The following is a 121,184-nucleotide window of genomic DNA, read 5'->3' on the forward strand; positions in this document are numbered from 1 at the left end:
GTGGTAGAACTTGCACAATCGGTGGTTGACTAAATACTTTTTTGCCCCACTGTATTTCTCCTTGTTTGTTGCCTATTTTGTTTGTAATGAAACAGGGACGTTTCTAATTGAGGGAGGGGAGTATGTAACAAACAGTTCAGTGTCCCAAGTTACCAGAGAATGTTAGGTAAGGAGGAGTTTTGTCCCTCCAGAGTTGCCGTAGGGCTGTGACGTAAGTGGTCTATAAAGGTGGTTTGTTGAAGAAGGTGTAAAGGACAGAACATTAAAGAAGTGCTGGAGACCGGACCTGCTTTCATGACTCCTGTTTATTATTTTATTATATAAGTACACAGAATATGCGAACCCAGGACACTCGGCTACAATGATTAATTATATGCGGCTAATAAAGTTGTGAATGTTGAGGACAACAAGGAGCACGGCAGCGTTCACAGTGACAACATCAGAGTTTATCACATCAACTCTTATCTATTATATAAATTCATCAAATAAACATTTATGAAGTTAAAGTTAAAGTAAATTAAGAAATTGAATTCATGAAATGAACGTTTATCTAATGAAAGTTTATGAAATTAATGTTTTTCAAATGAACATTCATCAAATGAACGTTCATCTAATCAACAATAATGGAGTTAAAGTTAAAGTAAATTACAATTTTTTTTTCATGAAATGAACGTTTATCAAATCAACGTTTATCTAATGAACATTTATCAAATGAACAATTATGAAATGAACATTTATGAAATGAAGGTTTATGAAATTAATGTTTTTCAAATGAACAATTATGAAATGAACGTTTATCAAATGAACATTTATCAAATGATCGTTTATCAAATGAACGTTTATCAAATGAACAATTATGAGATGAACGTTTATAAAATCCACGTTTATGAAATAAACGTTTATCAAATGAACATTTATCAAATGAACGTTTATCTAATCAACAATAATGGAGTTAAAGTTAAAGTAAATTACAATTTTTTTCTCATGAAATGAACGTTTATCAAATCAACGTTTATCTAATGAACATTTATCAAATGAACAATTATGAAATTAACATTTATGAAATGAAGGTTTATGAAATTAATGTTTTTCAAATGAACAATTATGAAATGAACGTTTATCAAATGAACATTTATCAAATGATCGTTTATCAAATGAACGTTTATCAAATGAACAATTATGAGATGAACGTTTATAAAATCCACGTTTATGAAATAAACGTTTATCAAATGAACATTTATCAAATGAACGTTTATCTAATGAAGGTTTATCAGATGAAAAATTATGAAATAAACGTTTATAAAATGAACGTTTATGAAATGAACGTTTATCTAATGAATGTTTATCAAATGAACGTTTATCAAATGAACAATCATGAAATGAACATTTATGAAATGAACATTTATCGAATGAACGTTTATGAAATAAATGTTTTTCAAATGAACATTTATCAAATGAACGTTTATCTAATGAACAATTATGAAGTTAAAATTACAATTTTTTTTTCATAAAATGAACGTTTATCAAATGAACGTTTATGAAATGAACATTTATCAAATGATCGTTTATCAAATGAACATTTATGAAATGAATGTTTATCAAATGCACGTTTATGAAATAAACGTTTATCAAATGATCATTTATCAAATGAACGTTTATCTAATGAACGTTTATCAAATGAAAAATTATGAAATGAACGTTTATAAAATGAACGTTTATCTAATGAACGTTTATCAAGTGAACGTTTATCAAATGAACAATTATGAAATGAACGTTTAGCAAATGAACATTTATAAAATACACATTTATGAAATGAACATTTATAAATGAACTCTTATGAAATGAATGTTTATCAAATGAACAATTATGAAATTAACGTTTATCAAATTAATGTTTATAAAATACAAGTTTAACAAATTAACATTTATCAAACGAACGTTTATAAAATGAACATTTATCAAATGAACATTTATAAAATGAATGTTTATTTAAAGAACATTTATCAAATGAACCTTTATAAAATGAATGTTTATTTAAAGAACATTTATCAAATGATCAATTGTGAAATGAACGTTCATGAAATGAACATTTATCAAATGAAAGTTTATAAAAGGAATATTTATCAAATGAACCTTTATGGAATGAATTTTTTTAAAATAAACAATTATGAAATGAACGTTTATAAAATGAACGTTTATGAAATGAACGTTTATCAAATGAACGTTAATGAAATGAATGTTTATCAAATGAACGTTTATCTAAAGAACGTTTATCAAAGAAATGTTTATCAAGTGAACAATTAGGAAATTAACGTTTTTCAAATGAACTTTTATAAAATGAACGTTTATGAAATGAACATTTATCTAATGAACGTTTATCAAATGAACAATTATGAAATGAACGTTTATCAAATTAACATTTATAAAATACACATTTATGAAATGAACATTTATAAATGAACGTTTATGAAATGAATGTTTATCAAATGAACAATTATGAAATGAACGTTTATCAAATGAATGTTTGTAAAATACAAGTTTAACAAATGAACATTTATCAAACGAACGTTTATAAAATTAACATTTATCAAATGAACATTTATAAAATGAATGTTTATTTAAAGAACATTTATCAAATGAACAATTGTGAAATGAACGTTCATGAAATGAACATTTATCAAATGAAAGTTTATAAAAGGAATATTTATCAAATGAACCTTTATGGAATGAACATTTTTTAAATAAACAATTATGAAATGAACGCCGCCTTCCGCCCGATTGTAGCTGAGATAGGCGCCAGCGCCCCCCGCAACCCCGAAAGGGAATAAGCGGTAGAAAATGGATGGATGGATGGAAATGAACGCTTATAAAAGGAACGTTTATGAAATGAACGTTTATCAAATGAACGTTAATGAAATGAATGTTTATCTAATGAACGTTTATCTAATGAACGTTTATCAAAGAAACATTTATCAAGTGAACAATTAGGAAATTAACGTTTTTCAAATTAACTTTTATAAAATGAACGTTTATGAAATTAACATTTATCTAATGAACGTTTATCAAATGAACAATTGTGAAATGAACGCTTATCAAATGAATGTTTATAAAACATACGTTTATCAAAAGCACATTTATCAAATGAACGTTTATAAAATGAACGTTTATCAAATGAACAATTAGGAAATGAACGTTTATCAAATGAACATTTATAAAATACAAGTTTATGAAATGAACATTTATAAAATGAGCGTTTATGAAATTCCTGGAGAAGTCAGGTGTGATTCCCCAGAATCTCGTCCAGGTTGATGTCTTTCATCCAGTCGTCGTTTCCTGAGCCCGACTTCAGCAGTGAGTCGATGAAGTCTGAGTCGGTGTTGATTCCTGGAACCATGTTGTCTCCCTCGGGCAGGAAGTCAAAGGTCACATGGTTGGTGCGCCCACCATGGTAGGCACCAGGGGTCACCTCGGGGAAGCCGCTCGCCGGCACCCTCTGCTCCGGAGACGAGCGGGTGGGGAGGGGTGTGGGCGGGCAGCCCGTGGCTCTGGAACAGGCGTCGCCCACAGACGGCAGCATCCCCATGTGCTTGTGCGCTGCCAGGGCGCCATGATGGTACTGACGGTTCGACTCCACGACGGCGCTTATCCCCGTGGAGTTCCCTGGCGTGTTGGCGCCCGGGAAGGCGGTCTTGTGTGGGAAGTGTCCCACAAAGCGGCCGTCTGATGACATCACCTCATCTGGCAGGTGGCACGACATGGGCGACACCTCCTTCTCCGAGTGGGAGGAGCCTGCAGACATGGCGGGCAGGTCTACAGAGACTGTGTTTGACTCCTTCAGGTGCCGTCACAAAGGTGCTCACCTGGGAAGATGTTCCCGCCCAACACGCTCCTTTTGTAGTCCGGTGGCGGCCTGGTGAGACGCCGGCTGAACGCTTCCCGAGGGTCGTCTTCATCCTGAAGGGTGACATTTATTTAATTATTGACACTTTTTATTCTCAAATACATGAAAGGAAGCCAAATATTTTTTTTATTATTATAATCTTTCTATATGAAATACATTCTTTATTCATGTGTTATTATTATTATTTAATCAATGCTTCATAATAATAATATATTTTTATTTAATAACATATTGTTTAGTCCCTTAAAAAAAATCCATCCATCCATCTCAACCGCTTATCCGGAATCGGGTCGGGGGGACAACAGCTCCAGCAGAGACCCCCAGACTTCCCTCTCCAGAGCAACATTAGCAACTTCCTCCTGGGGGATCCCGAAGCGTTCCAAGGCCAGAGAGGAGATGTAATACCCCCATCTGGTCCTTGGCCTGCTGCGGGGTCTCCTCCCCGTGGGACGTGCAATGGGGACCTCCCTAGGGAGACGCTCATGAGGCATCCACACAAGATGCCCGAACCACCTAAGCTGGCTCCTTTCCAAGCGAAGGAGCAGTGGCTCTACTCCGAGTCCCTCTCGGGTAACTGAACTTCTCACCCTATCTCGAAGGGAGATGCCTGCCACCTTTCTGAGAAAACTAATTTCGGCCGCTTGTACCTGCGATCTTACTCTTTCGAGCATGACCCACATTTCATGACCATGGTAGGAATGTAGATAGCTTGGTAGGCCGAGAGCTTTGCCTTCTGGCTCAGCTCTCGTTTCGTCACAACAGCAGAGAGACTGCAATACTGCCCCAGCTGCTCCGATTCTCCGGCTGATTTCTTTCACCATCTTTCCCTTACTCGTGAACAAGACCCAGAGATACTTAAACTCCTCCCCCTGGGACAGAGTCTCGTTCTCTACCTGGACTGTACAAACCATCGATTTCCTGCTGAGAACCATGGCCTCAGGTTTGGAGATGCTGATCCTCATTCTAGCCGCTGATCACTCGGCTGCGAACCGATCCAGTGAGAGCTGAAGGTCTTGAACCGAAGGTGCCATCAGGACCACATTATCTGCAAAAAGCAGTGACGCAACCTTTATCCCCCCGAGACGTATACCCTCTCCGCCATGGTCACGACTCTGCCAAGAAATCCTGTCCATGAAAGTCACAAACAGGATAGGTGACAGACCGCAGCCCTGGCAGAGACCAACCCCCACTGGAAACGGATCCGACTTACATCCAAGCACCCGGACACAACTCTCGCTTTGGTTGTACAGAGATTGGATAGCCCTCAGCAGGGTGCCCTCAGCACCTCCCACAAGATCTCCCGGGGGACACGGTGATACGCCTTATCCAAATCCACAAAGCACATGTAGACTGGATAGGCATACTCCCAGGCCTTCTCCAGGATTACCGCAACAGTAAAGAGCTGGTCAGTTTTTCCACGACTAGGACGGAATCCACATTGCTCCTCTTGAATCTGAGGTTCGACTATCGGCCGGACCCTCCTTTCAAGTACCTTGGCGTAAACTTTCCCAGGGAGGCAGAGTAGTGTGATACCCCTGTAATTAGCACACACCCTCTGGTCCCCCTTTTTGAATAGGGGAACCACCACCCCAGTCTGCCACTCCCTCGGCACTGTCCCAGACTTCCACGCAATGTTAAAAAGGCGTATCAACCAAGACAGCCCCTCAACACCCAGAGCCTTCAGCATTTCTGGACAGATCTCGTCCACCCCCGGAGCTTTGCCACTGTGGAGTTGTCTAACTACCTCAGTGACTTCACTCCGAGAGATCGACGTCGAACCCCCATCATCCTCAGGCTCTGCTCCTGTTAGGGAGGGTGTGTCTGATGAAGTTGAGTCCAGGAGTTCCTCAAAGTGCTCTTTCCAACGCCCTACAACTTCCTCACTTGTAGTCAGCAGAGTTTCATCCCTGCTGTACACAGCTTGGATGGTTCCCTGCTTCCCCCTCCTGAGGTGCCATATGGTCTTCCAGAACAACTTTGGTCCCGCCCGATAGTCTTTCTCCATGGATTCCCCGAACTGCTCCCACACCCTCTGCTTAGCCTCCTCCACACCCACGGCCGCTGGCCTTTGGGCCTGTCGGTACCTTTCAACTGCTTCCTGAGTCCCCTGGGATGACATACCCCGTAGGACTCCTTCTTCAGTATGACGGCTTCCCTGACCACCGCTGTCCAACAGAGTGTTCAAGGGTTACTGCCCCTTGAGGCACCTAAGATCTTCTGGCCACAGCTTGCAGCTTCAGCTTTAGCAATAGAGGCTTTGAACATTGCCCATTCCGGTTCAATATCCCCAACCTCCACAAGGATGGCAGAGAAGTCCCGCCGGAGGCGAGAATTGAAGTCCTTCCGGACAGAGGACTCCTCCAAACGTTCCCAGCTCACCCACACTACACGCTTGGGTTTGCCAGGTCTGTCCAGAGGTTTCTCCCGCCATCTGACCCAACTCACAACTAGATGGTGATCAGTTGACAATTTAGCTCCTCTCTTCCCCCGAGTGTCCAAAACATACACCTATGAGCAGCCTTATGCTTGAACATGGTGTTTGTTATCGCAAGTCCATGACTAGCACAGAAGTCCAATAACAGTCCACCACTCAGATTCAGATCAGGTAGACCGTCCCTCCCAATCACGCCAGTCCAAGTATCACTGTCACTGCCCTTGTGCGCGTTGAAGTCCCCCAGCAAGACTACGGAATCCCCTGCCGACGCCCCATACAGGACCCCATGCAAGGTATCCAAGAAGGTCGAATACTCTGACCTCTTGTTTGGTGCATACGCACAAACAACAGTCAGGGTTTTCCCTCCTCTTGTCCACTGGGGGGAACTCCAACGTACAGGCACTCCGCCGGGGACTCGTGAGTATCCCCACACCTGCCTGGGCCCTCACACCATGAGCAACTCCAGAAGTGAACAAGGTCCATCCATTGTCCAGAAATGTGGTTTCAGAGCCCTTGCTATGCGTAGAGGTAAGCCCACCAGATTCAACCGGTAGCGCTCCACCTCCTGCACCAGCTCAGGCTCCTTCCCCACCAGCGTAGAGATGTTCCGCGTCCCAAAAGTCAGCCTCTGCTGCCTCGTATTGGTCCGTCTGGAGCCCCCACTGTCACTGCCATCCACTTGGCAGCGCACCCGACCCCACTAGTTCCGACAGCGGATTGTGGGCCCACGTGGTGGAGAGGATGGTGTGTCCACGTATCTTCTTCGGGCTTTGCGCGGCCGGGGATTCCGTGGCTAACCCGGCCACCAGGCGCTCGCTGACGAGGCCTGCCTCCGGGCCTTGCTCCTCTGGGCCGGGTAACGCATCCTCTCTTAGACTCTTTCATGGGGGTATTGTAACCCTGATGGGTGATACACCTTGCCCAAGGGTGACCCAGAACTATGTAAGGCAAGGGCGTTCAACTCCCTGAGGCTTTTATACAAGCCCACATACCCGTAAAAAAATCCCACATTATTAGTTTTCAAACATCTTTGCATACATAATAAGCGATTTGTAAAAAAAATCTCATATTTTCCCATGTCTTTGAATACATTATTAAAACATATTACATTATAATTTACAAAATTGTTATGTTTTTTAATGTCTGAGTAAAAAAGTAATAATTGACAATAAGTAAATTATGATTAAAATATATTATTTCGTATGTTAATAATAATCCCACATTATTATTTTCCAAACATCTTTGAACACCTAATAAGAGTGATATTATGTAAATATATTTTGTAAACATATTTATCCATTATTATTGAGTAATTGCTTCATAATAATACTTTATTTTTATTTAATAATATATTTGTTTTATTATATTGTATATTATATATTTTTTGATGTAATAATATATTATTTAGTCCCTTAATAATAAACACACACTATGTAAATATAATATTTTATTCATTCATATATTGTTATTGAATAGTATTTAATCATTGATTTATAATAATAATACATTTTGATTTAATAATATATTACTCAGTCTGTTAATTATAATCACACATTACTATTTGACAAACATATTCGAATACATAAAATGGGTAATATTAGGTAAATATATTTTGTAAAAAAATAATTCCTTATTCATATATTATTTCATAATTGCTTCATACTAATAATATGATTTTATTTAATAAGTTATTATTTAGTCTGTTAATAATAATCCCACATTATTATTTTCGAAACATGTTTTAATACCTAATAAGAGTGATGTTATGTAAATTTATTTTGTCAACATTTTTTTAATATATGTGACTTTGAATAAATTACAAAAAATATTACATTATAATTTACAAAATTATTTTTTTCAGTGTATGAGTAAAAAACTAATAATTGACAAAAACTATATCATTATTAAAATGTAATATATATATATATATATATATATATATATATATATATATATATATAAAAAGTGCTAAATAAATGCATGTATTTATATTTATATGTTCGTGTCTTTGCATAAATTATTATAAAATATTACAATACATTGATTAATTTGTTACTTTTCTCAGTATCTGAGTAAAAAAAAAACTGTATATTTTTATACTAAGTTTATTTTGATTACCCAGAAAAGTGCTTTAAAATGCAACATTAATTGTGTGAAAATAATATCAAATACTTGTTTTAATAGAAAAATTATTACATTCAAATAAAAAATGTGTTTACATATTTTAAAGCGTCTTTAAGAAATTGGAAAAGAGGTAAAAATGGCATTAATACAGTGAATTATTGTATCTTTTTAATAGGCTAAAAGTAAAAACTTAAACAATTATTCAATATATTATTCAATCTGTCGGTAATAATCGTAAATCATATTTTTCGAGTGATATTTAAATGTGTTTTGTACAAAAATCCATTTTTTTTTTACAGTGTTTGAATAAATTGTAAAGTAAAAAAAAAGACATTATAAATTATTCAATAGTTATTTTTTAAGAGTCTGAGTAAAAATAACAACTAATAATTAACATTGTAATTATATATTTAGAGTGTATGTTTTTGGTCAATTTCTTTTGAGTAACTTTTTATAATTTATTCTTTTAAATCGATTTTTGGAATATTATGAATCGATTTAGAATCAGGATGAATAAAAATTGTGATTCGGATGTGAATCCATTTTTTTTGAGTACCCTTAATAATTTACACATTTTCTTCTTTCTTTACTAAGTTAAAAGCAAATATCTCAAACATTTGCATTAAAAACTGATTATACTTTCAATAACTAACTTAAAATACATTGAAATGTTAAAACTACAACTCCACATATTGTTAAAATAATATAAATACATAATCATACATTGAGTTAAATAATTTAAATACATAATCATACATAGATTTAAAATAATATGAATACATAATCGTACATAGAGCTAAAAAAATATGAATACATAATCATACAATAGAGTTAAAAGAAGATAAACTTACTCCTCGCTGGTGTTGCTGACTAAGTTGTCTTTGCATAACGGAAGATTTAGTCGGGCCTTTCAGCTGGTTGGCCACTAGAGGGCGTGGCGAGTTGGCCACTAGGGGACGTGGCTGGTTGGGCACTAGGGGGCCTGGCTGGCCCACACAACCATTAGCAGGAAGCCTTGGTCCAGGAATTCCTCCCTAAAGGATGAAAACATGAATTATTGCATTATGGTTTGAAACTTATTTAATGTTTAAGTTGATAACAGACGTATTATAAATGATACATTCGTGATTGAGTCCCTACGTCATTGTTTTACTAATCAGTATCAGAGGCACTCAGTACACATGTAGTCCACAAAGTAAAGAAACTTTGCCAAATTTGAAAGCAGTAAGGTAATATAAATTTAATTTTTTACTGATACATCAATATGAACGGTTAGTTTGTTCATGCAAGGTGAAATTACTTAATTGTACATCATATATTGTATAATAAAACTGAAAATGTACGTATCAAATATGAAACAACAGGTATAAGAGGTAATAAATTAGTCAATTGGCATCTCATTGCGTTCCGTACCAAAAAGTTCTATTTTGGTTTCATCTGACCACATGACATTCTCCCAATTCTCTGCTGTATCATCCATGTATCCATTTTGGTATAAACTCAACTCGTCGTGTTTGGAGGAAGAAGAATACTGAGTTGCATCCCAAGAACACCATATCTACTGTGAAGCATGGGGGTGGAAACATCATGCGTTGGGAATTTTTTTCTGCTAAGGGGACAGGACTACTATATATATATGTATATATATATATATATATATATATATATATATATATATACATATATATATATATATATACACACACACACATACATACATGTACATAGGCACCCTGTAGCAGCAAAGCTAGCGACATGTCTACACGGCGGCCATCTCAGTGGGGGCAAGGTTCCCATTAAAAGCGATGCTCTGTGTTTTAAAAATAAAATACACCTTGCTCATTTCCCAACTGGGTTTTATGCAATATACAAAATACATAATTGTGTCAACTTTTTGGACGTTTTTAAATATTGCAAAGAATTTGAAAATGATGAAGGATGTGAATTGAAGTGCCGTGGAGCAGCTGAGCAAGATGAAGTTGACGATGATGATGAGAAAAGTTGCATTATTGTTCGGTTTGTTATAAAAACAACATAAAAATTATATTTTGTGAGCGGTTGTGACAAATGTGATGCATATTGAAATTCATTATTTTTTAAATAAAATGGATCTGTTCAGAATGACTAATAAAAGGCCTACTGAAACCCACTACTACCCACCACGCAGTCTGATAGTTTATACATCAATGATGAAATATTAACATTGCAACACATGCCAATATGGCCTTTTTAGTTTATTAAATTACAATTTTAAATTTCCCGGGAGTTTCGTCTTTGAAACGTCGTGTAATGATGACGTGTACACAAGACGTCACAGGTTTTTAGGAAGTATGAGCGCTGCACACACACACAGCTAAAAGTCGTCTGCTTTAACCGCATAATTACACAGTATTTTGGACATCTGTGTTGCTGAATCCTTTGCAATTTGTTCAATTAATATTAGACAAGTCAAAGTAGAAAAATGGAGTTGGGAAGCTTTAGCTTTTAGCCACACAAACACACGGTGATTCCTTGGTTAAAATTCCCGGAGGTGAAACTTTACTATGGATCAGAGCGCGGTCAAGCGAACATGAATCCCGACCGAATGTCAACCAGCAGGTTTCGGTGAGAAAATTGTGGTAAAAAGTCGCTTCTTATTGGAGATCAGCTGAGCTTGTGCCGTCCATAGCTGCTGTCAACTCCCCTGAGACACTGGCGTCAAGACACCCGTGGAGACACCCTTCCGACTATCAGGTACTATTAAACTCACTAAAACACTAGCAACACAATACAAAGATAAGGGATTTCCCAGAATTAACCTAGTAAATGTGTCTAAAAACATCGGAGTCCGCCCCAATGCAATCGCGTTTTTTTTTTCTCTCTTGTCCGTCGCTATCAATATCCTCAAACACAAATCTTTCATCCTCGCTCAAATTAATGGGGAAATTGTCGTTTTCTTTGTCCGAGTAGCACTTTTTGTTGGAGGCTCCCATTGAAATCAATGTGAATATGTGAGGAGCCCCCACACTTGTGACGTCATCGTCTGCGACTTCCGTAAAGGCAGGGCTTTTTTGTCAGCACCAAAAGTTGCGAACTTTATCGTGATGTTCTCTACTAAATCCTTTCAGCAAAAATATGGCAATATCGCAAAATGATCAAGTGTGACACATAGAATGGACCTGCTATCCCCGTTTAAATAAGAAAATCTCATTTCAGTAGGCCTTTAAAGTCTCCAATATAAATGTTCCTGTCCAGTATTTATGCTTTCAGGCTTGACAGAGTGAAGTACAGCCATGTCAGTGGCCGCTAGAGGGAGACATTGCACAAGACATTTTACAATGATTGTGTCGCATGAGTGAGCTACTCATTTGACAATCGGCTGTAAGGAAAGAGTAACTAAAATATCTGAGACAGCGTTAAAAGTATGAGAATAAAGTACGTGGTACTAGTACTTAGTGAGTATTTTCAGATTGTTGACTAGGACACAATCCTTCGCTTGCAAGTTTCCTCTCCTTGGCACAGAGGAGCAGCAGCTGACAAAGATCCGCTCTCACACTCGCCACTTCCTGCTTCATGCAGACCAGCTCCCCGGGGACGCCTCGGCATCTGGACTTGGCCTCTGCTCGCTTTCCCAGGAAACACAGCCCCCGCTGGAGCCAGCGGACCTGGTCCCGGGCCCCCGAATCTGACGCTGGCCGGGGGGACCCGCTCATCCGCAAACAATCTGAGTCCAAAGACAACAATCTGGGGATGATGTCATCAACTCCTCAACAGTTTACAGCCGTACTTTGCTGACAATAAACACACTTGGCTAACTCTTTTGGAAGCTGTCGCAAAACAATCAAAACCAACAAAACAATCCAAACCATGAAAACCATTAAAACAATCAAAAACATCAAAACTAGCAAACACATCAATACAATCCAAACAAGCAATACCATCAAAACAATTCAAACAATCAGAACAATCAAAACAATCTGAAGAATCAAAACCATCAAAACAATAAAAATAATATTTTAAACAATCAAAACCATCAACACCATCAAAACAATCAAAACAAACAAAAAACAATCACAACCATCGAAACAATCCAAATAATTCCAACAATACAAATAATGCAAACCATCTAAACCAGGGGTCGGCAACCCAAAATGTTGAAAGAGCCAAATTGGACCAAAAATACAAAACCAAATCTGTCTGGAGTCGCAAAACAAATTTAAAAGCCATATTACATACAGATAGTGTGTCATGAGATATAAATTGAATTAAGAGGACTTAAAGGAAACCAAATGAGCTCAAATATAGCTACAAATGAGGCATAATGACGCAATGTGTACATATAGCTAGCCAAAATAGCATGTTAGCATCGATTAGCTTGCAGTCATGCAGTGACCAAATATGCCCGATTAGCATTCCACACAAGTCAATAACATCAACAAAACTCACCTTTTTGCATTCATGCACAACGTTAAAAGTTTGGTTCACAAAATGAGACAGAAAAAGAAGTAGCATAAAACACGTCCTAGAAAGTCGGAGAAAGTTGTACATGTGAACCAGGGGTCGGCAACCAGCGGCTCCTAAGCCGCATGCGGCTCTTTGATCACTCTGATGTGGCTCAGCTGCTAAATTGCCGATCCCAACGATTATTCCCTTCCGGGAGATTTACGGATTTTAGTGCCTCTCTCTCAGAAATCACCAGGGGATAACATTCTCCGATTTTCTCCTGAACTTCAATATTGAGGATGTGCAGTGATTGCAATGCCTTTAACCTCCACAACATGTCGTTGCACCCGCTTTTACACCATGCGATCTGCGTGCAAATCGATCGAATTTTAATTTTAACACACGAAGGCGACTGCAACGCATACTTAGTCAACAGCCATACAGGTTACACTGAGGGTTGTAATATTAACAACTTTAACACTCTTACTAATATGCGCCACACTGTGAACCCACACCAAACAAGAATGACAAACAAATTTTGGGAGAACATCGACACTGTAACACAACATAAACACAAAAGAACAAATACCCAGAATCCCATGCATCCTTAACTCTTCTGGGCTACATTATACCTTCCCGCTAGCACCAAACCCTGCCCCCCGCCCCCAACCCCACCCATCTCAACCAACGGGGGGATTTGATACTAGCGGGGGGTGTATAATGTAGCCCGAAAGAGTAGGGATGCATGGGATTCGGGGTATTTGTTCTTTTGTGTTTATGTTGTGTTCTCCCGAAATGTGTTTGTCATTCTTGTTTGGTGTGGGTTCACAGTGTGGCGCATATTAGTAACAGTGTTAAAGTTGTTCAAACGAGCACTCTCAGTGTGACCTGTATGGCTGTTAAACAAGTATGCCTTGCAATCGTTTGCGTGTATCTGCAGAAGCCTCATACGACATGTGACTGGGCTGGCAAGCTGATTGAACGTGTTATAGAGCAGTGGTCCCCAACCTTTTTGTATCCGCGGACCGGTCAACGCTTAATAATTTGTCTCGCGGCCCGGGGGGGTGTCCTTTTTTTTTTTTCTTCTTTGTCATGAAAAAGGGAGATTTTTGTGGTTGGTGCACTATTTGTAAGTGTATATTGTGTTTTTTATGTTGATTTGATAAAAAATAAAAAATAATACTTTTTTGTAATTTATTTTTTTTATAAAAAATTCTTCTGCGGCCCGGTACCAATCGGGCCACGGCCCGGTGGTTGGGGACCACTGTTGTAGAGGGCTCCAAAGGCAGCGCCTTCATAGGATGCCCTTATTATTGTTGGTCGAGGGAAATCCTGTAAACATTCGTGAAAATAGTTGATCAGACATTCGGTAGTCTCTCGGAATATTCGGGAGGGTTTTAAGTGTGATGCTGTCAAGCGGCATACATATAAAACTTGCGGGGCCCACTATCATTAAATTTTCCTATTAAGGTACGGGCCGAGTCTCTGAGACCCCTGGTTTATACATAGCACAAAGTAAAAAAAAACTGTGTATGCAGTGTTATTTCATTTTACATTTCAAAAGAGTTTTGTGGCTCCCATTGTTTTCTTTATTTTGTGAAACGGGTCAAAATGGCTCTTTGAGTGGTAAAGGTTGCCGACCCCTGATGTAAACAAACCACGGTGAGTTCAAAGACTACCAAAATTAGTAGGACAAAACGGCGCTCGCCATCCATCCCATCCATCCCATCCATCCAATTTCTATCGCTTACTCCCTTTGGGGTAGCGGAGGGCGCTGGTGCTTATCTCAGCTACAACCGGGCGGAAGGCGGGGTACACCCTGGACAAGTCACCACCTCATCGCAGGGCCAACACAGATAGACAGACAACATTCACACTCACCAAATACTTGAATCAGTGAAGCATGTTGAATATAAACAGTGTGCTTTATAACAATTAGGGAGGTTTGTGTCATTTAGTCCTCCTAAAGCAGGCGTCGGCAACCTTTACCACTCAAAGAGCCTTTTTGACCCGTTTCACAAAATAAAGAAAACAATGGGAGCCACAAAACTATTTTGAAATTCAAAATGAATTAACACTGCCGCTTGACAGGATCACACTTAAAACCCTCCCGAATATTCCGAGAGACTACCGAATGTCTGATCAACAATCTCACGAATGTTTACAGGATTTCCCTCGACCAACAATAATAAGGGCATCCTATGAAGGCGCTGCCTTTGGCGCCCTCTACAACACGTTCAATCAGCTTGCCAGCCCAGACACACGCAAACGATTGCAAGGCATACTTGTTTAACAGCCATACAGGTCACACCGAGGGTGCCCGTTTAAACACTGTTACTAATATGCGCCACACTGTGAACCCACACCAAACAAGAATGACAAACACATTTCAGGAGAACATCGGCACTGAAACACAACATAAACACAAAATAACAAATACCCAGAATCCCATGCATCCATTCTCTTCCGGGCCACATTATACACCCCCGCTAGCACCAAATCCCCCCAACCCCTCCGTGCGTTGGTTGAGATGGACGGGGTTGGGGAGGGGGGCGGGGTTTGGTGCTAGTGGGGGTATTAATGTAGCCCAAAAGAGTTAGGGATGCATGGGATTCTGGGTATTTGTTCTTTTGTGTTTATGTTGTGTTACAGTGTCGATGTTCACCCGAAATGTGTTTGTCTTTCTTGTTTGGGGTGGTTTCACAGTGTGGCGCATATTAGTAAGAGTGTTAAAGTTGTTTATATTACAACCATCATTGTAACCTGTATGGCTGTTGACTTAGTATGCACTGCAGTCGCTTTCGCGTGTAAATAGAGGCTGAATATAAAAAGCGATCAGTCGGCACGCAGAGAATGTTATTCCCGGGTGATTTCTGAGAGAGAGGCACTAAAATCCGGAAATCTCCCGGAAAGGAATAATCGTTGGGGTCGAAAAATTAGCAGCTGAGCCACATCATAGTGATCAAAGTGCCGCATGCGGCTCCGGAGACCTCCGGACCACTGATCTAAACCATTTAAACAATCCAAGCAATCAAAACAGTAAGTTTTGGTATTGGTATCAAAGTATTGGTATGGGTATGACAGTATTAGTATGGGTATCAAAGTATTGGTATGTGTACCAAAGTATTGGTATGGGTATCAAAGTACTGGTATGGGTCCCAAAGTATTAGTATTGGTATCAAAGTATTGGTATGGGTACCAAATAATTGGTATGGGTATCAAAGTATTTGTACGGATATCAAAGTATTGGTATGGGTACTAAAGCATTGGTATGGGTATCAAAGTGATGGAATGGGTATCAAAGTATTGGTATGGGTATTACAGCATTGGGATGGGTACCGAAGTGTGGTACAGGTATCAAAGTATTGGTATGGGTACCAAAGCATTTGTATGGGTATCAAATAATTGGTATGCGTACCAAAATGTTGGTATGGGTATCAAGGTATTTATATGTGTACCAAAGTATTTGTATGGCTACCAAAGTATTGGTATGGGTATCAAAAGTATTTGTATGGGTACCAAAGTATTTGTATGGCTACCAAAGTATTGGTATGGGTATCAAAAGTATTGGCAAAGGTATAAAAGTATTGGTATGGTATCAAAGTATTGGTATGGATACCAAAGTATTGGTATGGGTACCAAAGTATTGGTATGCATACCAAAGTATTGGTAGGGGTATCAAGGTATTTTATAGGTACCAAAGTATTGGTGTGGGTATCAACGTTTTGGTATGGGTACCAAAGTATTGGTATGGGTATTAAAGTATTGGTATGCGTACCAAAGTATTGGTATGGGTATCAATGTTTTGGTATGGGTACCAAAGTATTGGTATGCATACCAAAGTATTGGTAGGGGTATCAAGGTATTTTATAGGTACCAAAGTATTGGTATGGGTATCAACGTTTTGGTATGGGTACCAAAGTATTGGTATGGGTATTAAAGTATTGGTATGCGTACCAAAGTATTGGTATGGGTATCAATGTTTTGGTATGGGTACCAAAGTATTGGTATGGGTACCAAAGTATTGGTATGGGTTACAAAGTATTGGTATGGGTATTAAAGTATTGGTATGCATACCAAAGTATTGAAATGGGTATCAAAGTATTGGTATGTGCATCAAAGTGTTGGTATGGGTACCAAAGTATTGGTATGGGTACTAAAGTATTGGTATCAAATTATTGGTATAGCTATCAAAGTATTAGTTCGGATACCAAAGCATTGGTATGGGAAATCAAAGTATTCGTATGGATACCAAAATATTGGTATGGGTACCAAAGTATTGGTAGTTAAGTATTGGTATGGGTACCAAATAATTGGTATGGGTACAAAAGTATGGTATAGGTACCAAAGTATTGGTATGGGTATCAAAGTATTGGTTTGGGTACCAAAGTATGGGTATCAAATAATTGGTATGGGTACCAAAGTATTGATATGGGTTTCAAAGTATTGGTATGGGTATTAAAGTATTGGTATGGGTACCACATTATTGATATCTATACCAAACTATTGGTCGGGGGAACCAAAGTATTTGTATGGGTACCAAAGAATTGGTATCTGTACAACAGTATTGGTATGGGTACCAAAATATTGGTATCCATCCATCCATCCGTCTTTTTCCGGTTATCCGAGTCAAGGTCCCGGGGGGCAGCAGTCTAAGCAGAGGAGCCCAGACTTCCCTCTCCCAAGCCACTTCGTCCAGCTCCTCCCGGGGGATCCTGAAGTATTCCCAGGCCAGCCGGGAGATATAGTCTTCCCAACGTGTCTTGGGTCTTTCCTGTGGCCTCCTACGGGTCGGATGTGCCCTAAACAACACCTCATCTGGCTCTTCTTGATGTGGAGGAGCAGCGGCTCTACTTTGAGGTCCTGCCTGATGACAAATCTTCTCACCCTATCTCTAAGGGAGATAGGGTGAGGAAACTAATTTTGGTCGCTTGTACCTGAGATTGTGTCCTTTCGGTCATAACCCAAAACTCATGACCATAGGTGAGGATGGGAACGTAGATCGACCGGTAAATTGAGAGCTTTGCCCTCCGGCTCATCTCCTTCTTCACCACAACGAAATGATACAGCGTCCGCATTACTGAATACGCTGCATTGATCCACCTGTCGATCTCACGATCCACTCTTCCCCCACTCGTGAACAAGACTCCGAGGTACTTGAACTCCTCTACTTGGGGCAAGATCTCTTCCCCAACCCAGAGATGGCGTTTCACCCTTTTCCGGGCGAGAACCATGGACTCGGACTTGGAAGTGATGATTCCCATCCCAGTCGCTTCACACTGCGAATCGATCCAGTGAGAGCTGAAGATCCTGGCCAGAAGAAGCCATCAGGACCACATCATCTGCAAAAAGCAGAGATCTAATCCTGCAGCCACCAAAACAGATCCCGTCAACGCCCTGACTGAGCCTAGAAATTCTGTCCATAAAAGTTATGAACAGAATCGTTGACAAAGGGAAGCCTTGGCCCAGTCCAACCCTTACTGGAAACGGGTCCGACTTACTGCTGACAATGCGGACCAAGCTCTGACATTGATCATACAGGGAGCGGACCGCCACAATCAAACAGTCCGGTACACCATACTCTCTGAGCACGCCCCACAGGACTTCCCGAGGGACACGGTCAAATGCATTCTCCAAGTCCACAAAGCACATGCAGACTGGTTGGGCAAACTCCCATAAGCGCTCAACGATCCTGCCGAGAGTACAGAGCTGGTCAACCATTTCCACGACCAGGTCAAACACCACAAAGTTCCTCCTGAATCCGAGGTTTTACTTTCCGGTGAAGCCTCCTCTCCTTCTCAGGAAGGCTGAGGAGTGTGATCCCACGATAGTTGAAGCACACCCTCCGGTTCCCCTTCTTAAAGAGAGGAACCACCACCCCAGTCTGCTTATCCAGAGGTACCGCCCCCGATGTCCACTCGATGTTACAGAGTCTTGTCAACCAAGACAGCAGCATCCAGAGCCTTAAGAAACTCCAGGCGGATCTCATCCACCCTCGGTGCCTTGCCATCGAGGAGCTTTTTAACTACCTAAGCAACCTCAGCCCCAGAAATAGGAGAGCCCACCACAGATTCCCCAGGCACTGCTTCCGCATAGGAAGACGTGTCGGGAGGATTGTGGAGGTCTTCAAAGTATTCCCTCCACTGATCCACAACATCCGCAGTCGAGGTCAGCAAAACACCATCCTCACCATACACGGTGTTGACAGTGCACCGCCTCCCCTTCCTGAGAAGGCGGATATGGTTGTCCAGAATAGCTTCAAAACCATCCGGAAGTCATTTTCCATGGCTTACCCGAGCTTCTCCCATGTCCGAGTTTTTGCCTCCGCGACCGCTAAAGCGGCTCATAGCTTAGCCTGTCAGTACCTGTTTGCTGCCTCCGGAGTCCTAGAGCCAAAAGGCCATAAGGACCCAATAGGAATCTTTCTTCAGCCTGACGGTATTTTAGGATTACCGCCACAACAGGGCTAACCACCTTACGGCCACAGATCCAATCGGCCGCCTCAACAATAGAGGCACGGAAGATGGTCCATTTGGACTCAATGTCCAGCACCTCCCTTGTGACATGTTAAAAGTTCTCCCGGAGGTGGGAATTGAAACTCTCTCTGATAGGAGACTCTCAAACGTTCTCAGCCGACCCTCACATTACGTTTAGGCCTTCCAGGTCTGTGCGGCATCCTCCCACACCATCGCAGCCAACTTACCAACATGAGCCCGCAAATCCGATGACACCACTACAAAGTCGATCATGGAACTGGGGCCTAGGGTGTCCTGGTGCCAAGTGCATGTATGGACACCCTTATATTTGAACAAGGTGTTTGTTATGGACAGTCTGTGACGAGCAAAAAAGTCCAATAACAAAACACCACTCGTGTTCAGATCCGGGCGGCCATTCTTCCCAATCACGCCTCTCCAGGTTTTACTGTCAGTGCCAATATGAGCGTTAAAGTCCCCCAGTAGAACACGGGAACCACCCGGGTGATTCCCTTCTTCCAGCACACTCCAGTACTCCCTCGACTTAATCCAAAAACGGTGGATACTCTGAGCTGCTGTTTGGTGGGTAAGCACAAACAGTCAGGACCCGTCACTCCACCCGAAGGCGGAGGGAAGCTACCCTCTTGTCCACTGGGTTAAAGTCCATTGTGCAGGCTTTGAAACTAGGGGAAACAAGAATTTCCTCCCCAGCCCGTTGCCTCTCACTGCCTGCAACACTATAATGGAAGAGAGTACAGTCCCTCTCGAGAGAACTGGTTCCAGAGCCCTTGCTGTACGTCAAAGTGAGTCCGACTACATCGAGCCAGAACTTTTCCACCTTGCGCACCAGCTCAGGCTCCCTCTCCTTCAGCGAGGTGACGTTCCACGTCCAAAGAGCTAGCTTATGTATCCAAGGATTGGACCGCCAAGTGCCCTGCCTTCTGCTGCCGCCCAGATCACAATGCATTCTCTATGGCCCCTCCCATGAGTGGTGAGCCCATTAGAGGGGGGACCCACACTGCCTCTTCCGGCAACCAGGCGTTCACCATCGTGCCGCACCTCCGGATGGATGGATGGATAGATAGATAGATAGATAGATAGATAGATAGATAGATAGATAGATAGATAGATAGATAGATAGATAGATAGATAGATGGATAGATAGATAGATAGTACTTTATTGATTCCTTCAGGGGAGTTCCTTCAGGAAAATTAACATTTTTAAAAGTTTCAAAGTATTTGTACGACTATCAAAGTATTGGTATGGGTATCAAAGTATTGGCATGGGTACCAAAGAATTGGTATGGGTACAAAAGTATTGATATGGGTACCAAAGTATTGGTACCGGTGCCAAAGTATCGGTGTGGGTACCAAAGTATAGATATGAGTACCAAAGTATCGGTCTGGATGCCAAAGTATCGGTATGGGTACCAAAGTAACGGTATGGGTACCAAAATACTGGTATGAGTACCAAAGTATTGATATGGGTACCCAAGTGTTGGTATGGGTACCAATGTATCGGTATGGGTACAAAAGTACTGGTACAGGTACCAAAGTACTAGCATGGGTACTAAAGTACTGGTATGTGTACCCAAGTATTGGTATGGGTACCAAAGAATTGGTACGTCTACCAAAGTACTATTATGTGTACCAAAGTATCCGTATGGGTACCAGAGTAATTTGGTGTTACAGCAGCCGATGAATGGGACATTTAGAAAATTGCGTCCTCACCTGGTGCTGTTGGGCAGACTTGAAGGTCAGCGTGGACGCGTGCAGGTTCTGCTGGTTCTGCATGTTTTGCTGGTTGTGGAAGTGACGTGTGGGTGGAGGAGAAAGCTGCTGCTGGTCGGCCATCATGTGACCTGAGGAGAGCGCAGCTTTGGAGCTAAAGTGCAGGACTGGCTTCATCTCCTGGTGGAAGTTCTTGGTGGACCTGAAAGGGCACCTGGGGGTACCTCTGCTGGCCACCTTGGTCACGGTGGGCGTCCAACATGGCGGTGCAGGCGGGGACTGATGATGATGGTGAAGAAGATGGCGGTGGTGGAGAAGCGAGCCGGGCTGCTGCTGGTTGGCCGCCATCTGCTTGAGCTGCTGGGCGTGGGAGATGTCGGGCCAGCAGGGCATGGACCTCTGGGCCCCTACCTTCTGGGCCACGGCGCTGCAGGACGGCCCCGCCGAGGCCGGCCTGAGCGAGGAGCCACCCAGGACCTGAACGTAGTCCGCGGAGTTCTCCGTCTTGATGGGCTTCTCTAAGCCCGCCGAACCGGGTCGGCCCAGGTCCAGAGCGAAGGTGTCGTCCTGCTTCAGCATCTTCTCCAAGTCCAGCTCGTCCAGGGGCGGCACCGACTTGGTGAGCTCGTCGAAAAGGTCCTGGAGGTCCGGGTCCATCTGACCTTCATCTTTCAGGTCAAAGGTCACCTGGGCGCAGGAGCGCATCTCGACGGGCTCCCGCTTCATCTCCTTTAAGGTCACGTCCAAGGGCTTCCTGGAGGACTGGGCGTGGCCTAAGTCCCGCTCGCACGGCGCCTGCAAGCGCACTCGCTTGAAGTCGGGAGAGGAGAAGGTCTGGCAGGAGTGGTGGGCCTCCATCTTCCTCCTCAACGATCCCTGCAGCTGCAACACACACAAGCAACTCTCATCAGCTTTTATTCTGAAGGTTGGAGATTTATTCTGAAGGCTGTAGACTGATGTACAAGTACTATTCGTGTATATATTACACACTACATATAGTGTTTATGATAAAGAAAATATATCATGTACACCTAAACTATAGACCACAAACTATAGAGAGTATTTTTTATAAAGAAAATGTATCCTATATTACACACTATATATAGCATTTATTATAAAGAAAATATATAGTATATACAGTATATATTACACACTATATATAGTGTCTATTATAAAGAAAATATATCCTGTATATGCTATATATTATATATATATAAGTATATATACATTATTTATTATGAAGAATATGTATACTATATACAGTATTTATATCAAAGTATTTACAGTATATACATTATAAAGTATATATGGATATTTTACAATACATGAGTATTGTATTTATTGTAAAGTAAATACAGTATCAATCAATCAATCAATCAATGTTTACTTATATAGCCCTAAATCACTAGTGTCTCAAAGGGCTGCACAAACCACCACGACATCCTCGGTAGGCCCACATAAGGGCAAGGAAAACTCACACCCAGCGGGACATCGGTGACAATAATGATCCAGTGGGACGTCTGTGACAATAATGATTATGAAAACCTTAGAGAGGAGGAAAGCAATGGATGTCGAGCGGGTCTAACATGATACTGTGAAAGTTCAATCCACAATGGATCCAACACAGTCGCGAGAGTCCAGTCCAAAGCGGGTCCAACTCAGCAGCGAGAGTCCCGTTCACAGCGGAGCCAGCAGGAAACCATCCCAAGCGGAGGCGGATCAGCAGCGCAGAGATGTCGAGGCGGATCAGCAGCGCAGAGATGTTCCCAGCCGATACACAGGCAAGCAGTACATGGCCACCGGATCGGACCGGACCCCCTCCACAGGGGAGAGTGGGACATAGAAGAAAAGGAAAAGAAACAGCAGATCAACTGGTCTAAAAAGGGAGTCTATTTAAAGGCTACAGTATACAAATGAGTTTTAAGGTGAGACTTAAATGCTTCTACTGAGGTGGCATCTCGAACTGTTACCGGGAGGGCATTCCAGAGTACTGGAGCCCGAACGGAAAACGCTCTATAGCCCGCAGACTTTTTTTGGGCTTTGGGAATCACTAACAAGCCGGAGTCCTTTGAACGCAGATTTCTTGCCGGGACATATGGTACAATACAATCGGCAAGATAGGATGGAGCTAGACCGTGTAGTATTTTATACGTAAGTAGTAAAACCTTAAAGTCACATCTTAAGTGCACAGGAAGCCAGTGCAGGTGAGCCAGTACAGGCGTAATGTGATCAAACTTTCTTGTTCTTGTCAAAAGTCTAGCAGCCGCATTTTGTACCAACTGTAATCTTTTAATGCTAGACATGGGGAGACCCGAAAATAATACGTTACAGTAGTCGAGGCGAGACGTAACAAACGCATGGATAATGATCTCAGCGTCTTTAGTGGACAGAATGGAGCGAATTTTAGCGATATTACGGAGATGAAAGAAGGCCGTTTTAGTAACGCTTTTAATGTGTGCCTCAAAGGAGAGAGTTGGGTCGAAGATAATACCCAGATTCTTTACCGTGTCGCCTTGTTTAATTGTTTGGTTGTCAAATGTTAGAGTTGTATTATTAAATAGAGTTCGGTGTCTAGCAGGACCGATAATCAGCATTTCCGTTTTTTTGGCGTTGAGTTGCAAAAAGTTAGCGGACATCCATTGTTTAATTTCATTAAGACACGCCTCCAGCTGACTACAATCCGGCGTGTTGGTCAGCTTTAGGGGCATGTAGAGTTGGGTGTCATCAGCATAACAGTGAAAGCTAACACCGTATTTGCGTATGATGTCACCTAGCGGCAGCATGTAGATGCTGAAGAGTGCAGGGCCAAGGACCGAACCCTGGGGAACTCCACACGTTACCTTAACGTAGTCCGAGGTCACATTGTTATGGGAGACACACTGCATCCTATCAGTAAGATAAGAGTTAAACCAAGACAGGGCTAAGTCTGACATACCAATTCGTGTTTTGATACGTTCTAATAAAATATTATGATCGACGGTATCGAAAGCAGCGCTAAGATCGAGGAGCAGCAACATAGATGACGCATCAGAATCCATCGTTAGCAATAGATCATTAGTCATTTTTGCGAGGGCTGTCTCCGTGGAGTGATTTGCCCTGAAACCGGATTGAAAGGTTTCACATAGATTGTTAGACGCTAAGTGTTCATTTAACTGCTCCGCAACAATTTTTTCGAGGTTTTTTGAAATAAAGGGAAGGTGAGACACCGGTCGGTAGTTTACCATGAGGTCAGGATCGAGGTTAGGTCTTTTAAGAAGAGGATGAATAACCGCTTTTTTGAATGCTAGGGGAACAGTGCCCGAGGAAAGTGATAAGTTTATAATATTTAGCACTGATGGACCTAATAATACAAAGAGCTCCTTGATCAGTTTCCCAGGAAGAGGGTCAAGTAAACATGTTGTTTGTTTTATTCCATTTACACGTTGTAACAATTCCTCTAATGTTATTTCCTCAAAACGAGAGAAACTATTTTGGAGGGCAGTATCCGCCGTATATACAATCGTGTCAGTGTTAATAGAACCCCGTTGTAGCTGGGACGCATTGTCTTTAATCTCCTTTCTAATGACTTCAATTTTCTTACTAAAGAATTGCATAAAGTCATCAGCTGAGTGGGTGGAGCTACTGGAAGGAGTCCCTTGTTGGGTTAGCGATGCTACCGTACTAAACAAAAATTTAGGATCGTTTTTATTACGGTGGATGAGATTTGAGTAATAATTAGCTTTAGCTAAGGTAAGCATGCGTTTATAAGTTATTAAACCATCACTAAATGCTTGATGGTGCACCTCAAGTTTAGTCGTGCGCCATTTGCGTTCCAGCTTTCTGCATAATAATTTCTGAGCTCTAGTTTCTTCTGTAAACCACGGGGTGCGCTTTTTTGGAGCCTTTTTTAACTTTAGCGGTGCTATGTTATCAATGGTTTCGCGCAGGGCGTCGTTAAAGTTGTTAGTGAGGTTATCAATAGAGCCCACATACTTTGGGAATGGTGCCATTACCGAGGGCAGTAGGTCAGCAAGAGTTGTCGTTGTGGCTGTATTAATGTTGCGGCTGCTATAGCAGTTATTATTATTATTAGTTTGACGAACATGCGTCTGAACCTCGAATTTTATAAGGTAATGATCGGACAATACTTTAGTATACGGGAGTATCGTAACTTTGGAAGCGGTGATACCCCTGACAAGCACTAGGTCTATCGTATTACCGTTGCGATGCGTGGGTTCATTTATTATTTGTGTGAGACCACAGCTATCAATTATAGTCTGGAGCGCTACGCACGGTGGGTCCGATGGGGTATTCATATGGATATTAAAGTCCCCCATTATGATTATATTATCGGCGTGTGTCACTAGATCAGCAACGAACTCTGAGAATTCATTGATAAAGTCCGAACAGGGCCCTGGGGGGCGGTAGATAACAGCCAGGTGTAGAGGCAGCGGTGTGACAGACCTCATAGTAAGCACCTCAAACGATTTATATTTATTATTTATGTTAGGACTAAGGTTAAAGTTTTCGTTGTATATTAGTGCGACCCCCCCACCCCTTTTGAGCGGACGGGCAATATGCGCATGTGTAAAGTTAGGAGGACATGCCTCATTTAGCGCAAAAAAGTCGTTTGGTTTAAGCCAGGTTTCACTGAGACCGATGACGTTAAGATTGTTGTCTCTGATGATATCATTAACTAACAACGTTTTGGGAGACAATGATCTTATGTTTAAAAAACCTATATTATAGGTAGTGGGCTGTTTTAGGGAGTTTTTGATCAAATTATCCGTAGTAGCAATATTAATAATGTTGTGTTTATTATGCCCAGTAAATTCAGTATAATTACGACCATTTCTAGGAATTGATACGACGGGAATGTTCCGATTGTTTGATTGTTGCTTTGATAAACTGCACGCATCATGGTTAGCCTCCTCAGTAACGGGGATTTTCCGATTGTTTGTTTGTTGCTTTGATAAACTGCACGCATCATAGTTAGCCACCTCAGTAAAACACATGTCCAACTCTGAAACACTCAAAGCAGAAAAAACTTGTTCTAATTTAACTGACTCCTTACCCAGACCAGTAGTCTCGCATCCTTTATTTAAATCCGTCTTCAGGGTGGAGGGAAGTGGTGTTCTGTGGGGATTAGCCTTCTGCTTAGTTTTTAGCCCCGCTCGACATCCGCGTTTCCGATCACACCGCTGGCGTCTGCTCCGTAGACGGCCCCCGCTGCTACTAGACTCCCCTGCTTCACAGGCCGCTGGATGTAGCCGCCGACGTATCCCAATGCTAGTTAGCATGTTTAGCACGCCCGCGTCTATCAGTCCAAAACGGCCCAATATGTCCATATCCAGAAGTGTCTGGCGGTCGTACGTGATCACGGAGTGACCACGATGCGAGCCAGCCATGAAGTCTGCAGAACTGTCCGGCATTTCCGCCAAATGTTCCATCTTTAGCAAGAGCACCGCAGTGTCGCAGCTCGTCCGGGCGCCGCCATCTTGCCAAAAAGTTCTATTTTGGTTTCATCTAACCACATGACATTCTCCCAATCCTCTGCTGTATCATCCATGTATCCATTTTGGTATAAACTCAACTCGTCGTGTTTGGAGGAAGAAGAATACTGAGTTGCATCCCAAGAACACCAAACCTACTGTGAAGCATGGGGGTGGAAACATCATGCTTTGGGGCTGTTTTTCTGCTAAGTGGACAGGACGATTGATCCCTGTTAAGGAAAGAATGAATGGGGCCATGTATCGTGAGATTTTGAGCCAAAACCTCCTTCCATCAGTGAGCGCTTTGAATGATTGACCAAATACTTGTTTTCCACCATAATTTACAAAATAAATTCTTTAAAATTCCGACAATGTGAATTCCTGGATTTTTTTTTCACATTCTGTCACTCACAGTTGAAGTGTACCTATGATGAAAATTACAGACCTCTGTCATCATTTTAAGTAGAACTTGCACAATCGGTGCCTGACTAAATACTTTTTTGCCCCACTGTATATATATATATATATATATATATATATATATATATATATATATATATATATATATATATATATATATATATATATATATATATATAGCCTTATGTGTGACACAACAGTGCAGAAGAAACTTAATTTAAAGTGATGTTTACAAACTAGGCTGCTGGCTCCCTGTTGACCAGCGAGTGTCGCAGCAGGAATGGCGACGGCTTCCGCATCCTCAATGTGTTCCTGCCGGGCACAGAGCTGGCAGTCAGTGCTGACGCTGAGTGCATCTGAAGGGGTTGGCGGGTGAGCATCTATGCACATGTGACACGCCGCTTCCGGGGGGCGTCTGTCAGAGCCCTGCCCCCTGGCTGGCTCTCTCCGAAACAACAACAGTTAAAGATGTGTTGCACGCACAAGTAGAGGAGGCCTGGAGCCCTGATTTTATGCTGCCTCTTTACACTGAGCATTACGGTAAGGTCTCAGTAGAATAGAATAGAATAGAATAGAAAGTACTTTATGGATCCCTGGGGTAAATTCAGCACCACAATTCGCTCACAATAGACAATAATAATAATAAATAATACATAACATATATTATGTATATAATTTATGAATAATATAAATATATTCTACATATATTCTACATTTAAGTGCAGTCAAGGAACATATACATTATACAGTCTGATGGCTGTCGGTATGAAGGACCTCCTGTGTCGTTCCATGTTGCATTTAGGGAGTCTGAGCATTCCACCGACTCGTAGAACATCTTCAACATCTTTGTACAGACGTTGAAGGATCCTAGCCTCCTGAGGAAGTAGAGGCGGCTCAGTCCCTTCTTGTAGAGGGCCTCAGCGTGTTTTGACCCATTCAGCTTGTTGTCCATGTGTACACCGAGGTATTTATAATCCTCTACCATGTCCACATCTCCCGTCCAAAGGCAAAACCCAGTAACTCAATTTTGGTCAAAACTGAGCTGATAATAATTTTGGAGTTCCTAGGTGATATGCTTTACATTAGTGTATGCGATATTGTAAATTGTTCCGTAAGTAAGCTGTTACGCGCATGGCAGGACCTAGCAACTACCACATAACCGCGTAGATACAACAGAAAAACCTAGTATCTCAAGGGACCAATCGGAGCTTCTTTGTCAGTGGCCTTATTGTCTTTAATGAGACATTTGAACGAATGGGGGCAGACGGTCAACCTGATTATGTGATATTTTGGCACGAGGGGATATTTGGAAGATTGGCCCAAGATGTTGCAAGCACCTTCATTAAATGTATTGTTCTTGATTCTTCCCCTTGCATACTCTTTTGGGCAGATAACTGTGGAGGTCAAAATAAAAAGTGGACGGTGTACACGGCTCTTGCCCAATGTGCAAACGCAGAATGGGACCCACCCGAGATTGTGATAAAATATCTGGAGAAAGGGCACACGTTCATGAGAGCAGATTCAATCCATGGCTCAATCGGCAAGAAAATGAAAGCTCAAGAAAATATCTATACGTTTGATGACTTTGTAGATCTTTGTAAGACAGCATCAAGATAGATTGGGTTTCCTTTGTTTTCTCAAAATCAGCTAGAAGTGAGTTACTAGGTTTTGCCTTTGGACGGGAGACATCCACCCCCCTGATGGAAACAGGGGTCACTGAGGTACTCCTCCTCCTTCCCAGGTCCACAACCAGCTCCTTGGTCTTCGTCACATTGAACTGGAGGTGGTGCTTTCCACACCATGTGACAAGTAAAAGATGGTGTGTATTATTAATGTTATTATTACACTACTAACTTTTAGGTAAGGGCACAATATGCATCCTAATGTATTATTATTAGGGCTGCAACAACTAATCAATTAAATCGATTATAAAAATAGTTGACGATTGATTTAGTCATCGATTCGTTGGATCTATGCTATGCGCATGCGCTGCGGCTATGTCTCATGAGGTGGCAGTAAGCCAGCCAATGATGTGTTATGTGCAGCTCACATGACCACGTCGTATCCTTTGCCTGGAAACATTAGAAAATGGCGGAAGAGAAAAGGAGCGATAGTTCAGCGGAGAAACATCTTGAAGTTAATGCTTCAATGGAGAAAAGTGTACGACCTAAGTCGTCAAAAGTGTGGGAACACTTCACTTTAAAGACTTCAAAGAAGACAGTTTCTTGCAAAATGTGCAGCATGGACCTCGCATGGCACGGAAGGACAACATTGCTTCGGGAGCACCTGCAGCGGAGACATGTTGGAGCCGTGGATGATGGGAAGAACTCACGGTACGTAACTTTAAGTCCAGAGTCCGGATAAATTGATCCGTTGTGTCCGTCTGTGTGTTTTTAATCTTTTGTTAACGAGGAGATTTTTTTTTAAGGCGGCGCTGCAGCAACTGTTGTGTATTAACTTTCAGAGTGTTAGGAAAGTTTTGCAGAGTGCGACGACTTCATTTTCTGTGTTCTTATGAGTTGCAACAGGCATTCATGAGTTAAGCACGGCAGCTCTTTTTTCTGAGTAACGTTAACGTTATCCCTTTCTTGCAAAGCAGGGCATTTTTTTCCCAAGATGTTGGCAGGAGCTCTGTGCTCTTGTGTCATCCTTTTGTGTTTCCCTCATCCATCCATCCATCCATTTTCTACCGCTTATTCCCTTTTGGGGTCGCGGGGGGCGCTGGCGCCTATCTCAGCTACAATCGGGCGGAAGGCGGTGTACACTCTGGACAAGTCGCCACCTCATCGCAGGGCCAACACAGATAGACAGACAACATTCACACTCACATTCACTGACTAGGGCCAATTTAGTGTTGCCAATCAACCTATCCCCAGGTGCATGTCTTTGGAAGTGGGAGGAAGCCGGATTACCCGGAGGGAACCCACGCATTCACGGGGAGAACATGCAAACTCCACAGAGAAAGATCCCGAGCCTGGGATTGAACCCAGGACTGCAGGACCTTCGTATTGTGAGGCTGACGCACTAACCCCTCTACCACCGTGAAGCCCCTTGTTTTCATGTGTTATTATATATATATATATATTTTTTTTTTGCCTTTTGGTCCAGGACCCTGGGTGGCATTTTCGTGACCTCTGTGGAGCTTTTTTGTGGACTTCTGGATCTGCCTCCTGGGAGCCTTTTGGCCATGGAGACCAGCTGCTGGGTTTCTGCCACACCAGAGTCAGTTTGGAGAGACTGGGGGAGATGCGGATGGGGAGACGGGGCTGCGGAGCTGGAACCGAGCGTCAGGACGGACAAGCTTCACAGTGTCTTGGCTGAATTAGCAGGTATCGGACACCTCAGTCTTCTTGGACGTATCCTCGCTCATCCATGCGGACTGGACACTGGCCGAGAGTTTGTTGGCAACTGAGAGTGGAGTCAGCTCTCTTGGTTGCTTTGTTGGGTCTGCTCCTGTCTCTGGCCATGCTCTTTCCATCCCAGCAGATGACGGCACGGAACCCAGCAGAGGCCACCACAGTGTATATGTTTATTTTACTTTTTATTCATAGCTGTAAGTAGAAGTGTCTGGTTGCATCAGCTCTGCTACTTTAATGTCTATCATGACCTTTTTGTTCTTTGATTTTTGATGTTTCCCTCTTACACAGATGTAAGAGGGGATGTGTACTATGGCTATGAGTTGTTTTTTTTCCCTTGGCCTCAGTCTGGACCCCTTCTCCAGGGCCCAGGCTTACACCGATTTTTTTATTTTATTTTAATCTTTAATTTTTTTTGTCTCAATCCCCTTAATTGTTTACCTGTATCTCACCTTTTTTGTAAGGGGCGCCGGGAGTTGGCAGACCCGTCAGCGATCCTGTTCTGTCTCCCTGTAATGTTTGTCTGACCTTGAATGGGATTGTGCTGAAAATTTTGATTTCCCCTCAGGGATTAATAAAGTATGTCTGATTCTGATTCTGATAATGTGTCTCCGAAACATTTGACTCTGTTTTGAGAGAGAAAACGCACGATTACTAATTTGGAAATAAAGGTAATAGACAGAAAAATCTCAGGTTGGTTTCATAATGGATCGATGTAGCCGGGCCCCATAAAGCTATATAAATCTATTTAGATTTGAGTGACGCTTTAGTATAACTAAACGTTATGAAGGTGCTGGAATATTTCATGCTATGATTCAGAGGTAGCCTAAAATGAATCCTTTATTATTCACAACAGAAACGTGTACATTATCTGACCCAGTTCTGATCATCTGATGAGATACATTTGTGTGTTATTATTGGTGTATTCTGCAACTCCAAAGCCCATTTTATTTAATTTAGCTGTTTTTATTAATGTGGTGGCTTTTTTGTCTTTTATTTCAGAAATGATTAACAAAATCAACTGGATATGTATTGAGTTACATGTAAAGGATGCTACTATGTACGTTCATAATATGGTTTCTCTCATTTCAGAAAGAAACAAGGCAGCATTAGAGACTTGGTACAAAGGAAGGTGTGCACACCACAGCAAGCGGCTGCATTGACTGATGCTACCCTGAATATGTTGGCAACTGACATGAGGCCACTATCAATGGTGAAGGATGAAAGTTTTAGACAAATGATTCACATCCTCAACCCTGGTTACACTCTTCCCTCGAGGACCCATTTTACCAAACTGATGGAGAGGAAGTACGAGCAGACATTCCATGTAGTGTAGACTGACATAAAAGCCACCCAGAGCAAAATTGCTCTCACTACTAATGTGTGGACAAGTGTAGCCACGGAAGCCTACCTCGGCAATACATGCCATTACATTGGAGACAAATGGAACATGAAGTCAATCTGCCTTACGACCATGCCACTAGAGGAAAGACATTCACTATCCAACATTGCAGAATGGTTGGAATAGGTAGTAGCCAGGTTTGAAATTCCCCTAAGCAAAATTATTGCCATTGTGCATGACAACGGTGCACTTTACAAAAAAAATATATTTTTGTAACACTTGCCTTGTTTCATTTGGCAAGTCAAAAGGACATGGTGCCAGTATGCTGTTTTTCAAAATAAAGTATTGGAAAGGATAGAAATGTGGTTTGTCTCTTTTATACGATTATTAATCGATTAATTGAAGTAATAATCGACATATTAATCTATTATTAAATTAATCGTTAGTTGCAGCCCTAATTATTATGATCAATACTATCATTAAAATTATATTTAATATTAATATTATTATTGTTGGTAGTACTATAATTATATTTATTATTATTTGGAGACTGACTTATAAGTAAGAACATTGTTATGGGTCACACTCCTGCTTCCTCTCTTCCTGCTATGTCTCCTCCTGCTGGGCGTCCGGACAAGCACACCACGGGCCACTCCCACGTGTGCTCTCTCTCCGCTGCGGGCGTGCCTCCTCGCACCTGCAAACACTCACCAAACTACACACCTGCCTGTGATGAGCGAGCTGCCTTCAAGAGCAGACGCAGCCTGAGATCCGACGCGAGAACGTAGCTTCACGTACCCAGTACAGTCAGCCCACACGTATCTAGCTCCTCTGCATGTGCCTACTATCTCCCTGTGCTCCTTCCCTGTTGTGCTCATTGTCCCCTGTGTTGTGTCGTCTTCCAGCCTCCCGCCATCCTTCCTTGTCGTCGAGTTGTGTGTCTCGTCACCTTGAACCTCCCGTGGATTTTCCCTTGCCTTCCTGGACATCGACCTCACGCCTGCCTAACGACCACGAAACCAAGCTCCTGCCCTTGACCATCTGCCTGCTCCCCGACGTTCGATTCCGCCTTGCTCCTTGCTGGACTTCCGCCTGGATCCCAACACGCATCCTCAACACCCTTTGGCAACCATACTCAGATAAGTCTCACACTTTGTCACACTACATCTCTTTGGTTAAATACAAATCTCACTCACACACTAAACTGTCATTAAATACGCTGCCAGCTAACGACGTCATCGTTCCTCTGCCGTCTTCTTCTCCCGTTGTACCGTCACAGTACGTTCTCGCCATGTCAGAACCAGACGGCAAAGACGCGGCACGTACCCCGCTCCCCTCCCGAGGCTCCCCGGTACCAAGTGTCGCAGCCATGCACACTGCACTCCAGCAGCACCAAGAGCGCTTTTGTGTTCTTGAGAATAAGCTGGATGCTGCTTTTGCTAGCATGTTGGCTCGACTGGACTTGATCTCCCCAAGCTCTGCCGCTCCCCCGGAGCGCGTACTAGCTTCCCCCGCCGCGGCAACCCCCACACAGCCCCCGTCTTCCTGTGAGCCGAAGATCGCTAGCCCTAAGGCTTTCGAAGGGGATTTTGAGTTATGTTGTGGTTTCCTGGTCCAGTGTGATATGGTATTTCGTCATCAGCCCTCCCGGTACACCTCTGACGGGGCCAAGATTGCCTTTATTTTTTCTTTATTGACCGGAAGGGCTCTCCAGTGGGCCACAGCAGCTGTGGACCGCAACCTTGGCCTCAGCATGAATTATGATGCTTTTCGCACGGAGTTTAGGGCAGTTTTTGACCATCCCTCCGATGGAGGAGACGCCGCCTCACGTCTACACTCCCTTCAGCAAGGTTCTCGTTCTGTGGCAGATTACACTCTTGAGTTCCGCACCCTGGCCGCAGACAGCGGGTGGGATAACAAGGCCTTGTTGAGCGCCTACCGTCGAGGCCTCTCCGACGAGATCAAGGACGGATTGTTGCGGGACCAACCTGCCTCCTACCAGGACCTCATTCAGCTGGCCCTACTGATGGACAAGAGACTCAAGGAACGAGCGGCTGAACGAAGACTTTCAGTCCAGGAGAGGACCAGAAGGCCGGTGTGGGGGAACCGTACCGTTTCTTACTCTGCTAGCGCGGCCAGAGGTGGGGATGAAGGCGTCCACTTGGTGGACCAGTCTGGGTTTCTCCCTGCACCAACCAGCGGGATGGAACCCATGCAGTTGGGCAGGACTCGACTGGCCACGGAGGAACGGGAAAGGAGGTTCCATCAGCGCCTCTGCCTCTACTGTGGTTGTGCGGGTCACATGATCGTGACCTGCCCCACACGACCAAAAGACCAGGCTCACAAGTAAGGGGAGTACTTGTGAGCCACACCACCTTTACCCGGAGCCACTGTGACCCTGGTATCCTTTTCCCCGCAACATTGTCTTGGGGAATCAAGAGGACTGAAGGTGGGAGCGTATGTGGACTCTGGAGCAGATGTTAGTTTCATGGACCATAATTTTGCCTGTCAGGCCGGGATTGAGCTTCTGCCTCTGGACAAGCCTTTACCAGCTCAGGCCCTGGACGGGCATCCCCTGGGTCCCATCACCCACCGTACAGCACTGCTCACACTAACCCTGTCCGGCAACCACATGGAGCAGATTAGCTTGTTAATCCTCAATGCCCCTGTTGCTCCTCTTGTCCTCGGCCGTTCATGGCTTCGCCAGCATGACCCCCATATTTCCTGGATCTCTGGTAAGATCCTATCCTGGAGCACGGCATGCCATGCTAACTGTCTCAAGGCAGCATCCCCTGTCTCGGAGAGCCCCAAGCTTAAGTCATCCCCATCTGACCTGTCTGGGGTCCCCGCGGTTTACCATGACCTTGCAACTGTATTCAATAAGGCCCAGGCACTATCTCTGCCCCCGCACAGACCGTACGACTGTGCCATTGATCTCGTACCTGACGCAGTACTTCCTTCTAGCCGCTTGTACAACCTGTCCATACCTGAGAGGAAGGCTATGTCTAACTATACTACGGACTCACTCTCTTCAGGTATCATCACTCCCTCCAAGTCACCGGTAGCCGCCGGATTCTTCTTTGTCGGCAAGAAGGATGGCTCCCTACGCCCTTGTATCGACTACCGAAGACTCAACGCCATCACAGTCAAGAACCGGTATCCCCTTCCACTCATGAGCTCCTCCTTTGAACCTCTTGCTCCTGCAACTGTCTTCACCAAGCTTGACCTCCGCAATGCTTACCATCTTGTCCGGATTAGGAAGGGGGATGAGTGGAAGACAGCCTTCAACACACACCTTGGCCACTTCGAGTACCGGGTCATGCCCTTCGGCCTGACCAACGCCCCAGCTGTCTTTCAAGCTCTAGTTAACGACGTTTTAAGAGACATGCTCGACAAATTTGTGGTTGTTTACCTGGATGATATTCTGGTCTTCTCTCACAACATGCAGGAGCATCAGCAGCATGTCCGACAGGTCCTACAGCGCCTCCTCGAGAACCGCTTGTTCGTCAAGGCAGAGAAATGTGAATTCCATTCATCTTCTGTAAACTTCCTTGGCCACATCATCGAGAAGGGTAACATCCGAGCCGACCCCAAGAAGGTTAAAGCGGTTATGGAGTGGCCTCAACCAAACACCCGTACGGAACTGAGGCGATTCCTAGGCTTTGCAGGATTTTACCGTCGATTCATCCTCAACTTCAGTAAGGTAGCTGCACCTCTCCACGCACTAACATCTACGATCACTGCATTTAGGTGGAACACGGAGGCAGACGTGGCGTTCCAGAACCTCAAGAGGAGCTTCAGTTCCGCCCCCGTTCTCGTACACCCTGACCCGGATGTGCCATTCACGGTTGAAGTGGACGCTTCTGACTCCGGGATTGGGGCAGTCTTGTCCCAGCGTTCCAGTGGGAGTAATGTGTTGCACCCTTGTGCATTCTTTTCTAGACGTCTCTCTCCAGCCGAGAGAAACTACGATGCTGGGAACCGAGAACTGTTGGCAGTCCACGAGGCGCTGGTCGAATGGCGACACTGGCTGGAGGGGGCCAAGCATCCGTTCCTGGTCCTGACCGACCATCGCAACCTCATTCACATCCGATCCGCTAAAAGACTGAATGACAGGCAAGCTCGCTGGGCACAATTTTTCTTTCGATTCGATTACACTCTCACCTACAGACCTGGTTCACGCAATGGCAAGGCGGACGCTCTTTCTCGAATATTCTCAGAGGAACCTACCGTTAAGTCTACTTCCGAGACCATCCTTCCCCCTAACCGCATCATCGGGATGGTAACTTGGGAGATCGAGGGCCTGGTCAAGACGGCCTTACGTTCTGACCCTGGTCCCGGAAACGGACCCCCTAATAGGCTGTTCGTCCCAGAACCTTTAAGGGCCAAGGTACTTGATTGGGCTCATTCTAGTGTGTTTACCTGTCATCCCGGAGTCCATAGGTCACTAAGCTTTATCCGACGCCGTTTTTGGTGGCCTACCATGGAGGCGGATACCCGGGAGTTTGTCGCCGCCTGCAGCGTCTGCGCCCGGAACAAGGCAAGCCACAGCCCTCCTGCCGGCCTCTTACACCCTCTTCCGGGATGCCCAATCGACCTTGGTCCCACATTGCTGTTGATTTCATCACGGGACTTCCCACTTCTAGAGGTAACACCACAATCCTCACTATCGTCGACAGGTTTTCCAAAGCAGCACACTTTATTCCTTTGCCCAAGCTTCCATCCTCTGCTGAAACCACAGACCTGCTGGTCCAGCATGTGGTCAGGATCCACGGGATCCCCTCCGACATTGTCTCTGATCGTGGCCCTCAATTCATTTCTCGGGTCTGGCAGGATTTTTGCAAGGGCATTGGGACCACGGTCAGTCTGACTTCCGGCTACCACCCCCAAAGCAATGGTCAAGCAGAGAGGGCCAACCAGGGGGTGGAGACCATGCTGCGCTGTATGGCTGCGCAACAGCCTAACTCCTGGAGTAAGTTTATTCCATGGGTGGAGTACTCTTTCAACTCCTTGACCTGCGCAGCTACGGGTATGTCTCCATTTGAATGCTGGCTGGGATTTCAACCTCCCTTGTTTCCCTCCCAGGAGATCGAGGTGGCAACTCCTTCCACCCAGGCACACCTGAGACGATGCCGCAGAGTGTGGAGGTCCGCCCGTGCTTCCCTATTGAAGGCGTCTGTTAGGATGTGTCGCAATGCCAACCGGCGGCGCATCCCGGCTCCCGACTACCAGCCCGGACAGCAGGTCCTGCTTCGGGCCAAGGACCTCCACCTCCCGATTTCCTCCCAGAAACTTGCACCACGTTTTGTTGGACCTTATACGGTCAAATCGAAGATCAACCCTGCTGCTGTACAATTGGATCTTCCACATTCCATGAGATCTCATCCTGTCTTTCATGTCTCCCAGGTCAAACCTGTTGTTAACAGTCCCCTGTCCGCCCCCACCCCCGCTCCTCCCCCTCCTAGAGTCCTCGAGGATGGGGACCAAGTCTGGACCGTCAAGGAGATCCTCAAGGTTCGGCGACAGGGGAGGGGTTGGGTCTACCTTGTGGACTGGGAGGGCTATGGCCCTGAAGATAGGTCCTGGGTACCGGCCTCTTACATCGCCGACCCCTCCCTTATCAAGGACTTTTACAGAGCTCACCCCGAGGCCCCCCGAAGCTCGCCGGGAGTCTCGCGTAAGAGGGGGGGTGCTGTTACGGGTCACACTCCTGCTTCCTCTCTTCCTGCTATGTCTCCTCCTGCTGGGCGTCCGGACAAGCACACCACGGGCCACTCCCACGTGTGCTCTCTCTCCGCTGCGGGCGTGCCTCCTCGCACCTGCAAACACTCACCAAACTACACACCTGCCTGTGATGAGCGAGCTGCCTTCAAGAGCAGACGCAGCCTGAGATCCGACGCGAGAACGTAGCTTCACGTACCCAGTACAGTAAGCCCACACGTATCTAGCTCCTCTGCATGTGCCTACTATCTCCCTGTGCTCCTTCCCTGTTGTGCTCATTGTCCCCTGTGTTGTGTCGTCTTCCAGCCTCCCGCCATCCTTCCTTGTCGTCGAGTTGTGTGTCTCGTCACCTTGAACCTCCCGTGGATTTTCCCTTGCCTTCCTGGACATCGACCTCACGCCTGCCTAACGACCACGAAACCAAGCTCCTGCCCTTGACCATCTGCCTGCTCCCCGACGTTCGATTCCGCCTTGCTCCTTGCTGGACTTCCGCCTGGATCCCAACACGCATCCTCAACACCCTTTGGCAACCATACTCAGATAAGTCTCACACTTTGTCACACTACATCTCTTTGGTTAAATACACATCTCACTCACACACTAAACTGTCATTAAATACGCTGCCAGCTAACGACGTCATCGTTCCTCTGCCGTCTTCTTCTCCCGTTGTACCGTCACAGTACGTTCTCGCCATGTCAGAACCAGACGGCAAAGACGCGGCACGTACCCCGCTCCCCTCCCGAGGCTCCCCGGTACCAAGTGTCGCAGCCATGCACACTGCACTCCAGCAGCACCAAGAGCGCTTTTGTGTTCTTGAGAATAAGCTGGATGCTGCTTTTGCTAGCATGTTGGCTCGACTGGACTTGATCTCCCCAAGCTCTGCCGCTCCCCCGGAGCGCGTACTAGCTTCCCCCGCCGCGGCAACCCCCACACAGCCCCCGTCTTCCTGTGAGCCGAAGATCGCTAGCCCTAAGGCTTTCGAAGGGGATTTTGAGTTATGTTGTGGTTTCCTGGTCCAGTGTGATATGGTATTTCGTCATCAGCCCTCCCGGTACACCTCTGACGGGGCCAAGATTGCCTTTATTTTTTCTTTATTGACCGGAAGGGCTCTCCAGTGGGCCACAGCAGCTGTGGACCGCAACCTTGGCCTCAGCATGAATTATGATGCTTTTCGCACGGAGTTTAGGGCAGTTTTTGACCATCCCTCCGATGGAGGAGACGCCGCCTCACGTCTACACTCCCTTCAGCAAGGTTCTCGTTCTGTGGCAGATTACACTCTTGAGTTCCGCACCCTGGCCGCAGACAGCGGGTGGGATAACAAGGCCTTGTTGAGCGCCTACCGTCGAGGCCTCTCCGACGAGATCAAGGACGGATTGTTGCGGGACCAACCTGCCTCCTACCAGGACCTCATTCAGCTGGCCCTACTGATGGACAAGAGACTCAAGGAACGAGCGGCTGAACGAAGACTTTCAGTCCAGGAGAGGACCAGAAGGCCGGTGTGGGGGAACCGTACCGTTTCTTACTCTGCTAGCGCGGCCAGAGGTGGGGATGAAGGCGTCCACTTGGTGGACCAGTCTGGGTTTCTCCCTGCACCAACCAGCGGGATGGAACCCATGCAGTTGGGCAGGACTCGACTGGCCACGGAGGAACGGGAAAGGAGGTTCCATCAGCGCCTCTGCCTCTACTGTGGTTGTGCGGGTCACATGATCGTGACCTGCCCCACACGACCAAAAGACCAGGCTCACAAGTAAGGGGAGTACTTGTGAGCCACACCACCTTTACCCGGAGCCACTGTGACCCTGGTATCCTTTTCCCCGCAACATTGTCTTGGGGAATCAAGAGGACTGAAGGTGGGAGCGTATGTGGACTCTGGAGCAGATGTTAGTTTCATGGACCATAATTTTGCCTGTCAGGCCGGGATTGAGCTTCTGCCTCTGGACAAGCCTTTACCAGCTCAGGCCCTGGACGGGCATCCCCTGGGTCCCATCACCCACCGTACAGCACTGCTCACACTAACCCTGTCCGGCAACCACATGGAGCAGATTAGCTTGTTAATCCTCAATGCCCCTGTTGCTCCTCTTGTCCTCGGCCGTTCATGGCTTCGCCAGCATGACCCCCATATTTCCTGGATCTCTGGTAAGATCCTATCCTGGAGCACGGCATGCCATGCTAACTGTCTCAAGGCAGCATCCCCTGTCTCGGAGAGCCCCAAGCTTAAGTCATCCCCATCTGACCTGTCTGGGGTCCCCGCGGTTTACCATGACCTTGCAACTGTATTCAATAAGGCCCAGGCACTATCTCTGCCCCCGCACAGACCGTACGACTGTGCCATTGATCTCGTACCTGACGCAGTACTTCCTTCTAGCCGCTTGTACAACCTGTCCATACCTGAGAGGAAGGCTATGTCTAACTATACTACGGACTCACTCTCTTCAGGTATCATCACTCCCTCCAAGTCACCGGTAGCCGCCGGATTCTTCTTTGTCGGCAAGAAGGATGGCTCCCTACGCCCTTGTATCGACTACCGAAGACTCAACGCCATCACAGTCAAGAACCGGTATCCCCTTCCACTCATGAGCTCCTCCTTTGAACCTCTTGCTCCTGCAACTGTCTTCACCAAGCTTGACCTCCGCAATGCTTACCATCTTGTCCGGATTAGGAAGGGGGATGAGTGGAAGACAGCCTTCAACACACACCTTGGCCACTTCGAGTACCGGGTCATGCCCTTCGGCCTGACCAACGCCCCAGCTGTCTTTCAAGCTCTAGTTAACGACGTTTTAAGAGACATGCTCGACAAATTTGTGGTTGTTTACCTGGATGATATTCTGGTCTTCTCTCACAACATGCAGGAGCATCAGCAGCATGTCCGACAGGTCCTACAGCGCCTCCTCGAGAACCGCTTGTTCGTCAAGGCAGAGAAATGTGAATTCCATTCATCTTCTGTAAACTTCCTTGGCCACATCATCGAGAAGGGTAACATCCGAGCCGACCCCAAGAAGGTTAAAGCGGTTATGGAGTGGCCTCAACCAAACACCCGTACGGAACTGAGGCGATTCCTAGGCTTTGCAGGATTTTACCGTCGATTCATCCTCAACTTCAGTAAGGTAGCTGCACCTCTCCACGCACTAACATCTACGATCACTGCATTTAGGTGGAACACGGAGGCAGACGTGGCGTTCCAGAACCTCAAGAGGAGCTTCAGTTCCGCCCCCGTTCTCGTACACCCTGACCCGGATGTGCCATTCACGGTTGAAGTGGACGCTTCTGACTCCGGGATTGGGGCAGTCTTGTCCCAGCGTTCCAGTGGGAGTAATGTGTTGCACCCTTGTGCATTCTTTTCTAGACGTCTCTCTCCAGCCGAGAGAAACTACGATGCTGGGAACCGAGAACTGTTGGCAGTCCACGAGGCGCTGGTCGAATGGCGACACTGGCTGGAGGGGGCCAAGCATCCGTTCCTGGTCCTGACCGACCATCGCAACCTCATTCACATCCGATCCGCTAAAAGACTGAATGACAGGCAAGCTCGCTGGGCACAATTTTTCTTTCGATTCGATTACACTCTCACCTACAGACCTGGTTCACGCAATGGCAAGGCGGACGCTCTTTCTCGAATATTCTCAGAGGAACCTACCGTTAAGTCTACTTCCGAGACCATCCTTCCCCCTAACCGCATCATCGGGATGGTAACTTGGGAGATCGAGGGCCTGGTCAAGACGGCCTTACGTTCTGACCCTGGTCCCGGAAACGGACCCCCTAATAGGCTGTTCGTCCCAGAACCTTTAAGGGCCAAGGTACTTGATTGGGCTCATTCTAGTGTGTTTACCTGTCATCCCGGAGTCCATAGGTCACTAAGCTTTATCCGACGCCGTTTTTGGTGGCCTACCATGGAGGCGGATACCCGGGAGTTTGTCGCCGCCTGCAGCGTCTGCGCCCGGAACAAGGCAAGCCACAGCCCTCCTGCCGGCCTCTTACACCCTCTTCCGGGATGCCCAATCGACCTTGGTCCCACATTGCTGTTGATTTCATCACGGGACTTCCCACTTCTAGAGGTAACACCACAATCCTCACTATCGTCGACAGGTTTTCCAAAGCAGCACACTTTATTCCTTTGCCCAAGCTTCCATCCTCTGCTGAAACCACAGACCTGCTGGTCCAGCATGTGGTCAGGATCCACGGGATCCCCTCCGACATTGTCTCTGATCGTGGCCCTCAATTCATTTCTCGGGTCTGGCAGGATTTTTGCAAGGGCATTGGGACCACGGTCAGTCTGACTTCCGGCTACCACCCCCAAAGCAATGGTCAAGCAGAGAGGGCCAACCAGGGGGTGGAGACCATGCTGCGCTGTATGGCTGCGCAACAGCCTAACTCCTGGAGTAAGTTTATTCCATGGGTGGAGTACTCTTTCAACTCCTTGACCTGCGCAGCTACGGGTATGTCTCCATTTGAATGCTGGCTGGGATTTCAACCTCCCTTGTTTCCCTCCCAGGAGATCGAGGTGGCAACTCCTTCCACCCAGGCACACCTGAGACGATGCCGCAGAGTGTGGAGGTCCGCCCGTGCTTCCCTATTGAAGGCGTCTGTTAGGATGTGTCGCAATGCCAACCGGCGGCGCATCCCGGCTCCCGACTACCAGCCCGGACAGCAGGTCCTGCTTCGGGCCAAGGACCTCCACCTCCCGATTTCCTCCCAGAAACTTGCACCACGTTTTGTTGGACCTTATACGGTCAAATCGAAGATCAACCCTGCTGCTGTACAATTGGATCTTCCACATTCCATGAGATCTCATCCTGTCTTTCATGTCTCCCAGGTCAAACCTGTTGTTAACAGTCCCCTGTCCGCCCCCACCCCCGCTCCTCCCCCTCCTAGAGTCCTCGAGGATGGGGACCAAGTCTGGACCGTCAAGGAGATCCTCAAGGTTCGGCGACAGGGGAGGGGTTGGGTCTACCTTGTGGACTGGGAGGGCTATGGCCCTGAAGATAGGTCCTGGGTACCGGCCTCTTACATCGCCGACCCCTCCCTTATCAAGGACTTTTACAGAGCTCACCCCGAGGCCCCCCGAAGCTCGCCGGGAGTCTCGCGTAAGAGGGGGGGTGCTGTTACGGGTCACACTCCTGCTTCCTCTCTTCCTGCTATGTCTCCTCCTGCTGGGCGTCCGGACAAGCACACCACGGGCCACTCCCACGTGTGCTCTCTCTCCGCTGCGGGCGTGCCTCCTCGCACCTGCAAACACTCACCAAACTACACACCTGCCTGTGATGAGCGAGCTGCCTTCAAGAGCAGACGCAGCCTGAGATCCGACGCGAGAACGTAGCTTCACGTACCCAGTACAGTAAGCCCACACGTATCTAGCTCCTCTGCATGTGCCTACTATCTCCCTGTGCTCCTTCCCTGTTGTGCTCATTGTCCCCTGTGTTGTGTCGTCTTCCAGCCTCCCGCCATCCTTCCTTGTCGTCGAGTTGTGTGTCTCGTCACCTTGAACCTCCCGTGGATTTTCCCTTGCCTTCCTGGACATCGACCTCACGCCTGCCTAACGACCACGAAACCAAGCTCCTGCCCTTGACCATCTGCCTGCTCCCCGACGTTCGATTCCGCCTTGCTCCTTGCTGGACTTCCGCCTGGATCCCAACACGCATCCTCAACACCCTTTGGCAACCATACTCAGATAAGTCTCACACTTCGTCACACTACATCTCTTTGGTTAAATACACATCTCACTCACACACTAAACTGTCATTATATACGCTGCCAGCTAACGACGTCATCGTTCCTCTGCCGTCTTCTTCTCCCGTTGTACCGTCACAAACATAATATTCATCCTAATCTATTATTATTATTAATATTATTAGATGTATTATTATTACTAAAATAATAATAATACTTATCATTATTTTTATTACTAATATTATAATAATTATTATTATTACTAATAATATTATTATTTCTGGTATTATGACTAAGACACTTAATGTTGTGAAAGAGATGTCCTGTGGTTGAATAATGAATATTAATGCATGAAAAAGAGCTAGCAGATGCTAACGTGTTGCCATGGTAACAGTGGCGGCGCCGAGACGGGCAAATGTGTGTGCTCAGCACTTATGTGTGTGCTTGTGTGTGTGTGTGTGATGTGTCCTCAAGAGACACGCATGCACGCACGCACGCACGCACGCACGCACGCACGCACGCACGCACGCACGCACACACACACACACACACACACACACACACACACACACACACACACACACACACACACACAGAAAACAGAGCGAGCTTGGTCAGCCTGCAGGAAATGGAAAGAGACGATAAGAAAACTTCCAATATTTGATATTTATTATTGACATATTCTCTCTTCTTTTCTAAGATGTTCTATTAAACTACTTCCTCTCCCTGAAGTAAACACAACATGTGACCTCTGACCTCATTTCCCCCTGCCATCACCAATAGACTTCCTGCTCACACACACAACAAATATCTCCTGTGACCTTTGACCCAGAGCCATCTTTGACGGACAACTAGATTCTCCTCTCATACCTGACACCAGAAAAGTGAACATAATATATAATTCCCAGCATTTAACACCAATAGTGTCCTTGTTATAACAGTGTTGAAACACAACTCTTTACCAGTGTAACAACAGACTTGTTCCAGTTTCAACTCTTTACCAGTGTAACAACACACTTATTCCAGTTTGAACTCTTTACCAGGGTCACAACACACTTATTTCCGTTTCAACTCTTTACCAGTGTTACAAAAACATAACAACACACTTATTCTTGTTTCAACTATTTACTCGAGTAACAAGAACATAACGAACTTATTCCAGTTTCACTTTACCAGTGTAAAATGAACGTAACCACAAAAGTATTTCAGTTTTAGTTCTTTACCAATGTAACAAAATCAAAAAACCAACATATTCCAGTTTAATGTCTTTACCAGTGTAACAAAAACAAAACAACTAACGTATTCCAGTTTCAACTCTTTGCCAGTGTAACAAGAACATAACAACAAACTTATTCCAGTTTCACTTTACCAGTGTAACAAGAACATAATAACAAAGTTATTCCAGTTTTAATTCTTTACCAATGAAACAAAAACATAACAACAAACATATTACAGTTTCAACTCTTTACCAGTGCAACAAGAACATAACAACAAACAAATCCCAGTTTGAACTCTTTACCAGGGTCACAACACACTTATTCCCGTTTCAACTCTTTACCTGTGTTACAAAAACATAACACACTTAAGTCTTGTTTCTACTATTTACTCGAGTAACAAGAACATAACAAACTTATTCCAGTTTCACTTTACTAGTGTAACAAGAACGTAACAACAAACGTATTTCAGTTTTAATTCTTTACCAACGTAACAAAATCAAAAAACCAACGTATTCCAGTTGAAACTCTTTACTAGTGTAACAAAAACATAACAACAAACGTATTCCAGTTTCAACTCTTTACCAGTGTAACAAGTTCATAACAACAAACTTATTCCAGTTTCACTTTACCAGTGTAACAAGAACATAATAACAAACTTATTCCAGTTTTAATTCTTTACCAGTGAAACAAAAACATAACAACAAACAAATCCCAGTTTCAACTCTTTACCATTGTAACAAGAACATAACAACAAACATATTCCAGTTTCACTTTACGAGTGTACAAGAACATAATAAAAAAACGTATTCCAGTTTTAATTCTTTACCAGTGAAACAAAAACATAACAACAAACATATTACAGTTTCAACTCTTTACCAGTGTAACAAGAACATAACAACAAACAAATCCCAGTTTCAACTCTTTACCAGTGTAACAAGAACATAACAACAAACATATTCCAGTTTCAACTCTTTTCCAGTGTTACAAGAACCTAACAACAAACGTATTCATGTTTTAACTCTTGGTACAAAGGAAGGTTTTAATTCTTTACCAATGTAACAAAATCAAAAAACCAACGTATTCCAGTTTAAACGCTTTACCAGTATAACAAAAACATAACAACAAACATATTCCAGTTTCAACTCTTTACCAGTGTAACAAGTACATAACAACAAATGTATTCATGTTTCAACTCTTTACCACTGGAACAAGAACATAACAAACGTATTCATAATTCAACTCTTTACGAGTGTAACAACATAACAACAAACTTATTCCAGTTTCAACTCTTTACCAGTGTAACAAAAACATAACAACAAACCTATTCTAGTTTCAACTCTTTACCAGTGTAACAAGAACATAACACACATATTCCAGTTTCAACTCTTTACCAGTGTAACATAAACATAACACACTTATTCCTGTTTCAACTCTTTACCAGTGTAGTAAAGTGAAGTGAAGTGAAGTGAAGTGAATTATATTTATATGGCGCTTTTCTCTAGTGACTCAAAGCGCGTTTGCATAGTGAAAACGCCAATATCTAAGTTACATCTAAACCGATGTGGGTGGCACTGGGAGGGTGTGGGTAAAGTGTCTTGCCCAAGGACACAACGGCAGTGACTAGGATGGCGAAAGCGCGGATCGAACCTGGAACCCTCAAGTTGCTAGCACGGCCACTCTACCAACCCAACTATACCGCCCCACCGTGTAACAAGAACATAACAACAAACTTATTCCAGTTTCAACTCTTTATCAGTGTAACAAGTACAAAACAAATAGTAAAGAGTGAATCGGTTATACTTGTATAGCGCTTTTTTTGCAAGGTACTCAAAGGGCTTTGACACTATTTCCACATTCACCCATTCACACACACATTCACATACTGATGGAGGTAGCTGCCATGCAAGGCACTAACCAGCACCCATCAGGAGCAAGGGTGAAGTGTCTTGCTCAAGGACACAACGGACGTGACGAGATTGGTACTTGGTGGGGATTGAACCCTGATTGAACTCTTCCAACAGCGCCACGCCGTCCCCAACAACAAACGTATTCATGTTTCAACTCTTTATAAGTGTAACAAGAACATAACAACAAACGTATTCATGTTTCAACTCTCTACCAGTGTAACAAGAACATAACAACAAACTTATTCCAGTTCCATCTCTTTACCAGTGAAACAACAAACAAAACAACAAACATATTCCAGTTTCAACTCTTTACCAATGTAAAAAGACCATAACAACAAACGTATTCAATTTTCAACTCTTTACCAAAGAACATAACACCAAACTTATTCCAGTTTCAACTCTTTACAGGTGTAACAAGACCATAACAAACAAAGTTATTCCAGTTGCAACTTGTTTCCAGTGTAACAAGAACATAACAAGAAGAACATAACAACAAACTTATTCCAGTTTCACTTCTTTACCGGTGTTACAAAAACATAACAACAAACTTATTCCAGTTTCAACCCTTTGCCAGTGTAACAAGAACATAACAAGAAGAACATAACAACAAACTTATTCTAGTTTCAACTCTTTACCAATGTAACAACAACATAACAACAGTTATTCAAGTTTCAACTCTTTACCAGTGCAACAAGAAAATGACAACAAAAGTATTCCAGTTTCAACTCTTTACCAGTGTAACAAGAACATAAAAAGAAGAACATAACAACAATCTTATTCCAGTTTCAATTCTTTACCGGTGTAACAAGAACATAACAACAAACTTATTCCAGTTTCAACCCTTTATCAGTGTATTCAAGAACATAACAACAAATGTATTCCAGTATCAACTTGTTACCAGTGTAACAAGGACATAAAAACAAACTTATTCCAGTTTAAACTCTTTATATCAGTGTAACAATAACACAAGAACACACTTATTGCAGTTTCAAGTCTTTACCAGTGTAACAAGAACATAACAACAAACTTATTCATGTTTCAACTCTCTACCAGTGTAACAAGAAAATAACAACAAACTTATTCCAGTTTCACTTTACCAGTATAATGAGAACACAACAACAAACGTATTCATGTTTCAACTCTTTACCAGTGTAACAAAAACATAACAACAAACATATTCCAGTTCCATCTATTTACCAGTGTAACAAGAACATAACAACAAACATATTCCAGTTTCAATTTGTTTCCAGTGTAACAAGAACATAACAACCCACTTATTCCAGTTTCAACCCTTTACCAGTGTAACAAGAACATAAAAAGATACAACAAATTTATTCCAGTTTCAATTCTTTACCGGTGTAACAAGAACATAACAACAAACTTATTCCAGTTTCAACCCTTTATCAGTGTGAAAAGAACATAACAACACACTTATTCCAGTTTCAACCCCTTTGCCAGTGTAACAAGAACATAACAAGAAGAACATAACAACAAACGTATTCTAGTTTCAACTCTTTACCAATGTAACAACAACATAACAACAGTTATTCAAGTTTCAACTCTTTACCAGTGCAACAAGAAAATAACAACAAAAGTATTCCAGTTTCAACTCTTTACCAGTGTATTCAAGAACATAACAACAAACGTATTCCAGTTTCTACTTGTTACCAGTGTAACAAAAACATAAAAACAAACTTATTCCAGTTTAAACTCTTTATATCAGTGTAACAATAACACAACAACACACTTATTGCAGTTTAAACTCTTTACATCAGTGTAACAATAACACAACAACACACTTATTGCAGTTTCAACTCTTTACCAGTGTAACAAGAACATAACAACAAAGTTATTCATGTTTCAACTCTTTACCAGTGTAACGACACCATAACAACAAACTTATTCCAGTTTAAACTCTTTACAGGTGTAACAGAACATAACAACAAAGTTGCTCCTGATGGGTGCTGGTTGGCGCCTTGCATGGCAGCTCCCTCCATCAGTGTGTGAATGTGTGTGTGAATGGGTAAATGTGGAAGTAGTGTCAAAGTGCTTTAAGTACCTTGAAGGTAGAAAAGCGCTATACAAGTACAACCCATTTATCATTTATTTATTCCAGTTGCAAATCTTTACCAGTGTAATAAGAACACAACAACAAACTAACTCCCATTAAAAATCATCTTACATCATCTACACAAGGTATGTATGCTGATACCATGCATGATGATACCACGTATGATGATACCCTGTACAATGATAGCATGTATGAAGATAGCATGTATGATGATACCATGTACGATGATACCATGTATGATGATACCATGTACGATGACATCGTGTATGATGATACCATATATGATGATACCATGTATGATGATCGTAAATCTAATGTATTGTAAAATAATCAGTTTTGTTTAATTTCAGTTTGTCCTAGGTGTGTTGCCGTAGTCATGAAGTAGCTATGGCAAGTTTTTTCTTTTGTTGAGTCCTACAAAGTGTTCATACTGTAAGTACCGTATCTAATAGGCACCAGCTGTTTGATTGTAATGTGCATGTGCGTTGTCGTTTTCTTTATCACATTTAGAGCTGTTGAAAAATTACGCCACGCAAAATCCATCCATTCATTTTCTACTGCTTGTCCCTTTTGGAGTCTCGGGGGGTGGGGAGGGGGTGCTAGAGGCTATCTCAGCTGCACTTGGGCGGTAGGCGGGGTACATCCTGGAAAAGTCGCCACCTCATCACAGGGCCAAAAACACTAATGCTAATTAGTAGCAAGTATATGGCATATCCAATGTAAATTAGCAATGAGCTAGTACATTTTGAAAAGTTATTTCTATCAGGCGTGCTTGCTTTGTTATCGCGGACAACCACAACATAAGCCTGTTTGCCCGCCAAATGTTTGAGGCGGTGCTGAGTCTTACATGAATTGGTACCAACAGAACTGGTAGACCACTGCCCATGCCATGGTGGAACTGAACTGGTCATAAAGTGCTGCACAAAAAGAGTAGAAATAAGTGAAAACTTGACTTTAATGACAACACACCACATGGTGGCGCTGTAATTAAAGTGTGACTGACACAACAATGTGCACACTTCAGAACGTTCAACACTATCTACACTTGCTGCACAAAAAAAGACAACCAAAATGTCTTTGCAGGGACGTGGGCGGGGCTTAACAACTATTGGTCACATGACACACGTGTTTGACATTTATACGTGTCATTTCTGTCACCTGTGACCATTACTCCAACTCCGCCGGGAAGTGAAACCGCGCAACTGTCCCCGCACTAGATTTATTTGTGCCGACACCGGAAGGAGCTCCTCAAAAGGCACGCACAAGCCCCGCCCCCTCCTGACACAGGAAAAACCTGACTTCCTGTTTTCAAACACGACTATTACGGCTCGCTGAGTCCTTTCCTGCAAACTCTTGGCCGTGCAGAAGTGATGCCGGTGACGTTGTGCCACATCTCACTGTGCGTCAGAGTGAAGGAATGTTGACATGCATCATGTTGCTCCTCTTCAAAGCAGGATGGGAACACTGCAAACATCTTCAGGGCCACACTGGATCCATTTGGACTCCCAGGGGACGCCCGGAAAAATGCTTCATGTTGTGCTAATGTTGTGATAATGTGATGCTTCATGCTGTGCTAATGTTGTGATAATGTGATGCTTCATGTTGTGCTAATGTGATAATGTGATGCTTCATGTTGTGCTAATGTTGTGCTTCATGTATTGCTAATTTTGGGCTAATATTGTGATAATGTGATGCTTCATGCTGTGCTAATGTTGTGATAATGCGATGCTTCATGTTGTGCTGATGTTGTGCTTCATATTGTTCTTTATGTTGTGCTTCATGTTGTGCTTTATGTTGCGCTAATGATGTGATAATGTGACGCTTCATGTTGTGTTAATGTTGTACTTCATGTTGTACTTCATGTTGTGCTAATGTTGTGATAATGTGATGCTTCATGTGGTTCTCCGTGCTGTGCTAATGTTGTGCTTCATGTTGTGATAATGTGATGCTTCATGTTGTGCTAATGTTGTGCTTCATGTATTGCTAATGCTGGGCTAATATTGTGATAATGTGATGCCTCATGTTGTGATAATGGGATGCTTCATGTTGTGCTGATGTTGTGCTTCATATTGTTCTTTATGTTGTGCTAATGTTGTGCTTCATGCTGTGCTTTATGTTGCGCTAATGATGTGATAATGTGACGCTTCATGTTGTGCTAACGTTGTACTTCATGATGTGCTAATGTTGTACTTCATGTTGTGCTAATGTTGTGATAATGTGATGCTTCATGTTGTGCATCATGTGGTTATTCACGCTGTGCTAATGTCGTGCTTCATGTTGTGCTAATGTTGTGCTTCATGTATTGCTAATGTGATGCTTCATGTTGTGCTAATGTGATAATGTGATGCTTCATGTTGTGCTAATGTGATGCTTCATGTTGTGCTTATGTTGTGCTTCATGCTGTGCTAATGTTGTGCTTCATGTTCTGATAATGTTGGGCTAATATTGTGATAATGTGATGCTTCATGTTGTGCTTCATGTTGTTCTTTATGTTGTGCTAGTGTTGTGTTTCATGGTCTGCTAATGTTGTGATAATGTGATGCTTCATGTTGTGCTAATGTTGTGATAATGTGATGCTTCATGTTGTGCTAATGTTGTGCTAATGTTGGATGAATATTGTGAAGTGAAGTGAATTATATTTATATAGCGCTTTTCTCGAGTGACTAATACTGTGATGCTTCATGTTGTGCTAACGTTGTACTTCCTGTTCTGCTAATATTGTGATGTGATGCTTCATGCTGTGCTAATGTTGTGCTTCATGTTGTTCTTTATGTTGTGCTAATGTTGTGCTTCATGGTCTGCTAATGTTGTGATAATGTGATGCTTCATGTTGTGATAATGTGATGCTTCATGTTGTGCTAATGTTGTGCTAATGTTGTCCAGGGACAGCGTGGCGCAGTGGGGAGAGTGGCCGTGCGCAACCCGAGCGTCCCTGGTTCAATTCCTACCTAGTACCAACCTCGTCACGTCCGTTGTGTCCTGAGCAAGACACTTCACCCTTGCTCCTGATGGGTGCTGGTTGGCGCCTTGCATGGCAGCTCCCTCCATCAGTGTGTGAATGTGTGTGTGAATGGGTAAATGTGGAAGTAGTGTCAAAGCGCTTTGAGTACCTTGAAGGTAGAAAAGCGCTATACAAGTACAACCCATTTATTTATTTATTATTTAATGTTGGATGAATATTGTAATACTGTGATGCTTCATGTTGTGCTAACGTTGTACTTCCTGTTCTGCTAATATTGTGATGTGATGCTTCATGCTGTGCTAATGTGATAATGTGAAGCTTCATGTTGTGCTGATGTTGTGCTTCATGTTGTTCTTCCTGCTATACTAATGTTGTGCTTCATGTTGTGCTAATGTTGGACTAATATCGTGATAATGTGATGCTTCATGTTGTGCTAATGTTGTGCTTTATGTTGTGCTAATGTTGTGATAATGTGAATCTTCATGTTGTGCTAATTGTTGTGATAATGTGATGCTTCATGTTGTGCTTCATGTTGTGCTAATGTTGTAATAATATGATGCTTCATGTTGTGCTAATGTTGTAATAATGTGATGCTTCATGCTGTGCTTCATGTTGTGCTAATGTTGTGATAATGTGATACTTCATGTTGTCCTGATGTTGTGCTTCATGTGGTTCTTCATGCTGTGCTAATGTTGTGCTTCATGTTGTGCTAATGTTATGCTAAAATTGTGATAATGTGATGCTTCATGTGCTAATGTGATAATGTGATGCTTTATGTTGTGGTAATGTTGTACTTCATGTTAATATTGTGATAATGTGATGCTTCATGTTGTGCTAATGTTGTGCTTCATGTTGTTCTTTATGTTGTGCTAATGTTGTGCTTCATGTTGTGATAATGTGATGCTTCATGTTGTGCTAATGTGATAATGTGATGCTTCATGTTGGGCTTCATGTGGTGCTAATGCTATGATAATGTGATGCTTCATGTTGTGCTAATGTTGTGATAATGCGGTGCTTCATGTTGTGCTTCATGCTGTGCTAATGTTGTGATAATGTGGTGATAATATTGTTCTTCATGTTGTGCTAATTTTGTGATAATGTGATGCTTCATATTGTGCCAATGTTGTCATAATGCTGTGCTTCATGTTGTGCTAATGTTGTGCTTCATACTGTGCTAATGTTGTGATATTGTGGTGATAATGTTGTACTGCATGTTGTGCTAATTTTGTGATAATGGGATGCTTCATGTTGTGCCAATGTTGTGATAATGTGGTGCTTCATGTTGTGCTTTATGTTTTGCTAATGTTGCGATAATGTGATGCTTCATGTTGTGATAATGTTGTGCTTCATGTTGTGCTAATGTGGTGATAATGTTGTGATAATGTTGTGCTTAATGTTGTGATACTGTTGTGCCTAATGTTGTGATAATGTGCTAATGCTGTGCTTAATGTTGTGCTTATGTTGTGTTAATTTTCTGTTTAATGTTGTGCTTAAAGTTCTGCTCAATGTTGTGCTGTTTTGCTAAAGGTTGTATTTAATGTTTTATTTAATGTGCTGAACGTTGTGTTTTTATGTTGTGTTTAAGACTGTGCTTAATGTTTTGCTTAATGTTGCACTAATGTAGTGCTTAACTTTGTGCTCAATGTTGTGTTTAACATTGTGCTTAACATGCTTAGTTTTGTGCTAATAATTGTGCTACTGTTGTGCTAATGTTGAGCTCATGTAGTGCTAATGTTCTGCAATGTTCTTCTTAAAGTTGTGCTGACGCTACGCTAATTTTGTGCTTAACATTGTGCTACTGTTGTGCCAATGTCGAGATAATGTTGAGTTAATGTTGCGATAATGTTGTGCTAATATTGTGCCAATTTTGTGCTTAATGTTGTGCTAATATTGTGCCAAGGCTGTGCTAATGTTAAAATAATGTTGTGCCAATGTTGTGCTTAACTTAATGAAAATGTTGTTCTAATGTTGTACCTAATTATGTGCTAATGTTGTGTTAATGCTGTGCCTAATGTAGCATTAATGTTGTGCCTAATGTTATGCTAATGTTGTGCTTTATATTGTGATAAGGGCCTTGCTAATGCTACCTCACTCAGCGAGCACCTAATAGGCTTCATGATTTTACAGAAGTTACATTTTCGTTTTTTGTTGCGATGGTCAGACAGCTCAGGGAATAAAAATGTTATCTCTGCTCTGCTAGTCGGGTCCGAACAGGGCACTCTTGCAGCTAGAAAGCAAGCAGATATTTTTTTGGAAAAATGAGTTATATGTGGGAAACTATCTTTGACTCCCACTCCTGTTGCTCCTGACATTCCAAAAAAGGTCTGCGAGGAGCGCCGCTGACAGAGAAAATCCCAGAAAACACAAAGGGGAGGAGCCATCAGGGTGCGATAATGTGTCACAAACAAAAGGGGAGGAGCCATCAGGGTGCATGTAATATGTCAGAAGCAAAAGGGGAGGAGCCATCAGGGTGCAGATAATATGTAAGAAGCAAAAGGGGAGGAGCCATAATAAGTCAGAAGGGGAGGAGCCATCAGGGTGCAGATTATATTTCACTTTCTTTAGTTTACTACACATTTCCCACGGGCAAAAAGCCAACATCACATGATGCTGGATGACGTCGTCACAGCAGCAGAAACTAATAACCAGCCTACTAACTAAACTAACTAGTCCACTAACAAACTTGACAACTACCTTGACCACGCAGTGAGCATTGTAAACAAATGATCGACAGCCAAGAGCTGCATCAGGCCAATGTTTTCTAAAACAAGGTGGAAAGAAAGCAAGTGGCCCAAAGAGGACGAGAGCAGCTCACAGAGGCTTTGTGATCATTTCAAGGTGAAAAAGACAGACGCTGTAGGGAAATGTTAGCGCTGTCTGACGATGCTAACATTTCACAACATGACTACATGGATGATGCGACATTACCACAAATGAGCCCGCATGTTTAGGAGCAGCAAACTAGCAGAAACAAGGTACATGTTTGTTTTGGACCATATCACACCAATTCTCAAATCCCTTCACTGACTTCCTGTTTCACTCAGGATTGAATACAAAGTATTTCTACTAACCCACCAGTGCCTCCATGGAAATGCCCCCCCTCTACCTCAAAGAACTACTCACCCCCAAATCCTCCACACGACAACTCCGCTCCGGACAGGCTAACCTCCTCCAGCCTCTGAGGACAAAGCTACGAACTATGAGAGAGCGGGCTTTCTGCTCCGCCGCTCCCAGTCTGTGGAACGCTCTCCCTGACCACTTGAGTGCACAACAGACTGTGGATGCTTTTAAAAAAGGCTTAAAAACCCTTCATTTAAAAAAATGCCTTTTTTATAGATATATGCATACTAGTTCTAGCTATTAGGCTGTTCGAGTTTTCATTTTTATTAATTTTTATTATCTTTTTATTATTATTTTTCTAAATAAACTGTAGCACTTTGAGGTTGTTTGCTGTGTAAAGTGCATTTTACAAATAAAACCTATTATTATTATTATTGGTAGTTAACTTCTTATAGGTTTGACTTTCATAACAAGTGTTTCATTTATAAATATATAAGGGCATGATAGCATCAACAGTGTGTATGCTAATGCTAACTAGTTGTTTGTCCAAAAATCAAACACCATTCCTCCGATTGATACCTTTTCAAATGGGTTCAATTGTTAAATACATTGTCACTCCGTTTATCAGACAGTATTTTCATTCAGTTTGGTTTATTACATTTAATTAATAAAGTTCAGGGTTCCGCCTTATTTTTTAAATCTGAAAAATAAGGGCTTTTTTTTTTTACATAAAACAAATTAAAGTAATATTATATATTGTAGCCCCTCAGAAGAAATCACACAGAGTCTGACGCTATTTTTAACTTATATTGCCAATCTTATGATAACAATCGTCACAATTCCAACATCTTCTTGAGTCTTCACTTCCCCGGAAACACAACACTTCCTCATTCTTCACCAATCACCTTTCAGGCACAGACGGTGTGTTTGCAAACATGGGAAAAACTAGCATCAAATCCAAAACCACAGGAACATAAAACATTACCATCAGTATTAATGGATGAATATACCATATTTTTTGTGCACTACTGACTAGTGATGAACCCAAAACTTGACCACCGAAAACAAAAGGATTTAAACTAAACGCACACAATTGTCTGGAGCGTTGTTAGCATGTCTGTGATATATTGCAGATATAACAGCGGACAGCCATTGACAAAATGGCACATATTAAGAGGACAGTGAGAATGGAAAGTGAAACTGGAACAGAAACCAAGCAAGTGTGACGTCATGATCACTACAGCCTCTTTTAGTCAGGACATGGAGGGACAGAAGTAGTCTCTAAACTAAACACCAGTACATTCTACAATAACACCAGAAAAATATGCTACATTTGTCGATAGTAATTTAAATAAGTCATTAAAAGTCTGTAAACACTTGAAAACATCTCAACAAAGTACCTTGTACAAAAAGCAGCAACAATTAAAAATACGACAAAATGATAAAAACATATGTTAATACTAATTACTAATAATAGATTTGTTTTAAATGTATGTAAACATGTTTTGGAGGCCTTTTAAAGAAAATCATATCATCATAGCAGAGTATGCAAATTACTTGATGACGTCATGGTGACCACACCCATAACCCCGCCCCAAACCCCCACAGGTACCTTGGCAGTTTAGTTTAGGTTTTGAGGTCTTTAACATGAACACAAAACTCATTAATTGGAGAAAATTTTTATATTTTGTTAGCAAAAACATTTCAAAATTGACTCTCTAGCGCCCTCTTGAAAATAAAAAAAAATTGCCCCTGCTACCAGGTTCAACAAGGATCTGTATCTACCTACCTGCATCCATCTATAGCAACCTGTATCTCTATCTTAATCTACCAACCTCTATCTACCTGTATATACCTATCTGCATCTACCTACCTGTATCATTTATATCTACCTATCTGTATCTAGTTTTATCTCCCAACCTCTATCTACTTATATGTATTCGTATCTACCAACCTGTATCTACCTACCTGTATTTATTTGTATCTACTCACCTGTATCAATCTGTAGCTACCTACCTTTATGAACCTGTATCTCCCTACCTGTGTGTATCTGTATCTACCGATCTGTATCTATCTGTATCTACCAACCTGTATCTACCTACCTGTATCTATTTTTATCTACCAACCTGTATATACCTGTATCTACAAACCTGTATCTACCTACCTGTATTTGTTTGTATCTACCTACCTGTATGAAAATGTATCCCCTTACCGGAATCTATTTGTATCTACCTACTTGTATCTGTCTGTAGCTACCTACCTGTATGAACATGTATTTCCCTACCTGTATCCATCTGTATCTACCTACCCGTATCTACCAACCAGTATATACCTGTATCTACCAACCTGTATCTACCTACTTGTATCTACCAACCTCTATCTACCCACCTGTATCATCCTGTATCTACCTATCTATATCTACCTACCTGTATCTACTTGTATCTACCTACCTGTATGTATCTGTAGCTACCTACCTGTATCAATCTGTATCTACCAACCTATGTCTACCTGTATCTACGTGTATCTACCAACCTATATCGACCTATCTGATTCTACCAACCTGTATCTATTTGCATCTACCTACCTGTATCTACCAACCTCTATCTATCCCCCTTTATAATCCTGTATTTACCAACCTCTATCTAGCTGTATCTCCCAACCTGTATCTACCTACTGGTATCTATCTGCATCTACCAACCTATACCTACCTGTATCTACCTATCTGTATCTTTTTATATCTACCAACCTGCATCTATCTGTATCAACCAACCTATATCTACGTACCTGTAGCTATTTATATCCAACTATCTGTATCTACCTACCTGTATCTACCAACCAGTATGTACCTACCTGTACATACCAAACCTGTGTTTATCTGTATCTACTTGAGTGTATCGAACTGTATCTTTTTGTATCTACCTTCCTGTACCTGCCTGTATCTACCTACCTGTATATATCTCTATCTTCCAACCGGTATCTACCTGTATCTATATACCTACCCACCTGTATCTTTACACTTACCCACCTGTATCTCTACACCTACCCACCTGAATCTCTACACCTACCCACCTGTATCTACCTGGATCAATATACCTACCCATCAGTATCAAACTGTATCTCTACACCTACCTACCTGTATCTCCTTGTATGTAAAAAAAAAACCAAAAGGAAGGGAAGTTGTCACATTGTGTAAATGGTAAATAAAAAGAGAATACAATGATTTGCAAATCCTTTTCAATTATTTTCAATTGAATAGACTCAAAGACAAGATACTTAATGTTCACACTGGAAAACTTTGTTATTTTTTGCAAACATTACCTAATTTGAAATTTGATGCCTTCAACATGTTTCAAAAAGCTAGCAAAAGTGGAAAAAAAAAGACTGAGCAAGTTGAGGGATGCTCATCAAACACTTATTTGGAACACCCCACAGGTGAACAGGCTAATTAGGAACAGGTGGGTGTCATGATTGGGTATAAAAGCAGCCTCAATGAAATGCTCAGTCATTCACAAACAAGGATGGGGCGAGGGTCACCACATTGTCAACAAATGCCTGAGTAAATTGTTTAGGAACAACATTTCTCAACCAGCTTTTGCAAGGAATTTAGGGATTTAACCATCTACGCTCCGTAATATCATCAAAAGTTTCAGAGAATCTGGAGAAATCACTGCACGTAAGCCATGATATTACGGACCTTGGATCCTTTAGGCGGTACTGCATCAAACAGCCACATCAATGTGTAAAGGATATCACCACACGGGGTCCGGAACACTTCAGAAAACCACTGTCAGTAACTACAGTTGGTCGCTACATCTGTAAAGGCAAGTTAAAACTCTACTGTGCAAAGCCAAAGCCATTTATCAACAACAACCAGAAACGCTTCGTGGGGCCGAGCTCATCTAAGATGGACTGATGCGAAGTGGAAAAGTGCTCTGTGGTCAGACAAGTAGTAGTGTCCTCCAGACCAAAGAGGAAAGGAACCATCTGGATTGTTCTAGGCACAAAGTGTAAAAGGCAGCATCTGTGATGGTATGGGGGTCTATTAGTGCCCAAGACATTGGTAACTTACACATCTGTGAAGGCACTATTAATGCTGAAAGGTACATACAGGTTTTGAAACAACATATGTTGCCATCCAAGCAACTTTATCATGGACGCCCGCTTATTTCAGCAAGACAATGCCAAGCCACGTGTTACAACAGCGTGGTTTCATAGTAACAGAGTGCAGATACTAGGTACTATATTTGGTGTGGTAGACACTGGTGTTGCCACAGAGGCCTGAAGGCTGCAGAGTCGCAAGAAGAAGAGAACAAGTTCCATCAAGATGAGAAGAGCTTGCAGGTAAAACGTGTGGAAACAGAAACAAACATGGGGATCATCATAAGACCTGTCTCCATGGCAACCAAGGGAAACAGGAGTACACTTGGTCTGTTGCTAGGAAAAAAGTCGTCTTCTGTATTTAGTAAGAAGACTTTCTTCTTTCAAACCTGAACATGTACATGTATGAATACTGCACTACTAATACTACCTCAAAGTCTAAGTGATTGACGCACAGTACACAGAGAAGTACTACTGCAATGGAAGAAATAAGTACTGTGTATGAGTACTACACGTGATGTGTGATTGATGTACAGTACACAGAGAAGTACTACTACCAATGAAGAAAGAAGTACTGGACTGAAGAGTGAAAAAACTGCATTTGCCTTTGAGGAAGTTCCTAAAAGTCTGCACTTCCAAGCCAAAGTTGAAGGACCGGACAGCAAAGCTAGCAAGTGTGTCCACACAGCACCCTGGTACTGTAGTACTAAGAAGTACACTAGTTTTATTATATAATGTGCAGTATTCTCCTCAAAGACTGGATTTCTACAGTGTCTCCTTTCAGCTTCTCCATATTTTCATAGATAGATGTTTAGATCAGGGGTCCCGAGTTATTTTTTTGTATATATATATATATATATACACATTTTAATATATGTATATATATATATATATATATATACATATTTATATATATATATACATATATATATATATATATATATACATATATACATATTTATATATATATACATATATATATATATATATATATATACATATATATATATATATATATATATATATATATATATATATATTAGGGCTGCGAATATATATATATATCTATATATATATATATATATATATTAGGGCTGCGAATATTTGGGTGTCCCACGATTCGATTCAATATATATATATATATATATATATATATATATATATATATATATAAATAAATATATATATATATATATATATATATATATATATATATATATATATATATATATATATATATATATATATATATATATATATATATATATATATATATATATATATTAGGGCTGCGAATATTTGGGTGTCCCACGATTCGATTCGATAGCGATTCTTGGGGTCACGATTCAATTATACTGTATATCGATTTTTTCGATTCAACGCGATTCTTAATTCAAAAACGATATTTTTCCGAATTAAAAAGATTCTGTATTCATTCAATACATAGGATTTCAGCAGGATCTACCCCAGTCTGCTGACATGCTAGCAGAGTAGTACATTTTTTTTAAAAGCTTTTATAATTGAAAAGGACAATGTTTTATCAACTGATTGCAATAATGTAAATTTGTTTTAACTATTAAACGAACCAAAAATATTACTTATTTTATCTTTGTGAAAATATTAGTCACAGTGTGTTGTCAAGCTTATGAGATGCGATTATTGTTCTTATTTTTTTATTTTTATAAATGTTTAATGATAATGTCAATGAAGGATTTTTAATCACTGCTATGCTGAAATTATAACTAATATTGATACTGTTGTTGATAATATTCATTTTTGTTTCACTACTTTTGGTTTGTTCTGCGTCGTGTTTGTGTCTCCTCTCAATTGCTCTGTTTATTGCAGTTCTGAGTGTTGCTGGGTCAGGTTTGGTTTTGGAATTGGATTGCATTGTTATGGTATTGCTGTGTATTGTTTGTTGGATTGATTAAAAAAAATTAAAATAAAAAATCAATTAAAAAAAAAAGAGAATCGATTCATATTCGAATCGATTTTTTCCCACACCCCTATTATATGTATATATATATATATATATATATATATATATATATATATATATATATATATATATATATATATATATATATATATATATATATATAGATTGGAGATGCGCGGATAGGCAATTATATCATCCGCAACCACATCACCAAAGTCATCATCCAGTCGTCATCCACCCGCCGTCCACCCGAACCAACATTTTATCAGAACCGCAACCGCCCGCTGAAATACATCGGAGGTCAGCCACCTTTACCACTCACAGAGCTATTTAAACCCGTTTCACAGAGTAATGAAGACAATGGGAGCCGCTAACATTCTCGCGAATATCCAATGGCGTTCATCCTGATGACAAGAATATGGGCATGCTACGAAGCCATTGCCTTTGACACCTCATGTACAATCCGATTGTTAGTCCAGCAACATGTTGTGTGCAGCTTCCGCAATCACGTGTACAAGATTGAAAGGCATACTGGGTGATACAGAGTACACTGATGGTTGTTATATAAACAACTTTAACACTTACTAATATGCGCCACGCTGTGCAGCCACACCAAACAAGATTGCCAAACACATTTCGGGAGAACATCCTCCCAGTAACACAACATAAACGCAACACAACAAATACCAAGAATCCTTTGTATCCGTGACATTTCCTGAATATATTTTACACCCCCGTGCCCCCAACCCCACCCACCTTACCGCCGCACGGGGTGGGGGCGGGGGGGGGTATTGTCATGGACACAAAGGATTCTGGGTATTTGTTGTGTTGCATTTATGTTGTGTTACTGGGAGGATGTTCTCCTGAAATGTGTTTGTCAATCTTGTTTGGTGTGGCTTCACAGCGTGGCGCATATTACTAAGACTGTTAAAATTGTTTACATCACAACCATTAGTGTACTCTGTGTCACCCAGTATGCCTTGCAGTCGTGTGCGTGTGTCTGCGGAAGTCACACACAACATGATGCTGGACTGACAAGTAGATCGTACGTGCTGTAGAAGGTGACAAGGCCAATGGCTTCATAGCACACCCTAATACTTATTATCTGGGTGACTGCCGGCAGTCATTCTAGAGAATATTAGCGTCTCCTATTGTCTTCTTTGCTTTGTGACACGGGTCTTAAATGGCTCTTTGAATGGTAAAGGATACTGATCCCAGAACCATGTACATCAAATATTTCCGGATGGTTCAACCGCCACCTAATCTAATTAAAATCTATTTTTTCGTCATGTCACCCACCCGACCCGCGGTTTGTCCGCGGACTCTGCGGATGAGAACGCAAACCGCGCATCTCTAATATATATATATATATATATATATAAATATATATATATATATATATATATATATATATATATATATATATATATATATATATATATATATATATAAAAAGACCATATATTTTTTTAAACCGATTTCCGAACTCTAAATGGGTGAATTTTGGCGAATTAAACGCCTTTCTATTTATCGCTCTAGGAGCGATGACGTCAGAACGTGACGTCACTTAGGTAATAAAGCCGCCATTTTCTCAAACACATTAAAAACAACGGCTCTCAGCTCTGTTATTTTGCGTTTTTTCGACTATTTTGTGGAACCTTGGAGACATCATGCCTCTTCGGTGTGTTGTCGGAGGCTGTAACAACACTAACAGGGAGGGATTCAAGTTGCACCACTGGCCCGAAGATGCGAAAGTGGCAAGAAATTGGACGAAATTTGTTCAAAATACGAGGGTGTGGGGAAAGTCGACGAAATGGTCAGTCGTTTGTTCCGCACACTTTACCGACGAAAGCTATGCTACTACAGAGATGGCAAGATTGTGTGGATATCCTGCAACACTCAAAGCAGATGCGTTTCCAACGATAAAGTCAAAGAAATCTGCCGCCAGACCCCCATCGAATGTACCGGAGTGTCTGAACATTTTACCGGCGGTGCTAAGGCAGACATGGCACAGAGATGTATGGATAACCTGCAGATGCATTTCCAACGATAAAGTCAACTAAATCACAAAGGTGAGTTTTGTTGATGTTATTGACTTATGTGCTAACCAGACATACTTGGTCGTGGCATGACTGCCAGCTAATCGATGCTAACATGCTATTTAGGCTAGCTGTATATACATTTGTAGCTATATTTACATCCAGCGTTTCCCTCCACCCACATTTAATGCCAAACAAACACTTACCAATCGATGGATTTAAGTTGATCCAGTGTCACAAGATGCGAAACTTTCGATCGTTGGTCTGCACATTTTACCGGCGATGCTAAGGCAAACATGGCCGAATAGCGTCAATAGCTATTCGCTCAATAGCTTCAGTTTCTTCTTCAATTTCGTTTTCGCTATCTGCCTCCATACTCCAACCATCCATTCCAATACATGCGTAATCTGTTGAATCGCTTAAGCCGCTGAAATCCGAGTCTGAATCTGAGCTAATGTCGCTATATCTTGCTGTGTTATCCGTATTGACAATGATGTCACGGGAAAATGGACGATGGATTCACAGATAGCGAAAATCAGGCACTTTAAAGCTTTTTTTAGGGATATTCCGGGATGGGTAAAATTTTGAAAAAAATTTCAAAAAATAGAATAAGCCACTGAGAACTGATTTTTATTGGTTTTAACCCTTCTGAAATTGTGATAATGTTCCCCTTTAAATGCAGTGCAGTCACGGCAGCCCTCAATAATGTCGGCCTGGTGAAAATTGGGAAAAATTCGGGAGAATGGTTGCCCCGGTAGATTGTCAGGAGGTGCACTGAAATTCAGGAGTCTCCCGGAAAAATCGTGAGGATTGGCAAGTATGTTGCTAGGGCGGGAAAGTCATTCATAGAAGGTGAATTCATTAAAAAGTGCATGTTAGATTTTTTAAGAAATCTTTTCTTGCGGCCCAGCCTCACCCAGTTTCTGCATACAGTGGCCCCCAGGTAAATTGAGTTTGAGACCCCTGATATATATATATATACACACACACACATATATGTATATATATATACATATATGTATATGTATTCATATCATACAGTGACCCTAACAAGATGGACATCTGCACCACGTCCAGGTTGGGGGCGTGGCAAGACAAAGGCTGGCGTTGTTGGCGGATGTATTACAAAAAAACAATAAACATCCAATGTACGCTAAAAAAAGGCGCAGGAAGGAAAGTGGGGGTGGGGCGGCAGGAAAGTAGGAGAGTGGGAGTGGGAAAGGAATGTTCTTTCTCTTTCTGCCGCTCCTGCACATAATAACCCACATGTGCACGTTACTGTGAGAATGTAATGCAACATGACACGTGCACACCTCGTGGGAAAGGAAGGAGGGGCCCGCCCACAAAACAACATGGCTACTGTTACAGTATGTCAAAGCACTACTAGTAATACTGCATGTATTGATGATGTTAACATGTCATGTTAGCATGTAGATCATGTTGCTAACCTAGCATGATGTTCAAATGTGATGTTAGCATGTAGCTCACATAGCTATGCTAGTGTTGCTAACCTAGCATGGTATTAAAATGTAATGTTAGCATGTAGCTCACATAGCTATGCTAGTGTTGCTAACCTACTATGATGGTAAAATGTGTTGTAAGCATGTAGCTCACATAGCTAGGCTAGTGTTGCTAACCTACTATGATGGTGAAATGTGTTGTTAGCATGAGGCCCGCATTGCCAAGCGAGTGTTGCTAACCTAGCATGATGCTCAAATGTGATGTTAGCATGTAGATCACATAGTTATGTTAGTGTCGCTAACCTAGCATGGTATTAAAATGTAATGTTAGCATGTAGCTCACATTGGTATGCTAGTGTTGCTATCCTAGCATGTTGCCCATGTGTAATTTCAGCATATTGCTCGAATTATTGCCAAGCAATTGTTGCTGACCTACCATGGTGTTCAAATGCAATGTTAGCATGTAGCTCACATTGCTATGCTAGTGTTGCTAACCTAGCATGATTTAAAATGTGATGTTAGCATGTAGCTCAAATCGCCAAGCGAGTGGTGTAAACCTAGCATGATATTTCATATAATGTTAGCATGTAGCTAACAGAGCTAGCCTAGTGTTGCTAACCTAGTATGACATAAAATGTGATGTTAGCATGTAGCTGAAATTGCCAAGCAAGTGTTGCTAACCTACCATGGTGTTCAAATGCAATGTTAGCATGTAGCTCACATTGCTATGCTAGTGTTGCTAACCTAGCATGGTGTTCACATGTAATTTTAGCATGTCGCTTGAATTGCCAAGCAATTGTTGCTAATCTAGCATGTAGCTCACATTGCATTGCGAGTGTTACTAACCTAGCATGGTGTTCGTATGTAATTTTAGTATGTCGCTTGAATTGCCAAGTGATTGTTGCTAACCTAGCATGTAGCTCATATTGCTATGCTAGTGTTGCTAACCTAGCATGGTGTTCACATGTAATTTTAGCATGTCGCTCGAATTGCCGAGCAATTGTTGCTAACCTACCATGGTGTTCAAATACAATGGTAGCATTTAGCTCACTTTGCTATGCTAGTGTTGCTAACCCAGCATGATGTAAAATGTGATGTTAGCATGTAGCTCAAATCGCCAAACGAGTGGTGTAAACCTAGCATGATATTTCATATATTGTTAGCATGTAGCTTACAGAGCTAAGCTAGTGTTGCTAACCTAACATGCTACTTAAATGTAATGTGAGCATGTAGCTGAAATTGACAAACAAGTGTTGCTAACCTACCATGGTGTTCAAATGCAATGATAGCATGTAGCTCACATTGCTATGCTAGTGCTGCTAACCTAACATGATATTAAAATGTATTGTTAGCATGTAGCTCACATAGCTATACTCGTGTTGGTAACCTAGCATGATATTAAATGTGATGTTAGCATGTCGCTCAAATTTCCAATCAAGTGTTGCTAATCTAGCATGGTGTTCAAATGTAATGTTAGCACGTAGCTCACATTTCAGTGCTACTGTTGCTAACCTATCATGATGTTAAAATGTAATGTTAGCATGTAGCTCACATTGCCAAGCGAGTTGTGCTAACCTAGCATGATATTACATATAATGTTTGCATGTAGGTCACGTAGTTATGCTAGTGTTGCTAACCTAGCATGATAATAAATTAATGTTAGCATATAGCCCACATGCTAATAATATGTGTGTGTCTTCACCTGCAAACAAACCAAAGATGTTTGTCACTTTGGACCAAAAGATCTCCTGCTGACTCGGCCTCACGTCTTTGCGAGAGCGGCCATGTCGGGGGCGTGGCTGCTGGCGCTAACAACCCAGCGCTAACCAAACATTGCCTGCTTGGCAACAACAACAACGTTTGTCTCAATGAAGACGCATCATTTTATGTGTTTGATGCCCTAGGAGTTCTCGACCTTGTTGCCTGCGACCCACAACGTTTCTTATTCTGTGGTTTTTACACGTCAAACAAATACACCGCACATTTTGGACTATATGCTGCTACTTTTTTCCTACACTTTGTACCCTGCGGCTTATAAAACGGTGCCGCTTATTCATGAACTGTTCTTCGCTGACGGCCATATGGCAAATAGTTTTATTGAACACATGCAGACACTTAAAGTGTGTTTTTTTTTTGTGTTATCTTTTGAACGAATTGTGAATTCTGCCGTTTAAAGCTTTGAACTGGAAGTAGAAGTGATGTTCCATCTTTAACCGTCCATAGCGTTTCTACTGGTATGAATTCTTCATTCATCACTCTAAGCAACGTGTGTAAGTTTTACAATATAACTATTTTTACTTACTTAAGCGTCCCATGTGTGACGTCTGTGGGAGTGTTTTCATACATATTTGTACGTGCTATTGTAATGTAATGTAATTGTTAGCAAGTGCTAACAAGTTTACAAGTGTCTGTGTTAGGATTATTAACTTCCAATTTTTTTTGTATAGTTTCACTTTCGCAAATTTCTCAGTAAATTCACCAAAACGTCCACATGGAGCTATTGAGTCTGTTTAGCTGATTGGAGAGCTAGCTTGCGCAGCTAACGGGTCCATGACCATGACTTCTGTTTTGTTTGATCAACCATTTTACTGCCCTGTTACAGACATTGTTTGGAAACAATTAAGGAAACATTTCTGTGTAATTTACCAAAGTATATATCTGCGGCTAGTGCATGGACCAAAATGTTTTCTAAAAGGTTTTCTAAAATGTGGTGGGTGTGGCTTTATAGTCCAGAAAATGGTTTAAATATAGAAACAATCTTGTGGACAGGAGATGATTCCTGGAGTACAGCATAAGTTTTATCATGGGAAATAACCATCAGAAGCTAAAGTGGCTAATGTAAGTTCTTAGAGCGAGTGGCGCTAAAAAATCATTAATCATAAATTAAACTGTTCAGTCAATTCGGGAATTGCGGGCTTTCCAATTGAAAAATTCCAAAAATTCTCAGATTTCCCAGAATTCCAGGTTTTTTTCGGGACATTTCCCCCATTTAAAATGAATTGGCCATTTTTTAAACTTCCACCAGAGCCACACTTTTCAACCGATTCGAATCATTCCACCTTTACTAGAGTGGGGAAAAAAAGTATTTAGTCAGCCAGCGATTTTGCATGTTCTCCCACTTAAAATGATGACAGAGGTCTGTAATTTTCATCATAGGTACACTTCAACTGTGAGAGACAGAATGTGAAAAAAAAATCCAGGAATTCACATTGTAGGAATTTTAAAGAATTTATTTGTAAATTATGGCGGAAAATAAGTATTTGGTCAACCATTCAAAGCTCTCACTGATGCAAGGAGGTTTTGGCTCAAAATCTCACGATACATGGCCCCATTCATTCTTTCCTTAACACGGATCAATCGTCCTGTCCCCTTAGCAGAAAAACAGCCCCAAAGCATGATGTTTCCACCCCCATGCTTCACAGTAGGTCTGGTGTTCTCGGGATGCAACTCAGTATTCTTCTTCCTCCAAACACGACGAGTTGAGTTTATACCAAAATGGATACATGGATGATACAGCAGAGGATTGGGAGAATGTCATGTGGTCAGATGAAACCAAAATATAACTTTTTGGTATAAACTAAACTCGTCGTGTTTGGAGGAAGAAAATACTGAGTTGCATTCCAAATTGTTTTCCAAGTTCCAAAAAATTCCAGGAATTCCCAGAATTCCCGTTTTGTTCAAACCCTATTTCACCATTTTGTCCTGGCAAAACTACTCTTTCCACATTAGTCAACCCACTTCAACCGTTCCATTGTCAAAACATTCCTCTTAATCAGGACAAAAAACAAAGTTGTTTTTTGAACTGGAAAAATTTCCGGTTTTCCCGAAATTCCAGGAATTCTGCAATACCATTTTTCAATTAGAAAATGTTAATAATTAATGGGCTTCACGGTGGCAGAGGGGTTAGTGCGTCTGCCTCACAATACGAAGTTCCTGCAGTCCTGGGTTCAAATCCAGGGTCGGGATCTTTCTGTGTGGAGTTTGCATGTTCTCCCCGTGAATGCGTGGGTTCCCTCCGGGTACTCCGGCTTCCTCCCACCTCCAAAGACATGCACCTGGGGATAGGTTGATTGGCAACACTAAATTGGCCCTAGTGTGTGAATGTGAGTGTGAATGTTGTCTGTCTATCTGTGTTGGCCCTGCGATGAGGTGGCGACTTGTCCAGGGTGTACCCTGCCTTCCGCCCGATTGTAGCTGAGATAGGCGCCAGCGCCCCCCGCAACCCCAAAAGGGAATAAGCGGTAGAAAATGGATGGATGGATGGATAATAATTAATGGTAAATGGGTTGTACTTGTATAGCGCTTTTCTACCTTCAAGGTACTCGAAGCGCTTTGACACTACTTCCACATACTCCCATTCACACACACATTCACACACTGATGGAGGGAGCTGACATGCAAGGCACTAACCAGCACCCATCAGGAGCAAGGGTGAAGTGTCTTGCTCAAGGACACAACAGACATGACGAGGTTGGTACTAGGTGGGGATTGAACCAGGGACCCTTGGGTTGCGAACGGCCACTCTCCCACTAATTCAACATTTCTCGACCAATCTGAAAAATTCCCACACCAACACATTCAAAACATCTGAAAAATTCCCACACCAACACATTCAAAACATTCACATTTTTGAGCATTTTCTTAAAAATTCCCTCTTTTCTCCAAATTTCCATAAAATTCCCATTGAACAGAATGGGACATTTATCAAAGTTCGCAATTCCCACTTTTTTTTATCTGATTCAAACTGTTCCAACTTCAAAATATTCAGCCAGTTCAGGAATTGTGTGATCAACTTCAACAATTATAAAAAAAATATCCCGGATTTCCAAGAATTCCCAGTTTTTAGGGACATTTCCACATTCAAAATGAATTGTCCATTTTTCGAACCATTCCCCCATCAACATATTCCACCATCCTGGACATTCACACAATCATTTTTTCATCCATCCATCCATTTCCTACCGCTTGTCCCTTTTGGGGTCGCTGGAGCCTATCTCAGCTGCATTCGGGCGGTAGGCAGGCTACAGCCTGGACAAGTCCCCACCTCATCACAGGGTATCATTTTTCCAAGTTGTGAATTGTGAAGTGAATTATATTTATATAGCGCTTTTCTTGAGTGACTCAAAGCGCTTTACATAGTGAAACCCAATATCTAAGTTACATTTAAACCAAGTTCCAAAAATTCTAAGAAATCCCATAATTTCCCGTTTTTCCAACGCGTTTTTCAGCATTTTTTCTGGCAACTACTCTGTCCACTTTAGTCAAATCACTTCAACTGTTCCACCATCAAAACATTTCTCTTAATCAGGAGGTATTTCCGAAATTCCAAGAATTCTGTAATACCATTTCTCAATTAGAAAATGTTACTAATTCAACATTTCTCGACCAATTTGAAAAATTCCAACACCAACCATAAACGCATTCAGATCATTCACATTTTTTTTTTTTTTTTTAGCATTTTCTTAAAAATTCCCTCTTTTCTCAAAAAATCCAAGGAATTCCCATTGAAGAGAATGGGACATTTTTTTTTAAAGTTCGAAATTCCCACATTTTTTATCTGATTCAAACTGTTCCAAGTTCAAAATATTAAGCCTGTTCAGGAATTGTGTGCAATACTTCAACAATTATAAAAAAAATATCCCGGATTTCCAAGAATTCCCAGTTTTTAGGGACATTTCCCCTTTCAAAATCAATTGTCCATTTTTCAAACTTCCACAATTCTCACATTTTCAACCAATTCAAACCATTCCACCTTCAAAATATTCAATTCATGCTGGAAATTCAAACAACATTTTTTTTCCACCTTTGACACATTTCCAGGAATTTCAGTTTTTTCTAACCTTATTTCCAACCTTTTTTTAGTGCGATGACTCTTTTCACATTTTGCAACCCATTTCGACTGTTCCACCGTCAAAACATTCCTCTTAGTCAGGACAAAAAACAAAGTTGGTTTAAGAACTTGAAAAATTCTCTCTTTTCCCAAAGTCCCTTAATACGATTTTTCAATTAAAAAACTGTTCCTACCTCAACATATCTTGACCTATTTAAACAATTTCAACACCAACCAATTCAGCTCATTCAGGACATTCATGCTCCTAATCATTTAAAAAAAAATCCCACTTTTCCCAAAATTCACCAATTTCCAGGAACTTCCCATTGGAATTAATGGGACAGTTTTCCAAATTGCACAATTCCCACATTTTTCAACCAACTCAAAGCATTCCAACATCAAAACATTCCACTCATCCTGGACATTCAAACTAACACTTTCCCAAGTTCCAAACCTAATTCCGGTTTTCCTGGAAATTCAATCTCTTCAATATTCAAACAATTCCAACATTCAAACTATTCTTACATTCGTACTACATTCTGTCAGCATTTCACTTCAACGTCAGCATTGGAACGTTCACACGCAGTTCCCTCTTCTAGTTTAAATTGAAATAGTTTAAATCCTTTTCATCGATCTTTTTAAATGAGCACATTCTAGGTCTGATGTTATCTAAATGCAACCCTGTGAGTGCAATATAATAATGAACACGTCACAATTGTGGAAAAAGACATGACTTAAAAGCCATTTATTAAAAATGAACATATATTACAATAAAAAAACTAGTATTTTGTGGAATGTATTTTATATACTTAGTGGCTGTTCTTAGGATGGAAGTTGATAGTTGGAACTGAGTGTTATACTTTTTATTAAAATATTTTCAAAGCCTGTGAAAAAGTTGTTTATATTGTCCATTTAATTTTTTTTTATAAATGTTTCACTTATTTTGAATTGCAATTCATCTCAAATATTTGTATTATCTGCTAACTTCCTTTACGTAATTGTATTCGCCCGAATGCAGCTGAGATAGGCTCCAGCACCCCCCCCTCCCCGACCCCTCCCGCGAACCTGAACAGGACAAGCGGTAGAAAATGGTAGGGTGGATATTCAAATAAAAACGACTCTTATAAAAAAATTTAAAATTGTTTTTTCAACTTACTAAAACATGTTATCCTGTTTCGAAAAAAAGTGAGTTTTTGTCAGTAGTGGGCTCACAGGGTGTCACATGACTGTCATGTAGTGGGTTCACACAGTATCACATGCCTGTCATGTAAAGGGTTCACACGGTGACAAATGACTGTCGTGGAGTGGGTTCACACAATGTCACATGCCTGTCATGTAGTGAAATCACACAGTGTCACATGACTGTCATGTAATGGGCTCACACGTTGTCACATGACTGTCATGTAGTGGGCTCACACGGTGTCACATGACTGTCATATAGTGGGTTCTCACAGTGTTACATGCCTGTCATGTAGTGGGTTCCCACGGTGTCACATGACTGTCATGTAGTGGGTTCACACGGTGTCAGATGACTGTCATGTAGTGGGTTCACACGGTGTCACATGACTGTCATGTAGTGGGTTCACACAGTGTGACATGTGCACCAGCCTGGCAGCAGAACTTGAGTTCCATGAAGTGTGACTACAGCTCAGAGCAAGAAGGACAAAAAGTCTTTTTGCTGTGCCTGGGAAATATTTCATCTCTGAGAACTAACTCGATGCTGAAATGTAAACATGACTGAACTCTGATCCTGGACTACCCTCCCCCTCACCCCCACACTCCCAGTCCCAGTCCCAGTCCCAGGACACATTCCAGGTCCTGCCAGGACCAACCCACACTCTCAGTTCTTTATAGGGGTAACTAGTGATAGTATTTATTTTACAGAAAAACTACTGATAGTTTTTGCTTTACAGGGGCAACCAGCGACAGTACTTCCCTTACAGGGGTAACTAGTGATAGTACTTCCTTTACAGGGGTAACTAGTGATAGTACTTCCTTTACAGGGGTAACTAGTGATAGTACTTCCTTTACAGGGGTAACTAGTGATAGTACTTCCTTTACAGGGGTAACTAGTGATAGTACTTCCTTTACGGGGAAAACTAGTGATAGTACTTTCTCTACAGGACGGGTGTCCAAACTTTTTCCTCTGAGGGCCGTACACTGAAAAATCAAAGCAAGTGGGGGCCATTTATTTTAAAAACCAATACAATATATGAATAAAAAATTATACATTTTCAGTGTTTCCCACAGGTCAGGCATCTATTTGTGGGGGGGTGGTCGGGCGGCGGGGGGGGGATGTTGGGTGGCTGCGGAGTTGGTATATAATTACAACACTTTATGTACATATTTATATACATATTTATATAATATTTACATATTTATATAATATGTAATCACAAGCTTCATTCACAGACAGAGTCCCATTGCTTTTATGAGCGGTCGAGCGAGTCAAAAGCCGAAAGAAAAAAAAAATATATAATAATTTTTTTTTTTTTTTGTGGCGGCCGTAATTCTTTCGTGGCAGGCCGCCACAAATAAATGAATGTGTGGGAAACCCTGCATTTAGGCCTCAACTCAGGCTTGATCCCGGGGACCCCAAAGGGTTTTGGTAAAAATAAAATGTTAAAAAGGTGTCATTATTCAGTGTTATTATTTTTATTATAATTCAAGTTTAAAATCTCTAGATCAACATTAGGTCCATCTGTCAATATGACATTTTTAAAGATTTAAGTTTAATGCTCTTTTTGTCAAAGAAAACCATGTTTCTTATGGGGAAAAAAACCACAAAATATGCAATATTTTCACCCCAATTTTTTTTTAAGTACAATATTTGAGATTATATAATAATTGGAGCAGTAAAAAGGTCAACAACTCAAAACACCATTGATTTTAATTCACTATTATTTTTTTGTGCAATGACACTTGAAAACAAAACACAATGATCCTAATGGGTCCTACTCATTAAAGTGTTAAAAATAAATTAATTTTTTTACTGTTTACTTTTAACACAATGATCTCGAGATCAACTTATCTATACGTCAATTATACGTTTTTTTGTTGTTTATGTTTTTTGTTTGTTCGTTTTTGGCCCTTCTTTGAAAAAAAAAACAGCTTAATTTTTTTCTATGGCAAACACAAAATATGCAACATTTGCCCCCAAAAATATCTCAAAGTGGAATATTTAATGTGACGTAATTAGAGTCTTGAATTGGTCAATAATTCATGATTGATTTTAATTCACAATTTTTTTTTAAAGAAAGAAACAGCCTGCATGGCAGCTTTGTGTTATTAGAGTAAACATTGCAACAATTTTCTTGTCACATTTCACCTGTTTGCTCTTTTATATCACTTTTTATGTTTTACATTTTTTTCCATAGTATTTTTAAAATGTAACCTGGGGCCGTTAAAGAATTACCTGCGGGCCGCAAATGGCCCCCGGGCCGCACTTTGATCACCCCTGCTCTACAGGGACAACTAGTGATAGTACTTCCTTTACATGGGTAACTCGTGATAGTACTTCCTTTACAATGGTAACTAGCGATAGTATTTACTTTACAGGGGTAACTAGTTATAGTACTTCCTATACAGGGGTAACTATTGATAGTTTTTCCTTTACAGGGGTAACTAATGATAGTACTTCTTTTAGAGGGGTAACTAGTGATAGTACTTCCTTTACAGGGTTAACTAGTGATAGTTTTTCTTTTACTGGAGTAACTAGTGAAAGTACCTCCTTTACAGGGGTAACTACTGATAGTACTTCCTTTACAATGGTAACGAGCAATAGTATTTACTTTACAGGGGTAACTAGTGATAGTATTTACTTTAAAGGGGTAACTAGTGATAGTACTTCCTTTACAGGGGTAACTAGTGAAAGTACTTCCTTTACAGGGGCAAATAGTGATAGTACTTCCTTTACAGGGGTAACTAGTGATAATACTTCCCTTACAGGGGTAACTAGTGGTAATACTTACCTTACAGGGGTAACAAATGATACTACTTCCTTTACAGGTGTAACTAGTGATAGTAGTTCCTTTACAGTAGTTTCTGTGATAATATTTCCCTTACAGGGGTAACTAGTGAAAGTACCTCCTTTACAGGGGCAACTAGTGATAGTACTTCCTTTACAGGGGTAACTAGTGATAATACTTCCCTTACAGGGGTAACAAATGATACTACTTCCTTTACAGTGGTAACTAGTGAAAGTACTTCCTTTACAGGGGCAACTAGTGATAGTACTTCCTTTACAGGGGCAACTAGTGATAGTACTTCCTTTACAGGGGCAACTAGTGATAGTACTTCCTTTACAGGGGTAACTAGTGATAATACTTCCCTTACAGGGGTAACAAATGATAGTACTTCCTTTACATGGGTAACTCGTGATAGTACTTCCTTTACAATGGTAACTAGCGATAGTATTTACTTTACAGGGGTAACTAGTGAAAGTACCTCCTTTACAGGGGCAACTAGTGATAGTACTTCCTTTACAGTAGTTTCTGTGATAGTATTTCCCTTACAGGGGTAACTACTGATAGTACTTCCTTTACAGGGACAACTAGTGATAGTACTTCCTTTACAGGGGTAACTAGTGATGGCACTTCCCTTATAGGGGCAACTAGTGATAGTACTTCTCTTACAGGGGAAACTAGTGATAGTATTTCCTTTACAGGGATAACTAGTGATAGTACTTCCTTTACAGGAGTAAATAGTGATAGTACTTCCTTTACAATGGTAACTAGCGATAGTATTTACTTTACAGGGGTAACTAGCGATAGTATTTACTTTACAGGGGTAACTAGTTATAGTACTTCCTACACAGGGGTAACTATTGATAGTATTTCCTTTACAGGGGTAACTATGATATTTTTTCCTTTACAGGGTTAACTAGTGATAGTACTTATTTTACAGGGGTAACTAGTGATAGTACTTCCTTTACAGGAGTAACTAGTGAAAGTACTTCCTTTACAATGGTAACTAGCGATAGTATTTTCTTTACAGGGGTAACTAGTGATACTTCTTCCTTTACAGGGGCAACTAGTGATAGTTTTTTTTTACAGGAGTAACTAGTGAAAGTACCTCCTTTACAGGGGTAACTAGCAATAGTATTTACTTTACAGGGGTAACTAATGATAGTTTTTCTTTTACAGGGGTAACTAGTGAAAGTAACTCCTTTACAGGAGCAACTAGTGATAGTTTTTCTTTTACAGGAGAAACTAGTGAAAGTACCTACTTTACAGGGGTAACTAGTGATAGTACTTCCTTTACAATGGTAACGAGCGATAGTATTTACTTTAGAGGGGTAACTAGTGATAGTACTTCCTTTACAGGGGTAACTAGCAATAGTATTTACTTTAAAGGGGTAACTAGTGATAGTACTTCCTTTACAGGGGTAGTAACAAATGATACTACTTCCTTTACAGGGGCAACTAGTGATAGTTTTTATTTTACAGGGGTAACTAGTGAAAGTACCTCCTTTACAGGGGTAACTAGTGATAGTACTTCCTTTACAGGGATAACTAGTGATACTTCTTCCTTTACAGGGGCAACTAGTGATATTTTTTCTTTTACAGGGCTAACTAGTGAAAGTACCTCCTTTACAGGGGCAACTAGTGATAATACTTCCCTTACAGGGGTAACAAATTATACTACTTCCTTTACAGTGTTAACTAGTGAAAGTACTTCCTTTACAGGGGCAACTAGTGATAGTACTTCCTTTACAGGGGTAACTAGTGATAATACTTCCTTTACAGTAGTTTCTGTGATAGTATTTCCCTTACAGGGGTAACTAGTGAAAGTACCTCCTTTACAGGGGCAACTAGTGATAGTACTTCCTTTACAGGGGTAACTAGTGATAATACTTCCCTTCCAGGGGTAACTAGTGATACTACTTCCCTTACAGGGGTAACAAATGATAATACTTCCTTTACAGGGGCAACTAGTAATAGTACTTCCTTTACAGTAGTTTCTGTGATAGTATTTCCCTTACAGGGGTAACTAGTGATAGTACTTCCTTTACAGGGACAACTAGTGATAGTACTTCCTTTACAGGGGTAACTAGTGATGGTACTTCCCTTATAGGGGCAACTAGTGATAGTACTTCTCTTACAGGGGAAACTAGTGATAGTATTTCCTTTACAGGGATAACTAGTGATAGTACTTCCTTTACAGGAGTAAATAGTGATAGTACTTCTTTTACAGGGGTAACTAGTGATAGTACTTCCCTTACAGGGAAAACTAGTGATAGTACTTCCCTTTCAGGGGTAACTAGTGATAGTATTTCCTAACTAGTGACAGTTGGCTGCAGGACTCAAGGTGTCAGCACCATCAAAGTGAGGACTAAGCTGACCTGGGATCAGAAGGGGGAGAGTGAGGAGCGTGAGAAGACGTGAAGATAAGATGTCCTCCACTTCATGCTGACTCATGAAAAGAAGACAAACGTCGGCTGCACAACACACACCTGTTCCCACAGGGTCTGGTGTCAGGCGGGACAAGACTGTGATTAGTCCACAACAACATCCTCACACCCACTCAAGCCAGGCAGGAAAAACCTGACCAAGCTGACGAGAGCAGAACTGGAGGAAGTGTGGCACAAAGTAAACATCTTCATGAACACACAACGGTGAAACAAGAGCTTCCATTAAGAGATGTGACTGTAGGCAACCCTTCAATTACTATGAGCTCGCGGCTAACGTCCCTCCACAAGTATAAGCTGCTTCTAAATCACAAATAAAGGCCTCCACAGCAGGTGTGCACAAAGTGCGCCACAGGGGCCACATGTGGACCATGACCTCTTTATCATCGGCCCTGTAATAATCAAAACCAGTGTTTCCCCCAGAATATTTGTTAGTTTAAGTGGTGCCTCTCCAGTCAGAAGGGGGCGTCGCCCAAGACAGGCGGACGGAAGGAACAGTGTAGTTTGGCCTGTCGCCACCATCACGTCTCCATCTCATCGCTGCCTGGGGGAGCCCAGGCAGTTCCCAATTAGCCTGCACACCTGTGGGATGTTCCAAATAAGTGTTTGATGAACATTTCTCAACTTTATTAGTATTTATTGCCACCTTTCGCAACTTCTTTGTCACGTGTTGCTGGCATCAAATTCTGAAGTTAATGATTATTTGCAAAAAAAAAAAAGTTTTTCAGTTTGAACATCAAATATGTTGTCTTTGTAGCATTTTCAACTGAAAATGGGTTGAAAATGATTTACAAATCCTAGTATTCTGTTTATATTTACATGTAACACAATTTCCCGACTCATATGGAAACAGGGTTTGTACATAAATTAAAAATGACAATAAAATATTATCAATTAAAATTATGAACAATACTGATATTGATAATTGCACTTTAATAAACTAGCGCCAGCTCTCTAGCCTAGTATAAAAGTTGTATACAATGGTGTAAAAGGGTATACAATCGTATAGTAGTGGTACAAAATGGCATAAGTGTTATAAAATGGTATTAAGTGTTATAAAATGGTATAAAAGTGGTATAAAATTGTATTAAATGGTATACAAGAGGTATAAAATGGTAATAAGTTGTCATAAAATGGTATAAAATTGTTATAAAATGGTATAAAAGTGGTATGAAATGGTATAAAAGTGGTATGAAATGGTATAAAAGTGGTATAAAATGTATAAAAGAGTATACAAAGGTATAAAAGTGTTATAAAATGGTATACAAGTGGTATAAAAATGTATAGAGTGGTATACAAGTGGTATAAAACGGTATAAAACTGTCATAAAATGGTATAAAATTGTTATAAAATGGTATAAAAGTGGTATGAAATGGTATAAAAGTGGCATGAAATGGTATAAAAGTGGTATAAAATGTATAAAAGGGTATACAAAGGTATACAATGGTATAAAACTGGTATAACATTGTATAAAATGGTATACAAGTTGTATAACATTGTATAAAATGGTATACAAGTGGTATAAAATGGTTTAAACTGTCATAAAATGGTATAAAAGTGGTATGAAATGGTATAAAAGTGGCATGTAATGGTATAAAAGTGGTATAAAATGGTAAAAAAAAGTTGTATAAAATGATATAGAAGTAGGATAAAATGATAAAGAAGTAGGATAAAATGGTATAAAAGGCTATACATTGGTATAAAATGTTATAAAAGTGTTATTAAATGGTATAAAAGTGGTATGAAATTGTATAAAACTGGCATGAAATGGTATAAAAGTGGTATAAGATGGTAAAAAAGTGGTATAAAATGACATAAAAGTAGCATAAAATGGTATAAAAGGGTATACATTGGTATAAAATGGTATAAAAGTGTTATAAAATGGTATAAAAGTGGTATAAAATTGTATAAAGTGGTATACAAGTGGTATAAAATGGTGTAAAACTGTCATAAAATGGTATAAAAGTGGTATGAAATGGTATAAAACTGTCATAAAATGGTATAAAAGTGGTATGAAATGGTATAAAGTGGAAAAAAGTGGTATAAAAGGGTATAATGGGAATACAATGGTATAATAGTGGTATAAAATGGTATGAAGTGTTGTAAAATGGTATAAAATTATATAAAAGTGTTATAAATATATACTTTTTTTTTTAATATATATACATATATAAGTGTTATAAAATAGGCTTCACGGTGGCAGAGGGGTTTGTGCGTCTGCCTCACAATACGAAGTTCCTGCAGTCCTGGGTTCAAATCCAGGCTCGGGATCTTTCTGTGTGGAGTTTGCATGTTCTCCCCGTGAATGCGTGGGTTCCCTCCGGGTAGTCCGGCTTCCTCCCACTTCCAAAGACATGCACCTGGGGATAGGTTGATTGGCAACACTAAATTGGCCCTAGTGTTTGAATGTGAGTGTGAATGTTGTCTGTCTATCTGTGTTGGCCCTGCGATGAGGTGGCGACTTGTCCAGGGTGTACCCCGCCTTCCGCCCGATTGTAGCTGAGATAGGCGCCAGCGCCCCCCGCGACCCCAAAAGGGAATAAGCGGTAGAAAATGGATGGATGGATGTTATAAAATAGTAAAAAATTTGTATAAAAAATTGGTATAAAAATAGTATAAAAGTGGTATAAAATGGTAAAAAAAGGGTATACAATGGTATAATGGTATAACAATAGTATAAAATTGTTATAGAATGTTATAAAATTATATAAAAGTGTCATAAAGTGGTATAAAATTGGTATAACAATGGTATAAAAGGGTATACAATGGTGTAATAGTGGTATAAAATGGTATACAAGTGATATAGAAATGGTATAAAAGTGTTGTAGAATGGTATGAAAGTGTTGTAGAATGGTATAAAAGTGTTACAAAACGGTAAAAACATTTTATAAAATGATATAAAATGGAGTAATAGGATATTGTGACATACACAAATCTAATTGACTAATTTTCCCAAGAGATTTGTCATATTTTGAGATTTAAAATAAAAATGGTGACGCTGCTCTTAGACCAGTGGCTTGGCAACCTGCGGCTCATGCGGCTCTCTATCGCCGCCCCAGTGGCTCCGTGGAGTTGAAAAAAAAAGTATGATAATGGAAAAAGATGGGGGGAAACAAATATTTTATTTTTAATAATGTTTCTGTAAGAGCAACATGATATAAACCTTCCCATTTAAAACAAAAATCCCATAGTTTAATATATTTGTGTCTATGCTTAACTGATGAGAGTATTTGGAGAGTGCTGTTTTGTCCTACTAATTTTGGCGGTCCTTGAACGCCTAAGATGCAACAGTTTGTTTGCATGAACAACTTTCTCAGACGCTGCCACAGAAAGACGTGTTTTATGCCACTCCTTCTTTGTCTCATTTTGTCCAACAAACCTTTTATACTGTGTGTGAATGCAAAGAGGTGAACTTTGTTGATGTTATTGACATGTTGGAGTGCTAATTAGACATTTTTGGTCGGTGCATGACTGCAAGCATGTTAACATCATGCTATTTAGGCTGGCTGTGTATTTTTGATCCAATATGGCTCCAGACCACTGTCTTAGACACACCTTGTAAAGGTGTTTGATGATACATTAAAGACAACATCAAACATTATGTCACTACTGCTTGTAAAGGTGTTTGATGATACACTAAAGACAACATCAAACATTCTGTCACTACTGCTTGTAAAGGTGTTTGATGATACACTAAAGACAACATCAAACATTATGTCACTACTGCTTGTAAAGGTGTTTGATGATACATTAAAGACAACATCAAACATTATGTCACTACTACTTGTAAAGGTGTTTGATGATACATTAAAGACAACATCAAACATTATGTCACTACTACTTGTAAAGGTGTTTGATGATACATTAAAGACAACATCAAACATTGTGTCACTACTGCTTCTAAAGGTGTTTGATGATACATAAAAGACAACATCAAACATTATGTCACTACTGCTTCCTTCTTTCCGGAAACGTTATGTAAATACACAACATGAAGCTTTGTCCAGATGTTTACTAACATAATATTCTTGTTTAAATAACTTTCACTGCAAATATATATTGCCTCCAAATATCACTTATCAAGTGTTGACTACTCATAATCGGTATTGGTATCAGCTCTGGAAAAAACATCAGTAGATTTCTAGTATGTATTATCATATAATTTCATGTAATACAATTAATTAATATTTGATACATTTTAGAAGAAGATTTGATAGTAATTAAAATCTAAATAACATAAATACATAGCTGATATTAGCAAGAAGACATCATTCGCAAAGAAGCGTTCTGCACACATCCTGTATCGGACAGGATGAGGTTGTTTATGTTGACATCTGCGGGGGAGATGTGACACTTGCATGAGAGGAGAGAACCTCCACACTGTTAATCAGTAATCTGCACAATATCAGACACCAGTAATCTGCACAGTATCAGAAACCAGTAATCTGCACAGTATCAGACACCAGTAATCTGCACAGTATCAGAAACCAGTAATCTGCACAGTATCAGAAACCAGTAATCCCCACGGTATCAGACGTCAGTAATCTGCACAGTATCAGAAGCCAGTAATCCACACAGTATCAGAAACCAGTAATCTACACAGTATCAGACGCCAGTAATCTGCACAGTATCAGAAGCCAGTAATCCACACAGTATCAGAAACCAGTAATCTACACAGTATCAGACGCCAGTAATCTGCACAGTTTCAGAAGTCAGTAATCCGCACAGTTTCAGAAGTCAGTAATCTGCACAGTATCAGAAGCCAGTTATCCACACAGTATCAGAAACCAGTAATCCGCACAGTATCAGACGCCAGTAATCTGCATAGTATAAAATGCCAGTAATCTGCACAGTATCAGAAGACAGTAATCTGCACAGTATCAGAAGCCAGTAATCCCCACAGTATCAGAAGCCAGTAATCTGCACAGTATCAAAAGCCAGTAAGTCCCACAGTCTCAGAAGTCAGTAATCTGCACAGTATCACAAAACAGTAATCAGCACAGTATCAGAAGCCAGTAATCTGCACAGTATCACAAGACAGTAATCTGCACAGTATCAGATGCCAGTAATCTGCACAGTATCAGAAGAAGGTAATATGCACAATATCAGAAGCCAGTAATCTGCACAGTATCAGAAGACAGTAATCTGCACAGTATTAGACGTCAGTAATCTGCACAGTCTCAGAAGCCAGTAATCCACACAGTATCAGAAACCAGTAATCTGCACAGTGTCAGACACCAGTAATCTGCACAGTTTCAGAAACCAGTAATCTGCACAGTATCAGAAACCAGTAATCTGCACAGGATCAGAAGCAGGTAATCCACACAGTATCAGAAATCAGTAATCCACACAGTATCAGAAACCAGTAATCCGCAGAGTATCGGACGCCAGTAATCTGTATAGTATCAGAAGCCAGTAATCTGGACAGTATCTGACGCCAGTAATATGCACAGTCTCAGAAAAGAGTAATCTGCACACTATTAAAAGCCAATAATCTGCACAGTATCAGAAGACAGTGATCTGCACAGTATCAGAAATCAGTAATCTGCACAGTATCAGAAGCCAGTAATCCACACAGTATCAGAAACCAGTAATCTGCACAGTATCAGACGCCAGTAATCTGCACAGTTTCAGAAGCCAGTAATCTGCACAGTATCAGAAACCAGTAAACTGCACAGTATCAGGAGGTAATCCTCACAGTATCAGAAGTCAGTAATCTACACAGTATCAGAAACCAGTAATCCGCACAGTATCAGACGCCAGTAATCTTTATTGTATCAAAAACCAGTAATCTGCACAGTATCAGACGCCAGTAATCTGCACAGTATCAAAAACAGTAATCTGCACATTATTAGAAACCAGTAATCTGCACAGTATCAGAAGACAGTAATCTGCACAGTATCAGAAGCCAGTAGTCTGCACAGTATCAGAAACCAGTAATCTGCACAGTATCAGAAGCAGGTAATCTACAGAGTATCAGAAATCAGTAATCTGCACAGTATCAGAAGCCATTAATACACACAGTATCAGAAACCAGTAATCTGCACAGTATCAGACGCCAGTAATCTGCATAGTATCAAAAGAAAGTAATCTGCACACTATCAGAAACCAGTAAACTGCACAGTATCAGAAGCAGGTAATCCTCACAGCATCAGAAGTCAGTAATCTGCACAGAATCAGAAGCCAGTAATCCACACAGTATCAGAAACCAGTAATCCGCACAGTATCAGATGCCAGTAATCTGCATAGTATCAAAAGCCAGTAATCTGCACAGTATCAGACGCCAGTAATCTGCACAGTATCAAAAGACAGCAATCTGCACAGTATTAGAAGCCAGTAATCTGCACAGTATCAAAAGACAGCAATCTGCACAGTATTAGAAGCCAGTAATCTGCACAGTATCAGAAGCAGCTAATCCACACAGTATCAGAAGTCAGTAATCTGCACAGTATTAGACACCAGTAATCTTCACAGTATCAGAAGACAGTAGTCCACACAGTATCAGAAACCAGTAATCTGCACAGTATTAGACACCAGTAATCTTCACAGTATCAGAAGCCAGTAATCTGCACAGTATCAAAAGACAGCAATCTGCAGAGTATTTGAAGCCAGTAATCTGCACAGTATCAGAAACCAGTAATCTGCACAGTATCAGAAACAGGTAATCCACACAGTATCAGAAGTCAGTAATCTGCACAGTATCAGAAGACAGTAGTCCACACAGTATCAGAAACCAGTAATCTGCACAGTACAAGACACCAGTAATCTTCACAGTATCAGAAGCCAGTAATCTGCACAGTATCAGAAGCCAGTAATCTGCACAGTATCAGAAGCAGGTAATCCACACAGTATCAGAAATCAGTAATCCGCACAGTATCAGAAGGCAGTAATCTGCACAGTTTGAGGAATCAGTAACCCACACAGTATCAGACTGGAACCTACTGTAAATAAACCTGACAAATGTGCTGTGAGGCTGATTGAGTGACAAACACGTGATTGATGGTATGTTAAGTCACTGAGGATGTAGCACAGACAACATGTTTCATAGAGGATTCTATTACATGCAGTGTTTTTGGTTGCATGAACACATGAACATGTGCACACCTGAACACGTGCACACGTAAAAATGTGCTCACATTAACACATCAACACATTAACACGTGAACACATGAATATGTGCACACGTAAACATGTGCACACATTAACACTTGAACACATGAATATGTGCACACGTAAACATGTGCACACATGAAAACATTAACATGTGAACACATAAAACACTTACACACAACACATTAACACGTGGACACATATACACATGAACATGTGAACACATGAACATGTGCACACATCAACACGTTAAAAGATCAACACGTGCACACATGAACACATGTGAACACGTGCACACATGAACACATCACCACGTGAACACGTCAACAACTGCACACATGAACACATGCACACATCAACACGTGAACACGTGCACACAAACACATCACCACATCAACATGCGAACACACAAACACGTGAACACATTAACACATGGACACGTGAACACATGCACACAAACACATCACCACATGACCACATGAACACATCAACATGCGAACACACAGACATGTGAACACATGCACCCAAACACATCACCACATGACCACATGAACACATCAACATGCGAACACACAGACACGTGAACACATGCACACAAACACATCACCACATGACCACATGAACACATCAACATGCGAACACACAGACATGTGAACACATGCACCCAAACACATCACCACATGACCACATGAACACATCAACATGCGAACACACAGACACGTGAACACATGCACACAAACACATCACCACATGACCACATGACCACATCAACATGCGAACACACAGACACGTGAACACATGCACACATGCACACAAACACATCACCACATGACCACTTGAACACATCAACATGTGAACACATGAACATGTGAATACATGAACGCATGAAAAGATGAACACAACATGTGAACACATGCACACAAGAACATGTGAACACATGAATGTGTGAACACGTGCACACAAGCACACACGAACACATGCAGTCAACAGATAGACACAGCAACATGTGCACACATAAACACATGAACATGTGAACACGTGCACACGTAAACATGTGCACACATGAACACATCAACATGTGAACACATGAACACGTACACACATGAACACAAGCACACACGAACACATGCACACAACAGATCGACACTGCAGCACGTGCACACGTAAACATGTGCACACATGAAAACATCAACATGTGAACACATGAACACTTGCACACAACACATTAACATGTGAACACATATGTATACACATGAACATGTGAACACATGAACATGTGCACACATGAACACATGAACACGTGCACACATCAGCAGATCAACACATCGACACTTGCACATATACACATGAACATGTGAACACGTGCACACACCAACACATGCATATGTGAACACATCAACACATTAACACGTGAACATATATACACATAAACATGTGAACACATGAACATGAACACATGTAAATGTGAACATGTGAACACGTACACGTGAACACATGAACAGGTGAACGCACCAACACGTGAACACATGTACACGTGAACACATGAACAGGTGAACGCACCAACACGTGAATACATGTACACGTGAACACATGAACAGGTGAACGCACCAACACGTGAACATATGTACACGTGAACACATGAACAGGTGAACACACCAACACGTGAACACATCAACATGTGAACACATCAACACGTGAACACATCAACACGTGAACACATGAACACATCAACACATCAACACTTGTACATGTGAACACATGAACAGGTGAACACACCAACACGTGAACACATCAACACATGAACACATCAACACGTGAACACATACACACTTGAACACATCAACATGTGAAGACATCAACACAAGTACACGTGAACATGTGAGGACATGTGCACGTGAACACATGAATGTACACTATTTTGCCAAAAGTATTTGGCCATTCATCCAAATGATGAGAATAAGGTGTCTTAATCACGAAGCCACAGGTGTATAAAATCAAGCACTTAGGCATGAAGACTGTTTCTACAAACATTTATGAACGAATGGGCCGCTGTCAGTGATTTCCAGCATGGAACTGTCATAGGATGCCACCTTTGCAACAAATCCAGTCGTGAAATTTCTGTCCATCCATCCATTTTTTACCGCTTATTCCCTTCGGGGTCGCGGGGGGCGCTGGAACCTATCTCAGCTACAATCTGGAAACTATAGTACACTTCTAAACACTATAGTGCACACCTAAACACTAAAGAACTACACACCTGAACACTATACAACACACCTGAATACTATAACACACTTAAATACTATACCACACCCCTAAACACTATACTACACACCTGAACACTATACTATACATCTGAACTCTACTACAAAGCTGAACACTACAGCAGTACTACCACCTGAACACTATTACTTCCCTAAACACTACATACAGTGCTACACACCTAAAAAACACTACTTACCTGAACCCTACAGTACTACACACTTAAAAACTACTACTTACCTGAACACTACAGTACAACACACCTGAACACTACCATATTACTACACACGTGAACACTACTTCACATCTGAAAACTATAGTACTACACACCTGAACATTTCAGTACTACACACTTGAACACTAAATAATTACACACCTGAACACTAGTACAAACCCCGTTTCCATATGAGTTGGGAAATTGTGTTGGATGTAAATATAAACGGAATACAATGATTTGCAAATCCTTTTCAACACCTATTCAGTTGAATGCACTGTTCAAACTCACAAACTTAATTTTTTTTTTGCAAATAATAATTAACTTAGAATTTCATGGCTGCAACACGTGACAAAAGAGTCGGGAAGGGGCATGTTCACCACTGTGTTACATCACCTTTTGTTTTAAAAACACTCAATAAACGTAGTGGGAAATGAGGAAACTAAAGTGGAATTATTTCTCATTCTTGTTTTATGTAGAGCATTACCTGTCTCCGCTGTTGTATTTTACGCTTCATAATGCGCCACACATTTTCGATGGGAGACACGTCTGGACTGCAGGCGGGCCTGGAAAGTACCCGCAGTCTTTTACTACAAAACCATGCTATTGTAACACGTGGCTTGGCATTGTCTTGCTGAAATAAGCAGGGGGGTCCATGATAACGTTGCTTGGATGACAACATATGTTGCTCCAAAACCTGTATGGATCTTTCAGCATCAATGGTGCCTTCACAGATGTGTAAGTTACCCATGCCTTGGGCACTAATACACCCCCATACCATCACAGAGGCTGGCTTTTGAACTTTGCGCCTATAACAATCCGGATGGTTATTTTCCTCTTTGTTCTGGAGGACACCACGTCCACAGTTTCCGAATGTAATTTGAAATGTGGACTCGTCAGACCACAGAACACTTTTCCACTTTGCATCAGTCCATCTTAGATGAGCTCGGGGCCAGCAAAGCCAGCGGCGTTCCTTGGTGTTGTTGATAAATGGGTTTTGCTTTGCATAGCAGAGTTTTACCTTGCACTTACAGATGTAGCGACCAACTGTAGTTACTGACAGTGGTTTTATGAAGTGTTTCTGAGCCCATGTGGTGATATCCTTTACACACTGATGTCGGGTTTTTGATGCAGTACAGCCTGAGGGATCAAAAGTCCTTAATATCATCGCTTACGTGCAGTGATTTCTCCAGATTCTCTGAACCTTTTGATGATTTTAGATGGTAGATGGTAAAATCCCTAAATTCCTTGCAATAGCTCGTTGAGAAATGTTGTTCTAAAACTGTTCGACAATTTACTTACAAATTGGTGACCCTCAACCCATCCTTGTTTGTGAATTACTTAGCATTTCATGGAAGCTGCTTTTATACCCTATCATGGCACCCAGCTGTTCCCAATTAGCCTGCACACCTGTCGGATGTTCGAAATAAGTGTTTGATGAGCATTTCTCAACTTTATCAGTATTTATTGCCACATTTCCCAACTTCTTTGTCACATGTTGCTGACATCCAATTCTAAAGTTAATGATTATTTGCAAAAAAAAAAAGTTTATGAGTTTGAACATCAAATACGTTGTCTTTGTAGTGTATTCAACTGAATATGGGTTGAAAGGGATTTGCAAATCATTGTATTCCATTTATATTTACATCTAACACAATTTCCCAACTCATATGGGAACAGGGTTTGTACACCTGAACACTACAGTACTACACACCTGTACTCAAGAAGGAAGCAAGCATGGAAGTAAAGAACTATAGAAACTAGAAAAGGAAGGAAAGTTTGCGGAGAAAGTTCTATCAAATATCATACAATATATGTTTCTAGCAAGTATAATATGTTTTTAGCAAGTATTACATGTTTCTAGAAAGTATTATATGTTTCTAGTAAGTATTATGTTTCTATAAAATTATGTTTCTAGCAAGTATTTTATGTTTAGCAAGTATTATACATGTTTTAGCAACTATTACATGTTTTTAGTAAGTATTACATATGTTTCTAGCAAGAATTATATTTTTCTAGTATTATGTTTCCAGTATTATATGGTTCTATCAAATAATATATATGTTTCCATCAAGCATTTTTTTTTTTAGCAAGCATTATATATTTCCAGCAAGTATTGTATGTTTCTAGTAAGTATTGTATGTTTCTAGTAAGTATTATAGTATTATATGTTTTTAGCAAGTATTATATATATATATATTTTTTTTTTGCAAGTATTACATGTTTCTAGCAAGTATTGTATATGTTTCGAGCAAGTATTATAGGTTAATAGTAAGTATTATAGGTTTCTATCAAATAATATAAGTTTCAAGCAAGTATTATGTTTCTAGCAAGTATTATATATGTTTAAACCAAATATATAGGTTTCTAGCAAGTGTTTTGTATGTTTCTAGGATTTTATAAGTTTTTCTAGTAGGTATATTATAGGTTTCTAGCAAGTATTTTATATGTTTTTCTAGCAAATATTATGTTTCTAGAAAATATTTTATGTTTCTAGTAAGCATTTTGCATGTTTCTAGCAAGTATTGTATATGTTTCTAACAAGTAGTATGTTTCTAGAAAGTAATATATATGTTTATAGAAAGTATTATATGTTTCTAACAAGTAGTATATGTTTCTAGAAAGTAATATATAGGTTTCTAGCAAGTATTATATATGTTTCTAAAAAGTAGTATGTTTCTAACAAGTAATATATAGGTTTCTAGCAAGTTTTATATATGTTTCTAACAAGTAGTACATGTTTCTAGCAAGTAATATATAGGTTTATAGCAAGTATTATATGTTTCTAGCAAGTAATATATATGTTTCTAGCAAGTAATATATAGGTTTATAGCAAGTATTATATGTTTCTAGCAAGTAATATATAGGTTTCTAGCAAGTATTGTATATGTTTCTAACAAGTAGTATATGTTTCTAGCAAGTAATATATAGGTTTCTAGCATGTATTATATATGTTTCTAACAAGTAGTAGAGTTTCTAGCAAGTATTTCATGTGTTCTGCAGGTAACATCTTCTACTGTGCAGGTGGAGACATAGATCTATAGAGGGTGTTATACCGGTGTAATACAGGTACGGGTGTAGTACACCAGGTACAGGTGTGGTACAGTAGTCCAAATACAGGTACAGATGTAGTACAGTAGTCCAGGTACAGGTGTAGTAAAGTAGTCCAAGTACAGGTACAGGTGTAGTACAGTAGTCCCGTTATGGGTGTAGTACAGTAGTCCAAATACAGGTACAGGTGTAGTACAGTAGTCCAGGTACAGGTGTGGTACAGTAGTCCAGATACAGGTACAGATGTAGTACAGTAGTCCAGGTACAGGTGTAGTAAAGTAGTCCAAGTACAGGTACAAGTGTAGTGCAGTAGTCCAGTTATAGGTGTGGTACAGTAGTACAGGTGTAGTACAGTAGTCCAAATACAGGTACAGGTGTGGTACAGTAGTCCAGGTACAGGTGTGGTACAGTAGTCCAGATACAGGTAGAGGTGTAGTACAGTAGTCCAGGTACAGGTAGAAATGTAGTCCAGGTACAGGTACAAATATAGTCCAGGTACATGTATACTAGTAAAGGTAAGAGTACAGGTAAGAATACATGTATACTAGTACAGGTAAGAGTACAGGTACATGTATTCTAGTACAGGTACATGAATACTAGTACATGTAGGAATAGCACAGGTAAGAGTACAGGTAAGAATATATGTATACTAGTATAGGTAAGAGTACAGGTACAGGTACATGAATACTAGTACATGTAGAAATACAGGTACACGTACATGTATACTAGTACAGGTAAGAGTACATGTTTACTAGTACAGGTACATGTATTCAAGTACAGGTAAGAGTACAGGTATAGGTACATGAATACTAGTACATGTAGAAATACAGGTACACGTACATGTATACTAGTACAGGTAAGAGTACATGTTTACTAGTACAGGTACATGTATTCTAGTACAAGTAAGAGTACAGGTACAGGTACATGAATACCAGTACATGTAGAAATACTGGTACACGTACATGTATACTAGTACAGGTAAGAGTACAGGTACAGGTACATGTGTAGTCCAGGTCCAAGTTTACTAGTACAGGTAAAATTTTAGGTACAGGTGAAGTCCTGGTACAGGTCCAGGTATACTAGTGCATGTATACTAGTACAAGTCCAGGTATACTGTAAATGTAAGAGTCCAGGTACATGTATACTAGTACAGTTATACTAGTACAAGTCCATGTATACTAGTACAGGTATACTAGTACAAGTCCAGGTATACTAGCACAGGTATACTGTACATGTAAGAGTCCAGGTACTAGTACACCTAGTACAGGTGTAGTCCAGGTACAGGTGCATGTATACTAGTACAGGTATACTGTACATGTAAGAGTCCAGGTACATGTATACTAGTACAGGTGTAGTCCAGGTACAGGTGCAGGTATACTAGTACAGGTATACTGTACATGTAAGAGTTCAGGTACATGTATAAAAGTACAGGTGTAGTACAGGTACATGTATACTAGTACAGGTGTAGTCCTGGTACAGGTCCAGGTAAGAGTACAGGTAGACAGGTATAAAAGGTATATTTACCACCATGCGTGTGGACATCTTGTTGTCCTCCAGCAGGACTCTCTGGTCCCCGAGACTCGGTGCTCTCGGTCCACTCGGTCCCGCACAGTCCGGAGTCTGCAGACTGGACGCGCGGCTGCCTTTGCTCTTGCGGTTCCCGGGTCCCTGCTGGACGACGTTGAGCAGGTGAAGCGTGCTCTCGTGCTCCCGGTCCGAGGTCTCCACCTGGCCGCGCCGGTAGCGGTCCTCGCAGGTGGAGTGGTGGCGGCGGCACAGCTCGATGCGGGCGCGGAGACGCTCCACGATGGCGCCGTGTAGCTGCGGCACCGCGGAGCCTCGGGACGGGCCGGCGCCCGCGGAGCTCAGACCCACGCCCGGCATTGGGGCGAAGGCGCCGGCGGCGGACTCTCCCATGCCGACCTGGGTCCCTCGGAGGAGGCGCGCACTATCAGAGCAGCGCTCGGTTCACATCCATCCGGACCAGAAAGTCTTTGCCGACCCAACGATGCTCGAAGTCCGCTCGGCAAAGTAGAAACAAGACTGAACCGAGTCCGTTAAATGTTGACGTCATCTGAAACATTTAATGAGAATGACAAAGTTTCTTCTTCTTCTTCTTCTTCGTGTGACCGCCAACTCGCCATTGACGCTGCGCATGCACGTGCGCGCGCGAGAGGCAACAGAGCTCCTTTGTGCGCGCGGTCACGTGACGCACGCTCGCGCAAACAGATTCAGTGCTCTGGCGCCCCCAAGTGGACAGAGAAGAGAAGTGCTCAATGCAACACATTTGTTATCGTTTCATTTGAAATGTTTCTTTTATTTTTTAAAGGCCTACTGAAACCCACTACTACCCACCACGCATTCTGATGAATTATACATCAATGATGAAATATTAACATTGCAACACATTTCAATACGGCCTTTTTAGTTTACTAAATTACAATTTTAAATTTCCCGGGAGTTTCGTCTTGAAAACGTCGTGTAATGATGACGTGTACGCAAGACGTCACGGGTTTTAAGGAGATATGAGCGCTGCACACACACACAGCTAAAAGTCGTGTGCTTTAACGGCATAATTACACAGTATTTTGGATATCTGTGTTGCTGAATCTTTTGCAATTTGTTCAATTAATATTGGAGAAGTCACAGTAGAAAGATGGAGTTGGGACGTTTTAGCCTTTAGCCACACAAACACACGGTGATTCCTTGTTTAAAATTCCTGGAGGTGAAACTTTACTATGGATCAGAGCGCGGCCAAGCAAACATGAATCACGACGGAATGTCAACCAGCAGGTTTTGGTGAGAAAATTGTGGTAAAAAGTCGCTTCTTACCGGAGAAAAGCTTAGCTAGTGCCGTCCATAAAGCTGCCGTCGACTCCCCTGAGACACTGGGGTCAAGACACCAGTGGACGTACACCTCCCACTATCAGGTACTATTAAATTCACTAAAACACTAGCAACACAATAGAAAAAAAAGGGATTTCCCAGAATTATCCTAGTAAATGTCTCTAAAAACATCAGAATCCGTCCCAATGCAATCGCATTTTGTTTTTTTTAACTTAATTTTTTTTGTCATTTTTTTTTCTAGCCCGTCGCTATCAATATCCTCAAACACAAATATTTCATCCTCGATCAAATTAATGGGGGAATTGTCGTTTTCTCGGTCCGCATAGCACTTTTTGTTGGAGGCTCCCATTAAAAACAATGTGAATATGTGAGGAGCCATCAAACATGTGACGTCATCTTCTGCGACTTCTGGTAAAGGCAGGGCTTTTCTCTTTGCACCGAAAGTTGCGAACTTTATCGTGGATGTTCTCTACTAAATCCTTTCAGCAAAAATATAGCAATATCGCGAAATGATCAAGTATGACACATAGAATGGACCTGCTATCCCCGTTTAAATAAGAAAATCTCATTTCAGTAGGCCTTTAACTAACATGTCATATTTCAAGGTTGAACTCGGTCTGATTTGATTAGTTGCTTAAAAAAACATAATCCAGACCAATTCATTATGTACATTTGGACGATCTGATTAAAACAGTTACGTCAAACGTTATAAAGGGACTAGCGGTAGAAAAAGGATGGAAGGGGTATGTATCCATCCATCCATATTCTACCGCTTATTCCCTTTGGGGTCGCTGGTGCCTATCTCAGCTACATAATGTCAAATAATATATATTAAATATTTCAGTTGAGCAAGAAACTTCACCCTTGCTCCTGATGGGTGCTGGTTAGCGCCTTTCATGGCAGCTCCCTCCATCAGTGTGTGAATATGTGTGTGAATGGGTGAATGTGGAAGTAGTGTCAAAGAGCTTTGAGTACCTTGAAGGTAGAAAAGCGCTATACAAGTACAACCCATTTACCATTTATTTATTTACATAACTAATGAGGTGTATCCAAGATGTGGTTTTGGGGGGCATTAGTAGCCCTCATGATTAAAAAAAAAAACAAAAACGTAAAAATGCACAAAATGAACAAAAAGGATGAAAATGTTGGATGTAGTCGGACTCACTGCGACGCACAGCAAGGGCTCTGGAACCACTTCTCTTGAAAGGGGCTGAACTCTCTTCCACTCTGGCGTGGCCGACAGTGAGAGGCGAAGGGCTAGGGTGGCAATTCTTGTTGCCCCCCGGCTCAAAGCCTGCACGTTGGAGTTCAACCCAGTGGACGAGAGGGTAGCCTCCCTCCGCCTTCGGGTGGGGGGACGGGTCCTGACTGTTGTTTGTGCTTACGCACCAAACAACAGTTCAGAGTACCCACCCTTTTTGGGTACACTCGAGGGAGTACTGGAGAGTGCTCCCTCGGGTGATTCCCTTGTTCTGCTGGGGGACTTCAACGCTCATGTTGGCAACGACAGTGAAATCTGGAGAGCCGTGATTGGGAAGAATGGTCGCCCGGATCTGAACCCGAGTGGTGTTTTATTATTGGACTTTTGTGCTCGTCAGAGTTTGTCCATAACAAACACCATGTTCAAACATAAGGGTGTCCATATGTGCACTTGGCACCAGGACACCCTAGGCCGCAGTTCCATGATCGACTTTGTAGTTGTGTCATCGGATTTGCGGCCTCATGTTTTGGACACTCGGGTAAATAGAGGGGCGGAACTTTCTACCGATCACCACCTGGTGGTGAGTTGGCTGCGATGGTGGGGGAGGATGCCGGACAGACCTGGCAGGCCCAAACCCATTGTGAGGGTTTGCTGGGAACGTTTGGCAGAGGCTCCTGTCAGAGAAAGTTTAAATTCCCACCTCCGGAAGAACTTTGAACATGTCACGAGGGAGGTGCTGGACATTGAATCCGAGTGGACCATGTTCCGCACCTCTATTGGCGAGGCAGCTGATCGCACCTGTGGCCGCAAGGTAATTGGTGCTTGTCGTGGCGGTAATCCTAGAACCGTCAAGCTGAAGAAGGAGTCCTATCGGGTCCTTTTGGCTCATAGGACTCCGGAGGCAGTGGACAGGTACCGACAGGCCAAGCGCCGCCTCAGGAAGGGGAAGCAGTGCACTGTCAACACCGTGTATGGTGCGGATGGTGTTCTGCTGACCTCAACTGCGGATGTTGTGGATAGGTGGAAGGAATACTAAGAAGACCTCCTCAATCCCACCAACACGTCTTCCTATGAGGAAGCAGTGCCTGGGGAATCTGTGGTGGACTCTCCTATTTCTGGGGCTGAGGTTGCTGAGGTAGTTAAAAAGCTCCTCGGTGGCAAGGCCCCAGGGGTGGATGAGATCCGCCCGGAGTTCCTTAAGGCTCTGGATGCTGTGTGGCTGTCTTGGTTGACAAGACTCTGCAGCATCGCGTGGACATCGGGGGCGGTACCTCTGGATTGGCAGACCGGGGTGGTGGTCCCTCTCTTTAAGAAAGGGGACCGCAGTGTGTGTTCCAACTATCGTAGGATCACACTCCTCAGCCTTCCCGTTAAGGTTTATTCAGGTGTATTGGAGAGGAGGCTACGCCGGATAGTCGAACCTCTGATTCAGGAGGAACAGTGTGGTTTTCGTCCTGGTCGTGGAACTGTGGACCAGCTCTATACTCTCGGCAGGGTTCTTGAGGGTGCATGGGAGTTTGCCCTACCAGTCTACATGTGCTTTGTGGACTTGGAGAAGGCATTCGACTGTGTCCCTCGGGAAGTCTTGTGGGGAGTGCTCAGAGAGTATGGGGTATCGGACTGTTTTATTGTGGTAGTCCGCTCCCTGTATGATCAGTGTCAGAGCTTGGTCCGCATTGCCGGCAGTAAGTCGGACACGTTTCCAGTGAGGGTTGGACTCCGCCAAGGCTGCCCTTTGTCACCGATTCTGTTCATAACTTTTATGAACAGAATTTCTAGGCGCAGTCAAGGCGTTGAGGGGTTCCGGTTTGGTGGCCGCGGGATTAGGTCTCTGCTTTTTGCAGATGATGTGGTCCTGATGACTTCATCTGGCCAGGATATTCAGCTCTCACTGGATCGGTTCGCAGCCGAGTGTGAAGCGGCCGGAATGAGAAGCAGCACCTCCGAATCAGAGTCCATGGTTCTCTCCCAGAAAAGGGTGGAGTGCCATCTCCGGGTTGGGGAGGAGACCCTGCCCCAAGTGGAGGAGTTCAAGTACCTCAGAGTCTTGTTCACGAATGAAGGAAGAGTGGATTGTGAGATCGACAGGCGGATCGGTGCGGCGTCTTCAGTAATGTGGACGTTGTACCGATCCGTTGTGGTGAAGAAGGAGCTGAGCCGGAAGGCAAAGCTCTCAATGTACCTGTCGATCTACGTTCCCATCCTCACCTATGGTCATGAGCTTTGGGTCATGAACGAAAGGATAAGATCATGGGTACAAGCGGCCAAAATGAGTTTCCTCCGCCGTGTGGCGGAGCTCTCCCTTAGAGATAGGGCGAGAAGCTCTGTCATCCGGGAGGAACTCAAAGTAAAGCCACTGCTCCTCCACATCCAGAGGAGCCAGATGAGGTGGTTCGGGCATCTGGTCAGGATGCCACCCGAACGCCTCCCGAGGGAGGTGTTTAGGGCACGTTCAACCGGTAGGAGGCCACAGGTAAGACCCAGGACACGTTGGGAAGACTATGTCTCCCGGCTGGCCTGTGAACGCCTCGGGATTCCCCGGGAAGAGCTGGACGAAGTGGCTGGGGAGAGGCAAGTCTGGGCTTCCCTGCTTAGGCTGCTACCCCCGTGACCCGACCACTAATAAGCGGAAAAAGATGGATGGATGGATGGGATGGATGAAATGTTATACTAATAACTCGTAAAGATGACACAAGGTTCTATCTTTGGTTTTTACAAAATTAAAAAACATAAAAGCATTTCGACTTGTCAGACTGCACACTCAGATTATTAATATTATTATTTAATGTTTCAAAGGAATGATTTGATCAAAATTTTTATAAAAATGAAATATTACCTAGCAGTCATCAGTCACCAAATCGATTTGCCTAACTTGTCATGTGACTTTAATTACTAACTTGTAAATGTTTACATACATGATCACGTCTTCCTTTAGTAAAGTTATTGGACATGAAATACACACATGTACTTCATGTACAGTGTTTACAACTTTGAATACTTCTGTTTATTCATTAAAGTATTTAGAAAAAAACAACAACAAAAAGTTGACTTGTTGATTTATTGTACATCCACAGTTGACACGATACAGGAATAATAAATTCATTTCTTCATATCATTCAAACACTGTACTCACTGGACACTTCATTAGGTACACATGCGAACAACACACAATAAAAACAATATCATAATATTATTGTGATATTAATCTAAATAATAATAATGCCAATATTGGAGTTCTGGGCCATACTGAGAGCTGCTCTGTGTATATATATATATATACGTCAATGATATATATATCAGTGACGTGCAGTCAGGGGAGGCAGGCCTCTCGTGCCATCATGGAAAGAAAAAATGTAGAAAAGAAAACAAATTAATTAAATTGTTGTATGTATCCAGTGATTATACTTCATAAAGTTATTTTCCATTTAACTTCACCAGTTTTAGATTATTTTTAATTCAAAATTGCTGAATTTTCACATTTGCCGTTCAAATACTGAGAAGAGACTTGCAGTGAGTCACAGCCAGTTGAGCCTCACCATGGATTGCGCAATGACTCGGCTAACTGCTGGCTGCTGTGCAGTGAGACAGTATTGCTATATGAATTATATTATACATTTCCATAGTTCAGTTAGCTGAGGTATATAATGTACAGTGTATTTTGTCAACACCTGTGTGTGTGTAACCTATTTCTTGTGCTGGGCAATCATAAAACGGCTGCGAAGACGCACTGTGTGAGGCACCTGTTGTTCCGCCTCCTGGTGATAGAGGGCGCTAGTGATCCCAGAGATCATTCCTGCGAATACTAGGCTGCAGAATAAGTGACAACAAGCTACAGTTAGCTAGTTAAGTGCAGCGGCAGCGATCGTTTATTTTTCCTCTCCCCTGGACTTTTAGCATGGATTATTACATATCTAAAATAAAACAGTTTTCGAAACTGGACTTTCAATCGAAGCAGGAGGTAATAATTAAAGGAAGACCAACGCGGGAGCTAAAAGGTTTGCTTCAGACAGTGATCTCCATCAAGACAGAGAGACTTTTAAAACTGAAGAAGGATAAGGAAGACTTCTATAAACAAGTTATCGATGCTTTTGTTCAGAAGGAGCGGCGCATTGACTTCATTTATAAGTAAAGGTAAGACCATAATAACGTTTTTTTTAATTAAATATGCTTTTTTGTGTGCTAGTTTGTATGTGTAAAGAATGCTGGTATAATAAATAAATGATAAATGGGTTGTACTTGTATAGCGCTTTTCTACCTTCAAGGTACTCAAAGCGCTTTGACACTACTTCCACATTTACCCATTCACACACATTCATACACTGATGGAGGGAGCTGCCATGCAAGGCGCTAACCAGCACCCATCAGGAGCAAGGGTGAAGTGTCTTGCTCAAGGACACAACGGACGTGACAAGGTTGGTACTAGGTGGGAATTGAACCAGTGACCCTCGGGTTCCGCACGGCCACTCTCCCACTGCGCCACACCGTCCCTAATGAGCCTTTAAACATAACTGCTGCCAATCAAATGGTGAATAACATACTGTTTAGGGTTCATATGTTTATAAATCTGACTGTGATGAAGTCAGTGCCTCACCAGCCATGAACCTCACTGCACGTCACTGATATATATATATATATATATATATATACATACATATATACATGTATATACATATATACATGTATACATACATATATATACATGTATACATATATACGTATATATATATATATATATATATTTATTTATTTATAAAGGGAATAAGCGGTAGAAAATGGATGGATGGATATATATATATATATATGTATATATATATATATATACACGTAGATATACGTACATATATGTACATATATACATACATATGTAATACATATTTAATAAATATATATATATATACATACAGTATATATATACACATATGAATATACATGATAATTTTACAATAATATTGTAGCGACGAGCTGCTAGTAATTTACCGTAAAATGTTATTGTTTACAGTGTATTTAAAGTATTTACTCTTACATGTGATATTTGAGTCTGAATAAAGTCAACAGTGCAAATAAATAGGTAAACATAAACAACAACTATGGCTCTGATTTCAAATCCTTTGGTTTTTGCCCTGAAAGTCCTCCTTGCTCCAATAACTTATTTCCTGAGTTTGTAAACAACAAAAAAGATCCAAAAAAACTACTTTGGGACGGTAAAAAATATCAATCTGATCACGGTGGTATCGACCATCGTTACTGTCTATATTTTTATCAATCCACCCGCCCCCGTCGCCAATCAGGAGCACTAGATAAGCGGTTGGCATGGCAAGGTGTACACGTTCAGCGAGTCCTCGTACACCAGTGATAATTGTAAAAAAACATACTTTGTTCGCCGCTGTGGATTAATGATGGCTTCACACTGTAAAGGGATGTTAGCCGAGTACGCTACATTGCGTTGAGGACGCCGTCGTTCGCTTATCAAACTTGCCACACAACCAGAACGTGTCATCGTCATGCATTATCGCGATATCGCACAACTTTGTAATGTTTTAGCAGAGAGCTCTCAGTTTGATTCCTACCCACAATAAAAATAATGACAATTGTGTTTTCATTCTTGAAGTGATGCCAGGGGGGATAGGTGATGGTCGTCATCGCGTGCGTTGACACGTGTACCTAATGATTCGACCCCCGTGGAAGTACGAGGGGCGGTAATAAATTAATACACAATGTTTACAGTAGGACACAAACAATGTAACACACAACATTGGACTCGTCTTTTCCTTCAGTGTTGACTTTTTTCTCGATAAAAAAAAAAAAAAAAAGAGGAGCTGCAGCGTCGTCCTCCTCACCCGCGTGCACTCGGGAGTAGAAAAAATAGAAAAGCGGTAGAAATGGTAGAAAAGTAAAGTGGCTGATTCCAGCCCACAAAGAAAGGACTGAAGGCTCCCCCCCCTTCCCCCCCTCACAGGAGTTACCGGAAGTAGGCAAACATCGTGTGAAATGACAAAGGCATTTTTTACTCACGGACACTTGTTAAAATCATTCCTTTACTTATCGAAAAGATGATTAAAATGATAATTTTAGTCAGTCAGGGTTCAACTAAAACGGCGATTTCGATGTATTAATCCTCCTTGGCTCGTATTCGTCCTAATTTAGAGTCAGGCAAGTCGGCCATCTTGGTGAGGTCAGTGCATGCCAGCTAGGTCGGCCATCTTGGTGAGGTCAGTGCATGCCAGCTAGGTCGGCCATCTTGGTGAGGTCAGTGCATGCCAGCTAGGTCGGCCATCTTGGTGAGGTCAGTGCATGCCAGCGAGGGGAGGTCGACCTTCGCTGTATTATTTTAAAGATTGTATCGACCAAAAACTTTTTTTTAACCCTTGTTGAAAAACATTTTCAAAATGTTTAAGTGGGGAAAAAGGAACCATTTGAGTGGTTTATTAGGATTAGCTTCCAAATAATTGTTATTGAGGACCATACTTGCCAACCTTGAGACCTCTGATTTCGGGAGGTGGGGGTTGGGGGGTCGTGGTCAGGGGTGAGGCGGAGGCGTAGTTGGGGCGGGGGGCGTGGTTAAGAGGGGAGTAGTATAATTCACCAACGCGAGTATTTCATATATATTTCGTATATATATATATATATACATGTATGAAATACTTGACTATCAGTGAATTCTAGCTATATATATTTATTGTATTGTATATATAAATAAAATAAATAGTTGAATTTCCGACGGCACCTATCAAATACACAGTAATAAAAACACAGTTGTTCTACTAACTGTACTATGCTTGCTGGTTACAAAAAAAAACAACAACACTTACCTTTCACTATTTGAGTAACCTTTGTTCTGCCATTTGCGTACTGGCGAGCGATCTCCCAATCCGGGAACATAACCTTCACGGATTTGTTAGAGACATCCGCAAATGAGAACGGGATGTTGCTTCCAGCTATCAGCATAGCCATCTTTGTCTCAGCATAAGTTACACCATCGGGTCTCCATTTTGCGAGGTGGCCCATAATACTGGGTTGTGAACGATGCTGCGCTGCGGACGCTTTGTGCTTCGCTGACCGTTCATGGCTGAGTATATCCGTTCACCGTGGTCAATGGAGAAGTCTGCTCTACAAAATTTACAGGCAACATACCCTTTCCCCTTCGAACTCTCCTGGATAAATTACAATTCTTGTTTCCATTCGTTCTGGAACTTGCAAGCGTATTTCTTCATTTTGTTCATCGACGGTGGAATAAATTGGGTTGGAGTCAATAACCAGGCGACGTGATGAAGTTACGTCTCTTTACTGTGGGCTTCAGAACGGACTCCCTAATGCATGTTCCTTGACTGCACTTAAATGTAGAATATATGTAGAATATATTAATATTATTCATATATTATATATTGTATATATATTATATTATTTATTATTAGAATTGTTTATTGTGAGCGAACTGTGGCGCTGAATATGCCCCAGGGATCAATAAAGTACATTCTATTCTATTCTATGTACAGTAGATGGCAGTATCTTCCTGTTTAAGAGGGTCACAACATTGCTGAGTCTGTTCTCATGGAGCTTGAGGGGGCGTGGCCTCCAGCCCCGCCTGAATTTCGGGAGATTTTCGGGAGAAAATTTGTCCTGGGAGGTTTTTGGGAGAGGCCCTGAATTTTGGGAGTCTCCCGGAAAATCAGGGAGGGTTGGCAAGTATGTTGAGGACCTGTGCCTCAGGGGTGTCCAAACTTAATCTTGCCCACAAAGATATGACTGATGGCTCCTCCCCCTCACAGGAAATACAGCAAACAAATAAATGCTTTACTCACGGACACATTAAAATCATTCATTTTCTTATCAAAAAGATGATTAAAATGATTATTTTAGTCAGTCAGGGTTCAACAAAAAGGGCGATTTCGATATACTAATCCTACTTGGCTCGTATTTGTCCGGATTTACAGTCGAGACATGTCGGCCATCTTGGTAAGGTCAGTGCATACCAGCAGGGGAGGTCGACCTTCGCTGTTGTTTTAAAGATTGTATCGACCAAAAAACGTTTTTGTAGGCCCTTTTGAAAAACACTTTCACAATTATTAAGTAGGGAAAAAGGAATTATTTGAGTGGTTGATTAGCATTAGCTTCCAAATACCTCCAATTGTTATGAAGGACCTGTACTCCGGGGGTGTCCTAACTTGATCCTGCCAACAAAGAAATGACTGATGGCTCCTCCCCCTCACGGGAGTTACAGGATATAGGCAAACAAAGGCATTTTTTACTCACGGACCATTGTTAAAATCTTTCTTTTTCTTATCAAAAAGATGATTAAAATCATTATTTTAGTCAGTCAGGGTTCAATAAAAAGGGTGATTTTGATGCTAAGTGACGATTACGTCGATACTAATCCTACTTGGCTCCTATTTGTCCTGATTTACAGACAAAGCAGGTCGGCCATCTTGGTGAGGTCAGTGCATGCCAGCGAGGTCGGCCATCTTGGTGAGGTCAATGCATGCCAGGGAGGGGAGGTCGACCTTCGCTGTGTTATTTTAAAGATTGTATCGACCAAAAACTTTTTTTTAGACCTTATTGAAAAACATTTTCACAAATTATTAAGTGTTGGGAAAAAGTAAACATTAGAATGATTTATTAGCGTTAGCTTCCAAATATTTCCAATTGTTATGAAGGACCTGTACCTCGGAGGTGTCCAAACTTGATCCTGCCAGGCCGCATACAGAAGGATTACGTTTCTTCAATAAAGTTACTATAATGTGTGTAATATTAACTATCCTTATCTCAACTGTAACATTTCATGTTGAGGTGCACAAAGAAATCAATTTACATCCAAATTGCGATTCTAATTCATTCTGATTCAAATTTCTGAAAGAAAAACCTTCATTTTTTAACTGGCTTAATGGTTTAAATTTATTATTTCAATCTTGGAAAATTGCTAAAAGTACAAAAACCCTGGAATTGATATTGTTATTGAAAAAATGTAAAGTGATTTAAATTCGCCCTTTTTTTGTTCTTTTTGAATTATATATTTTATCATCTTACTATTATTATAGTTTATTGTTATTTTTAATATACATGTTTGTATTTGCTTTTATTTTATTTCCTTGACAAGTTTTGTTAATGTGATAATGTGTAAAATTTTTGAATATGTTGCAAGTGCCTTGATTTTCATGCACATTGTGAGTATAGGTTTGGTAAATAAAATAAAATATAAATAATAATTCAGATTCAAAATTGATTTATAATTTTCAAAAATCGTCAAAAACTATTTTAGGGCCCTATTAAAACATTTGTTTGGCACTTTTTTTTTTTCTTTTTTCGTGAAACCATGTTTATACTTTTTAAATCCAACCTAAATTTATTTGACGCATGTTTCGGACTAAAACTAATTAATTGTAAATAAATTGTTAAATAATCCTTTTTTTTTTGGGTACAAAATAACAAAAATAACAAAATAAAAACATATACTTCAATATTTGTCCTGATTCAAAGTTAGTACTTGTGTTTACAAGAGCAGCACTCAGTAAGTTTGCTGTTATATTATTATCAGTGGCAGAGCAGAAAGGGGCAAGGATTGTTCATTATTCATTTGACATGTGCAAATCGAACATGGGGTCCTTGCAGTACAAACACGGGACATGAATAAATACAACTATTACAAGCTCTTTGAGGGTTTAAAAACTAAAAAGCATCCTATCTGGTCTTTACAAAACAAATATTACAGTAAAATGCACAGCTTGTCGACCATTTTGGTTCCCTGATCCCATTTCCAAATCTGCTCCTTTTCTTACAGCCCGCGGCACATTCTATAGATGTTATAAAGAAAACAAAAACACAAACAAGTGGAATTAAAGTGAAAACAGATGAAATGTAAGGAGAATAAGTTCACTCTAATAACACAAAGCTGCAATGTAGGCTATTTTTTTAAACATTTTTTTTTTATCTAAAACGGTCATTGCTACAAAAACAATAATAAATCAAAATCAATCTACCGGTAATTATGACTTATTGAGCTATTTAAGACTCCAATTACTTCACATAAAATATTCTGTGAGGAAAAATTTTGCATATTTTGTGTTTTTGCTATAAAAACCCAGCTGTCCTTCAACAAAAGAGCACACAACTTAAAAATATAAATAAAAACAAATGAAAAATGCATCTACAGATCTGAAGTTGTTGTAGAAATGTAAGCATTAGTTTTAAAAAAAAAGTAAGATATATACATACATATATGTGCATGTATATTCATACATACACCTACATGTATACATATTTATATACATATATACAGTATATATACACACACACATATACTGTATATGTATACATATATACTATTTATATTATACATACTGTGTATATATATATACATAAATATACTGTACATACATGTATATATACATATATATACAGTATATTTATACATATATACTGTATATATATATATAAATATATATATATATTGTGTATACAGTGTATATATGTATATATATATATATATATATATATATATATATATATTTATATTATAAATACATACATATATATGTGTGTGTGTGTGCTTTATTTACCTTAAAGGTACAATTAATCAATATATATTATTGGTTTTGAAAATTGAAAATATCAATATGGCCGCCGCATGTTTTCATGTTTCAGTGTGTGGCCTCAGTGGAAAAAGTTTGGACACCCCGCTGTCGTTGGGGGAGTTTGTCAAAGTCTAACAATGTTGACACTTGAAGATGTTTGCTAGCATGTCAGTGCAGCAAAGGGAGCTTATGGCGGGTGTAATTACTGTGTAATAAGTAGGTCTTTGGAAGGTAACAAGTATGTAACTACTATGTAATAAGTAGGTATTAGGAAGGTAATAAGGGTGTAACTACTAGGTAATATTAGGAAGGTAATAAGGATGACAGTGGAGCAGGAGTGTGGTACTACCAGCTAGCGTGTTCCTGCGTGTGCAGACAGATGTTTGGAGGGCATGTTGCAAAGAGTCACCTGCACGTCCTGGCACACCTCACTTATGGCTTCTTCTTCTTCTTCTCCTCCTCCAGGCAGGCGCAGGGTCAAGACTTGACCCCCTTGGTGGGCTCAGTGGACTGTCTCACGTCAGTCCACTCCTGCATGGTGTTCTGTAGCGCCTGGGTCTTCTCCTTGTCCACCAGCACGTAGTCCACCTTCTCGTCTGATGTCACCGACGATGTGGACGGCTGCACAGGGGACACCATAATATATCAATTATAATAATAATAATAATAATAATAATAATAATAATAACAATAATAATAATAATTGTAGTCTCATGTCACCGACGATGTGGACGGCTGCACAGGGGACACCATAATATATCAATTATAATAATACTACTACTACTACTACTACTAATAATAATAATAATAATAATAATAATAATAGTAATAATTATAGTCTCATGTCACAGACGATGTGGACGGCTGCACAGGTGACAACATAATATATTAATCAGAACAATAATAATAATAATCTGATGTCACCAACAATGTGGACGGCTGCACAGGGGACACCATAATATATCAATTATAATAATAATAATACTACTACTAATAATAATAATAGTAATAATTATAGTCTCATGTCACAGACGATGTGGACGGCTGCACAGGTAACAACATAATATATTAATCATAACAATAATAATAATAATCTGATGTTACCGGCTATGTGGGCGGCTGCACAGGTGACACAATAATATAACAATAATAATACTAATAGTAATAATAATAATAATATTAATAATAGTCTGAAGTCACCGACCATGTGGATGGCTGCACAAGTAACACCACTCTTATGAAACCTATGAAGTCTGCTGCTATACCACTTTAGACCTAACATTACAGTAGTATTTTATCATCATACTATGAATATTAGAGTAATATTTCATCATCATAATATTAATATTAGAGTAGTATTTAATCATCATAATAATATTACAATACCACCTAAACATTCACTCATATTCGCTAGCATTCGCTAATAGTAATAAAAAAAAAAATTATAATAATATTATTAATAAGAATAGTGACAATAATAATAATAATAATAATGATGATGATAGTATCAGTACTACAACTACTGATAATAATTGTAATAATATAAATAGTATCAATACAGTAGTAGTAACAATATTAATTATTATCCTAATATGAATAATAATAATACTAATACTACTAATCATCGTAATAACAATATTAATGAAATAATAATGATAATATTAATAGTAACAACAACAGAAATAATAACAACAGTAATAATAATAGTAATAATAATAATGTAATAAAAATAATAATAATAACAATAATAATAATAATATTAACAATAGGAATAGTAACAATAAGGATAACAGTATTAAAAATGGTAGTAATAATACTAATACTAATAATATTAATAATTATTATTACTATAACAATAATAGTAATATTAATAATAGTAATTATAACAACAATAAAAATAGTAACACACATAATAATAATAATAACAGTAGTAATACTAATAATAGTAACAACACTAGAAATAATAACAAAAATAATTATAACACTAACAGTAATAATAATAATTAGAAAATAAATAATAAAATAATAACAACAATATTAATAATATTAATAATAGTAATAACAATAATGGTAATAAAAATAATATTATTATTAATAAGAACCCTTTAATAGTAATAATAATACAAATAGTTACAATAGTAATAATAATAGCAATAATAATAATTATAATAACAATAATAACATTATTATTACTATATCAATAATAGAGGTAATAATAACAATAATACTACTACTAATAATAATACTAATCATATTAATAATAATAATAAGAAAAAGTGTTAGAATTTTAAGTTCAAGCCTTATTGTCTGTGAAAAAAACTACTTCAATAAACCTCCTTATGGTGTAAAAGTTCCACATGAATATTTTTGAGCTCATTTCAATAGTGGAATCAATATTCATGAGGTCATTTCAATACTTGTGAAAGAACATAAAAAGGGAAATAAAAGTCTACTTTTCTGTGCGTGCAGGGAGAGGCGGGTTGGAAGTCCAGCGCCAAGTAGTCCACGTTGCCGCTCTTGCGGAGGGCGGGGCTGCCGCTGGCGCTCACGGCCGGCGAGGTGGACGCCGGGTTCTGCTGCGGAGGTGGCACAAACAAGATGGCCGTCAGACATATAGTGACATTCTCACCATGGCAACTTAAAAATGACACAAAGTGACATCCTCATCAGGGTCACTTAAATGACACAAAGTGACATCCTCACCAGGGTCACTTAAATGACACAAAGTGACATCCTCACCATGGCCACTTAAATGACACAAAGTGACATCCTCACCAGGGTCACTTAAATGACACAAAGTGACATCCTCACCATGACCACTTAAATGACACAAAGTGACATCCTCACCAGGGTCACTTAAATGACACAAAGTGACATCCTCACCAGGGTCACTTAAATGACACAAAGTGACATCCTCACCAGGGTCACTTAAATGACACAAAGTGACATCCTCACCGTGGCCACTTAAATGACACAAAGTGACATCATCACCATGGCCACTTAAATGACACAAAGTGACATCCTCACCATGGCCACTTAAATGACACAAAGTGACATCCTCACCATGGCCACTTAAATGACACAAAGTGACATTCTCACCATGGCCACTTAAATGACACAAAGTGACATCCTCACCACGGTCACTTAAATGACACAAAGTCACATCCTCACCATGACCACTTAAATGACACAAAGTGACATCCTCACCAGGGTCACTTAAATGACACAAAGTGACATCCTGACCAGGGTCACTTAAATGACACAAAGTGACATCCTCACCATGGTCACTTAAATGACACAAAGTGACATCCTCACCATGGCCACTTAAATGACACAAAGTGACATCCTCACCATGGCCACTTAAATGACACAAAGTGACATCCTCACCATGGCCACTTAAATGACACAAAGTGACATCCTCACCATGGCCACTTAAATGACACAAAGTGACATTCTCACCATGGCCACTTAAATGACACAAAGTGACATCCTCACCATGGCCACTTAAATGACACAAAGTGACATCCTCACCATGGCCACTTAAATGACACAAAGTGACATCCTCACCATGGCCACTTAAATGACACAAAGTGACATCCTCACCATGGCCACTTAAATGACACAAAGTGACATCCTCACCATGGCCACTTAAATAACACAAAGTGACATCCTCACCATGGCCACTTAAATGGCACAAAGTGACATCCTCACCACGGTTACTTAAATGGCACAAAGTGACATCCTCACCACGGCCACTTAAATGACACAAAGTGACATCCTCACCATGGCCACTTAAATGACACAAAGTGACATCCTCACCATGGCCACTTAAATGACACAAAGTGACATCCTCACCATGGCCACTTAAATGACACAAAGTGACATTCTCACCATGGCCACTTAAATGACACAAAGTGACATCCTCACCATGGCCACTTAAATGACACAAAGTGACATCCTCACCATAGCCACTTAAATGACACAAAGTGACATCCTCACCATGGCCACTTAAATGACACAAAGTGACATCCTCACCATGGCCACTTAAATGACACAAAGTGACATCCTCACCATGGCACTTAAATGACACAAAGTGACATCCTCACCATGGCACTTAAAATACACAAAGTGACATCCTCACCGTGGCCACTTAAATGGCACAAAGTGACATCCTCACCACAGCCACTTAAATGACACAAAGTGACATCCTCACCATGGCCACTTGAATGACACAAAGTGACATCCTCACCATGGCACTTAAAAGACACAAAGTGACATCCTCACCATGGCACTTAAATGACACAAAGTGACATCCTCACCATGGCCACTTAAATGACACAAAGTGACATCCTCACCATGGCACTTAAATGACACAAAGTGACATCCTCACCATGGCACTTAAATGGCACAAAGTGACATCCTCACCATGGCACTTAAATGACACAAAGTGACATCTTCACCATGGCACTTAAATGACACAAAGTGACATCCTCACCATGGCACTTAAAAGACACAAAGTGACATCCTCACCATGGCACTTAAATGGCACAAAGTGACATCCTCACCACGGCCACTTAAATGGCACAAAGTGACATCCTCACCATGACCACTTAAATGACACAAAGTGACATCTTCACCATGGCACTTAAATGACACAAAGTGACATCCTCACCATGGCCACTTAAATGGCACAAAGTGACATCCTCACCATGGCACTTAAATGGCACAAAGTGACATCCTCACCATGGCACTTAAATGGCACAAAGTGACATCCTCACCATGGCACTTAAATGGCACAAAGTGACATCCTCACCACGGCCACTTAAATGGCACAAAGTGACATCCTCACCATGGCCACTTAAATGACACAAAGTGACATCTTCACCATGGCACTTAAATGACACAAAGTGACATCCTCACCATGGCCACTTAAATGGCACAAAGTGACATCCTCACCATGGCACTTAAATGGCACAAAGTGACATCCTCACCATGGCCACTTAAATGGCACAAAGTGACATCCTCACCATGGCCACTTAAATGGCACAAAGTGACATCCTCACCATGGCACTTAAATGGCACAAAGTGACATCCTCACCATGGCCACTTAAATGGCACAAAGTGACATCATCACCACGGCCACTTAAATGGCACAAAGTGACATCCTCACCATGGCCACTTAAATGACACAAAGTGACATCTTCACCATGGCACTTAAATGACACAAAGTGACATCCTCACCATGGCCACTTAAATGGCACAAAGTGACATCCTCACCATGGCACTTAAATGGCACAAAGTGACATCCTCACCATGGCCACTTAAATGACACAAAGTGACATCCTCACCATGGCCACTTAAATGGCACAAAGTGACATCCTCACCATGGCACTTAAATGGCACAAAGTGACATCCTCACCATGGCCACTTAAATGACACAAAGTGACATCCTCACCATGGCCACTTAAATGGCACAAAGTGACATCCTCACCATGGCCACTTAAATGGCACAAAGTGACATCCTCACCATGGCCACTTAAATGACACAAAGTGACATCTTCACCATGGCACTTAAATGACACAAAGTGACATCCTCACCATGGCCACTTAAATGGCACAAAGTGACATCCTCACCATGGCACTTAAATGGCACAAAGTGACATCCTCACCATGGCCACTTAAATGACACAAAGTGACATCCTCACCATGGCCACTTAAATGGCACAAAGTGACATCCTCACCATGGCCACTTAAATGGCACAAAGTGACATCCTCACCATGGCCACTTAAATGGCACAAAGTGACATCCTCACCATGGCCACTTAAATGGCACAAAGTGACATCCTCACCATGGCCACATAGTTCTCCTCGCTGTCTGCAGAGTCTGTGCTGGTGACGCTTTGTGTGGACACTGGACGACATCGCTGTGATGACACGGCCTCCATGTTGGATCTAGGGACGACAACCACACACTTTCACTTGTGTGTGTGTGTGTGTGTGTGTGTGTGTGTGTGTGTGTGTGTGTGTGTGTGCGTGCGTGCGTGCGTGCGTGTGTGTGTGTGAGAGAGAGACTCACAAGGGGCGTGTCCAAGACGTGGTGACGGGACTCTTGAAGGGAAGCTCGTCAATCAAGCTGCTGTTCTTCAGGTCCAGAGGTGTCGGTTTAGCTGCCGGCACAACAGCACATATAACGGTCAATACAGGGGTGCAGTGCAGTAAATATATATATCGTTCATAATATATATAAATATCTAACCATCCATTTTCTACCGCTTATTCCCTTTTGGGGTGGCGGGGGGCGCTGGCACCTATCTCAGCTACAATCGGGCAGAAGGTGGGGCACACCCTGGATAAGTCGCCACCTCATCGCAGGGCCAACACAGATAGACAGACAACATTCACACTCACATTCACACACTAGGGCCCATTTAGTGTTGCCAATCAACCTATCCCCAGGTGCATGTCTTTGGAAGTGGGAGGAAGCCGGAGTACCCGGAGGGAAGAGAACATGCAAAGAACCCAGGACTGCAGGACCTTCGTATTGTGAGGCAGACGCACTAACCCCTCTGCCACCCTAAAGACCTTATATATATAGATAAATAAATATATACATAATGAATAATACATATGAAAATATATGTTATTAATATACATCAATCATTTCGACACCCTCTGAGCTCCGTCCACACAAATAAGTGTGCTGTTATTGTGGCCACTTACACTTCCTGTTGGGTTTGAGGTTGCGGTTGATGGGCGGCGGCGTGACGTCGCTGAGGCGCCCGGGCCGCTGGCACAAGGAGGCGGAGCTCCCCTTGCGGGCGGGCAGCGTGGCGGAGAAGCCCGGGAAGTCAAAGTGCTGTGGCCCGGGGCTCATGGGGATGTAGGCGGTCCTGGGACTGTCCGCCTGGGCGGTGCTAAGCGGCGACGAGCCGGGGTTCATGGGCACGTAGTTGTCATCCGAGGCACCACTGTCCGAGCGGGTCAGCGGGGTTGTGGTTCTCTAAAGGGGTCAGAGGTCAGGGGCTGGGAAAGAGAGCCCAAAGGCGGGACTTACCAAGTAGGAGCTGAAGCCGTCGTCCACAGACTCCACCGACTGTCCCGACCTGTTGAAGAGTGAAGGACGCTGATGGCCGGCGGTTTCAAACGATGAACCTGTGAAGGAGATGGTGCCGGGTCAACTGGCTGCTGCCTACAAAGCTCTGCCTTGGCGTTACCTCGGTGCAGTCGGATGTTCTCCACGGCTGGCAGAGTGTTCCTCCGCGGGATGACGGCCACCGCCGCCTCTCCGTTCTGACTCCCCAGCGAACGAGGACTCCCCCATTGTTCGCCGCCGGGCTTGGGTGGCCTGGGAGGGGGTGGAGCGCAGGCCGACTCCGAGCCAGGCGCCGTCAGCGCGTTATGGTTCTTGTCCAGTGTCCGCGGTATTTGGTAGAAAGACCCGGGCGGGGTGGGGAGGTCGTAGTTGTCGCCCGGCTGTGCGGCGGCCAGAGCATTGCACGGCGTCTGGAAGGTGTAAACGTCCTCGTCCTCCGGGTACGACTCCCACGGGCCGCCGTCAGCCTCGCTGCCCAGACCCCGGGGGAGGACATAACCGGCCTCTTCGGGGGAGTAATCCGGCGCCGGGGAGTTGAGCTTTCCAGGCTTCGGGAAGCTGTAGAAGCCGTGCAGCTGAGCGCCCATCCCGTTAAGACCGTGAGACAACCTCTGCACCGCTGAGTCGCTTTCCATCAATACATGGCTTCTGGTGGCCTGGGAGAAGCTGGCACTGCTGCAGCAACAACAACAAACAAAAACGCATCAATGTTAGCTTCGTTGATTGGCACTGTTGCAGCACAACAACATGCGGAAACACATCAATCACAAACACTCCAGCGGTAAGAAGAAAGACGTTGAGATTGTCATCTGGGTGAATGAGCGGTGGGTTTAATCCTGGACATATTACTGTCAAAGAGTGTGTTTATATTTGCCAAGGGTGTTCACTTCTGAATGTACAAACCCCGTTTCCATATGAGTTGGGAAGTTTTGTTAGATGTAAATATAAACGGAATACAATGATTTGCAAATCCTTTTCAACCCATATTCAGTTGAATGCACTACAAAGACAAGATATTTGATGTTCAAACTCATAAACTTTGTTTTTTTTTGCAAATAATAATTAACTTAGAATTTCATGGCTGCAACACGTGCCAAAGTAGTTGGGAAAGGGCATGTTCACCACTGTGTTACATCACCTTTTCTTTTAACAACACTCAATAAACGTTTGGGAACTGAGAAAACTAATTGTTGAAGCTTTGAAAGTGGAATTCTTTCCCATCCTTGTTTTATGTAGCGCTTCAGTCGTTCAACAGTCCGGGGTCTCCGCTGTCGTATTTTACGTTTCATAATGCACCACACATTTTCGATGGGTGGCAGGTCTGGACTGCAGGCGGGCCATGAAAGTACCCACACTCCTTTTTTATGCTGTTTTAACACTTGTCTTGCTGAAATAAGCAGGGGCGTCCATGATAACGTTGCTTGGATGACAACATATGTTGCTCCAAAACCTGTATGGACCTTTCAGCATTAATGGGGCCATCTCAGATGTGTAAGTTACCCATGCCTTGGGCACTGATAAAGACTTTTGAACTTTGCGCCTATAACTATCCGAATGGTTATTTTCATCTTTTTTCTGGAGGACACCACCTCTGTTTCCAAATATAATTTGAAATGTGGACTCGTCAGACCACAGAACACCTTTCCACTTTGCATCAGTCCATCTTAGGTGAGCTCGGGCCCAGCCAAGCTGGCGGCGTTTCAGGATATTGTTAATAAATGGGTTTGGCTTTGCATAGTAGAGTTTTAACCTGCACTTACACATGTAGCGACCAACTGTAGTTACTGACAGTGGTTTTATGAAGTGTTCCTGAGCCCATGTGGTGATATCCTTTATACACTGATGTCGGTTTTTGATGCAGTACCGCCTGAGGGATCAAAAGTCTGTAATATCATCGCTTACGTGCAGTGATTTCTCCAGATTCTCTGAACTTTTTGATGATTTTTACGGACCGTAGATGGTAAAACCCCTAAACTCCTTGCAATAGCTCATTGAGAAATGTTGTTCTAAAACTGTTCGACAATTTGCTTACAAAGTGGTGACCCTCACCCCATCCTTGTTTGTGAATTACTTAGCATTTCATGGAAGCTGCTTTTATACCCAATCATGGCACCCAACTTTTCCCAATTAGCCTGCACACCGGTGGGATGTTCCATATAAGTGTTTGATGAGCATTCCTCAAGTTTACCAGTGTTTATTGCCACCTTTCCCAACTTCTTTGTCACGTGTTGCTGGCATCAAATTCGAAAGTTAATGAGTATTTGCAAAAAAAAAAAGTTTATCAGTTTGAACAGCACATATGTTATCTTTTTAGCATATTCAACTGAATATGGGTTAAAAAGGATTTGCAAATCATTGTATTCCGTTTATATTTACATCTAACACAATTTCCCAACTCATATGGAAACGGGGTTTGTACATCACTCCTGCAGATGAGGCTGCTGCTTTTGACACCCTTCATGGTGATGTTAGGCAACAGACCAAACACCCCAATGCCCTCATTCTCATTTCGGGTGACTTTACTCATGCTTCTTTGAACTAAATTTTACCCACTTTCCACCAATATGTGCAACGTGCAACACGGGACAATAGAACTCTGGACCTAGTGTATGCTAATTCAAAAGATGCATACAGTGCCACTGCTCTTCCACCCTGGGACCGCCTGATCACAATCTGGTACTTTTAACAACTCAATATGTTCCTGCTTTGAGGAGGCAGCCTGTCTCAACAAAACGAAGACTTGTGCTGTTCAGCTAACTGAGATCCTGCACTACATCTTCAAGCTGAAGTTAGAAAGGATACCAACTAATAGAAAACATTCTGCATAGTACCGGTGCCCAAGAAGCCCATTCAATCGGGCTGGAATGACTTCAGACCGGTTGCCCTGACATCTCATGTCATGAAAGTCCTCGAGAGACTTGTGCTGGCTCAGCTGAGACCCCTGGTGGCTCCTTCCCTGGACCCTCTACGGTCTGCGTATCAGCCTCATGTAGAAGTGGATGATGCGGTTATTTACCTACTGCTTCGTACTCACACTCACCTGGGTGGTGGTAGGGGCACTGTGAGGATCCATCCATCCATCCATTTTCTACCGCTTATTCTCTTTCGGGGTCGCGGGGGGCGCTGGCGCCTATCTCAGCTACAATCGGGCGGAAGGCAGGGTACACCCTGTACAAGTCGCCACCTCATCGCAGGGCCAACACAGATAGACAGACAACATTCACACTCACATTCACACACTAGGGCCACTGTGAGGATCATGTTCTTTAATTCTTCCAGTGCTTTTAACACCATCCAGCCAATTCTGATGAGTGACAAGTTGCTCAGGATGGGTGTCAGTTCATCCATTGTCTCCTGGATCACTGATTACTTGTCTGACAGGCCCCAGTTTGTGCGACTAGGGAGCTCCCTATTGTATATTGTGGTCAGTGGTGTAGGTGCTCCACAGGGGACTGTCCTGTCTCCTTTCCTGTTCACGCTGTGCACCTCAGATTTCCAGTATAGTTCCAAGTGCTGCCACCTGCAGAAATACTCTGATGACTCTGCTTTGGTCGGGTGTATCGGAGAGGGACAGGAATTGGAGTACAGGAAACTGATTGCTGACATTGTGGAGTGGTTTCAGGCGAACCTTCTGCTCTAGGGACGGCGTGGCGCAGTGGGAGAGTGGCTGTGCGCAACCCGAGCGTCCCTGGTTCAATTCCCACCTAGTACCAACCTCGTCATGTCCGTTGTGTCCTGAGCAAGACACTTCACCCTTGCTCCTGATGGGTGCTGGTTGGCGCCTCCATCAGTGTGTGAATGTGTGTGTGAATGGGTAAATGTGGAAGTAGTGTCAAAGCGCTTTGAGTACCTTGAAGGTAGAAAAGCGCTATACAAGTACAACCCATTTTTTTATTTATCATAATGTGGACAAGACCAAGGGGCTGGTCATCGACTTCAAGAAGAAAATTACCCTTGTGGAGCCATCAACATCCAGGGCTGGGAGGTGACAGTACAAGTACCTGGGAGTTCACTTGAACAGCAGACTGGACTGGAAGGACAACAGCAAAGCTGTATACAAGAAGGCCGTGAGCAGACTTTTTCCTGAGGAAGTTTAGATCCTTTAATGTGTGCAGCAAGATGTTGGAGATCTTTCATTAGTCTGTTGTGGCCAGTGCCCTGTACTTTGCAGTGATTTGTTGGGGGAGCAGCACCAGCAAAAGGGACGTATACCGGATTGACAAACTGATCCGGAAAGCCGGCTAAACTATTGTCACACAGTTGTAAGCGTTTGTGTCAGTGAGGGACAGGAGGATACTGGACAAACTGCTGGCCATCATGGACAATCCTGACCACCCACTCCAGCAGACAATTGAGGGACAGGGGAGTTCATTCTCCATAAGGCACCTTCAGATTGGTTCCCACAGTGTTGGATTCAAAAACTCCTTCATTCCACACTCCATCCAGCTGTATGATCACTGGCCATACAGCAATAGATGATATCTGTCTATTACCTGACACCTGACATGTTAGCTACCTCTCTTTCTTTATATTGTAGATTTTCTGCTGGATATACTCTATTTTATGTTGCAGCTGTTACATATACTGTAATAATGTACATAGTCATTGTTATATATTGTAAATATCATAAAAATATAATATACTGCAGCACAACACACGGAAACACACCAATGTTAGCATTGTTTGCTGGCACTGCTGCAGCAACAACACATGGAAACACAATAATGTTAGGCATTGTTGTTTGGCACTTCTGCAGCAACAACAACACATTAAAACAGATTATTGCTAGCATCACTAGTAAATAACTGCTGTAGCAACAACAACGCACGAAAACACATCAGGGTTAGCATCGTTGGTTGAAACTGCAGCAGCAACAACAACACAGAGAAATGCATCAATGTTAGCATTATCGGTTGGCACTGCTGCAGCAACACCAACATACAGGAACACATTAATGTTAGCATCGTTGGCTGGCACTGCTGCAGCAGCAACAAATGGAAACGCATCAATGTTAGTATCATTAGTTGGTACTGCTGGAGCAACAACAACAGCACATTGTAACACATTAAAGGCCTACTGAAATGAGATTTTCTTATTCAAACGGGGATAGCAGGTCCATTCTATGTGTCATACTTGATCATTTTGCGATATTGCCATATTTTTGCTGAAAGGATTTAGTAGAGAACATCCACGATAAAGTTCTCAACTTTCGGTGCTAAGAGAAAAGCCCTGCCTCTACCGGAAGTCGCAGACGATGACGTCACATGTTTGATGGCTCCTCACATATTCACATTGTTTTAATGGGAGCCTCCAACAAAAAGTGCTATTCGGACCAAGAAAACGACAATTTCCCCATTAATTTGAGCGAGGATGAAAGATTTGTGTTTGAGGATATTGAAAGCGATGAACTAGAAAAAAAAAAACCGCGATTGCATTGGGACGGATTCCGATGTTTTTAGAGACATTTACTAGGTAATTCTGGAAAATCCCTTAACTTTCTATTGTGTTGCTACTGTTTTAGTGAGTTTAATAGTACCTGATAGTCAGAAGGGTGTCTCCACGGGTGTCTTGACGTGCAGTGTCTCAGGGAAGTCGACGGCAGCTATGGACGGCACAAGCTCTGCTTTTCTCCGGTAAGAACTGACTTTTTAACCACAATTTTCTCACCGAAACCTGCTGGTTGACATGTGGTCGGGATCCATGTTCGCTTGACTGCGCTCTGATCCATAGGAAAGTTTCACCTCCGGGAATTTTAAACAAGGAATCACCGTGTGTTTGTGTGGCTAAAGGCTAAAGCTTCCTAACTCCATCTTTATACTGTGACTTCTCTAATAATAATTGAACAAATTGCAAAAGATTCATTAACACAGATGTCCAAACAACTGTATAATTATTCCATTAAAGCAGACAACATTTATCTGTGTGTGTGCGCAGCGCTCAAACTTCCTAAAAACCCGTGACGTCTTGCGTACACGTCATCATTACACGACGTTTCGAAGACGAAACTCCCGGGAAATTTAAAATTGTAATTTAGTAAAGTAAAAAGGCCATATTGGCATGTGTTGCAATGTTAATATTTCATCATTGATATATAAACTATCAGACTGCGTGGTGGGTAGTAGTGGATTTCTGTAGGCCTTTAATGTAGGCATTATTAGTTGACACTGCTGCAGCAACAATAACACATGGAAGTGTGTGACCATTAGCATTGTTAGTTGACTCTGCTGCAGCAACAACAACACATGGAAGCGTGTGACCATTAGCATTGTTAGTTGACACTGCTGCAGCAACAACAACATGGAAACACATCAATGTTAGCATCATTAGTTGGCACTGCTGCAGCAACAACACATGGAAACATGAGTTCTAGCATCATTGGTTACCACTGCTGTCGCAACAACAACATTCAGAAGCAGATCAATGTTAGCATCGTTGGTTGGAACTGCTGCAGCAACAACAACACATGGAAACAATGTTTGCATAATTAGTTGGCTCTGCTGCAGCAACAACAACATATGGAAGCGCGTCACCGTTAGCATTGTTGGCTCTATCATGGCATTGGGAGTTGACATTTCTCAATGTTGTCACTTTAACACTTAAGAGGGCAAAAATGATTTGCACCAACATTTAACTAATTGTCATTTATGAACTAATTAAAGTCATGTATTGATCATTAGTGTAATGATAATAATGTTACAAACACCCACAGGGGGCGCCACACATCATTTTTATACAACATACAGCTGTGGTTCCATCACAAGCCACTAGATAGAGCCAAAGCTACTCAGAACGATTGCTATAAAAGGGTTTAATTCCTACTTGGGTCGTCACAAATAAAACGTACCTCATAAATTGCGTGATTTATGAGTAAAAGGAAAATAAATTATGTTATTTTTTAAAAACTCCATGCTTTAGTGGTCACCTCCCATCATTGCTGTATGAGTACACTTAAACGCTGAGTCATCGGACATAAGGCAGGACTCCCTGGCCCCCATCATGGCGACCACAAGGAGCCTTCAAGCGAAAAACATGGATGTCACAGTGGTGAAGGTCATCCTTTACTTGTGGAGATGATGACATTTTTTCATTTCCTGCCCGCTCAGCACATTCATGCGCATAACTTAACGTCCACAACATGATCAATGGCGGCATCGGACTCATCCGTCAGCCCCCGGGTGTTGTTTTGTCACCCTTATTATTCACTTCAAACTCAACTGAACATTGGATTCAATGTTTACTAAAAGCTTGTTAAATATGTTTATGAAACAAGCGGTAGGAAATGGATGGATGGACGTTAGTACACTTTTAAGGGCTCTCACGAATAAATTATAAATAGATTGTTTATGGTGTCATTGTTATAGTGCATATTGTTATATTGTAAAATCATTGTTATTGTATTTAATTATTCAAATGTGCACGAGGCCCCTCCTTTGGCTGTTGAGGTATGATATATATATATATATATATATATATATATATATATATATATATATACAGTATATGTATGTATATATATATATATATATATATATATATATATATATATATATATATATATATATATCTTGATTGGATTATCCAGAGAATAGTGCTCGATACCGTGGTAGAGCGCAATATGTAGGTGTGGGAAAAAATCACAAGACTACTTCATCTCTACAGATCTGTTTCATGAGGGGTTCCCTCAATCATCAGGAGATTCTCCTGATGATTGAGGGAACCCCTCATGAAACAGATCTGTAGAGATGAAGTAGTCTTGTGATTTTTTCCCACACCTACATATATATATATATATATATATATACAGTGAACAAAATAAGTATTTGAACACGCTGCTATTTTGCAAGTTCTCCCACCTAAAAATCATGGAGGGGTCTGAAATGTTCACGGTAGGTGCATGTCCATTGTAAGAGATAACCTAAAAAGAAAAATCCAGAAATCGCAATCAATTTTTTTTTTTAACAATTTATTTGTGTGATACAGCTGAAAATAAGTATTTGAACACCAACATTAATATTCGGTAGAGTAGTCTTTGTTTGCAATTACAGAGGTCAAACATTTCCTGTAGTTCTTCACCGGGTTTGCACAGACTGCAGGAGGGATTTTGGCCCACTCCTCCACACAGATCTTCTCTAGATCAGTCAGGTTTCTGGGCAGTCGCTGAGTAACACAGACTTTCAGCTCCCTCCAAAGATTTTCAATTGGATTTAGGTCTGGAGACTGGCTAGGCCACTCCGGAACCTTGATATGGTTCTTACGAAGCCACTTCTTGGTTTTCCTGGCTGTGTGCTTTGGGTCATTGTCATGTTGGAAGATCCAGCCACGACTCATCTTCAATGATCTGACTGAGGGAAGGAGGTTTTTGGCCAAAATCTCACAATACATGGCTGCAGTCATCCTCTCCTTAACAGTAGTCGTCCTGTCCCATGAGCAGAAAAACACTCCCAAAGCATGATGCTACCACCGCCATGTTTCAAAGTAGGGATGGTGTTCTTGGGATGGTACGCATCATTCTTCTTCCTCCAAACACGCATAGTGAATTATGACCAAAAAGGTAAATTTTGGTGTCATCTGTCCACAAAACTTTCTCCCATGACTCCTCTGGATCATCCAAATGGTCATTGGCAAACTTAAGACGGGCATTAACATGTGCTGGTTTAAGCAGGGGAACCTTCCGTGCCATGCATGATTTCAAAGCATGACGTCTTAGTGTATTACCAACACTCACCATGGAAACAGTGGTCCCAGCTCTTTTCAGGTCATTGACCAAGTCCTGACGTGTAGTCCTGGGCTGATTCCTCACATTTCTTAGCATCATTGAGACCCCAAGAGGTGATATCTTGCATGGGGCTCCACTCCCATTGAGATTGACCGTCATGTTTAACTTCTTCCATTTTCTAATGATTGCTCCAACAGTGGACCTTTTTTCAACAAGCTGCTTGGCAATTTCTCCGTAGCCCTTTCCATCCTTGTGGAGTTGTACAATTTTGTCTCTGGTATCTTTGGACAGCTCTTTGCTCTTAGCCATGCTGAATGTTTGGGTCTTACTGATTGTATGGGGTGGACAGGTGTCTTTATGCAGCTAACGACCTCACACAGGTGCATCTGATTCAAGATAATACAGTGGAGTGGACGAGGACTTTTAAAGGCGGACTAACAGGTCTTTGAGACTCAGAATTCTAGCTGATAGACAGGTGTTCACATACTTATTTTCAACTGTATCACATGAATAAATTGTTAAAAAATCATAGATTGTGATTTCTGGATTTTCTTTTTAGGTTATCTCTCATACAGTGGACACGCACCTACCGTGAACATTTCAGACCCCTCCATGATTTCTAAGTGGGAGAACTTGCAAAATAGCAGGGTGTTCAAATACTTACTTTCTTGACTGTATATATATATATATATATATATATATATATATATATATATATATATATATATATATATCATATATCAACAGCCAAAGGAGGAGCCTCATGCACATTTTAATAATTAAATATAATAACAATGATTTTACAATATAACAATATGCAGTATGACAATGACATCATAAACAATCGACGTATAATTTAATCGTTAGAGCCCTTAAAAGTGTACTAACGTCATCCATCCATTTTATTTTATATATATATGTTAATATACCAATTGTATTAACATACATACATACATGTATACAAACACACACACACACACACATATATATATATATATATATGTATACAGTTATGTTCATAATAATAGCAGTGCGTTTAAAAAGATAAGTAAACCTCTAAATTCTTAAAATAAATTGTATTTTCATGAACACAAATGCATTGGAGAGACTGCACATTCTATTTCAAAACCAGCAAATTGGAAAAAACTATTTTAACTTGACAACATTTTAAAGAAAGTCATGAAATATAAAACCAAAAAATAGCAGTGTTGACATCTTTCTTTACAAAACCCAAATGGACTATATAAACTAAGAAAGGCTTGCAGATTCAACTTCCCTTAGAATTATTATTAACAATTTAGTTGCATAACCACGGTTTCTGATAACTGCTTCACATCTGTGGCACATGGAGTCTACCAACTTCTGGCACCGGTCAACAGGTATTGCAGCCCAGGACAATTGTATTGCCTTCCACAATTCCTCTGCATTTTTTGGTTTTGCCTCATGAACAGCATTTTTTGTCAGCCCACAAGTTGTCAATGGGATTGAGTTTCGGGGATTGTGCTGGCCATTCTAATACTTGAATTCTGCTTGTCTGGAACCATGATTTTGCTCGCTTGCTGGTGTGTTTGGGGTCATTGTCTTGTTGAAACACCCTTTTCAGGGGCATTTCCTCTTCAGTATACGGCAACATGACTTCTTTCAGTATTCTGATGTACTCAAATTGATCTGTGATCCCTGGTACCCGATGAATAGGACCAAAACGATAGTAGGAGAAACATCTCCATATCATGATGCTTCACCGCCTTCACTCTCTACTGGGGCTTGAATTCAGTGTTTGCAGGACGTCTGACAAACTGTCTGTGGCCCTTAGACCCAAAAAGAACAATCTTACTCTCATCAGTCCACAAAATATTACAACATTCCTTTTTAGGCCAGTCAATGTGTTCTTTGGCAAATTGTAACCGCTTCAGCACGTGTCTTTTTTTTAACAATGGGACTTTGCGGGGGCTTCTTGTTGGTAGCTTGGCTTCACATAGACGTGGTCTGATTGTTACAGTACTCACAGGCCATCTTAGATCTTCTTTGATCCTCCTGGAGCTGATCATTGGCTGAGCCTTTGCCATTTTGGTTATTCT

The 121,184-nt window shown here is 41.4% G+C and overlaps 3 protein-coding genes across 4 annotated transcripts in view; 1 reads left to right on the plus strand and 2 right to left on the minus strand.

Moving 5' to 3' along the window:
- Positions 1-286: 286 nt before the first annotated feature.
- On the minus strand, positions 287-90,857 carry zmp:0000001236 (mastermind-like protein 2). Its single transcript, XM_061877980.1, has 5 exons — positions 90,209-90,857; positions 21,085-21,966; positions 9,310-9,492; positions 3,860-3,953; positions 287-3,788 (listed from the first exon to the last, which is right to left on the minus strand). The coding sequence occupies exons 1-5, from the start codon at positions 90,599-90,601 to the stop codon at positions 3,274-3,276; spliced, it is 2,067 nt and encodes a 688-aa protein (XP_061733964.1). The 5' UTR covers positions 90,602-90,857; the 3' UTR covers positions 287-3,273.
- On the plus strand, positions 29,055-31,877 carry LOC133537113 (zinc finger BED domain-containing protein 4-like). Of its 2 annotated transcripts, none has more exons than XM_061877982.1 (2): positions 29,055-29,308; positions 31,424-31,877. In XM_061877982.1, exons 1-2 carry the CDS (start codon positions 29,064-29,066, stop codon positions 31,665-31,667), a joined length of 489 nt encoding a protein of 162 aa, XP_061733966.1. In that variant the 5' UTR covers positions 29,055-29,063; the 3' UTR covers positions 31,668-31,877. The 2 variants fall into 2 exon arrangements, with proteins under 2 accessions (XP_061733966.1, XP_061733965.1); XM_061877981.1 differs by lacking the exon at positions 31,424-31,877 and adding an exon at positions 30,084-31,004.
- A 4,914-nt stretch (positions 90,858-95,771) lies between the features above and the next one.
- gab2 (GRB2-associated binding protein 2) overlaps positions 95,772-121,184 on the minus strand; it is a 123,480-nt gene continuing 98,067 nt past the window's right edge. The window contains exons 5-12 of the mRNA XM_061877983.1: positions 110,512-111,065; positions 110,352-110,449; positions 110,018-110,297; positions 109,374-109,464; positions 109,147-109,249; positions 105,751-105,873; positions 103,707-103,918; positions 95,772-102,517 (exon numbers count right to left, since the gene is read on the minus strand). Of these exons, the coding sequence (XP_061733967.1) occupies positions 103,775-103,918; positions 105,751-105,873; positions 109,147-109,249; positions 109,374-109,464; positions 110,018-110,297; positions 110,352-110,449; positions 110,512-111,065 (1,393 nt within the window). The 3' untranslated portion in view covers positions 95,772-102,517; positions 103,707-103,774. The remainder of the gene's footprint in view (positions 102,518-103,706; positions 103,919-105,750; positions 105,874-109,146; positions 109,250-109,373; positions 109,465-110,017; positions 110,298-110,351; positions 110,450-110,511; positions 111,066-121,184) is intronic.

The sequence above is a fragment of the Nerophis ophidion genome, linkage group LG18 (assembly GCF_033978795.1).
Source record: "Nerophis ophidion isolate RoL-2023_Sa linkage group LG18, RoL_Noph_v1.0, whole genome shotgun sequence".
Lineage (NCBI taxonomy): Eukaryota > Metazoa > Chordata > Actinopteri > Syngnathiformes > Syngnathidae > Nerophis > Nerophis ophidion.

Bases quoted from the DNA above. Each gene is read 5' to 3' on its own strand.
- LOC133537113 (XM_061877981.1), top strand. From the start codon at position 29,064: ATGGCGGAAGAGAAAAGGAGCGATAGTTCAGCGGAGAAACATCTTGAA. The intron at 29,309-30,083 runs GTACGTAACTTT...CTTTTGGTCCAG, and splicing joins GATGATGGGAAGAACTCACG to GACCCTGGGTGGCATTTTCG.
- zmp:0000001236 (XM_061877980.1), bottom strand. From the start codon at position 90,601: ATGGGAGAGTCCGCCGCCGGCGCCTTCGCCCCAATGCCGGGCGTGGGT. The intron at 9,493-21,084 runs GTGAGGACGCAA...TTCATCCTTTAG, and splicing joins AGTCTGCCCAACAGCACCAG to GGAGGAATTCCTGGACCAAG. The intron at 3,789-3,859 runs GTGAGCACCTTT...CCATGTCTGCAG, and splicing joins GGGCGGGAACATCTTCCCAG to GCTCCTCCCACTCGGAGAAG.